At 41.5% G+C, this 124,694-nt stretch overlaps 1 protein-coding gene across 1 annotated transcript; it reads right to left on the bottom strand.

Moving 5' to 3' along the window:
* Positions 1-29,274: 29,274 nt before the first annotated feature.
* On the bottom strand, positions 29,275-102,981 carry LOC137537849 (mucin-5AC-like). Its single transcript, XM_068259801.1, has 42 exons — positions 102,909-102,981; positions 99,224-99,250; positions 96,956-97,012; positions 95,232-95,282; positions 94,512-94,562; positions 93,785-94,046; positions 92,726-92,843; positions 90,861-90,951; positions 90,666-90,772; positions 89,107-89,323; positions 87,353-87,478; positions 87,072-87,189; positions 85,399-85,537; positions 82,963-83,073; positions 81,298-81,367; positions 80,571-80,708; positions 79,746-79,910; positions 79,475-79,569; positions 78,654-78,780; positions 76,927-77,182; positions 75,922-75,971; positions 75,160-75,260; positions 74,892-75,046; positions 74,631-74,769; positions 73,697-73,789; positions 70,263-70,442; positions 68,970-69,209; positions 66,009-66,165; positions 65,515-65,643; positions 63,624-63,768; positions 62,552-62,592; positions 60,781-61,074; positions 49,914-59,336; positions 45,648-45,929; positions 40,940-41,038; positions 40,339-40,379; positions 39,128-39,256; positions 35,301-35,834; positions 33,638-33,769; positions 33,236-33,290; positions 31,861-32,005; positions 29,275-30,397 (listed from the first exon to the last, which is right to left on the bottom strand). The coding sequence occupies exons 1-42, from the start codon at positions 102,979-102,981 to the stop codon at positions 30,136-30,138; spliced, it is 15,225 nt and encodes a 5,074-aa protein (XP_068115902.1). The 3' UTR covers positions 29,275-30,135.
* Between the last annotated feature and the right edge of the window lie 21,713 nt (positions 102,982-124,694).

The following is a 124,694-nucleotide window of genomic DNA, read 5'->3' as shown; positions in this document are numbered from 1 at the left end:
CCCACAGGTCTCTAACAACATCTCATACCAAACAAAAAACATTAAATTGACTCGGTTGGTGGTCAAGTTGTACAATTTTCATACAATTAGTAACCCACCACAAACTACTAATGAACCAATTCCGCTGAATGGCTTGTCAGTCAGGAAGGTGTCGAGGATACGCTAATTCTTAATGCGCTGTTACATATACACAGTGAACAGACAATAAAACCAGTGACTCCGCATGTTTCACTCTGAAGGGCATCGCCAGGAGTGCAAATTGGGGTGCAAAGCACCACCTACATACATATATACAATATAATACATGTTATATCCCGCACAGCATCTCACCACCACCCCCCATATAGCCCAAGTCAGATGCTGTGTGGGATATTGTATATATCTAAGTCCAAGATGGTGAGATTCTCTGAACATATGGTTATCACCATTTCACTTTTTTTTTTTACCAAGTTCCAATTCTTAGGTTTGGCTAGTGTACCAAATAACTATTATTTTGATTTACCTGTACAAGTTTAATCTGCAGATTATAACACCTTATCTTTGAATTTATGGCAAGCTTCAAGTTTCTTACTCTGTTTTAATATAGTGTTTGATAAGCTATTGAACGGAAGTGGATGAATCTTAGAAGTGTATAATTTTACTGAATTATAACTGTTATGCTAGAAAAGGTATGACAAATTAGGGAATCAATGACAAAATTCAGCAGATTTCAGATATGCTTCCAGGGAAAATTAAAGATGCACTTATCATGTTGTAGTCTATTTATTAATATAGATCCTGCCAAAAATAAAAATTATAAAATCTAGCAGGTTTTCCTGCTAGGCACAATCTTTTTCAATGTATTAATGATCTACTGGGTGGAATAAAGAGTAATGCTGCCATCTTTGCAGATGCCACAAAATGATACAGAATTGTCAACAATAAGCAGGGTAGTGACATTTTGCAACAGGATCTTAACAACATGGCCATATGGGCAGGCATATAGCAGATGAAATTTAATGTTGATAAATGTAAAGTTATGCACCTTAGATGTGTGAATGGTAGAGCACCATATAAAATAAATACAACTGCGAATATCAGACTTGGAGCAGGATTTGGAAATACTGGTTGTTAACAAGTTATGCAACTGTATACAATGCCAAGCAGCAGCAGCTAAAGCAAACAAAATTCTGGGAGGCACAAAACTAGAAAAAAATAGTAGTATTCTACTCCCTCTGTGTACATTCCTTGCGAGGCCACATGAGTATGGGATTCAGTTTTGGGCACCTCACTATAGTAGGGACATTTACATCCTAGAACTGGTACAAGGAGGGGCAACTAAATTAAACAGAGGAATAGAAGGTCTCACTTACCAAGAAAGGTTGCACAGACTGGTCTTATTTAGCTTGGAAAAGATGACCTGAGTTAGCATGTTTAACTACTTCAGGGGCAATACATAAGCCATCTATTTGGAGAGGGGTTCTTTACAGTAAGAATGGTTAAATGTGGAGCATCTTACCACAGGACATAATGATGACAAATTCTATATCTGCATTTAAAGAGGGCTTGGATAGTTTCCTTGCATTGAAGGACATTTGTGACTATAAGTACTAGGTAATTCACAGTGGTGTTGATCCAGAGATTTTACCTGACTGCCATCTTGAGTCGGGAAGGATTTTTTTTCCCTTTTAAAGCTAATCGGACCGAGCTGTGTAAGGAGTTTTTTCACCTTCCTTTGGATCAGTTGGGATATGTACAGGTGCGGGCCAATGATGTACATTTTCCCTGGATGAACGTGTTTTTTTTCTACCAAACTTACTAGGGTAACAACAGTACGTAATTGCCTCACCACACTGAGAGAGAGCGCACTGCAAAATGGAAGCATGGCCAACAACATAATGGGTTCTTAGCAATGTGCACTGATTTATTATCATTCTCTAAGGTTTAAGAACATTACAGAGAATCAGTAACTCAGCAAGTCAGGCCTAAATTTATTGAAAACAGTCTGCAGTCATGTGTAAAACATTTGTAAGGTTCACCTGAATTTTATGTGACCAAAGAGAAAAGTGTTAGAAGGTTAAGGAAATGAAAGACGTTTGCAGTGGTAAATTTTTGTCACAAATCTGGGTTAATTAAAAACAGTTGTCACTGCAGGTGTGTGCAATTTTTGTAGGTTCATGAATGTTATTGCATTGAGCTTTTAACAAAACTTACAATAATCTGATATGACCCAATTTATGTTCTTCCCTAGTCTTGGTGTTCAAATTTGGAATATTGAATTCGGAAACCTGAATTATCCCAAACATCACACATTAGCACCCGAGCAAGTGGTCACAGGGAGTTCACTTACTGGTGCTGCGCTCCAAGCTGAAAGGAGGAAGCATCTGAGTCATCAGAAGCTCACCGTGGAACGCAAAGTTAGTGAACTCCCCGTGACCCTGTCCACTTGCTTGGGTGCTGGAGTGCAGTGTCTGGGATAATTTGTGTTTTCGATTTAAATATCCCGAAATCAAGCACAGCACTATTCTCTACTGTTCTCCAGCCTTTGAGAACTTTAGTAAAGTCAGTCTGTTCTGTGAACAAGCCCTACGAGTTGTGTATGGAAATCATTTTAACATCGTTTATTGTCTGTTGTTTAGAAACAGTTAAAAAGAACAACTGCAGCAGTTGTTTATTTTTAATCTTCTTTAATAATTTTCCCCATGGCTCACAATAATTTTCCTTTACTCATTCTAGCTCTAAATGATTAATGCATGTCTTGTAGAACAACAAAAATGGCTCTTACCAGTTGACTGCTGCACTGAATAGCCAGAATAGAACATTTGACCTGTTGAAAAAGCAGATCACCATAAGGAATAAACTGTGAAAATGCAATAAAGTCATTAATATTCATCCTTTACAGTGGACTTTTACAGGCAGGTACCATGTTAATTATTCACTCTTGTAAACATGAAGTCACAATGTTAAGCAAACATTCATATCTGTTAGTTATAAGACACCAGTCTGTTGAATTTCCTGTATGTGTATATTATTCCAGATATCCACTAAATTAAGCAGCCAAAATTTACTGTCACGTTTAAGAAAATGAGTGATAAAACGTTTGTCATTTTATCTTATTGGAAATTTAATCTAGACTAGAATTGTTCTAAATCATGACATAAATGCATTTTTAAACAAGCATCATAAAGATACATGTTATATACATGGCATCTTTACCTGTCAAAATAGGCTTTGGCTGCATAAATATGTATTTTATCGGTAAGTATGTCTCATTTTCTGTACATATGCTATTATCTGATAATTAAGTATCAAAATGGCTATTGCATAAAAGTATTTTATTTTTCATTTGGAACATGTGTGTATCTATCTATCTATCTATCTATCTATCTATCTATCTATCTATCTATCTATCTATCTATCTATCCATCCATCTTTCTATCTAGAATGGTCTGCCCTACAGTGTACACAAAGCACTCACCTTGCACAGTGTTAGTGACAAGCACTGATATAAGAAAGCATATTAATAACCACATGCTCCTCCAGGTCCCCATACTGTATGAAGTTCAGTAGCCAGGCACTGAACTTATGTTTATTCAGTGGAGGAGCAACTCTTCTACCACTCAACTTTGCCTTTTTATAGGAAAAAGTAGCCCAGTGTCCTATGTCACCTTTACATCACAGAAGACGTGAAATGTATCATTTGTGGATATTGGTGGGGACCAACCTGAACATTTTTTTTTCTCAGCCTCTTTGAGTATGGAGAAGCCTGACCCAGGATGTTTGCTCTTTAGTGGATGGATGAAATTTACTTTCACAAGAAATGTCTTTGAGACAACAAAGGGTCATTGACTTAGAACAAAACAAGCATAACAAAAAAAATAAGCTATGTTTAGCTTGACCTGTGTGTAAAAAAGCATTCAAGGGTCCTTATTATTTTTAAAAGGCAAGATGTGGGTCAGAACAAATGAAGTTTGAATCAGTTACCACACCTTTTGGGTGACCCTATAGAGCAGGGGTCTCAAACTCAATTTACCTGGGGGCCGCAGGAGGCAAAGTCAGGATGAGGCTGGGCCGCATAAGGGATTTCACAATCAGCAGCAGCCACCTGCCCCCCCCCCCACCTCCCCATCCCTTGCATTGATTTTATTTCAAAATCAAATTCACACTGAAGCGAACTATTTTGCCTATTTTACCTTATAGTTCACTTCAGTGCTCCCATTACAAGTAATCCGCCGTGTCCCCGCCGCAAAACAAGGGCTGCAGAGCCCCCAAATCGCCCCAAGGGGCAATCCGCCGGCATTTCCTGGAAGGGGTAGAGCTTTCAGCTTCAGCTCTGCCCCTCCTGACATCAATCGCGGCGCCGCCTCTGCCCATCCCTCTCACTCTTCCTTCACAGAGAGGGGCGGTGATCTATGCGGCGATTGACGTCCGGAGGAGCAGAGTTGAAGCTGAAAGCTTTGCCCCTTTCAGGAAATGCCGGCGGATTGCCCCCTGGGTGATTTGGGGGCTCTGCAGCCCTCGTTTAGCGGTGGGAATGCGGCGGATTACTTGGAAGCTCTGAAGCGAACTATAAGGAAGCTTTTGCTGGCGCGGACCACAAAATATTGTATCGAGGGCTGCAAATGACCCGCGGGTCGCGAGTTTGAGACCCCTGCTATAGAGGCTGTAAAGTGTAAAATTCATGAGTGTGTAGAGAATTGGATCTTGATTATTTGTTACCAAGATTAATTTCAAACAATTTTAAACTTTTGAAAAGTTATGGATCAGAACCAACAAAAGGGCATCTTGCGCTTAGTGCTGCCTTTAGACATTATGATTAATAATGGAGCATGTATGCCGTATTGTATTTTTTAACTGTTTATAATCTTATTGCACAAAATACATTGCAACATATTTTGCTTATTTTATTATTTTTGTTTAGTTTTCAAGAGCCTTGCATTATTGTTGCACTACTGTTTACCTATTATACATCTTACAATTATGATAAATAAAAATGTAAATGTTTTGCTCATTAACCACTTTGGCTGTATGTTGCATTCTGGATTTTAGGGTGTAATGCTAGGTACACACCATACAATTTTCTTTACCTGCCAAATCGATTATTTCCAACATGTCCAATCTGAATTTCGATCAATTTTTCGATCTTTTTTAATCATTTTTTATCAATATTCATAGAACTAAATGAAAATAGATTGAAAAAAATGATTTAAAAAACAATTTGAAAATCGAAAAATCGATCGAAGTTCAGATCAGACATGTTGTAAATAATTGATATGTCGGGTAAATCTGCCAGAAATTGTATGGTGTGTACCTAGCATTAAAAGTGGTGCATTTTTTCCCATTTTAAAAACTAAATTTCAGATCTAATAACACACCAGAGGAACCCCCATTCCCAGTTCAGGCATCATCTGTACAAAACTCATCTCCCTGAGATCCAGCACTGCATTTGTTCCTCTTGTCCTCCAGGGGGCAGTCTCCTTATGCTGAAATTGTCATCTGTCGTAACGTGGCACTGAGGAGACTGTCCAGATCCCGGGGATGTGAGTAGGAAGTGCCTCTTCACTGTGTGCTCTACATCAACATGCCCGGTGGTTGCCCCAATCCAGGCTCAGGATGTCGGGAACATGGTTAGGGAGGTTAATAATTAAAGGGGGTTTTTTTTGTAACTATTCTGGGGGGAGGAGCACAGGAGTAGTAATTGAATGAGGATGTCAAACGGTAAACAAAGCAATAAGTGAAAATGTTACATTTATATATTTAAAAAAAAATACATTTTAGCCTGCAGCAAGTAAAAAGGTTTAGGTAAAATATCAGGTTCTTAATAAAGACTAGAACTATTCTAATTCTAATTCAGATATGGGGAATTTCAAACCTTTGCATTTCATTTACAGTGTCATTTTTACGTTGTAAAGATGGATTTCATGAAAACACTTGCAACAAATGCACACAATGTGAAGTGTCTAACCTGCCAGAAGATTTGAGCAGCCCATCCACTGATCTTATTGTTCCTTACATTACTGCAGGAAATACAGGCATTCCTGTGAAGAAGTACATCACAATTATGGGATCATTACTGGAAGCTTCCTGCTCAACTCTATCTTTCCTAGTATAGGTTTTGATCTGAAATGGAATATATTGGGCCTTTTGCACCTAACTTTTTTAGTTCCATTAATACCTGTTACATCCCTATTGGTTGGATTTTGCCAACTCCATTTTATCTTATGATCAGTGGCATAGCTAAGGAGCTATGAGCCTCAGTGCAAGTTTTACATCCCTCCCTAACTCTATACATAACAATTCATGCGGCACACCAAAACCTGCCAAGGACAACCTCAGTATGAGAGGTATAAGGTGAGGAGGGGAATAGTTTGTTAATGATTCCTTTTAAAGAATCTATAGAGGTGATTATTACCAGCACAGGAATAACATAGAGCTGATATGGTGGTTGAGGGATGGCTCCTGGGGGCCCCTCTGGCTCAAGGGCCCCAGTACGGTCTCAACTGCTGCATCCCATATTGCTGTGCCACTACTCATGATTGATATTAAAAACTTACAGTATGAGGTAGAAAAATCCAGTATATCTCCAATTAACCAGTTCACCCCCAAGGGTTTTTACCCTAACGCAGGGGTCTCAAACTCAATTTACCTGGGGGCCGCAGGAGGCAAAGTCAGGATGAGGCTGGGCCGCATAAGGGATTTCACAATCAGCAGCAGCCACCCGCCCCCCCCCCCCTACCTCTCCATCCCTTGCATTGATTTTTATTTTAAAATCAAATTCACACTGAAGCGAACTATTTTGCCTATTTTACCTTATAGTTCGCTTAAGTGCTCCCATTACAAGTAATCTGCCGTGTCCCCGCCGCAAAACGAGGGCTGCAGAGCCCCCAAATCGCCCCAAGGGGCAATCCGCCGGCATTTCCTGGAAGGGGCAGAGCTTTCAGCTTCAGCTCTGCCCCTCCTGACATCGCCTCTGCCCGTCCCTCTCACTCTTCCTTCACAGAGAGGGGCGGCAATCCATGCGGCGATTGACGTCAGGAGGAGCAGAGCTGAAGCTGAAAGCTCTGTCCCTTCCAGGAAATGCCGGCGGATTGCCCCCTGGGTGATTTGGGGGCTCTGCAGCCCTCGTTTAGCGGCGGGGATGCGGCGGATTACTTGGGAGCTCTGAAGCGAACTATAAGGAAGCTTTTGCTGGCGCGGGCCACAAAATATTGTATCGAGGGCCGCAAATGGCCCGCGGGCCGCGAGTTTGAGACCCCTGCCCTAACGTAACAGAGCAATTTTCACCTGTCATTTTTCCTCCCTCTTATTCCCTATTAACTTTATTACTACTTATCACAACAAAATGATCTATACCTCGTTTTTTTCGCCACCAATTAGGCTTTCTGTGGGTAGTACATTTTGCTAAGAATATTTTTATTCTGAATGCGTTTTAACAGGAAAAATGCCAAAATGAAAAAAGTTAATTAATCTCAGTTTTTAGCCATTATAGTTTTAAAATTAAACATTCTCCTGTGGATAAAACCAACACGTTTAATTTGCCCAGTTGTCCTGATTATTAAACCGTTTAAACTATGTCCCTATCCCAATGTATGGCGACAATATATTATTTGGAAATATAGGTGTTATTTTTCTGTTTTTTTTTTTTTTTGTCCGGTCCATAATTACAAGCCCCTATGTAGTAAAGTAAAAGTAATTTTCCTTTCCCGGGTTATAGGAAGTGTTCACTTTTTCTTTTTTTTTTCATTTAACTAGCTTTGACTGTTTACTGTTTTAGGAAATGGACGTGGCCGCTGATCGCGGTCACGTCCATTCATTCCAGGCATTGCGATTGGGTAGAGGTCCTCTTTCCCAATCGCTAAACGCGGAAATGGTGGCGGGAGCGGCACACACACATGCAGAACGGCGGAGGGAAAGTGTGACTGATTAAACGTCCTGTTGTCATTAACAGGCTCATACAAGACATTTTAATAAGTCAGGATGCGGCAAATGGTTAATGTGTTTAAATTATCTTTCTGGGTATTAATGCATATGTCATGACAGTTTCACCTGTGTAACATGACTGGCTTAAGGAGGCATAGGTGTTTGTGGTACTACCAAATCACCCTGATGATGGAACTGTCAGATAATCAAATCACCCCAGCTAATGAGTAAATGATTAAAGGGGTCCCTCAGCTGTTCATTAGTAATGTTATATAAACTCAATAAACCCCACTGTGATTGTAATATTTTCCTCTGTATGTTCATATAAGTATTTGGGGACCTTCCCTGGCACACCATTGTGATCTGCCACCTGAACATACCTGAAGACTACAAACAAGTGGACAAGATTCAACATGACAATGGCGTCAATTCATCAAGCATTACCGCATTCGGTAATGCTGGAAACAGCTGACTTTATGGAGCATTTAGTAAAATGTCAATTCATCAAGGCTGTTACCACCTGGCAAGCTGAAATTACTGACCAGTGAGGTAAAATACAGATTTGTGCAGTAAACACCTCCAAAACATGTCAGCAAATGTAAATTCATGAAGATCAGAGCATGCGGTAAAGCCCAGAAACATGTTCTCTAATTATCAGCTTTGAATGCCTTTCATGTGGATATTCCCATGAATGACATGAGAAGAGAGCCGATAGGAACAGCACCTGTCTCTTACAAGTCCCTGTGATATAGGATCCAAAGCCTTCTTAGAGGGTCCAGATTTTCTACCACCCAGGCAGTGAGCAGAGAGATTGAGACCAAAACAAAAGAGGTTTCCCTTACCTCTGTTCCGCCATTTAACCCCTTAGGTTTCAAATCACCTAAGCATGGCATTTGTAATGTCTCTTGGAGTTCATCTAAGCTGTGGCAATTAAATAAAATGTTAAGTATGTTAAGTATAACAAACATGTACTGTACATTCTAATGGGATGTGAGGATGCCATTTACTATTGTAATGCTCTCACTGCATGGAACAGCTTGTAAAAACACAGAGACACTTCACACTGCTCTGATGTTACTGAACACGATTTTGTGAATTGAAGCATAGTATTTCGGTAAATTACCGAACTTCTACTGCACCTGCGAAAAAAAAACTAAAATACCAAATGCAGTATTTTCCCAACTTGTTTTTTTTTATCATACAGCCTTTGATGAATTGACGTCAATATTCTTTCAGCAACATAGAAGAATACTTGTAGCAAATACAGAACACATACAGCAATATGACCAATCCTCCAAGGAGATCAAGCACTACCCTAGTAACAACAACTCTAATCATGCAGATCAGAAATATAGCATGGACTGAACATGCTGCACCAGTCATTCAAAAATCAATCAAAGTATATTAACCCTTTCGCGTTCCGTCGTTTTCACGTGAGAAATGTTCACCTCCCATTCATTAGCCTATAACTTTATCACTACTTATCACAATGCACTAATCTATATCTTGTTTTTTCCGCCACCAATTAGGCTTTCTTTGGGGGGTACATTTTGCTAAGAGCCACTTTACTGTAAATGCATTTTAACAGGAAGAATAAGAAAAAAATGGAAAAATTCATTATTTCTCAGTTTTCAGCCATTATAGTTTTAAAATAATACATGCCTCCATAATTAAAACTCACGTATTGTATTTGCCCATATGTCCCGGTTATTACACCGTTAAAATTATGTCCCTATCACAATGTATGGCGACAATATTTTATTTGGAAATAAAGGTGCATTTTTTCCATTTTGCATCTATCACTATTTACAAGTTTAAAATAAAAAAAAATATAGAAATATTTCATCTTTACATTGATATTTAAAAAGTTTAGACCCTTAGATAAATATTTACATGTTTTTTTTTTATTGTAATGTTTTTTTTTATAGTAATCATTTTATTTGGGTAGTTTTGGGAGGGTGGGAGGTAAACAATAGATTTATAATGTAAATGTGTGTTAATTTTTCTTTTTTTTTTTTTTCAGGTGTAGTATTACTTTTTGGCCACAAGATGGCAGCCATGAGTTTGTTTACATGATGTCACTCTAAGCGTAGAGTGACGCATCGGGGAGGGAACAGCCAGAAAAAGCACAGCTTCCGAGAGAAGCTGTCGCTTTTTCAGCGGGGGAGAGGAATCAGTGATCGGGCACCATAGCCCGATACATTGATTCCGTGGCTACCGAATCCGCGGCCGGGAGTGCGCGTGCACGGTTGGCGCATGGTTCCTGGATGCGCGCATGGTTCCTGGACGTAGAAACTACGTCCAGGAACCAAAATAGGTTAAAGAGGAACATAATGAATATAACTTATTGAATGCCAATGCTTTTTTTATTAAATAGTAATTAATCCATTTTTTTAGTCAATATTTGCCTATTTGCGTAGTAAGCAGTAACATCAGTAGGTCCCCCAGAGTGCTCTGGGGCAGAAGGTTGTTACATCATTGCCAAGGGTAAACATCACTGGCAGGGTGCAGCTTCATACCAATATACGTACAGCAATATGTAGATATGAGAAGGATTTTTGATGCTGAAACCAGGATAATTAATGTAAAAATGAGTGTCCTAAATAGTTTTAGTTACAGATGCTCTTTAACCACTTAAGTGCCGAGCACCATTTATAAACGGCATGCGGCTGTCACTTCTTAGCCGCAGCACCGTTTATAAGCGGTGCTCGGAAACTGCAGCCTTTTCACACTAGGGTGATTAGCGGGTGATTCCCCCTAATCACCCAAATTGTCGCATCACGCAATTGTAACTATATGGCAGTGACCTAACTGCCGCAACTGCCGCCAATCGTGCGCATTTTACGATTAGCACCAATCGCAAAATGTATTGCCTGCAGCATGTTCCTGCGATTCTCTAGCGATCGCAATACAGTGCTTAAAAAGCGCTGATCACGATCGTTGGGAATCGTGAGAGTGCACAGTTATTTTACCCTGCTAATTGCGGTAAAATCACTTGCTCAAAATAAAAAGCGCTAAACGCTACTGTTTTGCGCTTTTAAGTGAGAATGGGCCCTAACTGTCCATCAGAGGGGCTCACAATCTAGTCCCTACCAGGACGGTGGAGTCGGTACAAAAATCATATGACACCGACTTCTCAGTTTATGAAACCTCTGACTCCAGGTACCCAAAATTGCTCCAACTCCTCAACTCCGACTCCTTAGTCTATCACTTGCCAGGCTTGTGGATTTGGTACAAAAATCATCCGCCTCTGACTCCTGACTCCGGCTCCTCAGTTTATGAAACCACTGACTCCAAAATTGCTCTGACTGCGACTGCTCAACTCCGACTCCTTATTCTATTACTTACCAGGCTTGTGGATGAGGTACAAAATCATCCAACTCTGACTCCTTAGTTTATGAAAACACTGACTCCAACTCCGACTCCAGGTACCCAAAATTGCTCTGACTCCTCGACACCAAAGCCCTGGTCCCTACCATAGTCATATGTCTATGTATGTATGTACAATAGTCTAGGGCCAATTAGGGGAAGCCAATTAACCTATCAATATGTTTTTGGGATGCGAGAGGAAACTGGAATGCCTGGAGGAAACCCACACAGACAAGAGGAGAACATACAAACTCGATGCAGAGAGTGCCCTGGCTGGGATTCAAACCAGGGACTCAGTGCTGCAAGGTTAGAGAGATAACCACTACGCCACCATGCTGCCCCAAAATAAATATGTATAATATGTTGTACTTTAGTGTAGTGTAGCATAGTATAGCATAGCATAGCATAGAGTAGATTTGATCAGATTGTGTAGCATTAGTATATAATATAGTGTAATATGATAGTATATAGTTAGTATATAGTGTAGCATCAGTGATGAGCGAAAATGCAAATATTCTTTTCGCCGAATTTTCGCGAAAATAAGTACTATTTTCGTTTCGAAAGGCGAAAATTCGCCGAATATTTTCGCATTAATTTTCGCCTAAAGTTCGTTTTTTTCGCGTTGAATTTCTAAGCCCCCTTACAAGCTAGAATCACCAAATTTGCAGGGTATATTAAGGAGATATGTGGGTACAAGAGGAAAAAGAAATTTTTCAAAAAGACCTTATAGTTTTTGAGAAAATCGACTTTAAAGTTTCAAAGGAAAAAAGTATACATTTAAATGCAGTAAATGACAGTTACTGTAGCAAACCTAGCAGTAGTGTAAATTTACTAATATAAAAAGAAAGGGCCAAGTGTAAGTGCCATGGGCTAAGTGCCAAGTGCAAACTACCAAGTGCAAAGGGCCGAGTGCCAAGTGCAAAGGGCCAAGAGCCAAGAGCAAGTGCCAAGTGCAAACGGCCAAGTGCCAAGGGCCAAGTGCCAAGAACAAGTGCCAAGAACAAGTGCCAAGTGCAAAGTGCAAACGGCCAAGTGCAAGTGCAAAGGGCCAAGGGTCAAATGAAAAGGGCCAAGTGCAAAGGGCCAAGTGCAAAAAGCCCTTGGCTCTTGGCCCTTTGCCTTTGCACTTGGCCCTTTTCATTTGACACTTGGCCCTTTGCACTTGCACTTGGCCCTTTGCACTTGGCCCTTTGCCTTTGCACTTGGCCCTTTGCACTTGCAATTGGCCCTTTGCCTTTGTACTTGGCCCTTTGCACTTGGCCCTTTGCACTTGGCCCTTTGCACGTGCAATTGGCCCTTTGCACTTGGGCCTTTGCACTTGGCCCTTTGCACTTGGGCCTTTGCCTATGCACTTGGCCCTTTGCACTTGGCCCTTTGCACTTGGCCCTTTGCACTTGGCCCTTGCACTTGGCCCTTTGCACTTGGCAGTTTGCACTTGGCACTTGGTCCTTTCTTTTGATATTAGTAATTTTACACTACCTCTAGGTTTGCTTAAAGGGATACTGTAAGGGGGGGGGGGGTCGGGGGAAAATGAGTTGAAGTTACCTGGGGCTTCTAATGGTCCCCCGCAGGCATCCTGTGCCCACGCAGCCACTCCCCAATGCTCCGGCCCTGCCTCCAGTTCACTTCTGGAATTTCAGACTTTAAAGTCTGAAAACCACTGCGCCTGCGTTGCCATGTCCTTGCTTCCCCTGATGTCACCAGGAGCACACGGCGCAAGCACAGACCATACTGGGCCTGCACAGTACGCTCCTGGTACCATCAGCGGGAGTGAGGACATGGCAACGCAGGCGCAGTGGTTTTCAGACTTTAAAGTCTGAAATTCCAGAAGTGAACCAGAGGCGGGGCCGGAGCATTGGGGAGTGGCTGCGTGGGCACAGGATGTCTGTGGGGGACCGCTAGAACCCCCGGGTAACTTCAACTCATTTTACCCCGACCCCTCCAACAGTATCCCTTTAAGTAACTGTTATTTACTGCATTTAAATGTATACTTTTTTCCTTTGAAACTTTAAAATCGATTTTCTCAAAAACTATAAGGTCTTTTTGAAAAATTTCTTTTTCCTCTTGTACCCACATATCTCTTTAATATACCCTGCAAATTTGGTGATTCTAGCTTTTAAGGAGGCTTAGATATTCAACGCGAAAAAACGGACTTTAGGCGAAAATTAATGCGAAAATATTAAAGCGAAATTTCGCCCTTTGAAGCGAAAATAGTAGTTATTTTCGCGAAAATTCGGCGAAATCGAAAATGGGATTTTCGATGCGAAAATGGCTTTGGCGAAAATTCGCAAGCAACACTGGTATATATATTATATAGTTAGTATCAGGGCTGGGTGGCCTATGACACCATGTGACGCAGATGCATCAGGTGGCATAGGCCAAGGAGCGGCACCTTGTCCCCCCTCCCCGCGGCATCCTGATCACCCACCTGCCCCTCCCCTCCCCGCTTGTGTTTGTGAGATGGCGACCGCTTCATGTAGCATAATCCCCGACTGGCTCCCTCTCCTCTGTATATATGTAGGAAGTCTGTATATTGCCAATACAGGAAGCTGTTTGCTGTCCTGCTTCCTCTGCAAACAGCAGCCATGGGTTCCGATGCTGTGACTGTAGCCGACTGAGGAGAGGGAGCCAGCCGGTGACTATGCTAGAGGAAGCGGCCACCAGTTCGGAAGGTAAGATGAGTGGTGGCCGAAGGGAGGGAGCAGGCACTGGGGGCACCTATACTAGCTGTACTGCGGCAACTATACTACCTACACTGGGGGCAACTATACTAGTTATACTGCGGCAACTATACTAACTATACTGGGGCAACTATACTACCTATACTGCAGCAACTATACTAACTATACTGGGACAACTATAATAACTATACTAGAGGAACAAGACTAACTATACTGGGGCAACTATACTAATTATACTGGGGCAACTATACTACCTATACTGGGGCAGCTATACTAACTATACTGGAGCAACTATTCTAAATATACTGAGGCAACTATACTTGGCTAGCTACCTACCTATACTGAGGGTGACATTTTTTTGGGGGAGGGAGGGGGGGCACAGCCTCACAAGTTTGCCTCAGGCAGCAGAAAGTCTAGAACTGGCCCTGGTTAGTATATAGTGTAGCATGTTTTTACATAGTATACAGTTTAGCGATAGTATTTAGGTAGTATGTAATATAGCATATGTATAGTGTAAAAATTCTGCTTCGGATTTTCAATTTATGGAAATAAACTCAGTTGATTGTACCCCACTCCCCCCCCCCCCCCCCACCAGTTCTCTATCAATGTGACTGACACATTGGTATTTGGTATCCCAATTGAGGAATATGTTTTAGGGTGTATTTTGTGGCCAGCAAACAGCATGTGTGTATTATGTGCTTTCAAAGTAGCATGTTTGCAGAAAAAATGAATTTTTAAATGTTACCTCATTCTTCCAATCAAAATGGAAAAAGACCAGAGGGTCAAATCTCTAATTATACCAGTTGTCGACTTCATCGGAGGGCCTATTTTTCTAAATAGGGTTATTGGGGGGTAAATTCTGGGGTCTTGGCCTTTCTGTACTGATTTAAATATAAATAATAAAAATTAAATATGGTGCAAAAAAATTTGCTTTGGATTTTCAGTCCATAAAAATGCACTCAAATGATGCTGGAGTCATTAGTATCTGGTATCACCATGCATGAAATAAGTTAATTAATATGTTTTAGGATGCATTTTAAGGAGTCCAAACAGCATGTGTAAATTATGTGCTTTCAAATTAGCATGTTTGCCTAACATTTTTTTTACATTTTAACCCATTTTTCCAATCAAAATTGAGAAAAGACCAAAGGGACAAAACCCTAATTATACCCCTTGCTGAACATGTTGGGGGGGGTCTAGTTTTCTAGATGGAGTCATTTTGGGGGATATTCTGGGGTCTTGGTCCTGCTGTGCTGCAATAGATCAAGTATGGTGCTAAAAGTTCTGCTTCGATTTTTCAGTCCATAAAAATGCAACATGCAGTCAGAAGCTCCCCCCCCCCCCCCAGTTTTCTGACAATATGACTGAGGCATTAGTGTTTGGTATCCCCATGTAGAGGAGAAGTAGATGCATATGTTTTAGGATGTATTTTGTGGCCTATAATCAGCATGTGGACATTATGTGCTTTCAAAATAACATGTTTGCCGCAAAAAAATGGATTTTACCTCATTGAAATAATATTATTAATATTATTGAAACAAGGATGACAGACATAACAAGGTTATACAACATAGAACAAAGTTATACAAGGCAAATTGTACAAAATACATGATCATGCGATATGGGCTGGTTAAGTAGGCCCAGTAATACAAGTACAGGCTGCAGAGCAGGGACAAGGTCCTCCAGCACCCAACGCTGAGACACCAAAGTGCGCCCTCCATCCCTCCCACCCCAGCTGTCACACACTGATCGCTATTAGACTAAGAGGGCCACAGGGCCCACAACCTCCTCAACACCTTAATATCTAGTTATCTGGCTTGCAGTCACTGCTATGTATCCCCTTTTCTTATTTCTTTCTGCTTCATACACAATTAGGAATGACAACTAAATGAATTGTGCGCCCCCTCCTACACTGCGCCCTGAGGCTGGAGCCTCTCCAGCCTATGCCTCGGCCCGCCCCTGACAGGCTGTCATAGGACAGGAGCACATGATCCTGTAGATTACACTAGGGAATGGAGGACCCTGCCAGAGGCTTACAATCTAAAGGAAAATAATAGACATTGAAATAATCGTTTTTTGGGAAAAAATGCATGTTGACTCCCCTTTTAAAATGTTTTTTGTAGTGTCAAAGTGAAAAAACACATTATTTTTTCCAAAATTTTGCTTTGTTTTTATGCATTTATTTTTTTTTGTAATGTCTGAGATTAAATGTTTAATATTACAATAAAGCGCTATCCATTCTGAAAAAACAATACCAAGATTGTCTATGTCTGACAACATAGAAAAGAAATATAAGCTGTGGAAATATAGCACTCCCAAAGGCAATTAAATGCTCTGGTACTGAGAGCTGCATTCACTGATGGTAGAAAAGTGGTTAAGGAATATTTTAAAAATTAAACAACTGTCACATAAAAGCAATTAAAAACTTAGAGGGAGTCTTAAAAGGCAGTAAATGCCCCAAAGGTGAAATGCTTGACTGATATAGTAAAGATAAACCTAGGGATATAAATAATTTGCAGGGATACAAAATTATTGCACAAAATCTACAATAAAAATACAAAGAGTGATAGAATAATGCCATGAACAACAATCATTAAGTGAACACAAAAATTAAACCATAGCATAACATTAATAGGAAAATTATATAAATGGCTTTGAAGCTACTGGAAGGGTTAATACTCAAACCTCTACTTCCCTTATAAGCTAACTGATAAGATTGCCAATACCATACAGAAATTTTTAAATTGTGTACAGCCATGCTAATGTATACAATACATAAAAATCTACTTCTGTGTGTGCGTGTGTGTGTGTGTGTGGGGGGGGGTCTCTACTTTGCTTAGTACTTACTTAATTACAAAACAATCTAATAATTCCAACCTGCAATCTTATAAATTAGCTGCAGTGAAGTACCTAAGTAGGCCTATATTTCCTATTCATTGTTTTAACCAGTGCTGGGCCGAAATTACGCATGAGCGTAATTACGCATCGTAATTCAATGTAAATTTACGCGTAAGCGCTACGCATAACGTACGGTCTTACGCGTAATTATTTACGCGTAAGGAGTTAAGTGGTATCGTAATTACACTGTCTACCGTAATTGCTAGGTATGCGTAATTTTACGAAGACTTACGTGTAATTTTACGCGTAATTACTAACGTAAAAACTCCCCTTTTCTAAGAGTAGCCAATCAGTCAACATCCTAAGCAACCAATAGTATCTTCTCCCGCCCTTCAGTATATAAGCGTACATTTTGACGCATACGAATGATGTGTACGCAATAGCTGTCACATTGATGGCTATTGCGTACACATCGTCCGTATGAGTCAAAAATACGCATTAATGGGTATTACAGCAGTACGCCTAACATCGTAGTGTAAGCGCCTACATTACGGTATCCTTACGCGTAACTGCGTAAGTTAACGCGTAATTACAGTGATGAACCGTAGATAATTTCCTACGCCGAACCTGTAATGCGTAATAGCGTAAAATTACGCGTAATGATCCGTAAGCGTAGATTTTTCCATTACGACCAGCACTGGTTTTAACTGTTTTTTTTTAGAGCAACATTTTAATTTTGATTCGCGTACCACTTTTTTACTTGGAGAAAACATGTATTTAAGAAGAAATTATTGAGTTCTAAAAGTACTTACAAAGTTTAAACTTTTGACTAGCCAAAAAATCTTTCAGCATAATTTTCATCCATCAGTTTGATGTCTGTCCTGGTTATATGATGGAAGAAATAGGATGGGAATATTAGTGTGGCCATTCATGCTATACTACAGCGCAAGTTTATCTTTTAGGAAAACCACAATTACGAGATGCTAATAATGTACTCATTTTCTCCAGAAATCTTTTTGATACATTCTTTGTTGATTGATTTAACTACTTAGTAATCCTAGCAGGGCCATTGCTTCCATAGGGTTAAACTGGAGATCTGCCTAGCATCTCAAGCCCCTTAGTAACCCTACAAGTCAGGCACCATAGAGGTCCTATGAAGTACAGTATGAAAATGTCATGGCCCCACATTCATTTTTGCCCATGGCCCCATTTTAACTAAAAATGAAATTACTTTTTGCTTTTTGATTACCGGTATATTTTATTACGTAAGATTATATTTTCACCCACACACTTTTTTTGTACCATGAATCCGCAGCAATGCCTGATTGAAGGAGTGGGGCAGAGGTGTAATAACAGCTCGATTGGCCCCCCAGAAAAATTATCATGGGGACATATGCAGATCAAAATCCCCCCTCCCCCGAACTCCCTGCACATAGTGGCCAGTTAACTCTCTAACCCCCCTCCCCTCCCATGTTGTGGGCAACTTTTTCAACACCCCCCCATGCAGTGAAGTACAGGGAGTGCTGTAAAATGTACCTGATCCACACTGCATTGGGTCTCTGCGCTGCATGCTGACATTCTCCGGCTTCTAACCACATGTCTGTCATGTGATTGGGAGCCGCTGGAAAGCAGTATAGAGCTAGTGGATGCTGGGAGGAAAGGGAGACCTGATCCATCATGAATCAGGTAAATATCATAATGGTTCGCTACTCTGCCAGGATGGGAGGGAGATGGAACAGGCCCCCATAGCCCTCGGGACCCTCCTGCGGCTGTGAGGGTTGCAGGGGCCAGTAAAAGAAAGATTGGGTGGACACAGTGGGAATCTTGACTATGGCACCAAAAATGCCTAGACATGGTCATGCAGTTTTTTTTATATGTAACTGAATCCCTTTTAATACTATTACATACTGATTTTTTTCCATAGCTTTAACTGGTCTGCCTCATTCACGCAATGTTTGCTGAGCTTTTCTGCTCGTCTTTTGTTTGGTCAAACTCTGTGACTCCAGTGGCCGCAGACTCTTTTGGACATATGTAATGACAGATTGCTTTTCGGTTTCCCACTAGTAGATTATATGGCTGGAAATCATCCAAGTTAAATCTTATACTCACTTTCCATAAACAATCACCCTCTGTGCATGAAATATTACATTTTCCATTGACCTAGGCTACACAGTCTCAGTACTTGCACAAGATAACACACTAACACACCAAGAGCTTTTGTTCTTTACTTTGGTTTATCTTAATGTTGACACCATCTTTCAACCTACCTGACCTGCAACTTGGATGAATCAGCAGAACTGTAAAGGGAAATATTAAGTAAGCTGAAGATGGAAACTGCTATTTCTGGCTTCCTTTAAAAAAACAAAACAAAAAAAAAGACAAAAAGAAAAAACAACAGGCCTGCCTGTTAGGCCAATCCTCTGCATCTAAAAGTTTCTAAGTGGTGTATTCAGCAAAGTATGTAAGTGCAAGGAGCACACAGCAATATTACTGGTATTCCCAACAGTAAGGTAGCATGCGTTGTGCAATTAGTGCGAACCATTTTCCCAAGGTAGACGGACTTTGCCAGGATACTGTATGCTTCATTACATGCACAATGCGCACCACGTTACTGTCAGGAATACCGGTAAACTTTCTGTGTACCCCTTGCACACATCAACTTTACCGTACTCTGCTGAATACACCCCTATATCACCTATCCATAACAGGCATGCACATCTAGTGGTTTGACACCCCTTTGTCTTCTGTTCTTTAACTAAGTTTAATGCATTAACTACACATTTGTGTGCATCTGAACGATGCAGATCAGGGTAAAAACAAACTTAACCTAGGTTTATATGATTAGAAAGGTTGGGTACCTGTGGCACAGCTTATGTTGTAATGTGATGTTTAATTTAAGTTAGGCTCTGTTCACACTATGCTTGAATGGTGATGCATTTGTATAGTATGGATACGCTACAAATCCCAGCAGTCCTTGGCAGCATACGCCGTACCTGCTGCATTGGGAGGTATTGGGCTGACTGGAAAAAAATTGTGCAGGTAGTTTTATTAATTGCAAAAAAACAAAATGGACAAACACAGTGGAGATGAACATATCTAAAGAGCTCCATGTTTTCATATAGGAAAAAGTAGGATCCATTCTGCATGTCAATTGGTCCACTGCCATCTGCTCTGGGAAGCTGTCTGGCATCAGATTTAATGTGAACTGGCCCTGAGTAGCTGAAATTAAAATAAGTGCCCCTAGGGGGGTACTTACCTCTGGAGAGGGAAGCCTCTGAAACCTAAAGAGGCTTACCCTTCCCTCCTCCTCACCACAGGGGAACCATCGCTGGCTGCCCCGAAAATTCCCTTGCGCAAGTGCAGTATCATTTCCCCTTGGGCTCTGGGGAAAATAGCCTAGTCCGAACAGGTCCACTCTACTGCGCAGTTGCGAGTTGTCTGCACCTGCGCAGAAGTGCATTGTCGGCGATTGTTTTGGGGCTGCCAGCGCTAGATCGGGCCGGCGGAGGGAGACGGTGGAAGGCTCATTAGGATCCAGTGGCTTCCCCCTCTCCAGGTAAGTATCTACGTTTTTCCTTTTTTAAATAAAACGGTGTCCTGTAACCAGCTTTTCTCACTTAAACTATTGTGGAATGAGTGTGATGTGTAAACAGTCCTTGAGAAAAATGAAACCAGAGGGACACCGGGAGCCCAATATACTGTAATAGGTCATAGAGAGTAAACAACAATTAGGTTAGAGTTTAGTATAAATGGGTACTTAAAAACTCAGGGCGCTCAAATAAAAAACCACTGTATGCACATGAAGTGAAAGGACCTCTGATGGCACCCTAAGCCCAATGGTGATTGCTATAGGCACTTTTTGTATTGACCTGAGGAAGAGGGATCTAACCCACAAAATGCATCATCCCTACCTTGTGCAATAAACTTTGTAAACCATATTTGGCTGTCTCCTTGAGGTAAGCAATTGCTTACCTTCTTATAAACCTTTTTTTAAACATCTTGCCACACCCTGGGCGCCTTCATCTCTCATTAAGCACTGCCTTTCTGACATTAATTAGAAAGAAGAACTATGTGGGAAATTGGTTATAATTTCATAGTTCTTCAAGCAGATCTGGATTTCTGGAAAGGGTACAAAGGCATAAAAGAGGGGAGCTGCTGCCTAATAGACCTGTACAAGAAAGAAAGGGGCTGCTGTATATGGCTGTTACACAAAGAATAGGAAACAATAGGAGAACACGAGAACATGAAATGGTAAGAGGGCCCAATTCAACCCAATTGGCCTAGGGTTGGAGAAAGTACAAGTCTGGCCTTGTCCTGAAGCCTTCTTACAGAACAACATTGAAATCCCAGAGCTTCCTGCTATCAAGCAATGGTTTTAGACAAAATTAAGCCTTTGGCAAACACCAGTTTGGGGCGCAGATGATGGAATATTTAGGCCTATTTACAAAAGAGAAGTAAAACAGTAAAGGTGATGTTTCACCATTGTATTACACCTTGCTATAATGGTTGGAATCTTATAAATTGACAACACAGTGGCACTTGATCCCACACTTAGATTTTGTGTACGTAAATACTGTGAAGCAGCCTGCTGAATTGGGTGTCAAGTGATGCTAATAGTTAAAATATATTCGGTAATGTAACACAACATGGACTGAACGAGGCTGGGGCTAACGATAACATAGACAATAGGTAAAAGTCTCACAAGATTTACACCAGGGATTCAAACCAAGGACAGGAAATGCTCCTACGGATCCTAAGTAAAGTCAATTCAAAACTTGCAAAAAACAAGGAGACAATTCGGGCATCAACCTTCAATTTCTTCTGCTTTATTACGCATAAAAATCCATCTAATTTCCAGCAACCGGTGTTGTGAAGCAGTGAGGACAGCGTGAAATCAGGTTAAGGGAATGTGCAAGGGAGTGGCAGGGTACTACAGGGCGTGCTTGTCTTGGCCAAGATGTGACATGACAACATTGGTAGGCAGGAGCCTCTTGTGGCATTATGGAAGTTTTGGACTACACGTGGGGAGTAGACAAAGAGAGTCAAAGGGGTGCAAACTTGAGCAGTCAGACCAGGAGAAGACAAGACACATATTGCGATTTTCTCCAGGCGGACCTAAAGCACCAGAGATGCAGCCACTAGGACACGCTCTGTAGGACTCCATGTGGGGAAAGCCCACTAATACAAACTCTCTGCTATTTTTTAACCAGGGATATGTGAGTGCATTTTATGAATTAATTCAACGTATTAACATGCATGTTGCATTATGAGCCTTATTATTCTTTTGAGGAAAATTGTCAACTATACTAATTGTAGAAGTGTTGTCTGGCTTGGAATGACTATACAGCAGGGGGAGCCAATTTAATGCCTCATGAGCGTTTAAGACCATTATAATAGTGTTCAACAGGCTGTTACCGTAGGGTGTTTGTGGTGAATGGTCATTACATTGTCAGATCTGTTTGAATCTTTTTTTTTACTTGTTCGCTCCATTATCTCTAACATACCTAGCAAATTTGGTGATTTTAGAACATATGGGGGTTTTGCTGTTAACCACTAGTTAACATAAGTTGACATCATTGACTGAAATGCAATTCATTAAACCACAGGCGTAACTACAGGGGAGCAGGCCCTGCAACTGCAGGGGAGCCCAAAGCTGTAAGGGAGCCCCAACTACTACTGCACAACATCACTCCCTCTAATAAAGGGGTACATCCTTCAGATCAGGTGTCTTTGTGACAACACTTGTTATGGGTGTGAAGAATATAATGTCCACATTATTTTATGACCCTTGAAAGATGGGTAGCCGCCAGAGCCCCGAATTACCCTTATCCGCCCTGCCCAGTATTACTGTAACCAGGGTTGCTCGTAAACTACGCCAGCGCGAATCTACGTGTCGTAGTACGTAACTACGCAGTTCGTAGGCGAAGTTTAAGAACTAAACGTTCGCATTTCCACGTAGTCATAGTCCCGCTATGCGAAGCTTCGCCCGCTACGCGTAGTTGACATATGTATTGTGAAGTCAACTACGCGTGCGGTAACTGCATCTATATGGATCATTGCGCATGCGCAGAAATATTATTGCCCTTTTATACGCATACAATTCCGCATTGGAAGCTGGAATGTACGCTTATATTAGTTTATATTTGCAAATAGGTTGAAGATTATTGCGGAAATTTTTCCACATAAGGGCATAAGCGGTCGCAACAGCGAACGCGTTTCTGCACGATCACCGCGCGTTGGGCGCCCAGTGATAAGCGTGCCACCCTAACTGACCAATGACACACAAACATGAAATAGAGAACGCAAACGCTTGCTAAACGGTAACCTCACCGAGCCTACAGCAAGCGTTCGTACAAGACAAGACAGAGAGGAGGAGCAGCCAGCAGCAACCGCAGCTCTGGCCTACACTCCCAGACAGAGTTCAGAAGGAACCACCACTGCTACCGCTAGAGCGAGTGCGATCCAGACAGACAAACAGATGTGGCTACCAGTAGCAACCGCTGCTCTGGTTAGCACCCCTGAGGCAGAATACAGAAGGAGGCGCTGCCACTACCACTAGGGCGAGTGCGATCCAGACAGATGAACAGAAGGGGCTACCAGTAGAAACCGCTGCTCTGGTTAGCACCCCCAGACAGAATACAGAAGGAGGCACTGCCACTACCACTAGGGCGAGTGCGATCCAGACAGATGAACAGAAGGGGCTACCAGTAGCAACCGCTGCTCTGGTTAGTACCCCCAGACAGACAGAACGATTCCCTGTCGACCGCCGCTGGCGACAAGGCAATCGAGACATAAAGACTGAACAGGCAAAACAGATAAAGCAACCTGACTGCACTAGAAGAGCTGCCTATGCAGTCCCAAGGAATTACTCTAAGATAAACTTTAGCAAACAAGCAGGACTAACACTCTAGGAGAGTTCATCAGTAACAAACCATGAAGATGACCAGCAAAGGATTTTGGGAGAACATGGTATTTATACTGCCAGCCTTCAAAGGAGGCAGCTAGGCAATTTGCATAACAAATGTATGCAAATTCCTCAGCAGCAGAGCAGGTCTGAAACTTGCAAAGAAAAGACAGGTCTCTTTTCCAGAGACCTGCAGCCCTCAGACTTAGGACTTGTTTCCATCTGTCCGCTTCTGTCCGCTTCTATCCGCTTTTTATCAGCACATCAATGTTACAGATTGATACATGTTGCTGAAAAGCGGACAGAAGCGCGCAGATGGAAACAAGGCCTTAAGGAATGGTCAAACAGCTGTCTGTCTGTGCAGACGGCTGAGCGGATCATTACAATTACATTGCTTCCATGGGGTGCCCGGTTTTGGCACCCAGCGGTGAGCTTCACAGGCTGTGAGGGTCACGAGGTGTTGGCAAGGGAAAGGATGTAAACACTGGGGGCCTCATCACAGTTTTGCTAGGCTGTCCCATGACTTGTAGTTACGCCACTGCATGGAACTGTTTTGTCAAAAATTCATGAAACTTTCCAAAGTCGAGAAAACTTTTGCAAGACTATTTATTTATTTTATTTATTTATTTATTGTATTTATAAAGCGCCAACATATTACGCAGCGCTTAAGACTACCATCTTATGACTTTTCCTCCATCTATATCAAGGTGCAGACAAGCTCAAGAGATTAAACTTACTGTACACTTTTTTCAACCTAGCTAACTATGTATAGTAGGTAAACAAAATATGTAATTGTTTTTGTATACGGTACAGCTAGATGACATTCGTTTCCAACAAATTGTAACAGTGAGCAGTGAAAATGGTGGATGACTAAACACACTTCTGTGTATTTTCTGCTGCCCAGCTGGGAGATCAAGACCATTGCTTATATTAGTCTTGTAACCTAAACAATACCTGCTCTGGGCATATCTGTCTCTTAATCGGTTTATATCAGTATTATTTAAGTACATACATTAATAGTGAATATTATATACGTTTACTGTGAAATGTGTTCTTATGCGTTTATTTACATTAAGATGTAATATTTCTGGAAGGAACTGTGATAGACAGTTTGTCTTTATAGGAAAAATACACATCTTTAAATAAACTTGCAGAGGCATAAAAAAGAATACATGCCTTGCATGTAAAAGTTTCCATCTGTATTTTTTCCACAGACACATCACACTCCATGTCTTAACAAGAGAACACACTACTGTATATACTATAAATTACTATGCGCATGAAAAAAAAAAAAGATGACAACAGTAGAGTAACTATGGAGGGTAATAAGGGGCTCTCTCATAACATACTCAGTATGGGTGTGTGTGAGGGGAAGTAGGAATAGGTGAGAAGCTGGCAATATGCTTTTGATCCACATGGTCCGATATAGTGAACGGGGAGAATCACTAATTCACGAGGTATGGCGGCAGCATTGTTCTCCAGTCCTCATAATCCTTCTATTCTCTTCCCTTAGCCTTCTCCCCACAATATCTAAAGTTTCTGAATATCTCCTACACACACACACACACACACACACACACACACACACGTTACTCGCTTGCTTGTCTTGTCTGGCTCCTCCTCACTGAAGACACCAGAACTGAAAATATAAACAGCACCACTAATTAATAAGAACACACTGCTGCTGCATGTATCTTTTAAGGCCAGATCCCTAAGTTGGCCACTTTGGGATCTGTCTGGCCAATGCAAGCAATGTGGGTGGGATACTGCAGCGAATGTGAGAAGTGGCATCTGCAAGAACAAAATACATAGATGCAGCCTGTGTTTGCTTTCTCACAGCATTATTTTAACTTCTGTATATAATTTTGTATTGAGTTTTGTCACATACATATTCTATCATTTTTGTACTAGTAAAAATCAAGTGTTTTGGTTATCTCTATATGATGAACAAGATAAACTTTTTTTTTCAGACCATTCACAAATATGTACACTATTCTTAAGGTGGCCATTAATGATCCAATCTTTGTCATCCAATTTTACCAAATCTATGTAGTATAAGGGTAAACTGAGTGAATATATTGAATGGATAATTTAGGCAGTTACCTTATATTACATAGAAATGGTAAGATTGGATGTAAAAGATTGTATCATTAGTGGCCAGCTTTAGTATCATCTTTAAATTGCATGTGATTCTCTGACTACTTGCATTGCTGCATGATTTCTCAGTATTAGAGGGAATGTTAAGAGGAACTTTAGCCTAAACAAACATGCTGTCATTAAGTTACATTATTTATGTTAATTAAAATAGATTGGTAATATAATCTCTTACCCATCCTGTTTTAAAAGAGGCAAATGTTTGTTATTTCATGGGGGCAGCCATCTTTTTGGTTGAAAGGAGGTGACAGGGAGCATGAGACACAGTTCCACCTGTCCTGTGTCCTGATCACCCCTCCCAGCTGCGCTCCCTAGGCTTCAAATCTTAAATTCAAAATGTAATTTTAAAAAATTGCACCAAAACAGCTGAATGAGAGCAACAACATCAGAAATCCCATCAAGCTTTGCACAGCATCAGGGGAAAAATGCCCGTGCAGATTTCTTCTGTGCAGCTAAAAATAAGGCTTGGGTAAGAAAAACAAAGTTCTGATGGTGTGAAACTGTTAAAGAAACACCAAGCCTTTCTAGTGCTGCTGAGTAGATTTTTAGTCTGGAGCTTCACTTTAAGTGAAAAAATGTAGCCAATTTCATTAATTTTGCACTGCTCCCTTCCCCCGTGGTCCCCTTTCATAAGCCGGGCAACTCAGTGAGTCGCTGGCCACTGCACATGCGACTGTGGCAAGGAGCATTCTGCACATGTGCAGTAGCAATTTTTACTAACTGCACAAACACAGAATACCCCATGGCAACAGGAGCATGATGGAGGAGGGGCGCGGTATGGGGTTGTGCATGCAGTGTTCAGAGGGGCAGCGGAGGAAAGGAGCAGCATGGAGTGACAGGAAGGGTCCAGGAAGACTTCAGGGGGCTGGAAAAACGTCCAGGTAAGTAACTGGCCACATGTTTTCCACTTAAAGTGAACCCGAGGTGAGAGTGATATGGAGGCTACCATATTTATTTCCTTTTGAACATTACCAGTGACCTGGCAGCCCTGCTGATCGATTTGGCTGCAGTAGTGAACTGAATTACACCAGAAACAAGCATGCAGCTCATCTTGTCAGTTCTGACAATATTGTCAGAAACCCCCAACCTGCTCCATGCTTGTTCAGGGTCTATGGTTGAAAGTATTAGAGGCAGAGGACCAGCAGGGCAGCCAGGCAATTGGTATTGCTTAAAGAGACTCCGTAACAAAAATTTCATCCTGTTTTTTATCATCCTACAAGTTCCAAAAGCTATTCTAATGTGTTCTGGCTAACTGCAGCACTTTGTACTATCACAGTCTCTGTAATAAATCAATGTATCTTTCCCCTGTCAGACTTGTCAGCCTGTGTCTGGAAGGCTGCCAAGTTCTTCAGTGTTGTGGTTCTGCTATGCATCTCCCCCCTCAGGGGGGAAAGAAACACACAAATGATCTCTTGAGATTCAAAAGGAAGGCTGTATACAGCCTGCTTGTGTATGGATGTATTTTCTATGTGTGGACATGCTGTACATCAACCTACTTCCTGTTTTGGTGGCCATTTTGTTTGTTTATAAACAAACTTTTTAAAACTGTTTTTAACCACTTTTAATGTGGCGGGGAGCAGTGAATTTGTGACAGAGGGGAATAGGAGATGTCCCCTAACGCACTGGTATGTTTACTTTTGTGCGATTTTAACAATACAGATTCTCTTTAAAAGGAAATAAATATGGCAGCCTCCATATTATTCTCACCTCAGGTTCCCTTTAACGTTTCCTTTAACCACTTTACCCCCGCGCGTACGTATTTCTCCGCCCCTTTTTCCATCCTTTAAAAACCAGGGACGGAGAAACACGTACTTTCCGCGTTCCCGACGCTGTCCGCGCTCCCGCTCGTAAACACGCCGCCCGCCGCTAGTAAAACCGCCGCCGCCCGCTCGCCCGGAGATCAATGAACGGGAAAATCCATTCCCGTTCGTTGATCTAAGCCCCACAATGACCCGCTGCTCTCCTATGGGCAGCGCGATCATTGTAAGAAGAAAATCACGTGTCCAGCCTCCTTATTCTTCCTCCAAGCTTCCGGAAGGAGGCTTGGAGGTCGCAATAAAGCAAAAAGTTACTGTGGCCATCTTGTGGCCAAATAGTAAACTACACCCTACACATTTTTCACATACAAATAAATGACTTTTACACAAAAAATTAACTCATTACCTCCCACACTCCCCATTTTTTTTTTTTTTGTAATTAAAAAAAAATTCAAAAATTTACAATTAAAAAAAATACATAATTAGTTACCTTAGGGACTGAACTTTTTAAATATTTAAGTCAAGAGGATATAACACTGTTACTTTATAAACTATGGGCTTGTAATTAGGGATGGACGCAAAACTGAAAAAAATGCACCTTTATTTCCAAATGAAATATTGGCGCCAAACATTGTGATAGGGACATAATTTAAACGGTTTTATAACCGGGACAAAAGGGCACATAAATTTCATGGGTTTTAATTACAGTAGCATGCATTATTTAAAAACTATAATGGTCGAAAACTGAAAAATAATTTTTTTTTTCCCCACATTTTTCCTATTTTCCCATTAAAACACATTTAGAAAAAAATAATTCTTGGCATAATGTCCCACCTAAAGAAAGCCTAATTGGTGGCGGAAAAAACAAGATATAGTTCATTTCATTGCGATAAGTAATGATAAAGTTATAGACGAATGAATGGAAGGAGCGCTGAAAGGTGAAAATTGCTCTGGTGGTCAGGGGGTAAAACCCCTCAGTGGTGAAGTGGTTAAAGGTAGATTTGTTTGCTACAACAGGCTCAGTAACTTATGCTGTGCACCAGCTATGAATTTCCAACACCATTTGCATACATTGTATTTTTTTTTGTAGAATTTTGTGGACTGTATTTATTTGTGTTGATTTCTTTTGTACTTCAATAATGTTTGATGATATTTTATTATTATATATTTTCTAGATCTTTCTTAGTAAATGTATATGACTTATAAGACATGAATTTACGATCTGGTACAGCCACAATGTTCTGGGTACTATTTATGAATTTGTGACTATATTTGTCAGAATAGAAGTTATAAGGGGCAGAACACATACATTATGACAGTAGGTCCAGCCTGTCTAAGCATTCTACACACTCTCACTATCTGCCATTCATCCCATCTGTGATATTATCCTGAGAATGCTGGAGGATTTGTAATAAGCCAGAGTTTTCATACTACATAAGTCTGTAAGCTTGTTCTTTTAAATTTGGGAAAGATTTAAATCAAATCCACATTGGAGTCACTAAGCTAAATAGGTCTCACTAAATATGTCTCTTCCAAACTACTGATTTAGTTTCGTATATTAGCAAAAGAGGACAGAGGCGCCAAAAGGATAAAAGGGTGTAAAATGTTTAATACATGGAAGTGGAAGAGGTGGATCCTACCCACTCCAAAGGACACGACAAAAGGGAATGTGTTAAAGTTTAACACAATTTATTTATACACTCCACAAGTATTTGCAACGCGTTTCACGGGTGTGACCCCGCTTCATCGGGCAGTAAAACAGGAGTATAAAGCTAAAGCCGTCCAAGTCTAATTAGAGCGCCTCTAGTTTCATATATTAGAATACAACCTCCATTACTTTTACTTAAATACTCCATTAATTAGAAGAGAAGTTATGGGCATGATCACCAAATTTCCAATTGTTTGTGTACCCGGCCTCAGGCCTGAAAGATCCTGGTCTAGCATCCTGCTGTTAAAACACACTAGGCTACTGCAGGCATACAGATAAGGTAAGCCTATACTGAAGTTAAACCCCCAACCACAATGAAATCGTTTGGTGACACTTCAATAATGTGCTAAAATCTGACTGTATGAGAGTCCTCCTTTTCAGGAGGAACTGTATAAACTGTCTTTCTTTCCCACAACCCAGAATAATGGCAGTTCTTATGTGACCCAGATTATGTAGTCATGGTACAACCCATCTCTACTCTTCCTCCCACTAAGTATGAAAAACAAGTGTCCAGTCAAAATAGTGTGCAGAGTTTTATAGTTTAATGATGTACATAAAAAATGAATGACAGAGGTGAGAAGCAAGAAACAACATAAAGCTTTCCCCAATGCTGGTGGTCACATTTCAGTAAAAGTTTCAGAGGTGAAACAGCTGATTTTACAATTCCCACATATTCGTAGCCTCATGGTTACATAAATCTCATCTGCCTCTATATTCAGCATGTAGATCAGACAATAGCAGGATAATTAGACATTAAAAGGGAAAACACTGGGAATATTAAGCATTATATCGCTGTCTTGCTTTTTAACCAATCACTGATTTCATTTATCGTCTTCTTCTCCTCCATTTAGAAGCAGATTGGGAAGTCCACTGCTGTGTATTCTGTTGGTCCTGTTGGTTTTGTTGAATTTCATCAGATTCTTTTGGGGTACAAGTAGCAGCTGAACATCCACATCTTACCACATCATTGTAATAGTACACTTTACGTCTACCATCGGCACACTTCAGCTCAGCCTGTTTTTCAGCGACTTCCAGCTCTGTACAGCAGCTACATGTGTGATCCATACCCTGAGATTCCATTGAGTAGCTGAGGAAAGAAAAAAAATGTGGAGTTCTAGCTTTAATCTAATCACTTGTTGATTAAACAGGCTGTTTCCCAGGTTCTGGTTTGGTGTAATGAAATGAAACAATAGCACTCTAGCTGTGAATATTTCTACCTCATATGGGTTTGCATGGGTGTTCCCTAAATGTGTGTGCACACTACTGACTTATGACGCTAATCGGGAATTGGACCTGATCCCCTTGGGCGACATCGCTGGGCCGGCACTTACAGAGGCGCGTCAGCTGACGGCGCGTTCTTTTGCTATGTGGGGGGAGGAAAGACAACAGAGCAGCATGTGCAAGACATCTCACCGCTTGCGGTACCTTCAAAGCAGGAGGCTGTCCGTCAGGTGAGTTCACCCGCCAAGGTGGAACATTTGTGAGGTAGGTGGTTAAGGGCCATGTACACATGCCTGATTATCAGCAGAGAGACAATGGAGTGGCACATGCATGATGTAATGTGGCTGGCAGGGGAGCAGTGTCTTCAAAATAGTTGGCCATTCGTCGGGTGAGTTGATCGCTTGTGCGCCAGGTGGTTGGGGGCCATGCACACACGCCTGATTATCAACTGAAGTGATCGTTATCAGCCTACTCAGGTAAATTTAATCAAGCATGTGTAAGGGCTTTAAGACTGGTATACTGTTCATTAGCTGCCGGACATACTGCAAATTCATGTCCAATTGCCATTGTTATTTTCTGATGCAGACATTGGCTGTTCCCAATCATTGTTCCGCTCACCTTTACATGGCAGATAGCCAAACAGTGTGTTTGTACAGTAATGGGTTACTACTAGAAACTGTGTACCTAGCTAAAGAGTAATCTTCAGGCAAATTAGTAGTATTAATGTAAAACAAGGGCCATATAGACACCATTCACTAGTAAACCTGAATAATCAATGACTCCAAGAAAAGAAAAATGTAAAAAATAAATAAATACAAATTAAATAAGAGAAAAATGTATCGCATATCTCTAGCAAGAAAGCATGCATAGTAATAACAGCTCTTGAGCCTTGTACTTAGAGCTCTTTCACACCAGAGCCCGTTTTCTGCGGTGTAACATACAGTCAAAACTAGACTTTCATTTTACCTTTCACACTCGATACTGCGTTTCAGAGCATTGCGGCTCGATGCACCCGGGAGCTTTTAATCGTCGGGAGCCAGCGTTTTCCCGTCGGGTTGAATTAATAGCTACCGCTGCTGATTGCGTCGCACCGCAACATCCCGACGACACGCCGCAGGCTATTCAACGCATACAGGAGAATGGCTCTTGCACGCGTTGTCCCATAAGCCTTTCTCTTTGTATCCAAGTCAATTCATTTACCTTTACCTAATTCATACATTTCCATCTCACCATTTTGTTGTTTAATAAGCTGTATCACTTTTGGTCACCGAGGCAATAATTAGATGGCAAGATAGGGGTAGGTGTGGTTAAATGAGTCATGTGACTTACATTGATGTTCCCATACAAGGTCCTCCACAATAGGTAAGCTCCACTTCAATCTCACAGTCATCTTCTTTTAAGACGGTAAGCTCCGTGCGAGAGCTGCAGTTCTCAACAACTGGCTTCTCTACTACCTTCTCTACTACCTTCACCACTGCAAAATAAAAAAGATGCTTAGAACAACAAGCTAATCATTACACAAATATAAATATGCATAAAAGAATCAGTAAAATAAAGCACTTGGAATATACTGAATAGAAAGCCTCCACCCATAGCAGACCCCTAACCCCAAGTGCTCTCCAGAGGTTAGATTTATTATATTTTTGTAAGGGATGACGGAGCCGCCGCCGGAACACACGTGGCGGCGGACTCCGCATCCCAGAGGGATTCCGCTCTGCTGCCGGTGGGGGCAATGGGACAGCCGGCGGAGTCCGTAAGTCCGACGGACTCCGCCGCACGCTTGCTGCCCAGAGGGTTCCCCGCCCTCTCGCCGGCTCAGTCTCTTAGGTTAATGCGCGCGCGCGCGAAGAGACAGGAACGTTATTGTTCCCGAAGGGGAGTCAGCTGACCATGCTGGTCAGCTGACTCCAGCAGTGCTGGGGATTGGCTGGGCGGCAGGGGGACGCTGCTAGAGCGTTCTCCAGCATAAAAGGAGCTGTCTGTCAGTTGCTCCTTGTCTGCTGTCGTGAATACACTTGTGTTAGCGCTCAGACCTTAGCTCAGTGCCCTGGTGTTGATACTAAGGATTTTACACCTTAGTTAGGATTGTATTTTGATATTGTATCTGTGTTTTGACTTCGGCTATCCTTGGCTACTCTCTTGCTCTACGTTATTGTACCTTGCCTATCTGATTCTTGTTGCCGACATCTGCCTGATTTCCGATCACTCTTCTGCCTTCCGTTCCTGTACTCCTGCCGTCATCTCTGTTGCTGAACCCTTGCCTGTCTGACCTTTCTCCCTTCAGTGGAATGTCTCCTACTGGAGGGTTATCTCTGAGGCTTGCCTCTCCGAGACGTCTGCCCCAAGCAGACGATTACTGCTAGGGGTCGAGATTCCTCACTCTGCCTGGTTAGAGGATCTCCCTCACGGGGTTCCCATTCAGAGGTAACCACACCTCTGAGGAATTGCCGTGTGGTGGATATTTCCACACTTCCGTGATATATTACTGTCTTTATTGTGTTCCTTTTCTGGTGTCCAGAGGTTAGCAATATATCGGATTATCGGTGATACTGCAGATCATCAATAATCGGGTATATATCTGCATTCTTGGTGATACTGCAGATCGCCAATAATCAGATTCTCTCTGCGTGCTGACACCGATTGTTACAATTTTACTTCATATATTTGAATATTGTATGACATTTTTATTTCTTTATCTAGTTACCTGTCTTTGGTGTGCAGGTCTGACAGCAGCCATCCTCATCATATTTAACTGTGCCCTATAAATAAGAAGGATATACTGTAAATGCTTAGTAACATTATAGGGCAATACATCTACTGCCACTCTTTCTACTTGATGCAACATAAAACAAAAGTTAAAGATGATATTATACACCATTCTAAACAATCACAACATGCATAGACATCAAAAACACACACAGTTTAAAGTGTCGGTCTTCTTATTAGTTTTTTTCTTGTAAAGTGTATTTTCAGTATATTGTTTCAGTGTATTTCTAAGCTGGACAGTCATGAAGTAATATAAACTAATAATCTCATCCCGGTCTTGAGTTGGTATTATTCCATCACATGTTAATGAAAAAAAAAAACATAAATAATTATAAATTACCTCTTCACATTTGGAGAGATCCAGATCTTGGCAAACCTTCTTCACTTTAGTTAAGACAGGGTTGCCATCTTCATCCTCATCACACTCATAGTAGACACAAGCACTGCCTTCAGGATGATACGTGTCTCCGATCTGTATAGGAAGAGAGAGTAGTTTCCATGTGATTACATGTACTGGAGGTTACATATTTGCCCTTTCCCTTTCTTGGTACATACTATAAATGACCAGCAAATTATCTGCAGTAAAGATGTCATTCTAGTAATTTATATAATCAGTACCCCAGTGAGTGTGTATTCTTCACTTTGCAGAAAACTTGACATAAATAACATAAGATGATCACCTAATTTATCCAAAGAAATATAGAAATGTAATGTATATTCATGAGATTTAAACTATTCTCTGGGCTATCTCTAAGATAAGGTCTGTGACAGGGATAGTTGCTTTGATCCATCACATTGTATACTGTGCTAGCACGGATGGTGTGAGCAGATATTTATTTCATTATTAAACTTCTGAACAAATATGCAGCCCTCAAACTTTTTAACGGCAGTCCTTTGTCTGTGTAACCACTCCTCCCCTGAGAAAGCTGGCCGCTTGCCAGCGAAACATGTCGGTTCTCCCGGCGTGGTGAACCATTGCGTCGCCATCATTTCCGCATCCTCTCTGCCGCTGCTTGCCGAACGCTTATCTGCCAGCACCCACCATTATAGTCGACCTTGCATGGTCCACCGATCCAGGATTGTATTTCATCTGGGCATCAGGATATCTTCTTGGCCCTATTACCTGGACGGTAGCCACGTATGGCTGGACTCCACGCAAGTTAACAACGCAGGATGGGTAATATATATGCACCAGTAACTCAATGGCTCTATCTATTTGATGGCACATATAAAGAGACATTCTTTGGCATATGAGTCTTTGCATAAGATGCATGCTGCCGCTGGACATGCTGACACAATCATCATAATTTTTGATGCTTCGCTTACATTGTGACTAAAAACTGATTGTACGTGCTTGTGCCTGCTGTATAATCAGTGACTGTGCTTGCCAAGGACTGGCTAAGATACAGAATGCCATTTGGATGCTGTAGAAACGTAAAGTTGCTTTATCCTTACCTGCACGGCTTATTTGCATGCACAACTTTACACTAATCATTGAACTTAATCATTGAACTTTGCCTGCATGGCTTGTCTGCTTGCACCATCTATCTAAGTGCTTGAATTGTTATATTATTTGTGGTACCACTAATATAGTGTTGACACTGCAATAATCAGACAATTATTTTCCATGCAATAGGTGATTACCTTTGTATCGATGAGATAAGTGGTTGTGTGTGTGGAGTGTGTAGAATATGTGGCTGGGAGTGACGTTTGTGGAGAGTTGGTTGGTCATTTTGGTGACTCTTTTTTTTAATGAATTTGATGTATGTTTGTCATAACACTTATTTTTTGATTAATAAAAAAAGTTTTTGATACTTTCATAAAAAAACCAAGGTGGTTGTTTGACTCATTCCCCCTCATTGTTTATCCTTAAGTTTTTTGGACTATGTCTGTGAGTGTCTGGAGATAAATGTTGGAAAACTGGTTTAGTAAACAACATTTCCTGAAGTATTAGAAATATCATCTGCTTGCAAAACTATACAGTAGTTTATGATCACACTTACATTGATTTTAATTTCTTCTTCATCCCCTTCTTTCTGTCCTTCCTCTCCTTTGTCTCCTGTTGGTTCTTCTTTTCCTTTGTCTCCTGTCTTTCCTTCCTCTCCTGTTTTTCCTTCCTCTCCCATTTCTCCTGTCTTTCCTTCCTCTCCCTTGTCTCCTGTCTTTCCTTCCTCTCCTGTCTTTCCTTCCTCTCCTTTGTCTACTTTCTTTTCTTCCTCTCCGGTCTTTCCTTCCTCTCCTTTGTCTCCTGTCTTTCCTTCTTCTCCCGTCTTTCCTTCTTCTCCCGTCTTTCCTTCTTCTCCTTTCTTTCCTTCCTCTCCTTTATCTCCCTTGTCCCCTGTCTTTCCTTCCTCTCCTTTGTCTCCTGTCTTTCCTTCTTCTGGTTTCTTTCCTTTGTCTTCTCCTGTGACACCCTCATCTCCTTTGCCTTCTTCTTCTACCTTCTTTCCTGTTTCTACTGTGGTCTTCTTCATGGTGCATTGCTTGGGTACACATTCACCGCAGCATTCACCTTCCTTCTGAACATATTTAAAGCCCTGTAAGAAAAAGCAGTGAACGTAATATCAATCACACATTCAATCGATTGATTTTCAGTGTACAATATTTCCTACTGATAATAATGAACATGACCAGTTGTATTCCTTATCAAACCATAGTTCCATAGCTCAGAACCAAATTAATAAAAAGCTTAGTATCCATCCAGTGTTGCATAGTTTTTTTGCACTGTGCAAGAAGGGGCTCTGCAGCTTAAAAATAATTAAAAAGCAGATGTAGCCACAGGAGTGGATTTGGAACGAAATTGACTCCCTGCAGTCAGTCAGATTTCACCATTCATATAAAGAAGGATTCTGATTGATTATTTGCTTAGTGCAATTGCTATATTTTGCTTCTGGTTTTTCTTTTGCACCTATCCTGGCAAATGTGTCCCACAGTCTGTATGGGTGTAAGTCACAAAGGAGCTGGTCATTTACCCATTCACTGATCTCTCATTATAAGTTGGGCTGAAAAAGGAAAACAATTTTTACTAATAATAAGCTATTGTATTTTACCCTATTTATTGTATGTATTGTATAAAGCACCAACATATTACGCAGCCCTCACACTATCATGTGATCAGAGACATAGCTTAAGGCTGAACACACATTGTGAGTGCTTTCTGACCACTTTTCTGACCATCAGACCTTTCTAAACGTTTTAAAAAAACACCCCCATTGACTTGCATTAAAATCACGATAAAATCGCAGTAAAAATTGCTGTGATTGCAATTTTTCAAAAACCTGCAATCACTACAATTTCACTGCAATTTTCCTGTGATTTTACTGCAAGTCAATAGGAGCATTTTATAAAAAACAAAATTTTCAGAAAGTTCTGATGGTCAGAAAAGCTCTCAGGAAGAGCTCATAGTGGGTCTACAGCCTAAGTGTGCTTACTCAGTTGAGTGATATAACTGAGAAATCTGTAAAAAAGAAAAAAAAAAACATCCCGAGGTATTCCCACATGTTCCAGCACATACAACTGAACCCAAATTTGAACATGAATCACTAGCGAATTACATGTTAGAAAGATTTAAGAGCTTGGCTCCCTGCAATCCACTAATAATACTGTAAATCCACCAGGGCTAAAATGGCAACATTTTCACCAGTAAATGTTTTCAACAATTCTCACATTGATGCTTTATTAAAACAAAAATCAAGTATAGAATAAAAAAATAAAATAAAGCTTTTTGTGAAAAAAAGACATGGATTAGAGTAACAGATTTCATTTTTTTAAACCAGTTAATCATCTCTTTTATAGGGGTTGATTGTATTTTTCTTGTAGTGAGGGCTGGAGAATCCACTGAATTGAATGCCAATAGGACTGGGTCTCCAGCTATTAGGAAAGCCCTGCTCTGCTAGCCTACACCAAATCACTTCCTGCATTCTCGTGTTATGTAAAGTAGTGGTCTGTTTATTTATTCATCTTTGTTATGGTGAATAATTATTCCAATAATCAGTGTTGCTCGGATACCCCAGATCCCGAATTTGAATAAATCCGGCCACGGCAGTCCCAAAATCCAGATAAGCCTAGATTGTGATCCGGATTTGAAACTGACTGACGAACTCGACCTTGAATTTTATCTGTGATTGCCTGTAATATCTGTGATCACGGGTTCGTGATCCGGATTTGACTTTAATGTTAATAGCAAAGCTCCCATACATGCTACAATCACCAAAATGGCATGGATTATAATGGTGACCAGTAGCTACAACGCAAAAAGACCTTATAGTTTTTGAGAAAATTAAATTTAAAGTTTCCAGTGAAAAAGTATTGGTGACCAAAACCCACCGACTTTAGCGGTTAATAGCAAAGCCCCCTTACATGCTATAAACACCAAATTTGCAGGATATGTTAAGTAGAACAGTGGGAACAAGGAGAATTTTTTCTTCAAAAAGATGTTATCATTTTTGAGATAATCGATGTTAAAGGTTCAAAGGTAATTTCAAAGGAAAAAAGTATACATGTAAATGCGGTAAATACATTAACTGTCATTTAGCAAATTGAAATGTATACTATTTTCCTTTGAACCTTTAAAATCCATTATCTCAAAAACTATAAGGTCTTTTTGAAAAAAAAATTCCCCTTTTTCCCACTGTTCTACTTAATATATCCTGCAAATTTGGGATTTACAGTATATCATGTAAGGGGGCTTTGCTATTAACCGCTAAAGTCGGCGGCTTTTCAACTTACAATCTCGGATATTTTTGCTGTGATCACGGCCGAATACGCAAAATTATGGCAGCATCCGTGATTGAATTCCGTGATCGATTCCCGATCACGGATTCGGATCAAGATGTCGGATAGTGAAAAAATGCTAGTGAATCATGACTATGCCGTGATCACGGATTGTATCCGAGCAACACTGCCAATAATGTATTTTTCAAGGTTTTCGAGTAAAAAAAAAAAGGAATCCCTTTTTCGGTAGGTAGGGACCAGAATGACTAATTTGACCTTTTTGACCAAGGTGGGGGTAGCACCATAAGCCCTGTTCCATAATAATACCCATCCCTCCTCCTACCCACCAGGGATGGGGAGGGTTCCTCGATCATAACATTCAGAAGAGACTGATCTGCAAGAAAGGAACTATTTGCCACCCTTTCTTGAATGATATTGCGTCACAGTTAAAAGCCATGTGGATTGATTTTGGATAGCAGAGGTAGCTTTACACCTGTTGGCTCTTGCTTTTTGACAACCCAATCAGCATGGGGCATTAGGACTTTATATGACTTATAGAGGAGAAGGGAGGCTCGCTGTTCTTCAATAAAAATGAATTCCCCTCATGTACTACTTTACTACTTTTCACACACTGCGCCTGTACACGTTGTTTGTGTGAGCACAGTTTAAAATTTTTATTTTTTTTTGATCAGTGATGTTTAAAATCAAGGTAAAAAAAAAAAAGACAAAAACATATATAGCGCTTTTCTCCTGGCGGACTCAAAGCGCCAGAGCTGCAGCCACTAGGACAAGCTCTATAGGCAGTAACAGTGTTAGGGAGACTTGCCTAAGGTCTCCTGCTGAATAGGTGCTGGCTTACTGAACAGGCAGAGCCGAGATTCGAACCCTGGTTACCGGTGTCAGAGGCAGAGCCCTTAACAATTACACTATCCAGCCCCCCCTAGGTAGAACAAAGGGAGAGAGTTTTCCAGAAAGTAGGGTAGGGTAATATGAATGTGCCATTTTCCCTATTCCTATTCATGTCAATGCAGCTCCTGATGTCCACAGTCTCAACATTCCATAGCCACATCACCACCCAGGTATTGTAAGGCATAAAAGCATATCACTGACTACCTACCTCTTTACATGTCTTATCACATTTGGTTTCTTGGCATTTGACAGCATAGAAGCCAGATGCATCCTTTTCATCCTTGGAACACTCGCATTTCTGACATTCATTCTTGGCTTTTGGAATGATGGATCCAGGCTGGAAAGAAAGATCATGAAACTAGAATGATTTGGTGCCCATAGTCAGGTATGTTCTTTCTACAGAACACGAGGTCATAACAATCAATTAATTTCTTTCTTCTATATTGTCGGTGTAGGTCAGAAACAAAGTGGTTTACAGAATGCACCACCGTAAGTGATTATTTCCTGTTTTTAATCGCTAAAGCTCACTACGGGTATGCTTCCCACAATAAGAACACAGTTCAAGTTCCTGTTTCCGCTACAAAGTAACCCTGCTAATACACATAGCTGAAAAGTATTTTACAATCATCTTTTACACACATTGCTTGCACATGTTATCTATTAACTAATGTGTTCATGTAAAGGGAAATCAAGCCAAAACATTTTTAGGTATATAGATTGTGTGTCTTTCCGCAGCTCCTATAGCAAAATAGTTTGGAGATAACACCATAAGGCAAGTTAAAGAGACTCTGAAGCGAGAATAAATCTCGCTTCAGAGGTCATAGTTAGCAGGGGCATGTGTGCCCCTGCTAAACTGCCGCTATCTCGCCGCTAAATGGGGGTCCCTTCACCCCCAAACCCACCCCCGCAATAGTTAGTCGTAGAGTTGGTCGTGATTTATGTCTTCCTGGAGGCAGGGCTAACGGCTGAAGCCCTGCCTCCAGTCGCGTCTATCAGACGCGCATCGCCGCCTCTCCCCCGCCCCTCTCAGTGAAGGAAGACTGAGAGGGGCGGGGGAGAGGCGGAGATACACGCTGACAGACGCGCGTGGGGCAGGGCTGCGGCGGTTACCCTGCCCCAACCAGGAAGCGCTCCAAGGGGATTTGGGGGTGAAGGGACCCCCGTTAAGCCGCGGGATAGCGGCGTTTTAGCAGGGGCACACATGCCCCTGCTATCTATGAGGTCTGAAGCGAGATTTATTCTCGCTTCAGACTCTCTTTAAGAACCTCGCTCCATGCTGTTCTTAAAAAAAAATCCACTTGACCACAACTTATTCTTACTGTTTTAGGAAAAGCTCATCATAAGGAAATAATATGTTATACTATAATTCTCTGAACACACTGATATGATCATGTATTATGTGCATTTGATTATCTTTACCTGATATATCGTATTGTCCACTACACAAACAGCATCAGGCTCTGCAATAGAAAAAGACGGCTGCATGTTAACACTCTGTATTACTTCAACTTATAACTCAGTACTGCATAAATTGAAAGTTGTATACATTATTTAAGAATGACAAAAACAATTCTGCTAAGAGATTACTTAAAGCGGACCTAAACCTAGTACTTCCTCACTGCTGTAAAAGATAAGCAACAGCATAATAATCTTTACAGAAAAAACTTTTATTTGTTTCAGCCTACAGAACTCCTACTGAGATTCTGCAGTGTAGTTACTTCCTGGTTTCATGGGAGCACATACAGAGTTAAACTCCTGTGTTTACAGATAGCCTGTCTGAATGGCACAAACCTCCCACAGATCAGACAGAGATGGCAGCTCAAAATACAAAGGCTCATTACTAGCAGATAAGGGAGAATTAAACAGGCTGTTATCTCTAAATACAAGCAGAGTGGGTTTCTCTATGTTTTCCTTCTCTCCTGTGGAAAAGTGTAGGTCCTCTTTAAATTATTATTACTTTATTATTTTCCTACAACAAAGGGAACTTAGAATATGGATACAAATATAAATAGACACATACCACAAGTAATGGTGGCGCAGCAGGCTCCGGGAGGCATGTAAGAGATAACACGATGCCCTGTTTTACATTCAGGCATCAAGCACTCACAAGGTCCACAGTCTATAAAATAGGAAATACTGTTAAACTTGCAAAGAGGAGAAATCATTTTCATTTGTTTACAACAAGCAAAGTAAATCCGTATCCTGATACTAACCTGATACTAAAGGGAACAATATAAAGGTTGTAGAATCTGTACGATTGTTCACAAAGAGTACAGGGACAAGGGTTAGTTGAAACATATGAATGACAACAAGGGTTAGCAACATAGATGTGTGGCTCTCAAGATGTGGTTCAGTGACTATTGATGGACCACATATGCCACATGGCCCTCAGCGTGGGTTTTGACATGCATCACTGGTAAAATGTATTGTGTTCATGGTTTTATAACTATAAATGGTTAACACATTCACCAGGGTGAATAGTAATATACATTTTTGTTTTATTAATTCTTAGTACTTTTCATAACTCATTTTTCAATTATACTCAGTCATATTCTGTAGTGGTAGTAATTAAATGTGCTTACAATAATGTCAAATTAGGTCATTATTCATTACATTATTTTTGCATTAAGTATTTTACACAGTTTTTTAGATAATGGCATAGTGTAAGCTGCTAAGGTAAGTACACACATCTGATATTTCTGAACGACTCGTCGTTTGAACGATCGTTAGACTGATAGCAGCAGTTTTGACTGATCCGCTTGGCAAACCCGCGGACTAACTGTCATTCAAATGACAGTTAGGTCCGTACATGTGTACAAAACAAAGTCTATTCGTTTAACACTGATAGACTTTCAAACAACAAGTCGTTTGAGCAGTCATTTGATCTACTCCATTGTTATATAAAGTCCATTGACCAGTCAAACGACTTGTAAATTAGCTGTAATTAGTATTTCAAACATTGTGTTGTCTGTGTGTACAATGAGTCTGAATGACAAGTCGTTCAAACCTCAATCGGGCATAAAATCAGACATGTGTATGCACCTTTACACTGAGTTCATACCAATCGTAAACAATCTACAGTCTGTTTTGATTTCTTCCTGAGTAATCAGTCTTAGACTTTTATCATTGCCTTTATAGGATTAAACTGACTCTGTACATTCATAATTATCTCTCTGTTCAAGTGCCTTTAAAGAGGAACTCCAGTGAAAATAATGTAATAAAAAAAGTGCTTCATTTTTACAATAATTATGTATACATGATTTAGTCAGTGTTTGCTCATTGTAAAATCTTTCCTCTCCCAGATTCACATTCTGACATGTTTTACATGGTGACATTGTTACTGTGGGCAGATTATGTAGCTGGTCTGGCTTTAACAGACAGCTGTAAGCAGCTATTTCCTGTCTGAACATTGTTACATTGTGGCAGTTTGCCCAGAGTACCGTACGGTACCAGAGCCTCTTGTGGGAGGGGTTTCAGCACAAAATCAGTCATACAGCGCCCCCTGATGGTCTGTTTGTGAAAATCATTATTTTTCTCATGTAAAAGTGGGTATCAGCTACTGATTGGGATAAAGTTGAATTCTTGGTCGGAGTTTCTCTTTAAGCTCTGCAAGCACTGTGACCCATATGCAATTCACTTTTTCTCATATGGTTTCCCCTAAGTGATATCTTCACATCTTATCAATTAAATGCATTTTAAGCCACCAGCAAGCCAAACAATACTCTGAACAATATTTAAAGTACTTTTTCTTCTATTTTATATTGGAAATTTTTTAATTGAGGAGTGCTGAAAAGGTATTTTAAAGTGAAGATGAACAATTATCTCCTAGGAGAAAACATAAAAGAAAAAGTGAATTGCATATGGCCCCATGTACAGGGCAGCCATCAGGGGGGGCAACTGACACTGCAGTGAGGGGCCCAGGGCTTCTGGGGGCCCCGGGTCCCCTCCCCAAAGCGCTGGAAGGGTCACAGCATGTGCTGGCTGTGGGCCTGTGGCTCACTAACCTGCACATTGCATTCCAGCACTGAGAGAAGAGTGACATCAGTGCTTGAACATGGAGAGCAGATGAGTGAGCCCGCTATAGTGGAATTTCTATACTGGGGCACCACCTATATCTGGCTACAGGCTACCTATACTGGGCCACCACCTGTACCGGGCTACCTATACTAGGGCTGGAACCACCTATACCTAGCTACCTATACTTGGGCACCACCTATACCTGGCTACCTATACTGGGGCACCACCTATACTTGGCTATCTTTACTGAGGCACCTCCTGTACCTGGCTACCTATACTGGGGCACCAGCTATACTTGGCTACTTATACTGGGGTGCCTATAGCTTTCTACCTATACTGGGGGCACCTGTACCTGGCTAACCTATACTGGTGCACCACCCATACCAGGCTACCTATACTGGGGACAAGAGGTAACACGGGGGGGGGGGGGGTAAAAGAGGCAAGGGGGAACAGATGCGGACAAAAAAGGCACTGGGAGAAAAGAGATGAGACGGGAACATGAGGTCACACACAGGGACACAAAAGAGGCACAAACTGAGGTGAGACAGAGGGGTACAAAAGAGAACGGATAAAGGATAAGAACGAACCTACAAGTCCCTATCTCATTTGTTAACCGGGGACTACCTGTATTTTGCTAGTATTTGGCTCCACCCACAACATGTCATGGTCACGCCCACTTTTTGCCACATCACTCTGTGCATGCCGCTTTCTTCAGTGTCGGAGCCATGCACATTTTTTCGATGAAGTGCACTTCGCGTATGGACACGTGGGTGGGGTGGCTAGTGGGCGGGCATAGCAACCACTGGGTGGGCCAAGGGAGGGGGGGCCCAGGCCTGATGAAGTGTGAGGGGCCCCAAAATTTCTGATGGCGGCCCTGTCCATGTATCAAGAAAGCGGCTGAGTTATTTTTGTCAACGCAGGCAGGAGATACTGTGTATGTGGGAGAAGAAACTAAACCAATAATAAACGTAAATAATAAGGGGCTCTTGAGATCTGTAACTTCCTATAATGTAGTCTTCAGACCATAAAACTTTGTGAACTACTACTATTAATCCTATTTTAATAGTAAGGAAGTTAAAAATCAAACGTCTATAAAAATAACAGCTCATAGCTAACTCACCACTTCATCAAAATAAAGACAGAGCTGCACTGCATGGTGCATATGTTCTATATTATTACCACTGACCAGTGCCTAGGTATTTGTAAATCCCTAGTCTGTCCATTGTTTCATTTGTGATAATGACTAACCAATCATCTTCTCATTTTTTAGGTAAAGGCCCTGTCCCTTTCCTCTCCTCAACATTTATTTCAATATTTATAGCTCTCATTGGAGCTCCAGCAATCAGCAGGTTTTTATACTGCACAGTCTATACTGCTGCCTAGACTGCTTTAAGCACAATCTGTAAGCTGGTGATGTCAGACTTAGAAGCAATGCAGGAATCTAATACATTATGCTAGCCTGTATATTAAACACCCTGTTCAGTATTGCAAACAGAATTGTAGCTACATAAATATCTAGGTTGAAAAGAAGATGTACAGTATGTTCATCCAGATCAACCTCATGAGCCTCTCTGTTCAGTTCATCCTTTTCAGGATAAAACCACAGATATATGTTCTTGGGGAAGTCAAGTATGAAAAAAAATGCATGTTCTTCATAGTTGTGTTTATGACCTTGCAAGACAACCAGGCAGGGTCTGTTTGATAGCAATAGGATCTCTATGTTCTGTTTGCAGTATCCATAATGTAAAGCCATAACAGAGCACTTGCACACCCCTGCTCAGATTCATGTGACTGCCTCTAGTGCAGGAAGATTCGAATCAGGATGATGCCATTTATTGGCTAACTAAAAAAAAAGGAAGCTTTTGGCTAGTAAGCCTTCTTCAGACTCTATGCCTGTATGGTCGAGATGTACTTCCTACGTTTTCCTCCTAAATATCGATCCAGCGCTGGGACCCTCTGGAAGTTTGCAATGGTGCTCCCGTCCTTGAACAAGCATGACCACACTGCACAGGCAAAGGATGTCTAGTGTGGTTGTGCCTGTTCACAGATGGCCACACAATCTTCATCCAGGGCGGGTTGAAGAGCTTGGAGGAGTCCCAGCACTGGATCGATGGAGGCAAGGGGGACAGGGGAAGTCTATGGACTATTCAGAAACTTTTCTCCAATGAGGTAACTACTCCATTTGGAGCACTTTTTTACCTTCAGGTTCACTTTAAGGAAATGGCAAGTTAACTATGTACCTGTGTATTTTCTTTTGTCTATGTTTTCTAAATCTGTAATTAATATATTTAACAGTTACATTTTAAGTTGATCCCTTCTTTTAAAAATTAGTATTTTGAAATTACGGCATCCATAATACCAGTTTTATAAAAAGAAAGTCCACCACTGCCCGTAGGCATCATATGTATCACTGAAGTGAAAGGGACAGGAATACCATGAGGGAGGAGTAGGGAGACGTGCCTTCGGTTTGAGTCAGTGTATACCCCGAGTTAAAAAGCAGTGTTTAGAGTTCACTATGTTAGTTGCATGTGGTGAACACAATATATTTTCCAGTAGCATTTCATATTTTCCCAGCTAAAAAAGTAAATAGTAGCACGAAACATAAATTAATGTATACATATATACTGTATTTTGTATATTGCTTTTATGATATTGCTTAATTTTAAGATACTTTAGTTATCTTCAAATAAAAGTGTGAAGCTTTTACATACCGGTTTCTTCAGAGGTAGTGGGAGTTTCATCTGAGGGAGTGCCTGTTCCAGATGGTCCTGTGGGTGGTTTTGGTCTTCTGGTTGGTCTGGTGAATATTTTTTTAGTGGTATCAACATCCATTACTCGGGTTGAGGTTGGTAAAGTGGTAAAAGATTCATGTGAATCTGGATAAAGTGGTGTAGTAGATGAACAGTCCATATGTCGTTCAATCCTACAAGTGTTACTGCAGGTTCCGAAAAATCTACACCCTTCCTTGTCAAATCGGGAGTAGATAACTTCACCTAGATAACAAAAAGGAGCACTTATAATTTAATTAGAGTTTGTAACGTTCAGGCCAAAGAACATTATTACATTTATAAGGCAGTGATTTCAAGAAAGCAAAACACCAGATTTTCAGAGAAAATATGTATACAAGATTTTCAACAAATCCACACAAAACATGTAAAATGCATATTAAAGCCCATCTGCGGAGGAAAAAAGTAGGTTTGGATAACATAAAAAGAAAGCTTCTCTTAGGGTTTTTTTTACTGTCTTTAGTCTTGTTTACATTATACGCGTTGCCATGCAAATTTCGGCAACATATATAGGGCTTGATTCACTAAGGCAAATAGCATGCTTTATTAGAGTTAACACGCCTTACTAGAGTTAACACACCTTATCAGAGTTAACACGCTTTATCAGAGTAGCATAGCAAACGCTACAAACCCTTATGCCTGGTAATTGGCATGACGAGAGCTCCACTCGTCCTGCCCTGAGCCCCTTCGGGTCCAATCATTTTAAAGGACATTATTCCTACACTTTGATTGGCCAAATAGGCTGCCTGTCACTTGACAGGAAACTTGACAGGCAGCCTATTGGGCCAATCAAAGTGCGAGGATAATGCACTTTAAAGTGATTGGACCCGCAGGGGCTCAGGGCAGGACGAGTGGAGCTCTCGTCCTTGCCAATTAGCATGCCTACGTCCGTAGCGCTCACTATGCTACTTTGATAAGGTGTGATAACTCTGATAAGGCATGTTAACTCTGATAAGGCCTGCTATTTTTCTTATTGAAACAAGCCCATAGTGTGCTTGTATCAGGAATATCAGAAGTACATAGACTGCACGGTCTGATATTTAGACTACATGCGCTGCGCAGCAGTGCAATGCACTATCGCACTGTTGCTCGCAGTTTTTGTCTCATTAAGTCTCATTCAACCAATAATCTATATTCCCTGTAAAGTTTCTGACAATCTACAAGCGGTGGAAATATCTGAAGAATGGTAATTCACTGAGACAAAATAAAGGTATCCTGCAAAAGAACATATACTCACCTTTTATCAAAAAGAAAAAAGACATCCAAAGTTCATGTACACATTATGATCACTATCTTATTTTCATACATGTAAAAGAAGAGTTTCCTTCCTAAACAGCTGGCAAAAACAGTGAGTACACCCCTAAGTGAAGAATGCGGAAATTCTGCCCAATTAGACATTTTCTCACCCAGAGTCATGTTACTCATTAGTGTTTCAAGGTCACAGGTGTGAAATAGGAGCAGGTGTGCTAAATGTGATGTCATCACTCTCTTACTGGGCTCTGGAAGTTCAGCATGGCACTTCATGGCAGAAACCTTTCTGGGGATCTTAGAAAAAGAATTGTTGTTTAACATAAGGATTGCCTAGGCTACAGGAAGATTGCAAACCCCCTGAAATTGAGCTGCAGCATGGTAGCGGTAACAGCGGTTTTACAATACAGGTTTCACTCACCATGGCCAACCAAAGGAGTAGAATGCACCTGCTCAGCGTTATATCCAGAGGTTGTCTTTTCTGAATAGAAGTACGTGTGCTGGCAGCACTGCTGCAGCAGTTGAAACGGGGGGGGGGGGGGGGGGGGTTGAGAATTGAGACTGTCAGTGCTCCATATGTTGCACGCTGCATCAACTTGGTCTACATTGCTGTCATCACAGCAGGTAGCCTCTTCTAAAGATCATGCTCAAGAAAGCTGGTAAACAGTTTGCTGAAGATAAGCAGACCCACCCCTACCGTTCAGCTATCTACAGAGAGCGACTTCTTAACCCTGAGTGAGGACAGGTCTAATCTCCTCACCTGCATACACAGTGGTTGCCTCAGCGGTAACCCTCGTTTGTGAGTATAACCTTCTCACATTACATTATTCACTATTGTCCTGAGCATACTACACCATATTGGGCTCTCGGTGTCTTTTTCTTATCTCCCTACAAGCAGACTAAAGGCATGTACACACTCCGTATTTTTACAAACAACGGGTCCGTCAGACCCTCCCGTGGGGCGGTCGTTCTGCCGACAGTAGCACGTGAGTACAGGCTGTCGGCAGACTTATAAGACTGTTTTTGACTGATCTGCCGAGCGGATCAACACAAGCTCAACAGCAGTCTTTTATGCAGCACAATTATCAAACAACTTGTGTTGTGAAACAAGTTGAAACATCCAAAAAAAAGTTGTTTGTTATTGTTCAAACAACTGTTGGATTGACGTCTTATCAGTTGTTTGAAGATGACCACGCCCTTGATAAAGAAACTGAGATTAAAAGTGCTGGATTGGCTATGCATGTCTCCAGATCTAAACCCTATTAAACATCTATGGGGCATCTTCAAACAGAAGGTGGAGGAGCGCAAGGTCTCCTCCTTCATCATGCAGGGGTGAAAGAAGACTCCAGTGGCAACCTGTGGAGCTCTAGTGAACTTCATGTCCAAGAGTGTTAATATTGATGCTCTGGGCACAATTTTGTCATTCTTCACTTAGAGACGTAACTGCTTTACATAGTATCAAAGTTACATATCTTAAAGTGTACCTGAGATTAATTAAAAGGAAAAATATATAAAGACAAAGACTTATATAGCGCTTTTCTCCTGGCGGACTCAAAGCGCCAGAGCTGCAGCCACTAGGACGCGCTCTATAGGCAGTAGCAGTGTTAGGTACACTTGCCTAAGGTCTCCTGCTGAATAGGTACTGGCTTACTGAACAGGCAGAGCCAAGATTCAAACCCTGGTCTCCCATGTAAGAGGCAGAGCCCTTAACCATTACACCATCCAGCCACCCAACATACCTGGGACTTTCTCTAGCCTGATTGCTTCCTTGCTGTCGTCCTCCATCCCCTGGATCCTCCGCAATCCTCCAGGTAACTTTGCACACCCCCGTATTTCTCCCATCGTTGGGAGCATTCTGCTCCTGTGCAGTAGTACTGCACAAGGGCAGAAAACTCCCAACCATGGGAGTGCGATGGTGCGTGTGTGCAGTAAGCACCGACTCTCATAGTTACTGGGAGCCATAGCAGAAGATCCAGAAGGTGGAGGATGGCGGTGAGGGGCCGATCAGGCTGAAGAGGACAGGAGGAAGCCCCAGGTATGTATGAATTCTTCCTTTTAAATTATTCTCAAGTTTACTTTCAGTGTTGTTCCATGAAAAGATATAATCAAATATTTACAAAACTATGAAAGGGGCACTCAGATTTGGGAGATACTGTATTTTTTCTCCTGCTATAAACAGGGATCACATGACTGCAGGAGAGCTCCTTTTGCTGCTTCTCCCTGACTGGGGTAGGAATGCTATACTCAAAGTACACCTACCCTCCCTGAAGTATGCAACCAGTTGGGGTATATCCACAACTGCCCAGGTTATGCTATAGTCAAGAGAGTGCCATTTCCAGCAGCACAGAAGTGTTATTTTATTTCTTTTCTTCTCTTAAACAGTCACTACTATATTGAATCGGAATGGAGCTCTCATTTTATTTTTAGAAAATGACTGGTAATACCTTTAGCAGATAACTGTTTAAAACAGCTGAAATTAATCTTAAGAATTTTTTTTTTTAACAAAGAGCAAGTTGAGTAGTGGAAGTAAACTACGATACTAGGTACTGACAGTATCAAAGACAATGTAGTGAGTGCCCTTTTCCACAAGGCTGCAATCTACTTCAAAAAGTAGATCATAGCTCTCTTGCCAATTGCAGCAGCACTGTGATTTACTTATTCCCCTTAGCATGCTTCATTTTCTCCCAGAATGGGCATTTCTTCATGCAACCACTCCACACTCCAGGCAGCTTCACAACGCAAACGCAGCAAGTGTAAATTGCAGGTTTTGCAATTGCAACCAAGTGAGATTGTGCTTTCAATCGTTCTTTCCAGTAAAACAGAGCCCTTATGACCAAAACGTACAGTGTACTTTCAGAGAAACAATATATATTGTGAATGATCTTGCTATTTTTCACATAGTGAAAACAATTGACTTAATAAACATGGAAAATTAAATCTTACCTGGACCATAAAACTCATCATTTACTTTACAGAAACAATATATTGTGCTGGCAGGGGGTCTTGTCGGAGGCGTCTGAGATGATGGAGTTCCTGCTGGTGAACTAGTTGTGGTGTGCATTACATCCCTGGTAGTTGAGGTTGAAGAAGTTATATGGGATGTAGAATCCGATGGTTGTCCAGTTGTTCCAGAAGTTGAGATCTCAGTTTCAGTACTAGCTGTCGTAGAAACAGAAGAAGATGTCTCAGGTGCTGGATAGCCAGCTGTCGTGGTTTCCCCAGGAGAGGTTCCAGATGGTGTGGTGATTGGAGATGTAGAGGCTTTATCTCCACAATATTCAATAAAAACTTCAGAGCAACACTCGTATCGGACTTCATAGTCATGGCATTCTTCGGAATCTCCTTTCTGTTCAATGTTTTTACAATGAAGTCCACCATTTAAATTACATTTAAATACTTGGTCAGCCTCTTCAGAGCTCAAATCTAGATATTGTGCAGGTTTACATTCAATTTCATGTTCAATTTCATCTTTTTTGCAAACTTCTATACCTTTAGCTCTGTGTTTATCTGAGTTTTCTATTTCTTCACCATTAACACCAGAAGAAGGATTGTGTGAGTTTATCCAGTTTGTCCAGCGACATTCTTTTTTTTTCAAAATTTCACAGTCATGGGATATGGAGGAAGTTGCTCCATCTGTTAAGTCAGTCGGTGTAGTGACACCAGGTACACCAGGAGTTGAGGATTCACTACTTGATGGCTGGCCAGGAGGTTGAGTGCCTCCAGGTTGGGTTGTTTGACCAGGCTCCTGGCTGCCTGGAGGAGGGGTTCCACCTGTACCTTGGCTTCCAGGAGATGATGGTGTGCCAGAAGGTCTTGTGGTTTGCCCAGGTACTGTGCTACCAGGAACACCAGGAGTTGAGGTTTCACTACTTGATGGCTGGCCAGGAGGTCTTGTGCCTCCAGGTTGGGTTGTCTGACCAGGCTCCTGGCTGCCTGGAGGAGGGGTTCCACCTGTACCTTGGGTTCCAGGAGATGATGGTGTGCCAGAAGGTCTGGTGGTTTGGCCAGGTACTGTGCTACCAGGGACACCAGGAGTTGAAGTTTCACTACTTGATGGCTGGCCAGGAGGTCTTGTGCCTCCAGGTTGGGTTGTCTGACCAGGCTCCTGACTGCCTGGTGGAGGGGTTCCACCTGTACCTGGGCTTCCAGGAGATGATGGTGTGCCAGAAGGTCTCGTGGTTTGGCCGGGTACTGTGCTACCAGGAACACCAGGAGTGGAGGTTTCACTACTTGATGGCTGGCCAGGAGGTCTTGTGCCTCCAGGTTGGGTTGTCTGACCAGGCTCCTGGCTGCCTGGAGGAGGGGTTCCACCTGTACCTTGGGTTCCAGGAGATGATGGTGTGCCAGAAGGTCTGGTGGTTTGGCCAGGTACTGTGCTACCAGGGACACCAGGAGTTGAAGTTTCACTACTTGATGGCTGGCCAGGAGGTCTTGTGCCTCCAGGTTGGGTTGTCTGACCAGGCTCCTGACTGCCTGGTGGAGGGGTTCCACCTGTACCTGGGCTTCCAGGAGATGATGTAGTGCCAGAAGGTATTGTGGTTTCGCCAGGTACTGTGCTACCAGGAACACCAGGAGTTGTGGCTTTATCTCCACAAAATTCAATAAACATTTCAGAGCAACACTCGTATCGAACTTCATAATCGTGGCATTCTTCAAAATCTCCTTTCTGTTCAATGTTTTTACAATGAAGTCCATCATTTAAATTACATTTAAATACTTGGTCAGCCTCTTTAGAGATCAAATCTTGATATTGTGCAGGTTTACATTCAATTTTATGTTCAATTTCATCTTTTTTGCAAACTTCTATACCTTTAGCTCTGTGTATATCTGAGTTTTCTATTTCTTCACCATTAACACCAGAAGAAGGATTGTGTGAGTTTATCCAGTTTGTCCAGCGACATTCTTTTTTTTTCAAAATTTCACAGTCATGGGATGTGGAGGAAGTTGCTCCATCTGTTAAGCCAGTAGGTGTAGTGACACCAGGTACACCAGGAGTTGAGGTTTCACTACTTGATGGCTGGCCAGGAGGTTGTGTGCTTCCAGGTTGGGTTGTTTGGCCAGGCTCCTGGCTGCCTGGTGGAGGAGTTCCACCTGTACCTGGGCTTCCAGGAGATGATGGTGTGCCAGAAGGTTTTGTGGTTTGGCTGGGTACTGTGCTACCAGGAACACCAGGAGTTGAGGTTTCACTACTTGATGGTTGACCGGGAGGTCTTGTGCCTCCAGGTTGAGTTGTTTGACCAGGCTCCTGGCTGCCTGGTGGAGGGGTTCCACCTGTACCTTGGCTTCCAGGTGATGATGGTGTGCCAGAAGGTCTCGTGGTTTGGCCAGGGGGTATTGTACCTCCAGGTTGGGTTGTTTGACCAGGCTCTTGACTGCCCGGCGGAGGGGTTCCACCTGTACCTTGGCTTCCAGGTGATGATGGTGTGCCAGAAGGTCTCGTGGTTTGGCCAGGAGGTCTTGTTCCTCCAGGTTGGGTTGTTTGACCAGGCTCCTGGCTGCCTGGTGGAAGGGTTCCACCTGTACCTTGGCTTCCAGGAGATGATGGTGTGCCAGAAGGTCTGGTGGTTTGGCCAGGTACTGTGCTACCAGGAACACCAGGAGTTGAGGTTTCACTACTTGATGGCTGGCCAGGAGGTCTTGTGCCTCCAGGTTGGGTTGTTTGACCAGGCTCCTGGCTGCCTGGTGGAGGGGTTCCACCTGTACCTGGACTTCCAGGAGATGATGGAGTGCCAGAAGGTATTGTGGTTTCGCCAGGTACTGTGCTACCAGGAACACCAGGAGTTGAGGCTTTATCTCCACAAGATTCAATATACTTTTCAGAGCAACACTCGTATCGGACTTCATAGTCACGGCATTCTTCGGAATCTCCTTTCTGTTCAATGTTTTTACAATGAAGTCCATCATTTAAATTACATGTAAATACTTGGTCAGCCTCTTCAGAGATCAAATTTTGATATTGTGCAGGTTTACATTCAATTTCATGTTCAATTTCATCTTTTTTGCAAACTTCTATACCTTTAGCTCTGTGTTTATCTGAGTTTTCTATTTCTTCACCATTAACACCAGAAGAAGGATTGTGTGAGTTTATCCAGTTTGTCCAGCGACATTCTTTTTGTTTTAAAATTTCACAGTCATGGGATGTGGAGGAAGTTGCTCCATCTGTTAAGCCAGTAGGTGTAGTGACACCAGGTACACCAGGAGTTGAGGTTTCACTACTTGATGGCTGGCCAGGAGGTTGTGTGCCTCCAGGTTGGGTTGTTTGACCAGGCTCCTGGCTGCCTGGTGGAGGGGTTCCACCTGTGCCTTGGCTTCCAGGTGATGATGGTGTGCCAGAAGGTCTCGTGGTTTGGCCAGGGGGTATTGTACCTCCAGGTTGGGTTGTTTGGCCAGGCTCTTGACTGCCCGGTGGAGGGGTTCCACCTGTACCTGGGCTTCCAGGAGATGATGGTGTGCCAGAAGGTCTGGTGGTTTGACCAGGTACTGTGCTACCAGGAACACCAGGAGTTGAAGTTTCACTACTTGTTGGCTGACCGGGAGGTCTTGTTCCTCCAGGTTGGGTTGTTTGACCAGGCTCCTGGCTGCCTGGTGGAAGGGTTCCACCTGTACCTTGGCTTCCAGGAGATGATGGTGTGCCAGAAGGTCTGGTGGTTTGGCCAGGTACTGTGCTACCAGGAACACCAGGAGTTGAGGTTTCACTACTTGATGGCTGGCCAGGAGGTCTTGTGCCTCCAGGTTGGGTTGTTTGACCAGGCTCCTGGCTGCCTGGTGGAGGGGTTCCACCTGTACCTGGGCTTCCAGGAGATGATGGAGTGCCAGAAGGTATTGTGGTTTGGCCAGGTACTGTGCTACCAGGAACACCAGGAGTTGAGGCTTTATCTCCACAAGATTCAATATACTTTTCGGAGCAACACTCGTATCGGACTTCATAGTCACGGCATTCTTCGGAATCTCCTTTCTGTTCAATGTTTTTACAATGAAGCCCATCATTTAAATTACATGTAAATACTTGGTCAGCCTCTTCAGAGATCAAATTTTGATATTGTGCAGGCTTACATTCAATTTCATGTTCAATTTCATCATTTTTGCAAACTTCTATACCTTTAGCTCTGTGTTTATCTGAGTTTTCTATTTCTTCACCATTAACACCAGAAGAAGGATTGTGTGAGTTTATCCAGTTTGTCCAGCGACATTCTTTTTGTTTTAAAATTTCACAGTCATGGGATGTGGAGGAAGTTGCTCCATCTGTTAAGCCAGTAGGTGTAGTGACACCAGGTACACCAGGAGTTGAGGTTTCACTACTTGATGGCTGGCCAGGAGGTTGTGTGCCTCCAGGTTGGGTTGTTTGACCAGGCTCCTGGCTGCCTGGTGGAGGGGTTCCACCTGTACCTTGGCTTCCAGGTGATGATGGTGTGCCAGAAGGTCTTGTGGTTTGGCCAGGGGGTATTGTACCTCCAGGTTGGGTTGTTTGGCCAGGCTCTTGACTGCCCGGTGGAGGGGTTCCACCTGTACCTGGGCTTCCAGGAGATGATGGTGTGCCAGAAGGTCTGGTGGTTTGACCAGGTACTGTGCTACCAGGAACACCAGGAGTTGAAGTTTCACTACTTGTTGGCTGACTGGGAGGTCTTGTTCCTCCAGGTTGGGTTGTTTGACCAGGCTCCTGGCTGCCTGGTGGAGGGGTTCCACCTGTACCTTGGCTTCCAGGAGATGATGGTGTGCCAGAAGGTCTGGTGGTTTGGCCAGGTATTGTGCTACCAGGAACACCAGGAGTTGAAGTTTCACTACTTGATGGCTGGCCAGGAGGTCTTGTGCCTCCAGGTTGGGTTGTTTGACCAGGCTCCTGGCTGCCTGGTGGAGGGGTTCCACCTGTACCTGGGCTTCCAGGAGATGATGGTGTGCCAGAAGGTCTTGTGGTTTGGCCAGGTACTGTGCTACCAGGAACACCAGGAGTTGAGGCTTTATCTCCACAAGATTCAATATACTTTTCAGAGCAACACTCGTATCGAACTTCATAGTCACGGCATTCTTCGGAATCTCCTTTCTGTTCAATGTTTTTACAATGCAGTCCATCATTTAAATTACATTTAAATACTTGGTCAGCCTCTTCAGAGATCAAATTTTGATATTGTGCAGGTTTACATTCAATGTCATGTTCAATTTCATCTTTTTTGCAAACTTCTATACCTTTAGCTCTGTGTTTATCTGAGTTTTCTATTTCTTCACCATTAACACCAGAAGAAGGATTGTGTGAGTTTATCCAGTTTGTCCAGCGACATTCTTTTTGTTTCAAAATTTTACAGTCTTGGGATGTGGAGGAAGTTGCTCCATCTGTTAAGCCAGTAGGTGTAGTGACACCAGGTACACCAGGAGTTGAGGTTTCACTACTTGATGGCTGGCCAGGAGGTTGAGAGCCTCCAGGTTGGGTTGTTTGACCAGGCTCCTGGCTGCCTGGTGGAGGGGTTCCACCTGTACCTGGGCTTCCAGGAGATGATGGTGTGCCAGAAGGTCTGGTGGTTTGACCAGGTACTGTGCTACCAGGAACACCGGGAGTTGAAGTTTCACTACTAGTTGGCTGACCGGGAGGTCTTGTTCCTCCAGGTTGGGTTGTTTGACCAGGCTCCTGGCTGCCTGGTGGAGGGGTTCCACTGGTACCTGGGATTTCAGGTGTTGATGGTGTGCCAGAAGGTCTCGTGGTTTGGCCAGGTACTGTGCTACCAGGAACACCGGGAGTTGAGGTTTCACTACTTGATGGCTGGCCAGGGGTTCTTGTGTGTCCGGGTTGGGTTGTTTGACCAGGCTCCTGGCTGCCTGGTGGAGGGGTTCCACCTGTACCTGGGCTACCAGGAGATGATGGTGTGCCAGAAGGTCTGGTGGTTTGACCAGGTACTGTGCTACCAGGAACACCAGGAGTTGAAGTTTCACTACTTGAAGGCTGGCCAGGAGGTCTTGTGCCTCCAGGTTGGGTTGTCTGACCAGGCTCCTGGCTGCCTGGTGGAGGGGTTCCACCTGTACCTGGACTTCCAGGAGATGATGGTGTGCCAGAAGGTCTTGTGGTTTGGCCTGGTACAGTGCTACCAGGGATACCAGGAGTTGAAGTTTCACTACTTGTTAGCTGACCGGGAGGTCTTGTTCCTCCAGGTGGGGTTGTTTGGCCAGGCTCCTGACTGCTTGGGGGAGGGGTTCCACCTGTACCTTGGCTTCCAGGAGATGATGGTGTGCCAGAAGGTCTCGTGGTTTGGCCAGGTACTGTGCTACCTGGAACACCAGGAGTTGAGGTTTCACTACTTGATGGTTGACCGGGAGGTCTTGTGCCTCCAGGTTGTGTTGTTTGACCAGGCTCCAGGCTGCCTGGTGGAGGGGTTCCACCTGTACCTGGGCTTCCTGGAGATGATGGTGTGCCAGAAGGTATTGTGGTTTGGCCAGGTACTGTGCTACCAGGAACACCAGGAGTTGAGGCTTTATCTCCACAAGATTCAATATACTTTTCAGAGCAACACTCGTATCGGACTTCATAGTCACGGCATTCTTCGGAATCTCCTTTCTGTTCAATGTTTTTACAATGAAGTCCATCATTTAAATTACATTTAAATACTTGGTCAGCCTCTTCAGAGATCAAATTTTGATATTGTGCAGGCTTACATTCAATTTCATGTTCAATTTCATCTTTTTTGCAAACTTCTATACCTTTAGCTCTGTGTTTATCTGAGTTTTCTATTTCTTCACCATTAACACCAGGAGAAGGATTGTGTGAGTTTATCCAGTTTGTCCAGCGACATTCTTTTTTTTTCAAAATTTCACAGTCATGGGATGTGGAGGAAGTTGCTCCATCTGTTAAGCCAGTAGGTGTAGTGACACCAGGTACACCAGGAGTTGAGGTTTCACTACTTGATGGCTGGCCAGGAGGTTGTGTGCCTCCAGGTTGGGTTGTTTGACCAGGCTCCTGGCTGCCTGGTGGAGGGGTTCCACCTGTACCTTGGCTTCCAGGAGATGATGGTGTGCCAGAAGGTCTTGTGGTTTGGCCAGGTACTGTGCTACCAGGAACACCAGGAGTTGAGGTTTCACTACTTGATGGCTGGCCAGGAGGTCTTGTGCCTCCAGGTTGGGTTGTTTGACCAGGCTCCTGGCTGCCTGGTGGAGGGGTTCCACCTGTTCCTGGGCTTCCAGGAGATGATGGAGTACCAGTTGAGCTAGAAGGTTTTGTAGTTTGGCCAGGTACTGTGCTACCAGGGATACCAGGAGTTGAAGTTTCACTACTTGATGACTGATCAGGAGGTGTTCCATAATCAGGTGGAGATGTTTGACCAGGCTCCTCGCTTCCTGGTGGAGGGGTTACACCAGTACCTGGGCTTCCAGTATATGATGGTGGGGATGTTTGACCAGGTACATGGCTACTTGGAGAATACCCAGGTTCAGTGATTGCAGCGGTTGTTGGATGTTGTACAGTGGTTGATACAGAGCTTGATGACTGAGGTGTTCCTGTTATAGACTCACTAGTAACAGGAAAAGATGTTGTGGCTAATCCAGTTGAGGGCTCGCAAGATTCGGCACAGCATTCAACTCTTATTCTGTAATTATGACACTTCTTACCCTTCTGATCTTTGTTTCTACATATCAATCCACTCTGGAGCAGACAAAGAAGAGTTTGTTGGTTATTGGCAATAGTTACACCATTAACGTCAACAGCTTCACACTCTATTTTGTGCTCAATTTCTTTTCCTTTGCATACTTCATGTCCTTGTGCTTTGATATCTTCAAGACTTTCACTGTCTCCACCATCAATGTTATATGTAACATTGTTGAGATCATACCAACGAGTAAAACGGCATTCCTTTTGACTTGCACATGTTGTTACAGAAGTAGTCTCACTTGGGGAATGAGCAGGAGGTGTATATCCAGGTGAAGTCCCCTTTGTGGTTGTATCACCTTGTGTAACTGATGGCTCAGATGTTTCAGAAGTTGATACTGTAGGTGTTGGTACGTTTTCACAAAACACTGAACAGCATAAAATCCTCATTCTATAATTGTGGCATTTAACTTTCTGTAATTGATCACTGTTTTTGCAAATAAGTCCATCTTTTAAGTTGCAGGTAAATTTTTGTGTGTTACCAATAATGGCTGTACCTTTATTATCTACAGCTTCACATTCTATCTTGTCTTCAACCTCTTTGTCTGTGCAAACAGAAATTCCCTTTGATTTTAAGTTGTCCACACTTTCAGTGTCTCCTCCATTACTTCTTAGATTGGGCTCATTATTATCAAACCACTCTGTCCAGCGGCATTCTATCTTAAATACACATGTTGTTGTTGGTATGGATGTAAGTGGTTCTGTCTCTGTAGTTGATGTTGAAGAAGGCTGAGATGAGGTTGGGACAGTTTTGCCAGTAGATGTGCTTGTAGAAGGAGTAGTTGAGGGTGATTCTGAAATTCCGGGTGTTGATGTTAATCCTGGAGGTAATGTTTCCTGCGTTGAAGTTACAACACCAGTGACTGACGGTTCAGTACCAGAAGTCGTGGCGACACCAGGTGATGGAACTGGTTCACAGTATTCAGCACAGCATAAAACCCTTATCTTGTAGTTGTTGCATTTTTCCTTGTTAACTTGATCTCGGTTTTCACAAATCAAGCCATCTTTTACATTACAAGTAAACTTTTGTTTATTGTCCGATATAGTGGCATCATTATCATCTACAGCTTCACATTCTATTTTGTCTTCAACCTCACTGTCTGTGCATACCTCATTTCCAGCTGACTTTATTTCTTGAACACTTTCTTTTTCTCCCCCATCACTTTTCAAATTAGGTTGATGAATGTCAAACCAACCGGTCCAACGGCACTCCATCTTAACTTCACAGCCTGTTGTTGTTGAAGGTGTAGACGTTTCAGAGGGTTTAACTCCAGAAGCTGTTGTTACTCCACCATGAGGAGGAGTTTCTGAAGTAGGGCCTGTGGTGATATCTGTTTGTACTTCACTAGGCAAAGATGTTGGGACAACTTTAGAAGTTGGAGCTGGAGTCTCAATTTCAACTGTGGATGGTTGTGATGATGGTTCACTTGTTAATGGAGAAGTTGAACATTCTCTGTAGTTACAACACTCAATTCTAATTTCATGGTTGTAACACATAGGTGGATTATTACTGTTCAAGCAAATTAGTCCAATCTTTCTGTTGCATGTCACATCTTGTTCTATAGGTTGAGAAGGATAAGCTTTTGCTCTGCACTGAACATCTCGGGGGTTTTTACATATTTTGTGACCATATGCCTCAAGATCTTCAAATCTTTCCATGTCACCAGCTCCATTTTCAGGTCTGCTCACATCATACCACTCTGACCAAGAGCAATCGTAAGCTTCAATACACTCGGTCGGTGAAACTGAAAACACATAATTGAAATCATTATTATTTATTATTTACCTTGAAAATGTACTAATATTTGCCATAAACTCATACTAAATTCAATATCAACATATAACACAAATTTACTACAGCAATGAAGATATAGCACACCTGAACTAAGGGGGATATGGAGGCTGACATATTTACTATTTCCTTTTAAACAATGCAAATTACCTGGCTATCCTGCTGATCCTGTGTCTCCAGTACATTTAACCATTGACATTAAACAAGCCTACAGATCAGGGGTTTCACTGACGTTTGACGAGAATAGCTGCATGCTACAGCAGTTAAAGAGATCAGCAGGATTTCCAGGCAATTGGTATTGTTTAAAAGGAAATACATATGGCAGCCTCCATATTCCTCTCAGTTCATAGGTACTTTAAAACCATGGCACATGATTTAAAGTAGAATGGAAGTCCGATTATTTACCTTATTTGCCATGAGAACGCAATTAATGCTTTTACAGAGGTAAAAGTATCTTCTTCAGATAAGCATGTTCATGTGTGGAAAAATACATACCTCATAGCTCAAAAGAAACATGTAGAACGATTACTTGAGTAGATGACACCCAAAAATACGAAATATTTCAAATCTAAAAATGAGTACTAGTAAACTCTTAGATAAAAAAGCTTAGAAAAGAAAAAACTCTGCATATCCTGTTTTTTCGGGTAAATGTACACAATCAACCTTGAAGAAGCATAACAGTTCATACATGTTTTCCTGAGGAAGGGTCTCTTAAGCCCTGGGATATGTTGTGTAAATGTGAATAAACCATTTTCATTATATAAGACTCTTTTTTAGGAGGTAAATTTCTACTTACATTCAAAGGGTAGTATCCGCACTCACGATTTTTATTCAAGGACAACAAGACAGGATAAAAAGGCTGACATGTTTTGGACGACAATGTGCTTACTCATAGCCCTCATGGACTATGAGTAAGGACATTGTCGTTCAAAACATATCAGCCTTTTTATCCTGTTTTGTTGTCCTTGAATAAAAATCGTTTGGCTGTCACCTGGTGGAGAGTGCGCATACTACTTAAAGGGAACCTGAAGCGAGGGAAATTATTCAAAATAAACACATGACGTAGCTGCAAATGAATATAACATACTAACCTAACCGTCAGTTCCTCTCAGAAGCTCACCATTATCTTCTTATAGTGATCCCTTCCAGTTCTGACAATATTTTGTCGGTACTGAAATATATCCGTTGCTGTCAGTTATATATTCAGGATGGAATGAGAGAGTGTAGCGGTTCCTTCCTTTTATCCTCTAAGTTTCTACTTATATTTTAAATATTGGGATGGCACTTAACCTATTCAATAAGCATGACATTTTTATTGTGCTATTGATATTCATTAGGATAATTGACTCTATATTATTTGTACTTATTAATTGTATGGAGAAAAATAAACTACCTACCAGGTGGAATGCTTGTAGCATCAGTAGGTGAGCCTGGAGAAGTTGAAGGAGGTCCAGGAGTGGTGAAAGATGTTTCAGAACTTCCTGGGGGTGTTGACTGTTCTTCAGAAGAACTTGATGGAGGACTGAAGTTGAATGTTGTCTGTGGAGTGGCTGTTGTTGGGCAAAGTCCAATGTAACGAGTCAAGGTTGAATTTTCTGAGCAAATGGCATTAATGCATCCTCCAGTTCCATCACTTGTGTAATAGACTATGTCCCCTTCTGCAAACTCCCTGCCTTCGTACACACAGCAGACTGTAAAAAAAAAGGATTTTGTTTTAAAGATCATTCAGGTAAATACCATATAGGGATAATATTAGTACAAATGTGAATGCAAATAAATATTCAAAGGTCATTTTTCAAAATGTGTCCAATGTCCCACATTGTATCCAAATGTGTAAGCTTATCGTGATAGATTCATTACTGCTGCATGCAGGGCATCATCTGATCACCAGAAACTAGATAATAAAGCTATAAAGTGATTGTTTCTATGTGAGTAATTAACTCACACAATATTTGATCACTTTTCAGATTTGCTTCACCAGAATGTGCCTTTATTTACATACGCCAATTGCTTTTTACCTACTTACCTCTCCTCTTTCCTGCACCGGCTACTGTAATGGTGTCAAAGTGGGAAGTGACGTCAGTGGAGCGCAGGCTCGGGCTGGAACAAGGAAGAGGTGAGTGATCCCCGCCCGTTGCCTCTTACAATATAGCTGCAGCCAGCGACCTCACTTTTAAAGCTGGAGGGGAGCGGAGGACGGGGGACCCAGGCGAGGGAGGGGGGGGTCCGACCCCCCTCCCCGCCGCTAGGCCCAATACCCCCTTACTGCCCGCTATCCCCTCCAGCTCGGGCAGCCCCCCACACACGGCTTGGGGGGGGGAGGGGCGGCGATTTTTTTGAATTTTGCCTCAGGCGGCAAAAAGTCTAGGGCCGGGCCTGCATAACAGACACTGATTAGCAGCCGCCACTGTGCCTACAGTAATAGTAGCCACTAGTTAGCAGCTGCTACCGTGCCAGCAGTAATAAGAGCCACCAATTAGCAGCTGTCACAGTGCCAGCAGCAGAAAGAGTCACTAATTAGCAGCAGCCACTATGCCAGCAACAGCCACTGTCCTAGCAGCAGTAACCATCACTTCTTCGCAGGTGCCACTGTGCAAGCAGCAGTGTCTCACAGAGATCTGAACATCTGACAAGGGGGCAGTCAGCAAAGATTGTATTCAATTTTGCTAGTTTAGCCCCATAGTAGTCTCAAGAACGCTGATATGGCCCTCAGTCTGTCCCAGGAAAAAACTTAGGAGAAAAAAGGAACTGAATTGAATAAAGGCCATTGGTCCATATGTAATTTAGTTTTTCTCCTATGTCATAATTTTTCATCTTCTCTTTAAAATAACTTTTCAGCTTTTCGCAATTAAAAAAGTCCCAAAAGTAGTAGAAAAAGTACTAACAAAATGATTTTGTGTATTTTTTTGGCTGTTGATAATTTAAAAGGCATTTATTGATAAGGTTTGAAATTATGTCTTCAGTAATAAAAATAGTGGTATATACAATAAATAAGTTTACTTACAGTGTGAACAAGTTCTAATTCTTTACAAAAGAAAAATACTTGTGTAAAAAATGCATTTTTCTATTTAGCATCAAGCCCAGAAATACAGATGATATATCATTGAGTTGCAAATATAAATGAAATGTTTTAGGCTTTCAATTTTATTAAATATGGAAACATCATACCTTTAGACTTGGTGCATTCTCTGCCATTTTTTGTGCATTTGCTAAAATAAAAAGCAAATAAATAAAATTAGGAACAGTGTCCTACAATGGTACAACCACTTGTTATTTCTTCACACTTAGTAGTGATGCAAGTTTCTACTTAAAGCTGACATCACTCTTGTAATCCACTAGGATGCCAGAGAGTCCATCACCAGCTCATAAAATCCCCATTTAGAAGTAGAGCTGGAGTTCCCCTTTAGCAGCAAAGCTCTCCTTTCTTATGCTCATCATTCAAGTATTATACATACAAGGAAAAAAATTAAAGTAATGATCAACAAGATAAAAAAATAGACATGGTCTTATATATATATATATAATATATTTGCAGCTGACAGCATTACATATTTACTTTGCCTATCAATCATCCAATTTAATGTATTGTGCCACTGGTGATGCTAACTGGCTAGTTCTAGAGGCCTTCTTCTGAATAGGTTAATTTCCCCCTTCTTTCCACCTGGCCTTGTGTGCACCGGTGATTAACACTAAATCATGTTGAAATTAAAGAATAGAAATTTGGGGTTGCCTCCAGCATGTCTACAACAATCAAGGTATGTAATAATCAGAAACACAGTTATTAGTTACATATATCTGCAAACACACAATAAGTCTAGGGATATTGATAAACTTCAAGCGCTATGCCCATGGAAATTACTGCAGTGTCTTAAAAGCTGGTTAGGTATTGTAATAGATCATTTATGGCTTAGTGAATAATTCCAAATGCTTGTAACTAATGTCTGTGTTTTTTTTTTTCAAGAATTTGAGGTAGGGATTGTTGAAGATCTGCTGAGGGCAGCATAGAGGATGAAGATGTGACAGCTGTAGGGGATATTGATTGACAGAAGCAGCTGGTACATCAAGGCAACTGCATCTAAATAAGGCTACCTATTTTTTAAGATCATCTGATTCAAAAATGATTTTTTTAACCCCAATATGCTCAGCCACAGAAAAATTCTTTAAAAAACACATTTTAAATATGGTATGTACACAAATAATTAATATATGTTTATGCATCTGGTTGTGAGAGGTTCTTTACCAAACTGAACATCTGCTAGCGCCTGGCATTGGTTCTTCTTGTTTATATTCCTCTCCATATTCATCATAGCAGTTACAAGAGGCAACACAATGCATGGTGTCCTCATCAAAATATGGTCTGTCTGGTGGACAGTTGGGATAGCAGCCTGGATTGAAGAAAAGGAATTGTTAGACCCATGAAACAATGACAAATATATAGCTTAGTGTCAGTGTACATCAAGGTGCATTGCTCCCTCAAATTGTATGATAGCAGTGTTCCAAGGGGCAATACTCAACTGATGATAATAATGCAAATTTGTAGTCAAAATTGGAAGAATCAATACCTCAGTAATGCAGTTTGAAGCAATCCTGATGTTGAATTAAACATCAAAGAGTGTTGGTAACTAGTAATGCTGCATTTTAGGCTGTTTAAAACTGCCTAACAGCAGAAATAGGACCTTACTTAGCACTCTCAGTCCCTGCAAATAGTTGCTACACTGCCTTATGACTCAGACCACTTCTTCTATTCTTTACGTATACACAAACACACAACTAGTCTAAGCAATTAACACACAATCTACAGTTTTAACGTTGGTGAAATGCTATTGGGTGGAACAAATGCAAGCATTTGCTGTTCAATTATTTCAAATAGTGGTGGGATTAATCATTTTTAAATTGATAACCCTTGCTAAAATGCCACAAAATATAACAGCTGTCTTAAAGGAAAATAATATAATAAAATGAAAAGTTCCTGTTGTTTCCCTCAGTCCCTGAACATTATTATTATTATTTATTGTGTTTATAAAGCGCCAACATATTACGCAGCGCTGCACAATAGATAAACAGGTTAACATACAAGGTAGGACATACAGGAAACTCACAACAAAACAAGATCATGCAGATGATTTGATAACAGTACAGTGTCATATGTCAAAATAGAGACTGTTCTAGTCCACAAGAGGGGTGAATGACAGTAAGATTGCATAATCAAGCTGGAAACACTAAGGGAGATGGCCCTGCCAGAGGCTTACAATCTAAAGGGTGGGGGTGGAGACAATAGGTGCATCTGTTGAGAGGATGTCTAACAGAATGTATTATGGTGCTGGTGTAGGGGGGTATGCGAGCATGAAAAGGTGAGTCTTGAGAGCTTGTTTGAAGGTATTAAAGGTGGGGTGAAGTCTGAAGGCTGGTGGGAGCGAGTTCCAGAGAGTGGGGGCAGCCCTGGTGAAGTCCTGCAATCGTGCATGGGACTGAAATATGCATGGTGCGAATAGGAGCTGGTCATTGGAAGATCAGAGGGATCGGGCTGGTATGTGCCAGTGGACCATATCAGAGATGTAGGTCGGGCAGGTCTTGTGCACATTCCATCGCTAGTATGTAGAATAATAAAATAATTTCCTCTGGTTTTGTCTCAGATAAATAATGTGATGTCTTCCCATTGACTACAGCATAGGGACCTAGCTTGGACTGCCACTTGCCCTCCCATAGTGCATTTGGCTGCTAGATGAAGACTTTACCCACAGCATTTAGAATCTTTTTCAATCATTCTGCAAACTGGCAGTCAGATTTTTGGGTGTGCCAAATAGGATTGGTGAGTTATTCATTTTTCTTACATTTTACCTTATACCTTCCTTCTGCCACCAAATTAAAATCTCATTGTTAAGATCAATAAGTAACCTAATATGATCTGACATACAGTACATACACTCAAAGTTGCATTCAATGGTCTGAATAACTGAAGATTTGTACATGAGGGCTATCGTCATTCATACTACCATATGACATCCAACTCTTCTGTAAGGGTACATGAAGATATTAGGCAGATTTCAGAGAACTGGCACTGGCAGTGAATGGAGAGAAGGTGGATTGGCTGAGCACTGTATGCTATGTAGAAAACTTCTGAAAAGGCTTACCTTCCAAACCAGTCATGTTGTTAAAACATACTCCTGATGGATTCATGCAGGTCTTCATGCAAGGGGCTCCACACGATTTATAATGCCACTCACAATGTCCTTGCTCATTGTAGAAATCACAGAATACAGCTATAAGGAGAAACCACATAATTAAGAAATGTCAATAACAATGTATGAACCAACATATCATTCTATTTATGCTTATACTGTATAACTGACAGCATTGTGAAATTTGGAGGGAAAATTGCAAAGAGGATATTCAGTTGATAAATGTTTAATATCTAGAAAAAGTAAATCAAAAGTAAAAACAAAGAAATAAATACTATACAAAAATAAGCCATAAATTACGGGTAAATAAAATGATTTAAAGACAGCAGGAAAAATACTACAGTATATAACTGCTATAGTATAATAATCTAAATTAAGCAATTTGCTAAAATCTTCAGTGGAATTTAAACTTTTTGTCACTTTTATAAGATTTGAGTGAATCTTACGGCAGATGTTGGGAGTTCTCCAGTGTATACATTGCCCGGCCTCACTACAGGCTTGGGCATAGGCCGCTACGGCAGTACAGAAGCACTCGCAATCTCCACCACTGTCACAGGCGCAGGCATCATTGACACAAGTATCGTAATATTCAACGGGATCCACCTGAAGAGTGACAGGCAAAAATTAGTGACATTTGGTAGTCAGTCATCATGAATAGTAATGCCACCAACGGCACAGTAATGTGCAAGCAATCTAAGTAATGAAAGTGAAGAGAAATACTGTATGTACAAACCTCTTTTTCATCTTTAAACCCAATAGACCTGTAGCTTTTGTTCTTATTGAGAATTTAGATTCCAAATATAATTGAAAGCTAATATATCAGTGTCTATGGAGTCTGTGGATACCATTCCCACTAATGGTGATTTTAAGTCCTGTGCAATAATACTTTAATAACAGCTGTAAATTATACAAATGCTCCTGCCAGCAGCTAAGGCAGGCTTCATACTACATATAGCAGGCTGAGGGGACAGCAGAGTCGTTGACCACCATCACAGCCTCTCTCACTCACTGCTGGTCCTGCTGGATGCAGTGGAGTGTTTTTATATTCTCACTAAACACTTACAGCAGGATGCTGCAAGATGAGATTTGATCCTAGACTTTGCAGTACTCCAGCTGTGTTTCCCAATAGTAGAAGGCGATGTAAAATAAAATGGAATTGCTCAAGCCCAGTATAGCAACATATTTTACGTTCCTGCATACTGATTCAATATTTTCTGGCAAATAGGAAAATGATTGTTGGTTACTGAACCCAAATATAAGGCAGTGGACACCTCTCCTCTGAGGACATATTTTCTTACTTACTCACTAATTAAGTAATCAGGAGTGGCTTCACAGTGGCTAGCACACCTCAAATTAGTTCACCAATTTGATGTCTTTCAACTGGCATCCCCAACTTCTGTGCTTGTTAAAGTACGAAGCAATAGGCCATGGCATATATTTTAGGTTTGCTTTGTTCACAATGATGGTGGAAGCCTCATGGTCTCCTTCTGTGTTCCCTTAACTTTTCATGCAATTATCTGAGCCATTGCTGGGGTACTGACAAGAGTGTTGGCCAAAAGTATTAAGAACCATAATTTAGGCAGGCATCATTTAGTGTTTATTCAGACAGTTCAAGCTTGATCCTATACAGGTACATGAACATTTCATGGTTTTTTTTTTGTAATGCTCAGTGTGATTTGCCTTCTTAAAACAAAAGGTATTACAATAATTCAGCTTTAAGTGAGCAACTTTAGTTACCCACAATGCATCACTACTGAGTATGCAAAGTATCTCTTTATGCCCCAGAAGCCAGGCTTACATCCAGACCGCTGGTGTATAGCAAGCCTATAGCTTTGACATTTTACAAATTCCCTTCAACTCAACTTGGACAGCTGGTTCTGATCAGTGCATGGCAGAGATTAATACGGCTCTATGGGATAGGGCTTGGACCAGTACAATAAAATATCCAAGCAACTCTGAGCTGCTTGTGTATTCTGTTTTTTTTTTTTTTTTTTTTTTTTGCGTGTTTGACCTGGATAGGCATCTAAAGTAAAAACAGTCTAAGTTATTTTTGGTTATTATATCAGATTCTCAGTGTCTGTATAGAGAGTTTGGCTGATGCTGTTAGTCAGGGCAGCCATCAGGGGGGGACAAGTGACACTGCAGTGAGGGGCCCAGGGCTTCTGGGGGCCCTGCCCCCTTCCAAAGCGCTGGAAGGGCCACATGTGCTTGCTGCAGGCCTGTGGCTCACTAATCAGCACACCGCGTTCCAGCACTAAGAGAAGAGTGACATCAGTGCTTGAACATGGGAAACAATGACTGAGCCTGCTACAGCGGACTTTCTATTCTGGGCCACCACCTATATCTGGCTACAGGCTACCTATACTGGGCCACCACCTATACCTGGCTACCTATACTGGGGCAGGAACCACTATACCTAGCTACCTATACCTGTCTACCTATACTGGGGCATCACCTATAATTGGCTACTTATACTGAGGGCACCTATAGCTTGTTACCTATACTGGGGGCACCTGTAGCTGGTTAACCTATACTGGTGCACCACCCATAACAGGCTACCTATACTGGGGGCAACTATACCAGGCTACCTACACCGGGGCACCACCTATAGTTGAATACCTATACTGGGGCACCTGTATCTTGCTGGCCTAAACTTGGGCACCAGCTATACCAGGCTATCTATACTGGAGGCATCTACACCAGGCTACCTATACTGGGGGCATCTACACCAGGCTACCTATACTGGGGGCATCTACACAAGGCTACCTATACTGGGGCACCACCTATAGCTGGCTACTTATACTGGGGGAAACTATACCTGGCTACCTATACTGGAGGCACCTATACCTGGCTAGGGCAGGGGGACAAGCTGAGACATAAGAGGACAGGAGGTAACACAGGGGGATAAAAGAGGCACAGGGGGACCAGAGGCGGACAAAAGAGGCACAGGGAGAAAAGAGATGAGACGAAAACATGAGGTCACACAGAGGGACACAAAAGAGGCACAAACTGAGGTATGACAGAGGGGGACAAAAGAGGCACAGGAAGATGGGGACAAAAGAGAACTGATAAAGGATAAGAACGGACCTACAAGTCTCTATTTCATTTGTTAACCGGGGACTATCTGTATCTTGCTAGTATTTTGCTCCACTCACAACATGCCATGGCCATGCCCACTTTTTGCCGCATCAAGCTGTGCATGCCGCTCTTTTCAGTGTCGGAGCCATGCACATTTTTTGCTGCAGCGCACTTTCCACATGGGGTGGGGTGGCTAGAGGGTGGGCACAGCAACCACTGGGTGGGCCCAGGCCTGATGATGTGTGAGGGGCCCCAAAATTTCTGATGGCAGCCCTGCTGTTAGTAAAGACGATAATACACAAAATCAGAACCAGATGTATTCTCCTTACCAGAGGATGACAAGAGGAGAACGCGCCACTGGTGATAATGCTGCACTGCTTCTGGGACCATGCTTTTCTGTATGGATTAGAGGAGCAGGTGTCTTGAACTTCCACAGCATCTCGGCATCGATCAGAAAGTTTCCAGCTGTTTCCAAACTCCAGGACATCTCCAACCACAGATTTACTTCTGGTGACATAGTCATTGGCAGCGTTGCCATCATAATTACCGCAGAGACCACTCATTGTTCTCTGTGATTAGGCAAACAAAAAGTTTTTTTTTTAGTCAGTTATTTGAAAAAACAATACATGTACTTACTGACAGATCATAACCAGATGGTGAATGTGAAGGAAAAAAATACATTTCTTGTCTTTACAATTCCTTTATTTTTTTTAATGAAATCCTGGCCATTTGGATCACTTCAACTCACTATTATGGAGAGCCAGGGTGGGGAAAGACATTAGTGATGTGATAGCAGCAATCCATAAAATTTCATTTCCACCTTTGCTTGCAACTAAAAGCTGTTTACTGAGAAGATGGACTGAGTTCAGGGGCCAGTAGGAAGAAGTAGGCTGTGTTTCATTACTTAAAGAGAAACTCCGACCAAGAATTGAACTTTATCCCAATCAGTAGCTGATACCCCCTTTTACATGACAAATCTATTGCATTTCACAAACAGACCATCAGGGGGCGCTGTATGACTGATTTTGTGATGAAACCCCTCCCACAAGAGGCTCTGGTACCGCGGTACTCTGGGCAAACTGCCACAATGTAACAATGTTCACAGACAGGAAATAGCTGTTTACAGCTGTCTGTAACAGCCAAAACAGCTAGGAGCAGCTACATAACCTGCCCACAGTAAAAATGTCACCATGTGATAAATGTCAGAATGTAAATCTGGGAGAGGAAAGATTTTACAATGAGCAAACACTGAGTAAATCATTTATGCATAATTATGGTAAAAATGAAGCACTTTTTTTATTACATTATTTTCACTGGAGTTCCTCTTTAAGGCAACATCTTTTCCAAAGCAACATGTGAGGGTTAAGATGCCCTAATATTGCCACTGCTGACGTTCTCAGACTCTGGGGCTGGCCATCATTCAGAAAGAATGAAGAAGGAAGTATACTGGAGATGAAAATTTAAGATTTTCTCTGCTGCCTTGTAAGTGGCTTGTGAAAGATATATATCATATCACGTATCTTGTGTTATCTCCCAACAGTCTGTAGAATGAGTTCTGCTTAGACTTTTATTATAAAACAAGGTATATCTACTTTCAGAGAATTCTAAAAAAAACTATTCACCTGATATTTTGGATCCAGTTTTATGAAAATAGTGGTTTTCTTATCCCAGACCAAAACCAAGCCATTTGCAGCCTCCACCATCATGTAGATTCCCATCTGACGAACTTTAAATGGCACATATTGTCCTACGTCCCTCTTGACTACATCAAACTTCTGATCGCCAAGTATCAACTCATAATTCTAGAAAACAAAGTTGGAGGAAGATGTCATTTATCAAATTAGATGACATTTGACAGGCATGCGAAGAGTGTAAAGTATGGAACTGTTTGGGTAAGTTAAAGGAATCATCACCTCAGATAATATTTGCAGTCAGACACAAACTGTGATACCTCTAAGGCAATGTTCATATTATAAAACACCAGCGTTTTTGCAATTATTTAATCGCATTTCCCTGCACTTTCTAAGCACTTTTCTAAGCGCTTTTGCAGAGTGATTCTTTTTTTCACTCCCTGACATCAGTCAGTCAGTAAATGAATAAATACAATCTAGCACTCGGGAAATCGCTATACAAAGCGATTTTTCAAGCGCTTTGCAATTTCCCTATAGCTTTTATTGAGCCAACGTGCTCAGAAAATGGTACAGGCAGCACTTTTGAAAGCGGATCACAAGTGAACCGTTGATATGTGAACACTCTCATAGGGAATCATCACACAAGTGCTTTTAGAGCAATTTCTAAAATCGCCAGCGCTTAAAAAATACACAAACGATCATAGTGTGAATAAGCCCTTATTCCATGCAGAAAGGTAACTTCCTTCATTCAGATTGTGCCTTACTGACATTTTGGTAAACCAACTTGGCTGAAACTCTGATTTAAGCTCAATGTTAAGTAGTAATTTCTTGACTCATGTGCAGGAAATTGTGAGCATAACTTTGCACTCTACAGATAAATATAAGCCTGTTTCGGTGATGGAGAACATTTGAGCATTTACAAGTAGCTTCACTCACCAAGTACTTAACAGAATGTAAAAGTATAGTCTAACAAAGGCCCAGTGCACACCAAAAACCTCTAGCAGATCTGCAAAATGCTAGAGGTTTTTGAAGCAGATTTCAGAACGATTCTAGGCATGTATAGAGAGGTTTTCTAAACATGCCTAGCGTCTTTTTGAGCGTTTTTGTGTATCAGATTACAAATATTGTTACAGTAAAGCTGTTACTAAACAGTTTCTGTAACAAAAACGCCTGGAAAACCGCTCTGATCTAGCGTTTTTCAGAGCTGTTTTCCACTTTGCTATACTTTAACATTGAGGAAGAAACTTTGAGTTATATACGCGCTCTCTGTCTCAAGAAACACAGGAGTATACAGTCTCACACCAAGTGGCCAATAAAGTCCTTAGACTGGTTCCTCAGGGTAAACCGTATTCCAGAAAACTGGCTCCTTAGTCCAGGACAATCATCACCATGTAAATAGAAAAAAAATAAAAGAACATAGTGTAATACTGTTTTCCTCCAATCACTCCTTCACCCGGAGAATTTTACACCATGTGCCTTTAAGGATCACCCTCCAATCACCAGTGCCGGGACACAGCCCCCCAATGTGCCCGCACTCACCCTAGATATCCTCCAAGATCTCCGGAGGCAGGATTGATCATATATGGGGGTATGTAACAGGAAACAGTCCGTTTCAAACACTGGTAAGACTTCCAACTTTACTGCAACTTAAAAACACTAGTATAGTGTAATACTGTAAATTTATTTCAAAGTTTAAAAGGTAGTGCACTCACAAGCATAAGGTAAATCAAAGCACGTAATGCTGACAGCGCTGGTCCCCGGGTAACCACTCCGCAGATGCCGCATCAGATTCCCCTCTGCCCGATCAAAGCTGCACTTCCAGCGTCTCCAGCTCAGCTTCCGGTCTCGTGTGAGACCGGAAGCTGAGCTGGAGACGCTGGAAGTGCAGCTTTGATCGGGCAGAGGGGAATCTGATGCGGCATCTGCGGAGTGGTTACCCGGGGACCAGCGATGTCAGCATTACGTGCTTTGATTTACCTTATGCTTGTGAGTGCACTACCTTTTAAACTTTTAAATAAATTTACAGTATTACACTATACTAGTGTTTTTAAGTTGCAGTAAAGTTGGAAGTCTTGCCAGTGTTTGAAACGGACTGTTTCCTGTTACATACCCCCATATATGATCAATCCTGCCTCCGGAGATCTTGGAGGATATCTAGGGTGAGTGCGGGCACATTGGGGGGCTGTGTCCCGGCACTGGTGATTGGAGGGTGATCCTTAAAGGCACATGGTGTAAAATTCTCCGGGTGAAGGAGTGATTGGAGGAAAACAGTATTACACTATGTTCTTTTATTTTTTTTCTATTTACATGGTGATGATTGTCCTGGACTAAGGAGCCAGTTTTCTGGAATACGGTTTACCCTGAGGAACCAGTCTAAGGACTTTATTGGCCACTTGGTGTGAGACTGTATACTCCTGTGTTTCTTGAGACAGAGAGCGCGTATATAACTCAAATTTTATTGCATTGTATCACACTATTTTATTACGCGAACCATCTAGTGTTAACCTATTTCCTGAAGCGCATACTCAATTTAATTTTTACAATTGAGGAAGAAACGCCTCAGAAATCTCAAAAATGCAGCAGCCCCCGTGTTTGCGTTTGTGGAAAAAACAACCCTCTCTGGTGTGCACCATCACATTCACTTTCATTAGCCAAGCGGTTTTCCCCCTGCAAGCGTTTTAAAAACCGCTTCAGAACCGCTCTGATGTGCACCAGCCTATAGATGTAGAGAAAAGTAGCTAACCCATGCCTTCATCATACTTAACTTGGCTTAACCTCCCGGGTGGTATTGAAATGTATGCAGGTCAATACAAAACATGCTGCAAAAAGGGATCGACATGCATACACCTCAGTACTCACCCGCACTGTATACTAGACCCTTGTTTGACACATTTTGGCAAGTTACAGGAAAAAAAGGTTATGAAAATTAATTGGATCACTTTTTCCACAGAAATCCAGGGGAAATTCAACGCCAGGGAGTTTAAAGGCCATACTTTCAAATAGACCTACTAGGCATATACTTTAAAGTCTCACTGTTGGAGGCATTTGCATACAGGTGGTATGTTTGTAGGGTTGCTTGTTCCTATGGATTTCCCTACATCACTGCTGGGTCCAGCCACATGGTCACAGAAATTTGAAGAACTGCTCGAACTAAATGTGATTTTCTGCACACGAAAATAATATAGGGTCTGCTGTCAGGCTAGCTTTAATATTCTAGGTTTTTCTGCCTGTGTAATCAATCCCTAGGCCTATTGGTACTTCTATCTCAAACTCGTTGAATCTAAAACATCTTAGTGAATATGAAAACTATTTCCATTTAGGTTGAACTGTGAATCCCCTTTTCCTTACAAACACTTGATCGCACATGATATACTGAAGTAAAAATACTGAATAGATTGCACATTGTTTTCTACATAGTTACTTACCCCTAGGTAGAGTCTCATGGATTTAGAACAGGTTGAACCTTTGCTACCACATTTGACACTTTCAGACACAATTTGGAACTCCTTATTGTCATCCTAAAGACAAAGAGAGGCAATGTGTAAACAGCATTGACATAGAGCAGTTGTGGAAAATGATTTATAACATATATAAACCACATGAATCAAGTAAACAGAACATTGCTGATGTATAACCTTGTTTGGCATAAACTGGTCTTAGAATCTACACGACCATGTGTAATTATGTATGCACTTACTCTTCTTATTGCGCTTTTATTGACACTTGATCTGCAGGGCAGTGTTGCTTGCAAATTTTCGCAATGTAATTTTTTCATCAAAAATGCAGTTTTAGATTCCGAGAAAATTTTCACAAAAATATCTTATATAGTTTTCCATGAAAACGCAAAAAACATTTTGGGGGTATCTTTTAGAGTAGAGGGGAAGTTCTGAGTTCAGGTCCGCTTTAAATCATAGGTTGTTTTGATTGATTGGATCTATGACCCTGTGCACATTCCATATCCTCCTTTTTTATGAAGATGGGGTAATCCCTAATCTCAGGCCCTCATTGAGCATAGCTTTTGACTTCTCTGACTTGGAACTTTACATGACCTCTCCCTTCAAACCAATGACGGTCTTTTTATTGGCAGCTGAGAAGCTCCAGACTGATTTGTGGTGAAACATTCTTCCAAGTCAGACACATCAAGATCCCTGGTTTGCATCTGAAACTGAGGAGTGCACAGAAAGGTATGTACAGTATGACAGAGCCCTAAAGCACCTTGTGGTACCTAAACTAAAGGAGCAATGTCTGTTTACAAATCTTTTGAGCGCTGACAGTTGCATGTTATGTATGGAAAACAACTCAAATATTTAATTTAACTGCGGCATTTAAAACATTGATTATTAAAAAGGATACACTTACTTGAGCCAAGGTATACCAACAATTTCCATTGAAACGGTATCTCTTGTTGTCAAAGGTGATGTAGTTGCCATCTCCGTAGACTGTGCAGGTGCCTAGACATGTGTTTTGTGTGCACTCCCATTTTCGGCGTTTGCATGTACTGTGCAATGGGAAACGAAATGAGACATGATTAGGCCATCTTATGTGCACTTTCTCCAGAGCATATATACAGCATACCACTAGAAAGCAGAGGTTCGAATCAAAGACATTTCAAAATCTTACCAGGTGTTGCACTTGACTTTAATGGTTTCTCCTGCTGAGTAGTGGTCATTATTGTGTACACAAGGGCAGTTATCCTCAGCAATACATGTTTCACTGACATGGTCATACACCAGCCCTTGAGGGCATATGCAGCCGGATACACACTGTGTACTATACTGTAAGGTACAAAGGACAAAAAAACTTAGCAACCATACTTAAAATACATAAAATAAATACTGTATGTAGTATGAGGTTAAGCATAAAAAAGCTAAGCAATAAAAATCCTTACACATTCATTTTGAAATGTATCACAACTTTTCTGGCACTCTGAGCCCTTGGCTCCTGCTGTGGCGTTGGCACAATCAAAGAACACCATTGGCTGTTTACATTCTATGGAAGAAAAAAAATTGAATCATAAACCGCATATTCTGCATAGTTTTACACCACAAATTTGAATGCCTCTTGCCTAGTCAAAAGCATTCTATGGCTGCCTAGAATAAGCTAAGTATCTTAGAAGTAGGGCTAGAAGCTGTAGAGGAACCCTCATGAATGGACTTATGAACGTCAAGCAGAAAGCACAAACTTAATTATTACAGCCAGCACACAAGAGGACGTCACATTCTTTAATTTAAACTTATAGTGATACTTTACCCCAATCACTCTAATAACAATACCTTCATGTATTATAATTCAAAGCAATTCTATTTAGGGTTAAGGCTAGTGTTAGGTTGAGGCTAACATTACAATTCAATCAGTCTTTGGCCACGTCACCGCGAAAAAGCTTTGTGGCAATAATGGAAAGGAAGTCTGGTATGGACCACAACAGTTAAGCACAGCACAGAAGACGTTAAGGTAGGATTTTTAGAAATTGTAACAAGGAAGGGATTAGGGTTAGGCATAGGAGAATAGAAGGACAAAGTAAGGTAAGGATTAGTCAATGTGAGTAAGTTGGTGAAGGGTAAGGGCTTACCAAGGACCCCTAAAACTAGGCATTGGCTAAAATTCTTATTGTACGTACCCAGCCCAAAGCATATAGACAAAGCCAGTTTACCTATCTTGACCGTGCTTCCATAGCAATCCAGTTTTCCATGTCTGCAAGTGCTAAACAAAAAAATACTTTGATAAGTGATTGTTAACATAAATTTTGGTAATCCACAGATTAGTAAACATTGTTTGCATAAATGGACAAAATACAATAAACACATGCAGACTCTTTTGGATACTTCAATAAAATTAGCAGGACATCCTCTCCGCCGCCAGTCTCGCATCTCCACTCAGCGCTACGAGGCCACGCCCTACCGGTTTCGTCATATGACTCATCAGGGGCTCCTGCTAATTTTATTACATGCGCATGGCTCTTATGGCAAAATGTGAATGCACTACTTGTTTTTAAACTTTTAATAAACGGTATTATACTATATTAGTTTGTATTCTGAGTCTATCAAGGGAGGAGGCTGTGCTTTGAGGCAGAGGAGGAGAGCTGATCCTTATATACGCAGAATGCTGGTCTGTCATACGGTCAGCAACTTTATCTGGTGAGCCCGCAGCTGTAACATGTGTGTGCACTGGGATTGAGGTGTTAACACTTTGGGCACACGGGTGACAAGTCATATTGGTGGAGGAACTTATTCATTGATTAAAAGGCAGTATCACGCTATGTACTCACTTTGTTTGAGTTACGCATAGGAAGAAGGTCAAGGGATCGTGAGGGATCATCTCTAACTACGCTATATATGCTGATCATAATCAATCAGCCATCGCATTTGGTGAGCGTGATACGTACTACTGCTGTGGAGGTCTTTTTGTTTGTGGACTTTTAAAGTGGACTTTTGTTGCTGTGCAAAGGAACTGTGATTTGTCTGGATTGGATTTTTGGCTCTGGCTGATGTAGAGCGCTGTACTAAATTGACTTACATACTTAATAGGGTGACAACACTCACCCAATTGTACAGCGATCCACCTAGCCAGGCTTGTCTAAGTGTTGATACTCTGGAAAGGAGCGCACATACCACTGTATTTCAGTAATAAAAACTTGCTTTTTACAAAACCAACTTACCATACTTCTCCATTATCATGGATCACATCCCCATTGGCCATTGCGGCCCCCTTGTAGTAACAAGGACAGAGAGCTTGAGGGACACATGTTCCACTGTCATCTTGATATGTTCCATCTTTGCAAATGCATCCATCAACAGGTGTAAATGTAATTCCACAGGTGACGTCTGGCTCACTAAGGGTGCGGCATTTGGGCATGCAGGTGCTGACTGAGTAACTGTAAGAGGTGTCTGCCTGGCAGGTGGTGGTGTAGGAGTCTGCCGATAAAACATATCAGTATGTTGTATTTTAGGTATGAATATTATCATAAGATACCCAGCTATTTAAATACATTCAGTATTATTTTTCTGCATATCTATCTATCTATCTATCTATCTATCTATCTATCTCGCTATCTATCTACCTATCTACAGTGCTACCCATAATTATTTATATCCCTGCCAAATTTTGACTTTAAGTTACTTTTATTTAACCAGCAAATATTTTTTGTAGGGAAATGACATAGTTGTCTCCCAAAAGATAATAAGACGATGTACAACAAGCATTATTGTGGGAAAAAAAAACATTTCTCAGCTTGTATTTACATTTGAGCAAAAAGTGTCCAGTCCAAAATTATTTATACCCTTTTCAATAATCAATAGAAAAGCCAAAGTCAGAATCTGCCAGATTTATGAATAATTATGGGCAGCACTTATCTATCTATCTGTCTATTTCATAGTCTTTGTATAATGTATGAACAGCCTTGGCAAAGAAGACATTTTATTTAAAGCACACCTGAAGTGAAAGGGATAGAGGCTGCCATATTTACCAGTATTTCCTTTTAAACAATGCAAATTGCCTGGTTGTCCTGCTGATTCTTTGCCTCTAATACTTGGATCCATGGACTCTAAACAAGGATGCAGATGAGATCAGGTGCTCTGACTGCAGTTTGACTGCATTTGCCACACGCTTGTTTCAGGTAGGTGATTCGGTCACTACTGATGCATGAAAGATCAGGAGGATGCCAGGCATCGTTTAAAAGAAAATATATGGCAGCCTTCATATCCTTCTCACTTCAGGTTTCCTTTAAGAACATGTATACAGGTCAATGCTGACCTTCTCAAAAAGCTTGGCAGTAATGCTGACCTTGTACTACTGTCTGCCTGATTTCCATCACCCCCATCTACAAAGGCTGGAGAACAGTGGGGAACCTGTGCTGCATTTATTAACATGGTCCGCTATTGGGTAGCACAAATCTGCAATGATCTCTTATATAGTGTCAGATTATACTTAGGATTGTCTAAAGGTGAAACAGTGATGTAGGAATGAAGTACTGTAACACATATCCACCTGAAGTGGCATTTTTTTGTAATAAATCCTGGACTACCTGAGATATACAGATCTACTTTTCTTTCTATAGGCAACTGCTCCCAATACATATAAAAATAATAATATTCTCTAGTATACAACCACTTGTTCAGTTGTGCTCTGGAGAATGACGATAACACTTCTCCAGTAGATGTCTTTGTGGGTGAGGAAACATTGCACCACCCACCAGACATTGTTTCTCTCACATAGTTCTAAGCCCAGATCTGCATCTTACACAGACAATAACCATTTCAGCCACAATCCTTACATTTCTATAAAGGTTACACAAAGTATGTATAGTAAGTGGAGTGGTGTCTAGCTCCATTTCTTTGTTGGAGAACTTCAGCCCAATCTTAACACAATTAACAAAGAAGAACTTACGGCAGACATCTGTTCTCCAGCCTCGGAGGTCCACGCCTTGTCTAGCACAGGCATAAACGTAGGATGACAGGGCAGCACACATGCAGTCCTCGGTCTTCTCACAGTTGCAGGTATCGTACATGCATTGCTGCAGGAAAACACATTCAGTAAGAACCTCAGTCAGGACCTCAGCCTCAGGCTGTTTTTGTTTTGGATCAATTATATCCACGTCATCTAGTTCAGCTACAAATTATACAGCCCTGTCACAAGCACTGCAGTACCGGAATATCACCTGTGCTTTCGTAGACTACATTGCAGACTTTTTCAGACTACATTAATTGTAGAGATCTGAACAAAAGTACCTCAGTCCAATGTTTATAGGTTATATTCTGTTCTAAATACAGCAGAATAGATTTGTATGTTAGAAAGAATACAATAAATCTAAATTGTATTTTAGTGCCCAAAAAGGTACCCCAATCACAAATGCACCATCTGAGAGAGGGAGTGTTCATAAATCTTCAGTGTGAGCCTTTAGTCTTTATTCCCTCGCCATCTAGCTTGCCTCCCTGCCGCACAGTAAAGCATAACTAACAGCAATCCATCTTGTAGTGTTGTGACTTTAGTGAAGTGGATTCTGATCAGCTGATTTGGATCAGTATTCGTGGCAAGTACTGTTCAATGACTTAGCACATAAGGAAGGCACAGGTAAACATGAGAGGTGGATTATCCCAAACTATATCTCACATTTTACTGCTGCTGGGCTGTACCAACACTTCTGTGCTGAAACAAATGAGATGAAGCAATTGTATTTGTTTTCTTCAGAACCTTTGATTGGACCTTACCTTATGATACCTATCTGCATCAACTGTTTTGTGACAACCAGAAAATGGACCATCACTGGCCAATAACAGATTGCACCAATGGGTTGCATAATTTTCTGCAGAAAAACAAAGAACATTGTGAGCATTGCATACTCAGCTGAAGACCAAGACACACGGAGATAAAGAAAATGCAATAGGGAACAGGCTGAGACAGCATACAAGTATCATTGAGCAATATTTACAGTTACTATAAAGATCAGAATACTTTACAGGCTTTTTGTAAAATTCCTACCAGCGTCAGCATTGAGGGAACATGGATGTTCAAAATTCTTTTTGACATTGGGACAATCAACTTGAGTTTTCCATAAATTGCCGAAGGATGCTCCTGTTCCTTCTATTAATCCAGCAGGAGATTTGAAATCATCAGCCTGGATGTTGTTGTAATTTCCACAGAGACCTACGAGGGAATTAGTAAATCAAGATTATTGTAATGTATTTGTTTGCAGACATTATCTAATGACCTAATGTGTGCTGCCTGCAAATCTGCATTCAAATGTAACTATAGAGTCAGGGGTGTATTAACAAATCATGGGGCCCCTAGCAAAACTTTCAAGGGGCCTCTAAATGTTCACGCCCTTTCCCTTGCCTACCCACAGTGACCCTCACAGCCTGGGGGCCCATCTTGTAAGGGTCATAAAACAAGTGTGGTTGTCATAATATTGACAACCATAACAAGTGTAGCCATAAAACATGTGATCTGAAGAATGGGCCCCTTAATTGGGGGAAGAGTAGGTAAGTAGTTGAGGCCCTCTCACAGCTCTAGACCTTCCTACGGTTGTAGGGAGTAGGGACGGCTTCCCTGTAGTTACACCCCTGCATAGAGTAGATGCATTGCAAATTTATCAGTGTTCTAAGTGCTTACGGCTTGCTGTAGGCCTGACCTCTTTGATGGAGCTCTGTTCTGCTGTTTCATGTTTTTCACAAAGTAATAAGAACATCTTGGAGGATTATATTTGCTCCTGTATTTAATATTAGCACATTTTGATACATAATAGAAAGAACCTGGTGTACATTGCTTCTACCCAGTAAGGGAAACTGTGAATAAAAATGTTCTTACCCCAAGTCTGATCCATGTGTTTTTGATCCAGCATTGTGTAGACCTGCATAGTGGGCACCAATTGGATTTTGACCTGCAATCCAAAGGTAGTTTGGACCATCATGAAGAAAGATGTAGGCTTAAACATGGTGACAGAAGCTAAAGACAAAACAGAACAATACATTTATGTGCACAGAAATACCATATAATATATACAAATATATAGAATATAAGAGCAGTTAAAGTATAACTTAAATATACACGTGTAGGGAAAGCATAAGTGCTGTGCGATAGCTCCCAGCCTTGTCATAAGCCCCACCAGGATATTTGCACACAATTTGTTGTCCGTATTTATTTAACCTCAGAATTGCATTTAGCAGTTTTTTTTGTCATGTTTCCCCCAGTGATGTGTCTGTTCAGCAGCGATAGACAGGCAGAGAGAAGACAGATTCCTCAGAGAGCTTTAGCTAGCAATCAATCATTACATTTGCCTTTGCTGATATCAAGCGCTAAGGAAGCTTCTCCTGCTCTCTGCAGGGAAAATAAAGGTTTTTACACAATGGAAATACTTGGGAATGCTTTTTAATTTTTTTTTAATGTAACTAAGAGTAGTTGCTGAAATCTTAGTTTTGGGAGTGTAATCTCACTTTAAAGCACTGTTTGTTTGGCTTCTTTATCCCCTTCAGCTGTGTTACTGTAGGCAGTTCCTTGGCAAAAATATGCTTTACGCAGATGACAATGGACTTACCAGATTTCATGGGCAGCTGGGTGTAGACGTTGTTTACATATACAGTACCACACTTCCTCACAAGTATGAACTGGAGTAACAGAAAATATGATATTAGACATGAAATAAAAATTGTACAATTAAAAATGACGAAGTCTCAGTCGTTAGGGCTTATGCCTATAGCACCCTATAGAAACATGCTGGGAACAAGAATTCAAAATCAATTAGTTCCCAATCTGTTAAAACTTCTTTAGAATTGGCTTAATTATGAAATGATCTATTTATTTACTTAAATTTTACTTACTGACCCTTTCGGTTTTTACAGCTTAAAGTTCCTGACATTTTTGACACTTTAGCTGTGTCATTTTGATACAGCAGTAACTTTTTAATTATCTATGCCATCTTAGTGATACATATCTTGCTTTTTCAGTACAATCTAGGCTTTCTTTGGGTAATATTTTTCACCCAAAACTATTTTGTTTTATAGTCCATTTATTGGGAAAAATTAGGCGTAAATGCAGACATTTTTTTTTCTTTTTTCACCCTTTATAATTTTCAAATCGCACATTCCACAGTTATTAAACATGTACAAATAAATTATTTGGCCTTTCCTGATTAAAATGATACCCCATATGCCGCATTTTACTTCTAGCTGGGCATGTGGCGGTCTGGCGGACTGATATCCCCAGTCTGCGCGTCTGTGGTGATCAAATGAGTTCGCGAGGGTGACAGTTCAGGGGGCATAGAGCTGTACAGATGCATCACTAGGCAATGGCAGAGCGTTACATCTGTAGAGCATTGGGGCCTGAAACTTTTGCCCTAGCGATTGCATCCGATCGCTACTGGCGGCAGTCATTAAACGTGTATAAACAGGCATAGGTATTGCAGGGGTTAATAATGGGTTAATAGGCTAAGTTTGGGTTAAAAACTAATGGGGAATAAAAAAAAATATTTTTTATTTTATTGGGCCCATGTCAATTTAATTTTTTTTTCACAACTTTTTTTTTCTAACCTTATTGAATGATTGTTGCTAGCTAACAGCAATAATCATTCACAGAACCACTCACGTGACTGTGCACAAGCGTGTATAGTCACGTGCATGCGCGGCCAAGTGCACGTGCGGGTGGCAGCAGACAGCAGGATTTAATGCAGGATGTAGATTCTATGTCCTAGAACACACAGGGGGACTAATTAGGACGTAGAATCTTTGTCCTGGAACCTTAACCAGTTAAGGTAAGAAAACAAGTGTTTCCATCATCAATGACTGAAAATGAAACATATATATATATGTGTGTGTATATATATATCTATATATCTATATATATATCTATATATATCTATATATATATATATATATATATATATATATATATATATATATATATATATATACATATTAGAAAAGATTTATCAGAGGGATAAAGCTTTTATCCCTTTATCAGAGGGGGTGTAGTAGTAGTTGGGCCTCCTTACAGCTCTGGGCCCCCCTGCAGTCGCAAGGGCTGCTCCCTTGTAGTTACGCCCCTGAGGGCAAATGACATATTAACATGGTTTAGTGGGGATTTTAAATATTAGCCTTCCTGTTGAGTCCAAAATAGAAAAAAATAAAAATAAAAAAGAAGAAAGACTCGAAATATAACAACATATGTTGCTGGTTTATAGAGATGAGTTTTTCACTATACATACCTCCTTTCCGCCATTCAAGATGAGTGAAATGCTCTTGAGGCAGGTGACAGTGTCAGTGTTTCCACAGTTCTGAAGTTCAACCTGGATGCTGAACAAGGCGGAATCACGTGTCTAAACAGCAGGAGAGAGATTTTAGGATTAGTTATCTGCATTACACAAGACAGCCGTGATGCATTCTTGTAGCGATACATTAGCACTGAGAAATAAAGACACCAGGGGATGAAGTTTTCAAAATATTTTTCTTTGCTTGTAACTGTTAACACCGAAAGAAAACAATAGGCCCGATCCAATTCACTTTTTCTCCTAAGTGTTCTCCTAGGAGTTAATCTTTCATCTTCTGTTTAAAATAATTTTTTAATACTCTGCAATTTAAACAATGCCAAATCGTAGCTGAAAAAGTACTGCCAAAATTATTCTGAGTATTTTCTTGTTTGCTGGTGGCTTAAAAGGCATTTCATTGATAAGGTGTGAAAATAAACCCTTTGAGAAAACGAAGGAGAAAAAGAGAATTGGATGGGGCCCAATAAGGGAAGGAAATGTCTTCCATAGGGAAGCAGGCAGAAATTGAAAAAAAAAAAATCACGGAAACTGAAAAAACAATTCACAGAGATTGAAAACATTTTGCAGCTACTCCTTACTGAAGGTCTTAGATAACTTAGAACAAAAAGTTGCTAGCATCAATTCAAAAGAGTGACTTAAAAAAAAATTCACATGTAGGATTTGCAGCAAATATTTATGTGACATACTTCAAATTAATGTAACTTTATCAGTATCCAACAGTAACAGACATGTTGACCACAGTATTTACCCTGATGAGAACTGCCGTCTTGCAAATTTGTTAACTTGATATTCCACATTATTCTCAATAAAAGCAATTAAAAAAAGTATGAACAGAACAGTAATACAGTAATTCACAGCATTTTTAGCCTGAAATGCTTTGTATTATCTCAGAATATAAGCAGAAAGAGTTGAGTGTCAGAGAAGATCAGATTATAATCATTCTTTTTGGACAAGAAAGACTCAGATCTGTTCCTGTCCGAAGTGACCAGAAAAAACCTGACGAGCTGGCCAGTTCAGCACAGGACCAGCACAGGAATAGCATAGCTTAAAGCGGACCCAAACCAAACATTTTTTTAATTCAAAATATTTTCTTGCACCACTCTGACACATACAAAGATAAATAAACACTCCTTTAAGCCTATGAGCATTTCAGTGCATGCTTTTCACCATTCTCTTTTCATAACTAGGGTTATACAGGTGGCAGCCATTACTTCTGAGATTAGTAGGAGGTTTTAGATCATGGGTGTGTTTTTCATCAGCTACCCTCGCTCACAGGGGCATCGACTATGTGAAATCTCACATAAGCTGAGATCACCTCCCCTGTGACATCATCAGTAGCAGCCTGTGTTTTGTTTTTGTTTTTTATCTCCTCCACCAGTTTGCCAGAAAAAATCCCTGCAATATGAAAGGAAGGGAGGGGCTCCTCCAATAAATGTAAAATATTTTATATTTGTCATCATGCAGCTGAAAAAAGGCTGCTATATATTATCATTTAGAAAATAGATTTTATTTCTGAAATCTTGTATTTTTAATTTGGGTCCACTTTAACATTAACATATATGGTTATGAGAAAGTAAATTAAAAAAACATTTTTATTTAACATGTACTTTAAAGGTACTTTTTCCTGTTAAAGAAACAGACATTTATATTACTTTTCAGGGGTGGTGGTAGTACAGCATTGTTGCCACTTGTGGCAGGAAGTAATTTGTGTGTTGTAAAATGTTGCCCCATCCCCAGCATTCCACTTACATCTAAACATTTCTTGGTCTTAGAAACGCTAAATATATGTAATCAATCAGTGCTGCTGCAAAACAATTTTGCAGCTTAAAGAGAACCAGATACGAAGAAGAAATAGATTTATACATACCTGGGGCTTCCTCCAGCTCCATAAGCCTGGATCGCTCCCACGCCGCCGTCCTCTGCTGCCTTTGTCCGCCAGTACAGGGTCCCGTATTTTCGGCCAGTCGAGCCAGTCGACGCAAGCGCAGTGCGCTCTCTCCGTACTGCGCAGGCACATGCGTACAAAGCCGGAGGGAGCCCCTGCGCATGCGTACAACTGGTCGCATCCGGCGGAAGTGACGGGACCTGGTACCGGCGATAGAGGCAGTGGAGGATGGTGGAGTGGGAGCGATCCAGGCTTATGGGGCTGTAGGAAGCCCCAGGTATGTATAAAATCTTTTTCCATTTTTCAGCTATGCTTCGTCTCTGGTTCCCTTTAAGCTTCCTTGAATAAGTAGATGATTCAGATACTTTGGTTTTAAACCAATGGAACCTAAAGGACAAGGACAAGATTGGGTCCATAATAGGCATAGGAGGACTGCATGTTCCTGTATTGCGGCCATTATACAGTATGTATTTCCAAAAGCTTATCATTACCTTGACCAGTGTGTAGGAACAATCTCCATGGAAGCTGTAGTGAGTAGAATCAAAGGTGGTAATGTGTGACCCTCCTTCTAGGGAACACATGCCCATACAGTTCTTGGCAACACAGTTCCATTTCCCTCCTTGGCAGGTGCTGCAGACATACGTGATAGTAATGATTAGGATTCACATTGATATATATGATTAATTCAAATCAAGCCAAAAACAGTCTTTGAAAATGGAGTAAAGAGAATTATCAATGTAAAACAAGGCTGCCTTCCAAGAGATGGTGGTGTAAATGAACACTGGCATTATTAAAGAGAATCTGTACCTAGGAAAAGTTAATAAAATAAACATATCACCCTGTCTGTAGGGCTCTCCTCTCCCCCTCTGTGTCATTTTTGCTTCTCCCCGCCGCTATTTTGGCTATAAAATAACACTTTTACAAAGTTTTTTGTAAACAACCAAAATGGCCGCCAAAGCAGGGAGTATGTCAGGCAGAGTGTGCCCGCTTTCAGTCAGTGTGCACGAGATGTATAGGTTGCTGTACAGTGTGCCAACACATAAAAAAAAAACTAACACAAGCAGGCTGTATACAGCCTTCGTTTTGAACAGCAAGAGATTGAATCTCAAGAGGTCATTAGTGTGTTCCCCTTCTTTCGCCCAGCTCTGATGCACTGCAGAATGACAGGCTGTTTCATCCGAGCCTGCAGACTGGAGCCCTCTGCCTGTGTCAGAAATCAATCAGCAGCATGTGAAAGCCCGGGCAGCTCCTTCTAAAGACAGAGGAAGATATCACACTGGCAAAGATTGTAATCACCTCTCTCCCTGGTCAGCAGCCTCGCAGCCAGAGAGAGCAGAAACTGCCTAATGTAACTAAACTCAGCGAGCAAAGAGGGGCATGGAGGTGGCGTTAAGGGGGGGGGGGGGCTGCCTAACAGATGAACAACACTGAAGAGCCAGCCCCTTCCAGAGACAGGGCGACAAGTACGACAGAAGACAGATAAGTTGATTTATTACACTGACTCTGCAACTACAAAGGGCTGCAGTAAGCCAGATCACATTAGATTAGGTTTAGGAACCTGTAGGATAGAAGAAATACGGCTGAAAATGTTGTTACAGAGTCTCTTTAAGTAGCTTACTAACATCAGAGTTTGCTGTCTGATTTGATTTCAAGAGACACTGAAGCAAAAAAAAAATTATGATATAATGAATTGGTTGTGTAGTACGGATAATTACTAGAACATTAGTAGCTAAGAAAATATTCTCATATTTTTATTTTCAGTTATATAGTGTTTTTTTTAATAACATTGCATCATTCTGTGATATTTGCAGTTTACACTCTACTCAGCATTCTAAATGATTTTACAGAGCAGGCCAGTGAACTATTGACCTGTCCTCTGCTGAAGAAAAAACAATACAGTGACTGACAGTTGAGATAACAAGCTTCAGAAGACAGAGCCCTCTGTGACTTTCAAAGCCGTAGAGCTCAATGGCTCTTTTGCATAGATAACAACTGGAGTTTCTTAACTCTTCCTGTACTAGAAACAATATTAGGCTTATGTCTCTGCTCCTAATGTTTTATTTTTTAGCTGTACTACACATACAAATCATGATATCATAATTTTTTTTTCGATTCAGTGTCTCTTTAATGGTACAAACCATGCAAAAATTGTGACTGAGCTTACCAAGCTTTGCATTGCTCAGCATAGCCTTCTCCTGATTTATAAACATCTCCATTGTATTTACAAGGGCATTGCTCCTTAGGTATGCAGCCAGTCTTGGAAATATCATCAAATATAGTTCCTATAATAAATGGGAAAGAAAAATAAATTGTTTTTCAATAAGTATACAAGTCAAAATGCTGCACTATACATTTTACCCAGTCACCCAATATGGGCACTAGTCGGTATCTGTATGTGTGTCTACGTCTTAGCATTGGGTATAATTAATTTAGTAAAGTAGTTACCTGAGGGGCAGAAGCAGCCATCTGTGCAGTGGTCATCACAGACCGAGGAGCGCTCAGGGTTGGTACAGGTGTCTGGGCAAGCACTGCCACACTCCTTAAACTGAAGGTTGTAGGCACATCTCAGAGCTGTTTAGGGAAATAAATATATTGTAGAGTTAAGTAACATGTACCGGTAGCTATTTTTGGCCTAGGTTACTAGATGTAGGCGCCAGTTTGCATATGATTTTGACTAATGATTAAAATAAAATGTTGTAAGGCTATGGGATCCATGGACAATAGATAGGTATTTCTTGTGAAGCACTGATCTAATGCCGATGGTAACAATAGTCAGGTGCCTAAGAAGAATCATGCTTTTTTTTCTAGGTAAAGCAGCACCAGAAGTTTTACCTCTTACTATTAACACCCTCCTATCTCAATAGCAGCATAATTTGCCAAGCTGGGTGATTGTAATGATATTAATAGATCATCAGCACAAGGTTCTGAGGCCCAATGAATCATGCCTATACAAGTTTATCCAACTACCCTTTAATGTCTAATGAAGGTCGTAATAATTACCTGTATAGCAAGCTGATTCACAAAGGTTTTCTGTTGAATTATCTCATCTTACTTATTATCTCACAATTTGTCTCTCCTTAAATGACTTAACTCATGATTAATCTATTCTTATCTAACTTAACTCCTGATTTATCTCTCCCTATTGGACTTCCTCATGGTTTATCTCTCCTAATTTGAGTTAACTCATGATTTACCTCTTTTCATCTGTTTATCTTTGCTCTCCTTAAGGTTAAATATATAAGCTTTGTGAATCAACCACTCTTAGAGAGGCTGGATAGTGTGATGGTTAAGGGCTCTGCCTCTGACACAGGAGACAAGGGTTTGAACCCTTGTAAGCCAGCACTTATTCAGTAAGGAGACCTTGGACAAGACTCCCTAATGCTGCTACTGCCTACTGAGTGCGCCCTAGTGGCCGTAGCTCTGATGATTTGAGTCCCTCAGGAGAAAAGTACAATATAAATGTTCCATGTCTTGTCTTAGAGCCATACTATCTATTTTAGATATTAAGGTGTTTACTAACTCTAGAGCACAATGGAAAATGCTGGAGAACATAAGTGCTTCAGGAAGCACAGATTGATTTTTGTTCCGCTATTAGGTAACAAAAGGTTGACACACTCCCCTTGGTTTTATGTGGTTGTGATTTGATCCAGATACAAATCACACATTTTGTTACCCAATAAAAGATACCTTTTAAAACCATCAAGTATCAAGTACAGGCTTGCTTGTTCACTTGTCCTCCAGTGTTCTCTAACCTTAGTAGCTCATCTCAAAATCCATAGTAGCACAAAGCAGTGAAAGATTGCTATTTTGTCATAAAATACACCATAAATCCAATTACTGGTGCCTGCCCATTAAGTGAGGGCCAGTTCAGACTGCAAAACGCGTACGGCCATGCATGCAGTACGCAACGTGTACGAACGCACGCCATCCGCGTTCGTATGCATTGCGTGGCTGATCCCATCACTGAAAAGTGAATGGGACAGCCGCGCGTTTTTGTAAAATCTGCGTGCAGCATGCGTTCCCGGACCGCACAGGTCCGGAACGCATGCAGTGTGAACATCAGACAGTGCACTCTATGCACTGTCTGATGTCCTGCGTGTCGGCCCCCCGCACGCGTTTCCAAAACGCGGGTGGAAACGCTGGAAACACGTGGAGTCTGAACGGGCCCTTATTCTTCTTACAAAGCACTGAAGACTTACGGCAGATCTTTGAGGTTCTCCAGTTCCTTGGCTTTCCTCCAGCGTGGGTGCATTGTCTGGAGTACTCAGAAAAGATGTTACAAACACAGAACCCAGTAGAATTTCCGGTGCACCTACAGACATCTTGCTCGCATAATTCGATGTATTTTTGCACGTCCACAAGTTTATGGCATACCTGGAATGCTGCACTGTTCAGAACAGATTTGCAAATGTGATTCTGTTGAGAATAAAATGCAGAACAGTTATAAAAGAAATAGAAAGTGAAAAGGTACAGTAGAGAAGATACAGTATCACAAACACACAGCTGACTGTATTTTACACTTTTACTAAGTCCAGTTGTTTAATCGAGGGACTGAGTACTTTACACATAATACACAGTAAGTACCGTAAGTGCTATGCTTGTTTATATGTTTTATACTTGTTTATTTGTAAACCTCAATAAAAAAAAATTTGGAAAGAAAGGTTAAACAATGGAAAATATTTCTATTATGAAGGAACCATTGTTGCAAAAATTGAACTTTACCTTCACAGATGGTTGTTTGTATTTTCTGATGGACTGCGACTTTAATATTACTGCCGCAGAATGTGATGTTTATTTGTTTTGTTTCTTGAGTATTTGCATATAAATCGTTATCATTACTGTTCATTATTCTAACCAATACAGTTATTTTTTATTATTGTGGCTTATTGATGAAAGAAAGTGTTTTTGCCAATGCTTTTGGCTGCCCTGTGATGCTGTATAAACTTACTTTCTTGTTTTGCGTCCCAGCATGGTTCCCCACTTCCAGGACGTAATTTTCCGCACTGTTGTGTGCATCATCTGCAGGGGTATTATGTGTAATGCGGCTCTTGCGTGCGCACATGGCGGTTGCCCAGCACTATATTTTCTGACATCTCTCATCTAATGATTGCTGGAGATCCCCCCTCTCTTGACAAAGAGGCATGGCTGCTGGGGGCTCCCTTGCTCTTACACCACTGTAGCCAAACCAGTTCACCTTGGTATTAGTTGAAATATCGGATTACTCCTTCTGCACTCGGTGTCCCCAGCACATTCATTGCATCTTGCACTTTGCATTCGCTCAAGTACTTTCTTGCTCACAAAAACTTGGTTTGATATATACGTGTTATGAACTGTTTTCATTGTTTAACCATTTATTGTTTATTATTTAAATTGTTATACTTTTGATACAATCTGAGTGGTGCAGCATATGGGCTATACAGCATCTTGTTTTCCTATATGAAAGAACCACAGGGTAATGCGCTGCACCTTTTGTGTTACCCTGCAGCGCACCGAAGCACTTCTGGTACTTTGGCCTGTCTTACAGAGACTAATTGCCACTGTGACAAGGTGCGGCTGGGAGCGTACCATGACATGATGCTACATGTGGGAAAAGGGCATTAAAAGTACCAAGTGACTCTATGGCTACATTTTGAATTTTGTATGCACTGTATACTGACAAATTGATGTTATTGTTCACTGTTTACACTTTATTTTTTTCATTAAACTTCTAGTTGAAAAAAAAAAAAGGACCAAGCGACTGTCACTTATAGAAGCTTACATTTGTAGCGCATTGACTTTCTGGTTCTTCTGCAACGTCTTCACACTTTTTCTCTGGATCACTCACTTTTTGAAGGTTTCCATACTGAGCGTGAGTAAGCTGGGCATCTGATTAAAAAAAAAGGGGGTTTCCATGAGTCACATTGAGTCATATGTATTTATCTCTGCATGTACAACGAATTGGAAGATTGCTTACTGTTTCGGATGAATTCATTGTAAAGTGGCATGCCATTATAATCCCCGCAGAGACCACAAGTCTGGTTAGCATATTTGGAATTTAACTCCAACTAAGCAAAGAAAAGAACAGTAAGAAATGTTATGTGTGTTTGTAAACGTAGTACCAATAACTAAACATTGATGTTAAAGAGTTTTATTCTGTAATGGAAAACACTATCCAAGCTATTCAAAGAGATGTATCTCTCTTGTTTTATCACTAGGTATTAAGGTAGCCATACATCTGTAGACTTGGTGGCTCATTGACCATCAGATTCGTTAATTATTATCAAATTGGATAAAAATTGCTGCAGCCAAGAGCATGCCCGATCGACAATTAGACGTCTTTTAAGCTGTCAGCTTTTATCCAAAGATAGAGGTCAATGTTAACAATAATGATCCTAGTAGGAATGAAGTATGCCTAACCAAAAATGGGAGAAAATGAGTCGATCTTTATGGTAGTGACTTACTGAAGTAGATAAGAAATAAGAGTTACGTTTCCTTCTGTTCATTTTCAACATCCAGTGATATTAAAGATTACCAATCTTATAATTTATTAAATGTTTACTGTAAAGCTCTATCTCAAAGCTATTAGGATTGGCAGATGTCAGCTGCAGTAACTCACCTGCTCGGCTGTCACGCCCCCATTGGACAAACTACTGGGGTATTATTATTATTTTTTTTTTTTGCAAAACTGTTACAAAGTTCTGTGGCCAACGGGCTTTGGAACACTTTGGATAACAATAGCCGAGGCCGCCCTGCTGATGGAGGGGGACGGAGTTTCAGACCTCTAATGATATACAGGTGAGAAGGTGAGTTACTGCCACTGACATCCACTGATTCTTGCTCTGAGCTCTGAGATAGAGCCAGCCTTACAATCAATGTTTTAGAAAGTATAAAATATGTACTCCTTAACATTGTTGATCATCCCATTTAACCTCCCTGGCGTTATGATTATTTCTAAATTTTAGAGTATAAAAATGGTGCCAATTTTTTTATGCTTTCAGACACTAAAACCAGGAAACGATAATGCTGCTAGAGAGATCTGCAGATGCCCAGCACTTACTCACCTCCCTGAGATGTAGCCCGTCACTTCTCCCTCTGTCCTCCAGGTGGCACTGTAACCCTGTAGTGAGATTGCCATCCGTCATCATGACGACAAATAGCAATCTCACCAGAGGGAAGCAGAGCCTCCGAGGGCAGGAAGCAGAATGGCTGCTGGAAACTGGATCCCGGGGGGAGGTGAATAAAAACACCTGCTGGACATAAGGCTCTGCACCAGTGGCTACCACGAGTTAGGCTCGGGGTTGCCACTCTGAGATGCGGTTTTCCGCCCCGAACCTGACTCAGTGTTACCGCCAAATAGGTTAATAGATCAACTGTTAGTTGTTTGGAGTATCAAGTATGCCACACCAAGCACCGAAATAGTTTATAGCTTTTTTTCTACCTTAGGCTTGAGCAGATAGATTTTGGCTGCCACAGTTAAGCAAAGACATCGGGCCTGGTGCAGTAAACTGGTAAAGTTGCTATGTGCAAGGAGGACACAGCTATTATACTGTTACTAGCCCACGGCGAGCACCGACTGTTAACCCTTACTGCCACACATCTTACCATTTTAACGTACTATTGCTAATGCATGACATAACATGTATTACCATAGCAATGTGTGTGTGTTACAGTAGCGCATGTGGCACAACCTCTGGTCCTCCTCCTACATTAGTAATGGTAAACTTTACTGGAGTTTACTGCATCCGGCCCAACATCTTTTATCTAAGTCTAAGAATAACTTTATTAGGATAAAAAGAAAGAAAGAGAAATTCTGTACTGATAAAGCTTGTTTAGATTTACCGTAATGGAATCATGTTCATTCCAGAGCAATTCAAAGCCAATTTTAGAATAAACTCTGATATAGCTTCCGCTTTTGGCGATCTCAATTCCACCAGTAGTGAATGGCATAGTCTCCACACTGGAAGGAAACAAAATACATTTATTTATTTATTGTATTTATAAAGTGCCAACATATTATGTATCGCTGGACATTAGTTAAAGTTACAGACAATATTTAAGGGTGACATACAGCAATAAGACAAAACAGGAATACATGCAAACAAGATCACGCAGCACAATATGAGTATAGTAAATGCTTGTCAGTCACTGAAAGTGCATGGGGTGTGTGAGCCCCCTGGAGCAAAAGATACAAGAGAGAAAACGGGAGCCCAATGGTGCAGTATGTCAAAGTAACACAATTTTTGGCAAGAATTAAGCAAAAATTCTACTCACAAAGGTGGGTTGCTAGGGGCAAGCGACCACTGGCAGCAGGTGGAGACAATGAACCCGACTCCACTCGGGGTGGTCCATCAGGACCTCGGCTGGTCACTCTCCTTGATAAAAAGAAGCACTAGGCTCGTGTAAAAACACTGTGGATAATGTTTATACCCCTTCAATGGGGAACGCTGAGGGGTGGATTTAGCACATATAGGGGGTAAAGAGGCGCCCTGATTGTATAAAATATGTTAAAAACAACTAAAAAGAAACAAGTGAGGTGGCTTACTACAGAGATGAAATTCTTAAACAAAGAATTTTTAATAACAGAGCACAACCTGTGCTCTGTTATTAAAAATTCTTTGTTTAAGAATTTCATCTCTGTAGTAAGCCACCTCACTTGTTTCTTTTTAGTTGTTTTTAACATATTTTATACAACCAGGGCGCCTCTTTATCCCCTATATGTGCATTGTCAGTCACTGGATGGCAGCATGGAGATTAGGCAATTTGAGTTTACTCAGATCCATAGTATGGGTGTTCGTTGATGGAGGTGTGTGATCAGGTAGGAGACACAAGGATAATAATAATATCTGCAATAATCTAATACATCTTTGGGGTATCAAATAAAAAAAAATGTGTACTTACACTTCATTGCTTACGGTGATGACTTTGTTAACAATTTGAATGTCAATGCCTTCTAATTTAATGCTGATAGCAGAAATGATGGAGACTTCTTTCAGAACTTCACGCTGCATCATTACATGGAAGTCCTCAAAATTAGCCTTACAGTGAGAGGCAAAACGGACTTTGCAGAGACTCGGAAAATGGTACACATCTCCATCAAAGGTCTTGAAATGATGGTTTCCAAAGGTGCTGCAAATCCTTGAGTTGTGCGCAGGATTCATATCTACAGATTATCAGAAAGAACAATACAGAATGATGTGTTAAAAAGTAGCCCCAAGTAACAAATAAGACTAATCATTGTCTGCTGATGCTACCCAGGAAACATTACAAATGTACTTCAGGTAGAAAGTGCACTCAGTTAAAGCATACCTAAAGTGAAAAAAAACTCTTATGATATAATGAATTGTATGTGTAGTACGAATATTGAATAGAACATTAGCAGCAACAGAATTATTTTGGTTTATGTAGCTTTTTTAATTACATTGCATCATACTGTCACACAATTTGTCTAAATTAATGCTATAGCTGCCCAGCACATATTGATGAGTTTTAAGGTAAACTAATATATAGATCATTGTTATGTTCTTGAAGCTCTCCTGCTCCTTGAAACCACACTTCAACTATTCCAGCTGCTGAATGATAAATGAAGAACACAGTTTCAGATCAGCACAGGTGACTATAGACTTACTTCGAAAGACTGGAGCAGGTGATGAGATAATGTTCACCTTTGGTCTTCCATCTATAAATGTAAACACATACCGGGTTCAGTAACTGGAAATAACATTTCTTCATGAATGTGTCCTCATCAAAATAGTGACAGTTTATGCTGTGAATGTGACACTGTTTTTTTACTTTGTAAAATATATGCTTTAACACAACTAGGAAATTCACTTATGGTCATGCAAAAGCCCCAGAAGTTTTGAACCTTGACCACAATGTTTCATCAGAATCGTAAGCGTGCACTCCCCCTTAGGTCTGGGACCCACTAGAGTGCTTTCAGCAGTGATTTATGCTTTCTAGGAATCGTCAGCTATTCCTAAAGTGCTTCACTTCTGAAAGTGAATGGCCATGATCCCACAGAAGCGATTGCAATTTGCTGAAATCACAATCTCCTTGCAAGTAGAATTTGGGAGCAATTTCATGAGGTACAGCAGGGCCCAAAATTACTTTACCTGACATCACTGATAACAGTACTAAACCTATTTGTATGTACAAGCACAGAATTTGAATGTTACATTCCTCCACTATTCAATAGCAGTCAATGATACACATTTGAAATGTATTGGAGATAAAGCTGTTGTTAGAAAGAGAGAGACTTATAGGATGCTCAACTATGATTGTCAATTCCTAGCAGTAGTCACTTGATTATCAAAGTCTGTGGTGTGCAATCCACCTTCTGTGTTCTCACCTGACTGTTGCTGTGTTTCTTGGTCATCCTCTTCCACATACGACTGTTCTTCTATTAAGGGAAAATACATTGACCAAAGAGTTAAAAATACAGGAAATGCATATAAGCAATATTAACATGTATTTCTCTCAGCTGATTGGACAGCAATTCTTTTCTCTTGAATGAAATATGACCAACCTGAAAGTAATTCAATATAATATCAAAAGTCAAGCACTTACCAGGAAAGCTTGGCAGACTGTCCCTGCTAATTGGTTGTCCACAGTTGGATATATAAGTGTATTCAATGTTATATTATAGCGCAATAATCAAAAGTGAAAAATTGGATCCATTCAATTTAGTCTAAATCAATCCCAAAAATGTGACAAATCAATCCTAAATTTCCCCTCTCAGCAACAATACAATTATAATGCAATGTAGGTGGTACCCCATTAAGACACCTGAGAGCACATTGGCTGCTTACTGTATACAGTACATGTATTCCACTTTATCAACAGTTTTTACATATATACCAAACACTACTGTTTTGCGACCTGCTAGTTCAATAACTTCCTTATATCTCCTCCAGTTCCTTGCAACTTCATCACTCATCATGGCTACCTATTGACGTGTATAACAGCATTATGTACACATATCTATGATCTGAATTACATACCTGCGATCTGCTATCTGCACATCTTGCCTGGCTACCTGTCTCTAAAACCTGTTTCCTTCCTGTTATGCCCTGTCCTGTTCTGTCCTGATAAGCAGAGAACAGATCACTGCTATGTAATTAATGTTGTTATATTCAGCAATGAGCAGCACAGGAGGGTTGGCAGGGAGATGTGGAAAGAACCTTTCAGATCAACAAGCAAAACCACAGCAGTGTTTGGTGTAGACATAAAGGCTGCTGGCATGGTAGATGCACAGCTAAATACCTGACAGCCAGTTGAATTTGAGTTGAATTTGTTAACCCTCTGGGCGATACAATTATATCGCCCAGGAGGTGGCGCAGCACTATTTTTTTAAATTTTTTATTTTTTAAATCATGTAGCGAGCCCAGGGCTTGCTGCATGATAGCCGCAGCGCAGTGGCATCCACCCACTCTGATCGCCTTCGGCAATCAGAGTAAGCAGGAAATCCCGTTCAGAACGGGACTTCCTGCTGGGCATCCCCGGTCACCATGGCGACGGGGCGGGATGACATCACCGACGTCATGGACGTCGTGACGTCAGAGGGAGTTCCGATCCACCCCTCAGCGCTGCCTGGCACTGATTGGCCAGGCTGCGCAAGGGGTCGGGGAGGGGGGGGGCTGCGCGGCACGGCGGGTAGCGGCGGATCGGCGGCGAGCGGCGGCGATCGGAAGTTACACGCAGCTAGCAAAGTGCTAGCTGCGTGTAACAAAAAAAAATTTATGCAAATCGGCCCACCAGGGCCTGAGAACTCCTCCTGCGCGACATACCCCGAGCTCACCTCGGGATTATCGCTCAGGAGGTTAAAGGGAAATTGGTACTGAATTATAACTGTAATATCAAGAGGAAATGTATGCTTGATTTGGCATAGCGTTGGCTTATGTTACCTTTACAATTATCTTTTAAAATAATTATTTCATTTAATCTGCAATTTTTCTATAAAGATTATTATAATATAACATGAATAGCATAGACGGTGATTATTATCACTATACAAAGATATCCACTTATCAAAACCTATGCAAAACTAAATCAAAACCAGGTAGGTTTAAATACCTGATTGATAGTCCTGTACATTGATGCCATTGTACTGTTGCTCCACAGAGTCCCAGCCTACAAAACAATACGTAAATAAAAAAATTATAAAAATTCTGTTACATGATACATATTACAATATTTGTGTTAACGGCTTCCCCTTTCCCCTGAAGACGTGATACTGAGCACTAAAATGTCATGCTATTAATGGGTCGAGGGCAATAATGCACAGAACTAATCTAATGAGTTCTAATGTTTAGTGGTGATAAAACAATTAAAAATATGGATAGAAACATCACTTGCCTCCAAAGGAACAAATATTACCATATGTAACAGGGAAAATACAGACTTTAATATATGGCAATAACATATGTGTAGGGGTAAGATCCTTCCCCAGGTTAAAAGGAATCCAGGTTGAGAAACATTTGGAGGCTGCCATATTTATTTCCTTTTTATACCAGTTGCTTGGCTGTCCTTCTGATCTGTCTGGTCAGTAGTGTATGATTCAAACACCTGAATCAAGCATGCAGCTAATCTTGGACGTTTTTTTTTTAATCAGTAACATCTAAACTGCATACTGGTTCAGGGTCTTTTGCTATAGTATTAGAGACAGTGCATTTGCAGGACAGCCAGGTAATGTGCATTGTTTAACGTTTTCTTGAAGGGACGGCTCTGGCTGCTTTAAGACCAGAGCTGCCCATGTCCTTTTAAGTACTGTGATTGCCTCACACCAATAATGGGGTCAGGAGCTGATGAATCTGGCTACTGCCTGATATACGGAGCAAGTGGGTACAGCAACGCGGACAGTGGTAGTAACAGCGAGATCAATCGGCACGTGCGGCGGGGATGATTGAAATCTACGCCCAGGCAGAGATAACAGCTCCCAAACAGGGTGTAGATTTCAATTACCTAGGTCCACAAGCTGTTAAAAAGAAATAAATATGTCAGCGTCCATATGTCTCTCACCTCGGGTTCCTTTTAAAGAGAAACTCCGACCAAAAATTGAACTTTATCCCAATCAGTAGCTGATACCCCCTTTTACATGAGAAATCTATTCCTTTTCATAAACAGACCATCAGGGGGCGCTGTATGGCTGATATGGTGGTGAAACCCCTCCCACAGGTAACCCCTCCCACAAGAAACGTTCAAACTTTTGTGGGAAATAGCTGTTTACAGCTGTTTCCAACTGCCAAAAACCATGCAGCAGCTACATCACCTGCCAACAGTAAAATGTTCACTGGAGTTCCTCTTTAAGTTATGTGTATGGCCAGGCTACATACAGTACATATGAATTTGTGAAAGCAGGTCAACCATGTGAAATCCATACTTTTGTGTGCAATAATGTCTGTATTTATTGTTTCACATTATAATGTATGTTTGCTTGGAGGAAATCTACCTTCCTATCCGTGTTTTATATTTTACATTACATTAAAACTTTTACAATTTACATTTACAATTCTAGTGCCCTAGCTATGGTTTTATGTCTTTAACCACTTCAGTCTACGGGTATTTTCACCTCAAGTACTGAAGCGATTTCCCCCTGTAAGCGCTCTGGCCATTCATTCACCAATAACTTTATCACTACTGATCATACGTAAATTATCTATTGCACATGGGTGTGCCCGCCATTTTGTATCCGCAGCATTAACATAGCGGCAATTGGGGAAGGGGAACTGATGTTCCTCAATCCAATCACAGTGTCTGGCATGAATGGACATGACCCCGATTAGGGGCCATGTCCATTCGTAATAGTGAAAAGTAAAATTAAGCAAGAAAGAAAAACTTCCAGAAAAATCAGGAGAGTGATCGTAGTGCCATCTAGTGGCAAAATAGTAAAAATACACTGAGGACAAATTTTAATTAAAAATTAATAAAATGAATCACTTCTAAACTCCCCCTCCCCCCAGTTACCAAATAAACTCAGTAAAAAAAAGTTTGAAAAAAAACCCCATAAATAGTTGCATTATGGGCATTTTACGATGTATGTAATGTAGGTATATTACTGTTATGTTAGCAAATGAGGGCTTGTAATTAGGGAGCGAACACAAAAAATAACAAGACAGAAAAAAAGACACCTTTATTTCCAAATAATATTTTGTCACCATACATTGCACTAGAAACATAATTTAAATGTTGTGATAGCTGTGACTAATGGGCAAATACAATGGGTGGGCGCGACACCTGCCACAGAAACAGACCAGAGCGGCTTCTATCTTGACCACTATAGTTGTCCAGATGGGATTAAACAAGTGTTCTTTTAAAGTTTTAAAAAAGGACATGTAGTCTTACCTGAAGCTCTTTGCTGCTCTTGACTGCCTGAAATGAGAACAGATTATTAAAATCCTTTGTAGTTAGTCATCCTCTGCATAACCATCGATTACATGTATCAATCTGTATCTTTCTGTCTTCCCAATCCAAGCACCACCCCTCTACCCCTCTGCTCTCTCGCTTTAATCTCTAATAATAATTGTAATAACAAAACAAACATAAAAGCCTGATTTCCTGAAATGTCTAAGGGCTCTTTCACATTAGACAACGCGTGCAGGAGCCATTCTCCTGCACGCGTTGTCTGCCTGCGGCGTGTTGTCGGGTATCTGCGGTGCGACGCAATCAGCGGCGGTAGCTGGTAATTAAACCCGACGGAAAACGCCGGCTCGCGGGTGCGTTGGACGAAAAACTGCGCCCGGGTGCATCGGAACCGCAACGCATCGAAACGCAGCGTCGGTTGTGTGAAAGTTAAAATGAAAGTCTAAGGACTTTCATCTTACCTTGGTTAACGCAAACGTTAGCCGTTTGCGTTAACGCACAAAATCTGCCCTAATGTGAAAGAGCCCTAAGCATCTATTGCAGGGGTGTCATAAGGGATTCCCACTGTCAGCTCTTAAATTCCTACAGACTGGAGCTCCACTGCGCATGTGCGATCCTGTCCGTGAGTGCTCCACCGTCTGGCCCTTGACAGGAGCGTTCTGCACGTGCGCAGTTCATTCTTCTGAGAGATGCCCATGTGCAGATGCTCACAGCAATGGGTGCGCAACTGTGGAATGCACACAGATGGGAGTGCACATGTGCAATTAGCTTGACTGGGGCACCAGTCGCAGAAAAATATTCTTCCTCTCTCTTTTAAATACAAGTACATTAGAGAAAGCACATCTACTTCTACTGAAATAAAAACATAAAATAAAAAATCTTCTAAGCTATGGCTTTGCATTAGGTATTTAGATACATAATCTGGACGTAAATCCCCAGTTGGTCCCACCATCAGTTGTCGGGTGTGATAACTATATTTCTATAAGTAAGTGTATTTATTTATGGTGCTATTTGAAAAAATGTGTATTTTACTCATGGGCTCTTAATAATATGTATCAATCCCAATCTAATTTATTTGTATGATGGTTTGTGCCTTGCAGAGTTACAAAAATAGCTGGTTAATCTCACACTTTTCTAAAGTAGGATTTATGATTCTCAGGACTTCCTAAGATATGTTATGTTTTGTTTAATCGTGATGGATTCTGTGGTGTATGTTATTGTTTTGGACATAATCACTTGTAGAGAGGGTCAGTGAGATGCTAACTATTACAGCTTGCATGCAACGTTAATGAAAATTATATGAAGCTTGGAAGTGATCCAATCAAATCCGCAGAAGGGGCATTTAATAAGTAGCCCAATTCCATGTTGCATACAGTTTGTAACTGCATGATGTGAGCTGGAAAAAAATAAATACATATATTTGGAATTTGGCTACTTAAATGCCCCAAATGCCCCTATCCGATTCCACGTTTCCAATAGATAGCTTTTTTTTTTTTTTTTTTTTACTTAATTGATTAAATGTTGCAGAAATCAATTAAGCATTTTGAAGACATATGAGTCTCTGGCTCTACCAGGGATTTATCTTTTTTATCTCTAAATATACTACATAGATAGCTTAAGCTACTAAAATGATTCTAAGACAACAATTACACTTTGGCAGCAGTAGTTATCAGCAAACTGAACAATAATGAGCTAAATCCTGTATGACTAGCTTCTACTAAATCCTTCCATATTTGCTTAATGCTTAGAAACATATCTGTGTAATTCAGTTATTCAACCAATGTTTATATAAGAGATATATCAACAGATTGAATAGAATAGCGTTACTGAAGCCAGCCTATCACTGTGCTTCTAGATCTATAAAAGGCTAAATACACACGACACCAAATGCCAGAACACGGTGTGTCAAAGCCATACCTTAGTCTCTGGTCTGTTTTTACAACATGTGTTACTATTGCCTGTTATTTTGTATCCACTAATATCCTCAGTAGAAAGAAGAAAGAACAGTAAAGCAGGTGATGAAAAATGTAAAAAAAAATATATGTACATATTCTGTCGCTCAGTGGTATGCTGGCATAGTATTACAGCTCTCTGATATGGAGCACCAGAGTTTGGATGTGCTTGTACATCATTGCAGTACTGCTCTAATATCTTAGTAACATCCGAAGATGCCCTTATTCAATTCACTTTTTTCTCCTAAGTTTTCTCCTAGTAGATCATTTTTCTTCTGTTTCAAGTAACTTTTCAGAACTGGCCAAACCGATTCTGATTCTGATTGAAAAAGTGCCAAACAGTACTTTCTAGATATTTTAAACAGAAGATGACACAATGTCATGGGCCCATATGCAATTAGCTTTTTCTCCTGAGTTTACTCCTAAGTGATATTTTCAAACTTGTCAATAAAATGTCTTTTAAATCATCAGGGGGCAAGAAAATACTTAAAATAGTTTTGATTGTACTTTTCCACCTACTACCTGGCATGTTTTTCATTTGCTAAGTGCTGATAACTTATTTTACATAGAAGATGAAAAATATCTCCTACAAGAAAACTCAGGAAAAAGCCATAAGGGACGATTCCCCCGGAGAAAATACTTCTCTCCACCCCCCCCTCTGCATAGAAGCGAACTTGCTACATGAGAGCTATTAAAACAATGTATTCTGTAAGAGTTGTGGTCTCCAATCCATGGCCAATCAATTAATCTATATGTGCAATTAATAATAATAACTACTGGCCTCTTCTCAATGAGATGAGCTAAAGGGCTTCCCCATGAGAATCTCCAGCAAATTCAACCATTTCTGTGGGAAACAAGCAGTTGAACTGGTCAGTAGTGCCACTACCATAACCATGGTTCTCCACACCCTTAGACTACCGCCTAAGCATTGTATCAGGTTGTTGAATTGAGGGCATGGTCAGTCCCATATGGCCACCCTAAGCTATAAGTTTAAATAAACCATTTTTATAGCTTTTTTAAGTATTTTTGTTCATTTTAACATTCTATGTTGCATGCTTTTATTTAATTTTGCCTGCTACATCAGAACAAAAATAATAAATGTAATTTATACACAAAAATAAGACAATAGTAAACAAAACTGTATCACTGTGTGCAAGTTTGCAGAGTAAATCGCCTTTATTAACAAGACAGTGCTAATAGCAAAAACATAAGTCAATCTTCCTCATGCAAAAAAAAAAAATGGCAGCTTTATCAAGACCAATCCAAGGGTAACTGGAGCAACAGTGGCGCAACCAGTCAGGTTTTAGCTTTTACATGAAACAAGGACTCTGATTGGCTCTCCCAGGCAACTACTTTTCCCTTGCTCCAGTTTTCAGCACACTGGTTTTGGTAAATCAGCCACACGATCTCTTAAGTAATCTAACTTTCCGAAGTAAAAATAAAATGAATTCCAGTGTGAGTTACTAGCCTTTGTCACACATTACCTTATACATGCTGTATATTTTATAAAACAGCCAATGACATTAAAAATATTTTGAACTAATTTTTTATCCAATGACTCTACATCTTCACATCATTTGACATTTTAATGTAATTCATCTCAAATAGTTTTTTTGTATTCAGACTAAGCTCTGCAACTTTCAAACCTATTAAGTGGCAACTGTATCATAATTTTAATGTTAAAGTTAATTTTTCTTTTACAATGTGCTACTTACCTTGTGCCTGGACACAAGCGAGAATTAGGAGGAAGCTCCCTATAGAGAACAGAAGTCCTCTATGTGTCCCCATGTTGCGTGCAGTTCGGTTACTTGTGACCGAACTGGGGACAATGTAGGAGGAACGGATGACTGAATATTTCAAGCCCTTTTATAGAGTCATCTCAGAGTAATGGGCAAGGATGCTGCCAGGATTACACCTGAGGTGGAGTCAGTGGGGTAGATATTGGCACTACCAACATGTAGGATGTACTATTGTGGTCAAGCTCAAAAGGACAAAGGAGCTATCCAAGGATGTTTGTATTATGGGAGGAGGTGATTCACCGACTTGTATGAAAGACATTTTAATAATTAGTGATTTGCCTGAAAAGAAAAATAAATTTACTTTCCTTGTCACTAATTGAATATTTAACTCACTAATTTACAATTGATCGATAGAAGATTAAGATAAATCTATGTTTACTTTTGGGATGTATAGAAGAAATATGAAAACACCATCATTTAGCATGCTGGGCAATGTCTACAACATATGATGCTGATTTACCAAAGAAGATCTACGTATATGTATTTCTTATCATGCATAGTCATATTTTAAACTATTTGAAATAAACTAATTTATTTTTTCAAGAAAGTTTTGTAACCCAGACCAGGAATTATAAGAAAAGTTCTGATGAGTATATGTATTTTTCAAAAACATTTAAAGTGAATCTGAAGCCTAAATTAAAAAAAGAAACTTACCTAAGGAGAGGGAAGGCTCTGGGTCCTCATCCCGTCATCCCCCGGCAGGCTCCTCCTTTCAAATCACCCGCCACAGGAGGCTTGGGAAGTCTTCGGGAGCTCGGGTGCTCCTGAAGATGGGCAGTGCATGAGAGAGCAGCTCGTCTTTGGGAGCCTGAGTGGTCCCGAAGACTTCCCGAATTCCCCCGCAGTGAAAGAGAGCAGTTTCTGACTGATCGGCCAAAGACTGCTAATGGGCAGCCAGCGCAGAAACGAAGAGACAAAGAGAGGAAAGGGAAGGCTCTATAGTACCCAGAACCTTCACTCTCCTTACGTGAGTATCTGTTTTTTTTTTTTTAATTTTAGCTTCAGACTCTCTTTAATAGGCATCTGCGAGTATTTACCATAAATGCTCTCAAAAGCAGGCTGCCAAATATCAGGTTCCCTTTGTATTGCCTTATTATCATTAACCATTTATGCTTAGCTTCACGTCCGCAGCGGCAGGCGCTACAGCCGCAGGTATGCACTAGTCACGTCCCTGCAGTTTGGGGGCTGTGCAGGGGTTTGTACGGGCCCGTGATCACAATGTTGCTGGCAACAGGGGGGATTGGTTGCAGGGGACAAAAGTCCCCTGTGACAATCTGTACAATTCCGCTGAGAATAAACACTGTTTTTTCTTAAAAAACAGTGTTTATTCTTAAATAGAGCCACCGCGCTTCCTTCTGCTAACGATTTGCACTGCTTTCCACCACCGATCGTTAGATTTATGAATGGGAACAAAGTTCCCATTCATTAATCTCCCAACAGGACACCCATGATGCAGGCTTCCATTGAAGCCTGCGTCACTTCCCTAGTTACAATGCAGCAACCAGTGGTGCTCTCACAAATGGTCGTGATCACGGGTACGCGTGATTCACGGCCATTTTTCCGCATCACGTAGGCCGTGACCCGGATGCCGTGATCGGCATGGATCACGACATCGCGTCAAATCCGGATCACGGCATGCGTACGAAAAGACGGGTCACGACCCGTAATCACGGCCTTGATGCGGCCGTGATAGAGGGGAGGCTACATGCGGATTTTTATGTCCGCATGGCCTACTGATACGCATGCGCAGTTAGTGAGTACGGGTACCCACTGTTACGCATTGATCAATACGACACATACAAACATGCGGATTTTATATCCGCATGGCTTACTGATACAGATGCACATGCGCAGTTAGTGAGTCGCATGGCCTATTGCTATGCATGCGCATGCGCAATCTCAGTTTTTAACACGTACATTTCTACGCATGGCGGCATGGCGATACGCATTAAACATTATGGGTTCCGAATGACCACGACACGACTTTGCGGATTTTACAATACTGATCACGGGTAAAGACGGGTCGAGCCGGTTGCGGAAAAAAATACGGGACCCGATCACGGGTTGATACGGATGCGGCTCCAATAATCACGGCCGCATGCGGATCCGTGATTGGGGGGTATCCGAGCAACACTGGCAGCAACACATTGTTTCCTATTTAACGTACTTGTACACATGAGGATTAGAACAACTGTTCAGTGTAGTATTCCAACTTCAAATAGCTTTATTGAACACAGGGTTAAAACAAATTGTTCATAGTACTTACATTGAGGGCTTTTATAACAGGGTCTTTTTTATTTTATAGAGCGTATAGTGTACACTTTGTACACACAATATAAATCACAGAGTTAGTTCCTCATAGATTGTCTTCAATTCCTGACCTTTTTCACCATTCTGTCGTCATCAGGGGTGATTCAATGTTACCTGTTAACATATATTTGCTAGCATATAACTACATGTTTTATTTGTATTTTGGTGTGCACTCCTTTTAGAAAGTTTGTTCTGAATTAATATTTGTGTTTTGCCTACTACATGCTACATAATTTTATTTAATTAAAGCAAAACAAAACCAGAAGCCTAGCATTGTACTGGCATTAAAACCCCTTCTGTCCCTAGCATGCAGAAAAAAGCTACTACAGATAATTGTACAGAATGTGCAGTTACTACATGCAATCAGTGTTCCATTACTGTGTGCATAGCAGGCTCCTCTATCTCCAGATTACACATATATTCCAGACACCTGCGTGACAGCCTCAACTATCTAAAACAAACATATCCTCTGATGTTGACAAGTATTTTCCTAGGCTGCTATGAAAGCATCCTGTGATTAGAGATGGCCCGAACCTCCGATTTTAGGTTCGCGAACCCGGTTCGTGAACTTGCGAACATTCGTGAACCGCCATAGACTTCAATGGGGAAGCAAACTTGAAAAATTAGAAAAAATTATGCTGGCCAGAAAAGTGATGGAAAAGATGTTTTTCAAGGCATCTAACACCTGGAGGGGGACATGGTTGACTGGGATAGACGTCAAAAGTCCCGGAAAAATGTTTTTTTTTCATGCAAAGCAGTGTTTTAAGGGCAGAATTGTGCCACAGAGACTGTGTATGTAGTTTCTGCTAAATGGCTATCTGGGGTTCTCTTCGGACAACTGTTGAACACAAAAGGCAAGGCCGTCCCTGGGAGGGCTTGAACCACCAACCTTTTGGTTAACAGCCGAATGTGCTAACTGATTGCGCCAAAGAGACTGTGTATGCAGTTGCTGCTAAATGATTTTATGGGGATGTATGTGTGTCTTTTGGAGGGAGGAAGTAAGTCTGATCCAAGAAGTTTAACACCATTTTTTCCTACAACAAAGCATTCACTTTTTGGCAGCAGAGTGGCGCAGCGGAAGTGTGCTGGGCCCATAACCCAGAGGTTGATGGTTTGAAACCATCCTCTGCTAGGCATGATTTCATTTTTGCACCTCGCTTTATCGCACGGGAAAAACGGTTTCCATAACCCTGTAAGAGAAAGTGTAATAAGGGCACTGCCGTAACATAGATATTACGGTAGCTAAAACTACTCCTGGGCCTTTCTTGTAGTTGAAGAGATGAGTGAAATGGCTGGCTTCCGCCTGCAATGTTAGTTGACCTGGGTTCGATTCCCGGCCAGTGGTGGTATAGAGGTGAGCATAGCTGCCTTCCAAGCAGTTGACCTGGGTTCGATTCCTGGCCAATGTATATGAGCTTGCTTTTGACAGCCTACAAATCCCTGGAAGACAAAATCGGAGAGAGAGAGGAAGAGAGGAGGAAGAATAGGTAGGAGGGTAAAAAAAAAGCATAAGAACAAGATTAGCTCTCAAAAGAGCTGTTGAGGGGTGCTATTTTAGGAATAACAATCAACCAGGAGCAAGCTTACAAGCTTACAAGAGCCTAACTAATCTTTCCCTATGAAAGTCTGCCAGCAGCTTTCCCTTCACTAATTACTACAGGGACACGAAGGACTATAATGGCCGGCTCTGCCTGCCTTATATAAGGGGAGTGATGGCTCCAGGAGATAGTGTAGTCTGATTTGCTACAACAGGCCTGCTGACTGTGATGTAGAGGGTCAAAGTTGACCCTAATTGTGCACTATGGGGGCAAATCGAACTTCCTGAAAAGTTTGCGTTCGCATGTGAACGCGAACCACCTAAAGTTTGCCTGGAACCGTTCGCTAGCGAACCGTTCGGGCCATCTTTACCTGTGATATCTAGGTGACAGTGGTGTGTGTCTGTATGTGTGTGTGTGTGTGTGGGGGGGGGGGGGGGGGGGGTTTAAGAATAGCTACTGAATCAGAAATCAAGAACACTTCAGGTTCATTTTTTTCTGTTACCATGAATAAACCCTTATTCAAAATAAGAATTAGTAGAATGGCATTATAACTGTAAGGCTGTAAGGGGGCCTCAACTACTACTTCACTCCCTCTAATAAAGTGGGTTCATACTTCAGATCAAGTGTTTTTGTGGCTACTCTTGCTATAAGTGGGGAGATTACACTTGTTCTATGACCCTTGCAAGATGGGTCCTCAGACTGATAAGGGACACAAAGGGTAGGCAAGGGAAAGGGTCTGAACATTGGTGGGGCCCATCAAAGTTTTGCTGAGGGCCCCCATGATTTATAGTTACACCAGTATATATATATATATATATATATATATATATATATATATATATACATACATACACATATACACACACATATTAACATGTGAGCATATTGTACCAATCCTGCTTAAAACTTGTGTTCACGTTTACATTTTTTATAATTGCAAAGGTTAAAGTGAACCCAAGGTGCTTGCTAGCAAAAAATACAGACACAGTAAAATCCTGTATTGCAAGTAACTTGGTTTAACCACTTGAGGACCGCAGTATTAACCCCCCTAAAGACCAGGCCATTTTTAGTTAAATAGGCCACTGCAGCTTTAAGGCCAAGCTGCAGGGCTGTAAAACTCAGCACACAGGTGATTCCCCTCCCCCCTTTTCTCCCCACCAACAGAGATTTCTATTGACTGGGTCTGATCGCTCCCCCAATGTTTTTTTTTTTTTTTTTTTATAAATATTTATTTGTATTATTTTTAAATAAAACTTTGCTTTTTTTTAAAAAGAAAATGTTCACTAAACGCCCTCCCTCCTTCCCTGTGTCCCAGGGGGACAGCCGTGTCACACAGATCGTGATCTACCTTATGGGGACCCCTGCTGTAACATAACTGTTGCGCAACACTTTCATGCACTTTTACTTAGGTTAAGTTTTCTCTGTCCTACAGTTGTATGTACCCTTTTATAGCCTGATGAAGTGTGATATGCCCACGAAACGCGTTGCACTTATGTGGAGTATGTAAAAAAATCATTTTTGTTGAAAAAATCAACAGCATCTTGTGTCTACCTTGAGGGGGTAAATCCACCACTGTCTACTTCATTTTAAATGTTTTAGCCATATTTTATTTTTCTGGCACCTCTTTACAACTGTACAATATGTTATGTAAGTAGAGCAAGTATTTATCTATTTATATATATGTTTTTTTTCCTGAGTATGGCTGACAGCTCCTCTTTAAGAGTTATGTTAATCATGGCTCAGACTCCCAACTGGATATGGGAATCCCTTTTGATAATAAGGGGCCCACAAAATATTGGCACTCAGATAAATAAGGTCATTTTTGACCCACCAAACTATGCATATCAACCTTCCTGGCGGTAAGCCCGCCGGAAGGCACCGCTCAGGTCCCGCTGGGCCGATTTGCATAATTTTTGCTAGCTGCGTGTGCAATCCGATCGCTGCCGCTACCCTCTGATTCGCCGCTAACCGTCGCACCGCAGCCGCCCCCCCTCAGACCCCGTGCGCTGCCTGGCCAATCAGTGCCAGGCAGCGCTGTGGGGTGGATCAGAGTCCCCTTTGATGGCACGACGTCAATGACGTCGGTGACGTCATCCCGCCCATCGCCATGGCGATGGGGGAAGCCCTCCAGGAGATCCTGTTCTTTGAACGGGATCTCCTGATCTCCGATTGCCGGGGGAGATCAGAGGGGCTGGAGGGATGCCGCTGAGCAGTGGCTATCATGTAGCGAGACAAGGTCTCGCTACATGAAAAAAAAAAAAAAAAAACCGCTTTGCTGCCCCCGGGTGGATTTTCATAAACCGTCGGGAGGGTTAAAGGATTAAGGCCCATATGCAATTAACTTTTTCTCCCAAGTTATCCTGAGGAGATCATTTTCATATTTTCTTGAAAATAACTTTTCAGCATTTTACAACTGAAAGAGTGCCCAAAAGTTGGTGAAAATGTACTATTAAAATGATTGTGAGTATTTTCTTGCTTGCTGGTGGTTAAAATGGCAAAAAGGGGCCATATGCAATGAACTTTTTCTCCTGCCTATTCTCCTTGGTGATTGTAACGATTGGTGTCAGCAATAACAAGGTTCTGATTATTTGGTGATCTGCAGTATCACCAATAATGCAGATACTATATCTGATTATATGGTGATCTGCAGAATCACCAATAATACAAATATAGCAACACAGAGAATATCGAGACCTTAGTCACACTTGATTGTAATGAGTGTAGTGATTGGTGCAAACAGTAAATATTAGCAGATTTGACTATACCTCACCAGAGGAGCTGGTGGGTACTGTCAGTACAGCGAACACCTCACCAGTGACACGGGCTCACTGGTGAGTAGAAAGGTTAGACTAATCGAGTCGGTAACAGACAGACAGATACAGTACAAAATCAGAAGGCAGAGAAGTAACGGTTAACAGGCAGAGTCGTCAGTAATATCAGATGGGCTAAAGTACAGAATCACCGAGCAGAGAGAGAGGTAACGATAATCAGGCAGAGTCGGCAATAAGATCAGATGGGCAAAGGTACAGAATCACTTGAGAGTAAGAATAGTCAGAAATGAGCCAGAGTCATAAACAGATAATAAACAGTATAATGCACAAATCCTATCACTGTGTGAAATCCCCGGTTTCCTCCCGGATCAAAGCACACCGGATCTATCTAAGGTCTGAGGGCTAACACGATGTATTCGCAACAACAGACAGCGAGCTACTGGCAGCTCACTGTCTTTATGCTGGCAGGGGACTCCCAGGCACGCCCCTGCCAGCCCGGCCAATCAGGGGCGAGGAGCGCTCCCTGTGACATCAGCCGACCGCAGGTCAGCTGACGCATCTCCGAGATGCGTAAAGGTCTCGCCGCTGGCCGTGCGCGTGCATAGCTCTGATGCTGTGTGCAGGCGAGAGCCCCGTGCGTTGTGTGCGAAGATGAGCAGCGGCGGCCACACTGCTCTCCGTGACCGCGTATCCCCGCCGCTCGTTACAGTGATATTTTCAAAATTGTCAATAAAATGCCTTTTAAACAACCAGCAAGCAAAAAAATACTCAACATAATTTTGATAGTACTTTTTCAATTACTTGTTGGTACTTTTTCAGTTGTAAAGAGCTGAAAAGTTATTTTAAATAAAAAATAAAAAAATATCACCTAGGAGAAAACTCAGGTGAAAAGGTGAATTGCATATGGCCCTCAATGTCAAAGTTTAACTGAAATTAAATACAGGAATAAAATATTTATGAAAAATAATAATTTAAAAGAAGCTTTTATCATGTGTTAGTTTCTTTTTTCTCCTTGTTTTCTGTATACTACTACTACTACTATCTGTATACCCTGTGACATTATATTATTCTGTACCGTGTAAACTTTTCCTAACTTTAACATCTGTGGAGTTCCGTCTTCCCCTTTAAATTTATTTTCTCCAGTCATCTGTTCATCCAGATGCTGTTTTTTCTTTTCTTTTGTTTCCTCCTTCTTCTGTTTCCTTTCCTCTAAAATCTTTATTGAAGGACCGCCTGTCCAATTAAAAAAAGATTATCAAAATAAGTTGATACGGTGCATTAACGTTTAACCACTTAATGCAAAATAGACGTTAATGAAGTCCCTATTTGTACACTACTTAGTGCAAATAGGATGTTTAATAAACGTGCATTCTGCCTAAAAGCATGTGTACGCGCTTGCGCCCATTTTAACCCCTCAAGGGAGGGCATCAAATGGTTATAATTACTTTTCTTACTTTATTTTTCTGTGGTTTGTTGTTGGATGAGCATGGTATTAGGGTTGATCGAAACATCCGCATACTGTTTTCATCAGAATTCGGTGTTCCATGGAAAAATGCCAAATTTCGAGTAACGATTTTCATGTTGTGCAAGCATTTTCTATTAAATTCAATGGCGCTGATTTCCGTGGTTATGAGCAAAGCCCCCATTCATGCTATTTGCTATATATGTTAGAGAGAACAGTAGGAACATGGTAAAGCTAATTGTGAAAAGACCATGTAGTTTTTGAAAAAAAAGTAAAGTTTCATTTTTTTACACTGTAACACTTTGAAACAAGAATTTTAGGAAAACAGTGACCATAAAAAAATTACCACTGGGTTGTTTACCCCAGTCCCTCGAGGCCATGTTACAGTGTCAGAATAAGTGGTTTTCCACATGGATAGGGGGACAAGGGCATCCCCTTCCCCGGTCCCTCGGGTCCGCCATTCATGTGGAAAACCGCTCGTTCTGCCATTGTAACATGGGGACCAGGTATTGCCCTGCTGCCATTTTAATGACATCACTTTATTCCAAAAATTCTTATTTTTATAACAGATTTTCATATACCAGCTTAAGTTCCACTTCCCATCACAGGCCATTTTTAAGGATATTTTTTGCAGAAAATTCCTGTTTCTGATGCCAATTTTGACACGGAACGTGGTCCTCGAAAAAGTGAAAGCAGTGAAAAAGTTTTAGAGATTTTACTTGAAACGGACAAAATCCGATGTGGATTTTTGGAACTTGGAACTGTTCCAACCCGGAAGCTCAATCCTCCATGATATGGATATCAAAGCTTTGAAATAGAAGCTTGTGAGAAAACTTTAGTTCATCAGAGACATAGCATCAAACAGAAACAAATAGTATATTTAGCTTCTATACATTGAGGTTGTATGATTCAATAATTCCAAACTGTATATTTATTTAAAACATGGCTAATGATTCATGAAACCCTATTTCATAAAAAAGGCATATTGGGCAAACAAGGCATTTTCTCATGCCACAAGACAAACTGTAAAGAGTGACGCACACATTTACACTCTACATACATATATGCATAACAAACACAAGGTAATGATGATTTATATTGGGAAGAACTGGCTTGTACATATTAAACAAATACGTCCAAAATAAACAAAAATACAAAGTTACACTCGGCTAATGCATAACACAGGGTGACAAGTTTTTTAAATGAGGAACTCCAGTGGGACAGTAGGAATTAAAGAGGAAGTTTAGCAAAAAGAGGAAAAAATAAATGAATACATTGCAAAGTAAAAAGTTAAACCATAGAAGCGAGATCAAGAAATGATTGATATTCGCCATGTAATGTGTTCATATGGTTTGATCCACAAGTAGCCTGCAAGTGATACTACTGGCAGACAACCCCCCCCCCCCCAAAAAAAAAACCAGCACCACCTGCCATTATGTATAACCACACCCACTAACAGTGGCATAGGCTAAAAGGTTATTTTTTATAGATATACATATGCACAGAGGGAGATCCTGGTTACTTAGCCGTCGAAAACAGCTGTAATTTCCCACAATGCAATGAGGTTCACGGACAGGAAACTGTCAGGACCTAGGTCATTACATCACACTGTGGGAGGGGTTTCACCACAATATCAGCCATACAGACCCCCTCTGATGATCTATTTGAGAAAAAGTAAAGATTTCTCATGTTAAAAGGGATATCAGCTACTGATTGGGATGAAGTTTAATCCTTGGTTTTTCTTTATGAAAAAATAACAAAAGGCGATATAAATGAGAAGAAGCCACATAAGTCTGAGACTTTTCAATTATTTCAATGTTCCAATAAAGGATGTTATTGTCTACTCAAAACAGACATTCCCAAACCCTTGTGAGCTTACAATCTAAAGCATACATGTCAGACTCCGGCCCGGGTGCCAAATCTGGACCTCAGAGCCATTCAATTTGGCCCTCAAGTGGTTTCCCCACTTTGACTTATATTTGGCCCACTCTAGTCCACTATGTGAGATATATTGGAGGTATAGCCCTAGAACACAAGGGAAGTGTGTAGGGGTGTGATGGGCGACCACTAGACGCCAGGGAACTGTATGAGGTTTGAAGCCCATTAGACACCTGGGAACTTTATAAGGGAGGGAGTTGGCCAGTCAACATTGAGCTTGGCCCGTGACTAGGCCCCAGTGTATAGTTTCAGCCCACTTTGTGATTGAGTTTGACACCCCTGATCTAAAGGAATATGGAGGAAACTAGATGAGGCAATACATAAGATTTTCGACTACAGGTACTAATGTTTTCCACTTTTTCCTGTCAGTGTTTAAAAAGTCAGGCGTGTTTGGATACATTTTTGATATGTTAGATGGAATTATGACATTGTTATTTGCCCTGCCGATAATAGATGTGGGGGACTATATTGTGGTAAGCTTGCCATGCCAAATACATTCCAAAACAACCCAAGTGAAAATCTGTGAATTTTAAAGACCTACTCTACTTAAAACATATTTTGTCTTTAGACAGCGTTGGGAAGAGCTGGGACTACTGGCAGTTATAGCTACGGTATCTAAGTTAGACATGGAGGTTTTCCTCTCATGTGTAATTGTTTCTATGTACGTTTACTTTCAATTTCAGAATTGCTAAGAGATACGCAGTGAGAAACAAATTCCAGTATCTGAGCTGACAGCATAAATAATATAGCAAGTTATTTGTTAAAGAAAATTTACAATGTAAATATACACTCAGATTACAATATTTACAGCTTCTGCGTTACTTAGTTACACTTAGATAACTATATCATTTTCTCAGTGCCCAGTACAGTGTTTAATCCCAATTCCACAACTTTTCTTTGAAATTGTGAGAGATCGCGGAAAAGCCGCCGCATGTGCTACTGAGCAGGCGGCTGATTCCGCGTCCAGTACGGCGGTTTGCACGCGGAAGCGTGTGTTTGGTAGCAGGGCAGAACGCGGAAAAGCCGCCGCATGCAACAGTAAGGCGGCTGGTTCCGCATCCAGCGCGGCGGTTTGCATGCGGCAGCGTGTGTCTGGTGTGGCTGAGTCTGTTAGTGCACATAGGCTTAGGAATACACGCGCGCGCGCTGAGAGGCAGAATTCTTATACTAAGCAGGAAGAGTCAGCTGACCACGCCGATCAGCTGACTCCAGAGCAGGATACTATTGGTTGAGCAATTAGGGGTGGTGCTGGAGAGCACTACTCCATATACAGTTCCTGCTGGTCACTTGCAAGTTGTCTGCCGTTGTGATCACTACGTGGAAGCACTCAGACCTAGTCAGATCCTACAGTGTGTTTGAACCAGGTGGACCTGGGAATTCACACTTAGCCAGATTATTTGAATTGTATTCTGTTTATGCTTAAGCTAGTTCCAGGGTGTAGAGACCAAGGACCTCACACCCAGCTTAGGGAACTGTGTTTTTTATTTGTGTTATACCTCAAGCTAGTTCCAGGGTGTAGAGACCAAGCACCTCACACCCAGCTTAGGGAACTGTGTTATCATCTGTGTTATACTTCAAGCTAGTTCCAGTGTGTAGAGACCAAGGACCTCACACCCAGCTTAGGGAACTGTACTACCATCTGTGTTATCTTTCAGACTAGTTCCAGGGTGCTGAGACTACGGACCTCACACCCAGTTTAGGGAACTGTATTATCATCTGTGTATACTTCAGACTAGTTCCGGGGTGCTGAGACCAAGGACCTCGCACCCAGATTAGGCATTGTTTGATATATGTTATGACTTATAGCTTTTCTGACTACTCCTCTGTCTTCTGATTCGGTACCTCGCATATCTGATGTTCCGTTGCCAGACCCTGCTTGACTTGGATACCGAATCAGCCTTCTGTCTTTGTACTTTATCTGTCAGTGTGTTGCCGACCCGGCGTGCCCGACCTCGATAGCTATCTCTCCCCTTAAGAGATAGTCTCCAGATTAGATAGTGACATCCACCTTTTGGTGTCACTCACTCTCTGGCCCTTCCTGTCTCCAGCCTGACTCCTCCCCTTGGAGAGCCTCAGGCTGCTGGAAGGTTCCTGTGCTCCCAGAGCAGTGTCTCTTTACTGTTATATCGCCTGCTCAGCAGGTGCATCACTCAAAGTATTACTGTTACACCAAACACTCACATACCTATAGGTGTCCAGAGGTTAGCAATATATCTGTATTAACGGTGATTCTGCAGATCATCAATAATCGGGTATATATCTGCATTCTTTGTGATACTGCAGATCACCAATAATCAGATTCTCTCTGTGTGCTGACACCAATCGTTACAGAAATGTACTCTCCTTTTACCAAATAATCCTAACTGTAAACTCCACATCCTTCTACTCCCACCCCTACCTCTCGTCTTCAACTTTAGGATCACATGACCACAATACAGCCAAAGCCACTTTAGAGGACTACTGTAGCGAAAATATTAACATTTAAAATACATATAAACACATACTGTATAAATAAGTAGCACATTTCTTCTGGGTGTAAAATCAGCCATAAATTACTTTTCTCCTGTGTTGCTGTCACTTACAGTAAGTAGTAGAAATCTAACAACACCAACAGATTTTGGGGTAGTCTATCTCTCCATAGGGGATTCTCAGCATGACCTTTATTCTTTTTAAAGACACTCCCTGAAAAAGATTTATATAAAGATGCTGGCCAGCCTCCCTGCTCACTGTACACTTTTTTGGCAGTTGAACGGAGCAACTGCCATTCATTAAGTGGTTTTAAAAATAAAAAAAAACCCAAGAACCCCCCATGAGGAGACGGGCTAGTACAAAACCTGTTGGTTCTGTAGATGTCTACTACCTACTGTAACTGACAGCAACATAGGAGAGAAGTAGAGAAAAAGAGAGAACAACAAGAGCCCAATATAGTGTAGTATGTACTGGTAATGTATAATTGGAAGAGTAATAGAGATGAGCGTAATGGCGTAATTACGATTTCGCGAAATTTCGCGTAATTAGTGTAATTACGTTTATGGCCTTAAGTACATAATCGTAATGAAGAAGGATTTCGCGAAATTTCGCGTAAGCGTAATTTTCGCATTGCAACGGGTATTACGAAATTAATGTGTATGGCCATGGTCCCGAAGCAGAAAAGTTGACGCATGGATCAATGTTAGGTAGTCGCCGACTTTAAGGGTTAATAGCAAAGCCCCCTTAAATGCTAAGAGCCTCAAATTTGGAGAATATATTAAGGAGATCAGAAGGAATAAGAGGAAATTTTTTTTTTTCAAAAAGACCTTATAGTTTTTGAGAAAATCGATGTTAAAGTTTCAAAGGAAAAATGTAAACATTTAAAAACCCGCCGACTTTAACGGTTAATAGCAAAGCCTGCTTAAAGTTTAGGAACACTAAATTCCCAGGGTATATTAAGGGGATCAGTGGGAATAAGAGGAAAATTTTTTTCAAAAAGACCTTATAGTTTTTGAGAAAATCGATTTTTAAGTTTCAAGGGCATGAACGAAACGCAAAATTACGCGTTGAAAATTACGCTTACGGTATTTTCAATTACGATTGTAATGGCAATTACGCTACCGTAATTTCGCATCGTAATCACAAATTTCGCATGCGTAATTTTAGTAATGCGAAATTACGAAAATTTCGGCTCAACTCTAAAGAGTAATAATATTAATTTAATACTCACAAACTAGGGTTACCAATAAGGCAACCACTGTCAAAGCAGGTGGGGAGATTGTCCTGACCTCACTCAGGATTAAAAAGTCGCTCTCTGTAGTAGAAGAAGGAAGGGTACAACCCTCCACCAAGGGTGGACTTGATGTAGGTAATAGGATAACAGAGGCGCCAACCAGATAAAAAACACTACAATAACTTAAAAACCCATCTCGGTAATAGAGGAGGTAGTGGTGGACTTACCTCCTCCAAGCAGAACATACGACTGTAAATTTTCACTGAAAACAATTTTATTGGATACTCCAAATAAAGTGCAACGTGTTTCGCAGGGTACAAACCCGCTTCATCAGGCAATAACAGATAGGAGTAAACAGCATTTACCAGTATCATCAACGCTGAGTCCAGAGTATCCAATAAAATAGTTTTGACTGAAAATTCACAATTGTATGTTCTGCTTGGAGGGGGTAGGTCCACCACTGCCTCCTCTATTACCAAGTTGGGTTTTAAGTTCTTTTAGTGTTTTTTATCCTGTTGGCGCCCCTGTTATCATATTATCTCTATAGGAGAGAAGTAATTCATGGCTCATTTTACTCTGGAGGAATAGTATTTTTTTATCTGTATGTTTACATATATTTTAAATTTTAAGATTTCCGTCTCCTCCTCTCCTTCACAAAACTTCCTGCACCACATCTGAGGAACCCCCATATCACTTCCACAATGCCGTGCCTCTTGTGGCTTCACTTCACTGAAACTAAGTCAGCTTGATGTGCTTAGAGGGAGGTCTTTAAATGTTTCTGACATCACACTGTGGGAGGGGTTTCTCCACAATATCAGCCATACAGAGCCCGCTCATAATCCATTGGAGAAAAGGAATAGATTTGTCATTGTAAAGGGGATATTAGCTACTGATTGAGATGAAGTTCAGTTCTTGGTCTAGGACTAGTTAAGCCTCCCATTTTTTTAGTGTATGTTGTAGTAAGTTTGCATCAATCAGTAATGCGGAACAGCTACATCTGACATCACTACGTGGCTTGAACACAGCCTCACAATCGTTTGGATGGGTGGTGGACGGGGCCAGATGAGACAGGTTATCCAGTGGGGCGCTGCTATGGTTAAGACTGGTTGTCTGGAGTTGCCTACCTGTTATTAAAGGGAACCTAGACTGAGAAGGATATGGATTTTTCCTTTTAAAATAATACCAGTTGCCTGACTCTCCTGCTGATCCTGTGTCTCTAATACTTTTAGCCGCAGTCCCTGAACAAGCATGCAGATTGACGTCAGACTGGATTAACTGCATGCTTGTTTCAGGTGTGTGATTCAGCCACTACTGCAGCCAAAGAGATCAGCAGGACTGCCAGGCATCTGGTATTGTTTAAAAAGAAACATCCATATCCCTCTCAGTTAAGGTTCCCTTAATGCTGCATAGGAGACATATACACTATACAAGTCTTTTTGGTGTCTTTTTAGTTGTGATCCAGAAGTAACCTTGCCAGTGTTGCTGTGGATGGCAGTAATTAAACGCAATTTCCAACTTTCCATAAACAGGAGTAGCATTATATCTGGTAAGCAGCCTGTTAGTGGGGAGGGGGAGGAGTGTTGCACGTGTGGTATTTAGCATGGTGGTAATGACTACATGCATGCCTCTTAGTGGTGGCCTGACTGTGTTTCCAGTTTAAATTTGTACCAATGCAAGGAACTTTGTGCGTTGCATATTTGCACTGAGAAAGGGTCTCTTATTGCATGCATACATTGTGATGAGGCGCACACATTTGTTTATGAACAAACTGGGGGGGGGGGGAGTAAAAGTGTTTTACTACACACTGAGCAGAGATGGACTGGACAGGAAGATGATGAGACTGCTGAGCTGCAGTGCTGGCGACACAAGAGTTAATCTCTCTCAGGCCCAGTGCACACCGAGCGGTTTTTGGAGCGATCCGCCGGCCGCATCCGCCTGGAAAAATGCTTGACTAATGTATTGCAATGGGATGGTGCACACCGGCGGTTTGAGGTTTTTGCCAAGCCGCAAACGCGCCTCCTGCTGCGCGTTTGCGGTTTGCTAAAAAACCTCAAACCGCCGGTGTGCACCACACATTGAAATACAATAGCCAAGCATTTTCACTGGCTGATGCGGCTGGTGGATCGCCAAAAAAATCCGCTTGGTGTGCCCCGGCCAAATATCTGCTCTCTGCTCCCAAAACCGCTAGCGTTTTGACGATCTGCTAGCGGTTTTGGTGTGCACTGGGCCTCAGTCAGGGCTGTTTATGACCTATTTGCTGCCTCCGGGAAAGGCAAATTGTGTCATCTCTTTCCCACACACGTACACATGACAAGTAATGATTTGCATGATGCTGGTGGTACAGCTACTGAGGTTTTCATGCTGAATCAGGGACAACAAAGGCTTACAGAGACAACAAAGGGTGCTTTGCATATTCATCATATGCTCACTCCAGTCTGAATAATTGTAAATAACTTCTGTTTTCAGAAGGCAAACTTTTATAGCCCCTTACACACTCCTAGGAGTTCTGGTTCACCATGAGCTTGCTGGGTACTCTGTACCTCATCCTGATTTTTTTTTTATTCTTTGTGCCACAGCTCTGTTATTTGTTTAGTTGGAGAAATACACAGTGAACTGCTTAACAGAGATGGCCCGAACCTCCGATTTTAGGTTTGCAAACTTCTGCAAAAGTTTGGTTCACTCGAACTTTCGCGAACCGCAATAGACTTCAATGGGGAGGCGAACTTTGAAAACTAGAAACATTTATGCTGGACAGAAAAGTGATGGAAAAGATGTTTCAAGGGGTCTAACATCTGAGTTTTCGCATGGAGGAGTGGGATACACGCCAAAAGTCCCGGGGAAAAATCTGGATTTGACGCAAAGCAGTGTTTTAAGGGCAGAAATCGCATTGTTTTAAGGGCAGAAATCGCATTGAATGCTAAATTGCACGCCTAAAGTGCTTTAAAACATCAATACATCAATCAGGGAGTGTAATTAGAGTACTGCTTCACACTGATACACCAAACTCACTGTGTAATGCACCGCAAACAGCTGTTTGTGTTGTGACGGCCGACAGAACAACAGTGATTGTCCAGCTGATCGAATTCGGTCTGTTCACAATGAAGCAACGACCTTATTATCTTTGGTGTGCCACCCCCTGAGACACTCATATAGCCGGCAGTCATTGCTTCATTGTGATACGCAAGCCCCTTCACCGCGGCAAGGTAACGATCATGAATGGGAATTGACACATGTACATGCCTCTTGTTTTGCTGTTGCAGCTGCAGTGCAGCCAGAAAAATTAGGCAGGCATGTACACGCACCAGAAAAATTATTATGGCGGCTGCTGCTAGCAGGATCTGCCTGGAGTCCTGGTGGACCCTGTTGGTGGTGGTGGAGAAGGCAGTCAAGCGGCCTGCAGGCAGAGTTGCTGTGTGGGGACTGACTTAGTCTTCAGGCATTCCTGAGTGTGCTTTGCAGACCAGGTATCCGTGGTCAGATGGACCTTTGACCCAACGCTGTGTGCCAGAGGTGTCACCACTTGCCTTTCAACATCACGATACAGTTTGGGTATCGCCTTTTTTGAGAAAAAATTGCGGCCTGGTATCTTCCACTGCATTGTGTGGCTTTGCTTTTGTGTGCTGCTTTTCCTCAGGTGGCCATCCCATTGCAGTTTGTGCTTTGTAATCATGTGCCTTCGTAAGGTAGTTGTCCATACGCTGGTCTTGGTCTTTTCACGGCTCAATTTTTGGTGGCAGAGAGTACAGATGGCATTGCTCTCATCTGAGGCAGACATACAAAAAAATTCCACACCGCTGAGCCCTGGGGTGATGGCACTTTGGTGGTAACGGCGGCCGACTGAGTGTTAAGTGGGGTGCCAGAATCAGAGCAGGAGGAGGAAGATATGTCTCACTTCCGTGTGGAAGATGAGAAAGATGAGGTGTTCTGTGTTAAATAGTGAACTACGTCCTGACAATATTGGGGGTTGATGGCACGTGCCTTCTTCTGAACACAGTACTTTGGTCGAGGGCCGCACGAATTCACGACAGCGTGACCTCGAACAGATCTGCCAGGTGGCCTGCCTCTGGCTCTGCCTTTTGTTTTGTCCATATTGGGTGGGATGAAGTGAAAGGTATGCACTGACTTGTCTAATACAATGTACGGTTACACAGGTGCAGTGAACAGGTATGCAGTGACTGCTGGTACAACAATGTGCGGCTACACAGGTGCAGTGAACAGGTTGCAGTGACTAGTATTACAAATGTGCAGCAACACACACACACACACACACACACACACGTACCCTGAACAGGTGCAATGACTGTTGGTATTAACAATGCCTGCGCTGACGTAGGTATAGGTAGATAGGTGCACCGAACAGTGAACAGGTTCAGTGATTGGGATTGCAAATGTGCAGCTGCCTGTCACACAGACTGCAATGACAGGTGCAATGACTGGTGGTATTAACAATGCCTGTGCTCATGTTGGTATAGGTAGGTAGGTGCACTGAACAGTGAACAGGTGCAGTGATTGGGATGGGATTACAAATGTGCAGCTGTCTGTCACACACACAGGTAGTCACTTAATGTGCTGGGCCTGGCAGTGGCACAGTAGGAATTAAGGTGCCAAAGGCCAGCTGCGACTGACTGACAGGGCTGTATATAATGCAAGTGGGCCACACAAAAAAAAAAAAAGGAGATCACAAGAACAACATTAGCTCTCAAAAGAGCTGTTGAGGGGTGCTTTTTTAGCAATAAGAATTAGCAAGGAGCAAGCTAACAAGCCTACAAGAGCCTAACTAAGCTTTCCCTATGTGAGTCTGCAGCAGCTCTCCCTTCTCTAATTACTGCAGGCACACTACAGAGTCCAATGCCTGATGCTGCCTGCCTTTTATAAGGGGGGGGGGGGGCTCCAGGAGGGAGTGTAGCCTGATTGGCTACAATGTGCCTGCTGACTGTGATGTAGAGGGTCAAAGAGGGTCAAAGTTGACCCCAATGATGCCTTATGGGGGCGAATCGAACTTCCGAAAAGTTTGCGGTTCTCCGTGAAAGCGAACCACGGAAGTTCGCCGGGAACCGTTCGCCGGCGAACAGTTCAGGCCATCTCTACTGCTTAATAAACATAATGTTGTGGGGCTTTTTCACTCCTCTAGCACCAAACTGTGACCCTAAATGATGGCGCCAGTTTAGAAAACCCATTAAAGAGCAACTATTAGCCATACAATGCCAGGAAAAAAAACCACATAAGCAAGTAGATAAGTATTTCCTTTACTTACATAACAGATGTATTGTACTGTCCATGTTTTCATTCAGCATTAAAAACATTACTGAAATCAACAGAATTCTGTTCCTGGTAGGGGCCATCTTGGGTCCCATAGGCTAAAGCATTCCCCCCTCGACATCCCCTCTCCTTCCCATACTATTACAGAGCACAGCGTGGAGGGATAAAGGCAGCTCAGACAGACTCATCTACTAATGATTCCAAACGCTGGAGTTCCCATCTATAATCTCTGCACTACCACCGGCGATAGTGCAGAGTGTATAAATGGGAACGCCTGGAACCATTAGTAGGTGAGTCTGTGTGCGCTGCTTTTATCCCTCCCTGCTCTGCTCTGTAATAGTGCGGGGGGAAAGGAGATGCCGAGAGGGCATGCGGGGGGAAACAGATGTGGCAGGAGTGCGGACATGGCACACCACAGGACCCTTCATGCGCCATAGCAGCTGGCAACAGCCGCCGTTGTAAAGGACAAAGAGTGGTCAATCACAGAGGTGTGGGAGGGGAAAATGAGAAGGACAGAGACTTCAGCCAATCAAGCTTGAATTAGCATGTAATGCAACTTCCCTTTTGCAGCTGTGTACAAGATAAGAGCTAGGGGGCATGAGTATTGGAAATCACAAAGCCTGGTTAGCATCCATTTTACTTGTATAACAGCTACTAATAGAGAATTGATTTTAGATTTGATGCCTAGCAGTTACTCTTTGCACAGTACTTTCTATGTTGTCTTCAATGTATTATGTGAAACCCCTTCCCATGGAAACACTGGACAACAGTAAAGGTCATGAACTTTCAACTTTCATTGCTGATTCTTTTCAAATAACTTAGTTTTGGCTCAGTTTGCACCGGTGGAAGAATATCACCTCTAGCAGAACAATACAAATGGCCAAGCCATCACTTAATAATTATGGCCCCAGTTCAGAAAACAAATCAAACAGAAATCTTCATGTCACATTACCGAGCAATTTCTGACGCATAATCTCATGACACACCCTTTTTATGGTGAAAAACAGTTACGTTCTGAAACTCATCATACATTGTTTAAAGTTAACTTTGTGTACAGTTAGGCATTTTAAAGGGAAGGTTCAGGGAGGGGATTAAAAAAATAAAAATAAATTTCCACTTACCTGGGGCTTCCTCCAGCCCGTGGCAGGCAGGAGGTGCCCTCGCCGCCGCTCCGCAGGCTCCCGGTGGTCTCCGGTGGCCGACCCGACCTGGCCAGGCCGGCTGCCAGGTCGGGCTCTTCTGCGCTCCAAGGCCCGGAACTTCTGCGTCCCACGCCGGCGCTCTGACGTCATCGGACGTCCGCCGGGCTGTACTGCGCATGCGCAGTAGTTCTGCGCATGCGCAGTACATCCCCTCCCTGAACCTTCCCTTTAAGAAGCCTTGCATAAAAGAGGAACTTTAACCAAGGATTGAACTTCATTTCAATCAGTAGCTGATACACCCTTTTCCACAAGAAATCTTTACCTTTTCTAAAATAGATCATGCTGGGGGTAGGGGGGGGGGTCTGTGTGGCTGATATTGTCATGAAACCCATCCCACAGTGTGATGTCATGACCAAGGTCTTGACTGTTTCCTGTCTGTGCACCTCGTTGCATTGTGGTAAATAATGTTTTTTTTTACCAACTGCCACGCAAGTAATAGAATTCTCAGTAAGGAACATTCTGTACAGATCACATAGCAGAACTAAAGATGTCACCTCCAGTGATACATTTCAGGATGTAATCAGGGAAAGGAAATATTTTACAATGGGCAAACACTGACTACATAATCTACGAATGAATATTGTAAAGAATAAGCAATTTTATTAATTATGTTATTTTCATTACAGTTCCTCTTTAAATCTGCTTTCCCAATTGGAAAAATCCAAGGAAATTCTGGTGGAGCGGAATACGATAATCTCTTTTATTAGGATTTGAACTGATTACACCGTACTCATTCAGCACTGATTAGGATTTTGCTTTTTAAAACGTAAAGGTGTCCACACACCATACAATTCTTTTATTTTGTTTTGAATCGAGCATTCCGATCCAATTTCCCGATTGATTGGAGGTTTCGATCAGAATATTTGATGTACCACACAATATATTTGAGATGATGTATCATACAGTATATTCGAGATTGCCTCAGTTTCGGGAAAAACGATCGAAAACTCCGAAAAATTGGTTGGTTTAACCACTTCAGGACCATAGGCTTACACCCCCCTAGTGACCAGGCTATTTTTTACAATTTAGGGCTTTGCAGCTTTAAGAGCGCGCTGCAGAGCCATACCATGCAGCACACAAATGAACCCCCCCTTTTCTGCCCACCAACAGAGATTTCTGTTGGTGGGGTCTGATTGCTGCTGGGTTATTTATTTTTATTTGCTTATTTTTTTAAAATAAAATTACCTATTTTTGTATTAATTTTTTACCCCGCCCTCCTTTCCTCCTCCCCCCCCTGTCAGCCAATCACATCGATCGGCTGTCATAGGCATCAGCCTATGAGAGCCGATTGCTCTTGTGCCTCCCCGAGTGACACGGCTGTCCCCAGTACAGCGCTGCCATAGATCGGAGCGCTGTACCATGTGAATAGAAGGTCGTTTCGCTGTCTTAGGCCTCGTTCAGACTATACGCGCTGCCGTGCGCATTTTGGCAGCGCGTATAGTGTGCGACGTGCAAGAACGGTAGAAGGGCATAGACAGCCCTTCTACCGTTCCCATCATATGCGCTGCGTGGCAGCGCG

The sequence above is a fragment of the Hyperolius riggenbachi genome, chromosome 11 (assembly GCF_040937935.1).
Source record: "Hyperolius riggenbachi isolate aHypRig1 chromosome 11, aHypRig1.pri, whole genome shotgun sequence".
NCBI lineage: Eukaryota > Metazoa > Chordata > Amphibia > Anura > Hyperoliidae > Hyperolius > Hyperolius riggenbachi.
This window is presented reverse-complemented; position numbering and strand designations above follow the sequence as displayed.

Bases quoted from the DNA above. Each gene is read 5' to 3' on its own strand.
- LOC137537849 (XM_068259801.1), bottom strand. From the start codon at position 102,981: ATGGGGACACATAGAGGACTTCTGTTCTCTATAGGGAGCTTCCTCCTA. The intron at 94,047-94,511 runs GTAAGTCTATAG...GATAATCTGTAG, and splicing joins ACCTGCTCCAGTCTTTCGAA to ATATGAATCCTGCGCACAAC. The intron at 89,324-90,665 runs GTAAGCTTCTAT...TATTCTCAACAG, and splicing joins AAAGTCAATGCGCTACAAAT to AATCACATTTGCAAATCTGT.